We start from the raw sequence: 144,179 nt of genomic DNA, 5'->3' as shown, positions 1-144,179 counted from the left end.
GTCCCCATGTAAAACTGTCAGTCTTTTGTGTGGCTGTATACATGGGTCAAAGTAACATACTCAAATATGATATATATTGCCTCTAAAAGTCCCAAAGACCTACCAAGCAGGATGCCTCATGTTTTCTTTCTTTCTTTCTTTTTTTTTTTTTGGTGGCAGCTGGTGCAACAGCTTGTCTTTTACCAGAGAGAGGATGTCTCAACAAGCATCAGACTATTGAATTCCCAGAAATTTCACTGAGGTGGTGGGCCCCTGTCACCACCTGAATTTTTGTGGAGTTTATTGCTTACCCTCTAGTTTGCATAGGGCTAAAGCATCTGAAGTACTTGTGACTTCCTACATATCAGACCCAATCAGCATATTGTCATCACAGAGTGAGCCAGTGTGATGTTTTGTGGAATGTTGAGACAATCAAGATGACTTTGGACTATACACTGACAAAATGCAGAGGAATTAATGGGACCCTGTGGAAAACACTGTTAAGGCATACTATTGGCCCTACCAGGTAACAGCAAACAGTTTCTGGTGCTCTTGGAAATTGATATAAAGGGAAATGTAACCAAGTGCCAGAGGCCATGTTGATTTGCTCCAGTGAAGACACTTCATCTGAGACAGAAGCTGAAATTGGAGTCACAACCTGAGTAAGTTTATGACAGCCCACAGTCATTCTTCAAGATTCATCGGGCTTCTGCACAGGCTAACCTGGTGAGTTAAATGGGATATAATAGGATCACCATCCCTGCTTCTTTCAAGACTTTGATGCTGACAGTAATTTCCCCCAGGAAATGCAGTACTGCTTCTAGTTTACTATCCTTCTACTATCCTGGTAGGGAAGGGAAGTTCCAGGAGCCACCAGTTAGCCTTTCCTACCATAATGGCCTTCACTCCATGGGTCAAGAAGCCAATATGGAGAATGTGTCACTTGCCTGTGCACCAACCAGGTTCACTGTGAGACTTAGGACTCCATTGATGGCCTTACCACTCTGACTCATTGGCCACAGTGGCATTTTGAGTCCCTAGGAATTAGTGTCAATTCAGAGCCAGATTCCATTCATCCATAAAAGGTCTGCACATTTCTTTTTCTCCAATGCACAGCCACTTTAGTAACAGCCACAGATCCCTTGCGAAGGCTCTGAGGAATATGTGTGTGTGAACCTGCAGTAATAGCACAGGGTCTTTTCTCAAGGGAACTCAGCCTGCCCTTGATTCAATGGATTTAGGGCCTGTAAACTGACTTATATCTGGAAACTGGGTGATGGGCCATGGCTTTTCACTGTGACACCTCGAGCTAGGCTTTGGTCTACCAGACATAGAGTTTTTCTTTTTATACAGATCAGGCATCACTCCAGTAGGTTGCCCATCTATTTTATTCCCAGACATACCATATTTCTTAATGTATTAGTGAAGGGAGTGTCTTCTGGATTCTCTTGTGGAGCATAGTTGGGGGTAGGTACGCACATGATAAACCCAGTCCTGCATTTCTATCTCCCTAAGCCTTTGGATTCCCTCCTTCACGTTGTAACAGAAAGCAGTAGCATCTTAACCTCATTAAGTGTAGACCACTGCTGAGTCGACACTGAGCCAACCAGCTAGATAAGCTGTTAAAGCAACCTCCAGTTAATATGTTAAATCCAGCCTCTCTAGTAAGAACATCCATATCGACAAATTCAGCCTGATCTGGTGTTCTAGTCTATTCTCCTTGGTCTAACAGCTTAGAATCTATCTCCACGTGTTCCCCAGTTTTCCAATATATATTAGTGAAATCTTGGGAATCTTTCGATGTTTGCACTATATCCTCCTGGGCCAGAGTGTGTATCTGTTCCTAGAAATCATGCTGAGATCTGACCTTATTTTTGGGTCTAGTGGCAACAGGGAGAGGTTGTGGTGGGTCTTGAAAAGAATGAGTACTCCTTTTTGAGACATTTGACCAGGTGAAGTTATCACAACGTTTAACCCAGAAGCTCTCTCTGGCCACTAAAAGGCAAGCCACTTCCACTGGTGAGAGAGTCTCAGAATGATTTGGGGGTTCGATATTGTTGTTTTCATCTGGGTCCAACCAGATTTCTCTATTCCAAGTTTCAAGATCTCATTTTTTCCTGATCAATACCCTAACTTTCAAATGAGAAACTTGGCAAGACTGTGAATTCAACAATCGTCATCCATCAACCTGCACAACTAAATTTTGTGCTTGATTTCCATCAGTATCAGTTCTATGTCTACAAGGAGTGAGACTCTTCAGGGGCTGCCATGGACTCTTCTGGTTCTCAGAGATGGCTTGAGCTGAGAGTTAACACATCTGAGCTTCTCATTTTCTCTCTGTAAGAGCTCAAGTACACCTGAAAGGATACATCCCACCCCAGAGTCCTTGCAGGAATGATTACTGCCCTAATGGTCAAGAGCAGCAGCCACCTGGGTCACCATCATCAGCTGTGATGCTGCCATGTCATGGTTACCAGCCTCCTGTTTCCCATTGGCAAGGAACCTGAGGGCACAATTACATCAATCCCCCAATTCCATTTTTACATATCTATTTCCTGAGACCAGTCCCAGAACCAATTCTATATTAGTTTGGATCCAAGCAAAAGACAGAAACCACATAGTTTAAACAGGGAAAGTTTAGTATAAAGAATTATTAAGCTGTGATTAGAGGAGTAAGTATAAAGATGTAGAGAGAACTCTAAAGGGAATCCTACGGCTGGATAAACAAACTGTGGTACATTGCAGGAAAAACACGACACACGTGTTCTTGTATGTAGCAAGGACACGTAAGGAAGAACAAACTTGGAAGGGGCCCTGCTTCCCCAAGCATGAAGTTCAGGCACTGTTGTTGGAGGTGTTGGTTGTAGCTCACTAGATGGCACAGGATTTTGCTGGTTGCCTGGCCAGAGCTGATCCAAAGTCCCTGGACAGCAGGAAATGACCCTCTGAGGTTGCCTGCTCACTAACAGGACAGTACACGGTCTCTGGTGCATGGAGTCCATGTTGGAAGCGCTACAGCAAAGTGGCTACCAGGCCTGTTCTAGGCAGAGAAGTTTCAAGGGGCACACATTCTGGGCATATGACACCTCTGGGCATATGAACACCTCTGGGTGTTCCCCGGGGGTGCGGCAGAAGCAAGCAAAAGCAGGATGCAGCGCATGGATGACAAGAGGAGGGGCCCCTCCCTCCTACACTGGCCCTCTAGTGCCATCTGCTGACAATGTTGGCATTATGCTCCCTGCAAAGGAGAAATGCTGATAGAACCCAGGCCATTATCACAAGAAAAAGTGCTCTTGGGGTGAATCTGGAGTTCAGAGGCAATAAATTGATCTTGCACATGCCCCAATATAGACATGACACCAGTGTTTATCAATAGGTTAACGGATGAACAAACTGTGGTGAATCTATACAATGGAAAACACCACTCAGCAATAAAAATTAATGAACAGCTGACACACACACAACTCAGATGCATCACAAAGACATTTTGCTGAGAAAAAAGCAGCCAGACACGAAAGGGCACCTATTATGTGACTCTGTTTATAGGAAATACCCTAACAGGCAAACCGGCAGTGTCTGGGGCTCCAGCAAGGAAGATTCACTGCAAAGGAGCATGTGGAACTTTCTGGGCTGATGAGAATGTTCTCTATTTTGATTGTCATGGTGACTACATGGACGTGTACATTTTTCAAAATTCATAGAGCTCCACACTAAAATGAGTGCTATTTATTCATGTGAATTATGCAACAATAAGGCTAATTTTTTAAAGTGAATGGAGGGACTTCCTTGGTGGCCCAGTGGTTGAGAATCGTCCTTCCAATGCAGGGGACATAGGTTTGATCCCTGGTAAGATCCCACATTCCACGGGGCAACTAAGCCTGCACTCTGCAACTGGAGAGAAGTTTGCACACCGCAGTGAAAGATCCCACGTGCCTCAATGAAGATCCCGCATGCCACAACTATATATATATAAGTGAATGGAAAACTATGGCCTCTCAATAAAAGCAGGGCCATTAAGAATTCAAAGTTTCAAATACTGAAGGTTTGGATCACCACTGGGGCTAGATCCCAACCAGCTGAAAGGTTGGTTGGCTGAGAGCAAAGAGAACATGGATGGGGTAGTGAAGGAAGAAAACTCAAATACTGACTATGGCTTCAAGACCAGTTGTACAAATGAAAATTGTAAAAGCTACACACATTTTCTTGTTTTTTTCCTGGTGTATGTGTGTGTAAACCAAGTTTTGCCTTCTCTTCTTCCCTATTGTTTACTCAGCAGTTTTGATAGTGATTAATTTCTATTAGTTTTTGGGTCACAGAATTTCCAGGTGGGATTTTAATTAAGTCAGAAAAGAAATGACCATCCAGACATTGTCATGGGAGTAATGGGACTTTGTGTGTCCCCTTTTGGGGGAAGGAATGAGAGCGTGCAAAATGGCTGGGTGGGATAGTTGAATCAAGAAAAGGTATCACTGTGGTATGCCAGTACCTGAGATCCTAGATTAAATGTGGAGTGACTCTAACAGTTTGTTTGTCTGATTGACTAACACCTGGTCCAACAACAAACTGCATTAAATAACAGTAAGATGCTCAAACTCCCCTGGTATAATGCAGAAGATGGAATCTGAGAGTGTTAGGAGGTAGGAATTATGGGGTGCCTTTTGTGTGGTCCAACCACTGATAGCCACTGCATCTGGACAGTGGCTTTCTCTCCTATTTCCTTCAAGGACAGAGTTCTACCCACATTTAATTTGCAGTCAACATATTAAACTCTCTCACATGTTGATATTTCTTCCCAGTGTTCTCTTTGCTGTTTGGGCTAATAAGTTTTTGTAAATGTCTCCACTTCTATTTTGGTTGGGTTTTGGGAAATAAGGAAATTAAACATATATCTTTTCAATCCACCATCTTGACCACATCAGTTTTGTTTTTTTTTTTACTTTTACAAATAGGTCACATACAGTTCCTGTTTAAGTGTGCTAATTCTTTATGATACTATTGGTCTCAGAAATACTTTTCTTAAAAGTTGTATATACTACACATACACACACATCACACTCCGTATTCTCAACTAATGCAAGCTGAGGAAGGAGGCGCCCCATCCATTTTGGTGCCTTGAGCATTGCACGCTGCTCTATAAATCCTTTTGGCTAATGAGTACTTTCCATGCCATTCAAAGTTGACTGTGTTCTGCGAAACACACTGTTTACTCTGCTTTGTCCTTTCTTTCTGCCACTTATGTTCTAGGGAATAATTTTGACCCATAGTTGTGGGTAAAAGGTATTCAAGTGATCATTCTGGACTCGCCTCAAAGAGAAAAAGGAAAACTATTACACTTAATGTCAAAAAACCAATTTCCAGGCAGATCAAGTTGCCATCATGGAAATGGTGGAGGAAGTGGAGGGTAAAGTTCAGTGAGCCATGCCCTTTGCAGGAGGAAGCCCTTTGCAAGAGTAACAACATCATAAGCTGCACTCCAAGGCTGGGAGAGGTGACCAAGGGGGTCGTGTGAAAGGGGTGCCAAGCTAGAAGCCAGAATTAAACTTATAAAGACCCAAAGAGCAATCCTTTCTAACTTCTGTGCACATTCTATGTCATGGCCCTACTGACAGATAAATTGGGGGGCGCGGTGGAACTAGGAGTGGTGAGCAGTGGGTATGAAGGCACAAGCCACCCCTTATAGGAAGACCAGAGTACTCAGCCCTCCCAGTTCACTTGGAAAAAAAACAATGTTTCCTTTTAGCTGGGGTAGGCCAGTTGAATATCACTGAAAACAGTACCAAGATGGAGACATAATAGTCTTTTCCAGATTTTCCCTCAAGAGAAACAGCAGGGCAAGGAAAGGAATATGTGATTAGGGCCTGGAAAGAAGGTTCTGAGGGGCCTGCACCAGGACATTGACTCCTAAGATAACAGGTGCCCTTAATTGTGGGGCTTTTGTTTTGCTGAGAGGGGACGATAAATTTGGGGCCAGAAATGAATTTCCTGGAGGTGGCAGAAAGCCTGGGGTCAACCCCCCTGGGGACATTCCTCCTATGGGCCCTTCCTTTATTTGTTAAGAGCACTGAGCCTTTCCTCTAAGTAAAAGTTGAACAAATGTTTTAAAACCACCCATTTAAACATTGTCAAATTATTACCCTCTCCCCACCTGGCCCTGGGCTGGACTGTTGTGTTTATTGTGTTATGTCAGACCAGTATTTCTGGTACTCTAGATTACTGTATTAGTCATGGCCTAGCTCGGTGCTTTGTGACCACCTAGAGGGGTGGGATAGGGAGGGTGGGAGAGAGGGAGATGCTGATTCACTTTGTTGTAAAGCAGAAACTAACACACCATTGTAAAGCAATTATACTCCAATAAAGACGTTAAAAAAAAAAGAAAGAAAGGAAACAGAAACCAAACTAGGTATTTAAACAGAAAATAATTTATATAGGGAATTGGTTACGAATGAGTTAGAAGGGCTAGAAGAGTGAAAAAGAAAGAGTGATAACCAGGAACGAAGGGGCCACCATCACTCCTGCTCTGAAACCACCACTCACTCCTATGCTGCCTGTGCTGGGACGTGAGAGCACAGTGATGCCCCTCCCACCTGCAGAGCAACTGTGTGCTGTCACAGCAGGAACAGGAAGCTTCTCTCTCCCCCAATTTCAATCTCCTGCTAGTGCCTCCATTGTGAGAACCAGAAGCCAGTTGTCAAGTGAATCTAGGAAATGCAGATTTCTTTCAGCTCCAGTAGTCAAAAGTGAAGGAAAAAAAGCAGGTGGGGACCTCAGCTACAATAGAAATAATCCATGCAGCCTGCCCCATAGCACTCAGCATTATGACCCACTTCACTATCCATATTTACGATTGTGTTCAGCAAAGGTGACAAAAATGTCATGCTTTTCCAACATGATGCAACTGTTCTCCCCATTAATACCTATTTAAGGTAACAGGAACATATCTTCTAAGATCCACTTCAAAAGTAAAAAAAAAAAAGGGGGGGGGCTTTTGGTTCCACACAAGGTGGAGTAGACTCACCTATCCCTGTTCCTCCCACTAAGTACATCTAAAAATCCTGGGCATTACATATAAAATGAACATGAGAATAATCTGAAAGATGTAGAAAGGAAGGGGGATCAACTAGGGATCTTGAGACCTGAGAAATGGCACTGTGGAGTATTCCCTGGGTATTCTTCTTTTCCCTAGGTTCCCTCCTACATTCAAGACTTGGAGCTACAGAAGCTGACAACTTGCAAATGCCAATGAGTACAGACAACAAAAGCCTTCCAAAAAGCCAATTCTCTCTAGCCAAAGGAATTGGAACACAACAGCCTAGCAAGACAGAAAACCTTTAGACCATAACTTTAAGGCCATAAAGAAGAACCAAATAGAAATCTTAGAACTAGAAAATGCAAATTAAAAACTCCAGTCAAACACCACAGAAAACACTGCAGCTCTATTGCCATCCCCATCCTCAAAGAACTAGTGGGGAACACTCACCTACATGGCTGTAACAAGACAGTCCCTCCCAACCATCAGCATGGTGTCAGAGAAGGCTGAATGGGGAGCTGGGACTTTCATCCCCATCTGATGGTAATGAAACCCTCCTCCACCATATCAGTGGAGGCCAAGTGGGGAATCTGAATTTCCACACCAACTTGGCAGTACCAAGGCGGTACCCTCCTTTCTTCACCAGTGCAGTGACAGAGAAGCCTGTTGAAATAAAGGATTTAAATATGAACCAGGGTCTTACAGCATAATACTCAATATGTCCAGAATATAATAGAAAATCACCGGTTAAACCAAGAACCAGGAAAATCTCAACTTGACTGAGAAAAGACAACAGAAGCCAACACCAAGAGGACACATGTTGGAATTATACGGCAAGAATTTTAAAACAGCCGTAATAAAAATGCTTCAATGAGCAACTATAAACATGCTTGAAACAAATGAAAAAAATAGAAAGTCTCAGCAAAGAAACAGGAGATGTAAAGAAACGTCAGATGAAAATTTTAGAACTGAAAAATACAAATGAAAAACTCCATGAATGGGTACCATGGAAAATGGACAGGAAAGGACAGAGTGAAGAATCAATAAAGTTGAAGGTAGAGAAAAGGAAATTACCCAAACGGAACAACAGAAAGAAAACAGATTTTTTAAAAAATGAATGAGCCCTCATTTCCTGTGGAGCTGTAACATATCTTACATGTGTCATTGGAGTCTCAGAAGAAGAGGAGAAAGAAGATAGGACTGAAAAGTTTTCAAAGAAATAACGGCTGAACATTTCCCAAACTTAGCAGATGACATAACCCTACGGATTCAAGAAACTGAACTAACTCCAAATAGGATAAACATAATGAAACCCATGCCAAATAACACAGTCAAACTCCTGAACATGAAAGACCAAGAAATCTTGAAAGCAGCCAGAGAAATGACACTTTATCTGTGGAGAAAACCATTCAAATGACCATATTTCTCATTAGAAACCATGGTGGCCAGAAGGCACAGCACGCTTCAGATACAGAAAGAAACGAACTATGAACCCAGAATTCTACATCCAGTGAAAGTATCCCTCAGGAATAAATGGGAAATCAAAATACTCTTAAAGGAAGGAAAACTAAAATTTGTCACCAGCAGACATACACTAAAAGGTATTGCTGAGACCAAAAAGATAAAAGAAGGTATTTGGGAATTCCAGGAAGGAAGAAGGAAAAACAGTAGGAGTAAAAGTATGGGTAAACCCTCTAAAAAAAAAAAAAAAGTATGGATAAACCCAATAGACTTTCCTCCTCTTCTTGAGTATTCTAATTCATGTTGATGGGTAAGCAAATCAATGTTACCTAGAGTCTACCATGTGCCAAGGTGCATAAGGGAGAGGAATTCCCTGTCCTTGACAAAGTTACAAGCTAAATGGAATAATTTATGCTTGTAAGATCCTTAGAACAGCACCTGATACCTTATTGAACAATATATACTTGTTTGTTAACTAAATACAATAAACGTAAGAAGACAAAGCAAAAGTCAATGGGACACCCACTAGCAAAGAAGAACTTAAATTCTCCTTTCTTCTCCCATAAATGTGACAGCAAAGTACAGGGAGGCAGAAATCCATTAGCCCTTCCATTTGAGTCCTCGGCTGAACTATGTGTCCTAGTGTGCCAGAGTCAAGGTGGTCATAGATACCGTGGGGGGGAGATGCGAATTCTCCCTGGTCTTCATTCCGCCATTAGGCATAGGTTTCCAAATTCCTTTCTCTTGTGTCATAGTTTTGTTTTTGTTGTTGTTGTTGTTTTTGGCTGCACTGGGTCTCCGTTGCTGCGCATGGGCTCTCTCCAGTAGTGGCGAGCGGGGGCTACTCTTTGTTGTGGTGCACAAGCTTCTCATTGTGGTGGTTTCTCTTGTTGCAGAGCATGGGCTCTAGGGGCGCAGGCTTCAGTAGATGTGGCACACAGGCTTAGTTGCTCCGCGGCGTGTGGGATCTTCCCGGACCAGGGATCGAACCCGTGTCCCCTGCATTGACAGGCGGATTCTTAACCACTGTGCCACCAGGGAAGTCCGTCATAGTTTCTTCGTCTGTAAAATAAGAAGGTTGAACTTGATTGGAGTTAGACGCCAAGAATTGGACCCCTGGATTCCCAGGGGGCCTTCAGTGATATGAACAGGAATCAGTAAGCTAATAAAATGGAACTTTTGCCCACGAAAAGGCTACAAAAGGAATAAACATTTACTAAGTACCCATGTCTTAGGCTCATGTTTCCTTGAAGTTACCTAATGAAGTAGGTATTCTTATAGCTATTTTGCCATTTCCATTTTCAGATGATGAAATAGTCCACAGAGTGGAGATAACTTTCCTAAGGCAGAAGTGGGGTTTTACAAGGCTAAATAAAATGAAAAACTAAGTTTCTTTGCTTTTAAATTGAATTATATCAACTTAATAATGTAGCTAGGATTATCCAGTTAACAGAGGGGGAAAAAAAAGAACAAGAAGTGTATCCTTGTTTGATAGATATCATTCAAAACATGACCCATGAGGAGAGGCAGATAATCATGCGTAACCTTCTTGATAAAGTTAGGAACCTATGTAATAGTTGTTTTCTAAAGCAAAGACCTTCCAGCTCAGAAAAACCCTAGGATTCCAAGAAAATTTGTTGACACACAGTATGTGCATTCATAATTAGCTGCCACAAGGTGGCACAATTCTCAGTAAATGCAATGAGGTTGGTCTAAGTCTAAGATCTCACATTTGCCTTCTCCACTTATAGCATCCTTTCTCTTTAAGAAACTGAGTCTTGAGTTTTCTATTTCCTAAGGCCTAGTTTACAAGAATGTGGTTATTCCTTTAATCTGGAATCCCTCCCACCCTCTCTTATCTCCCTTCCCTCACTAACTCACATTCATCTTTACTTATCACTTGAAATATTTCCTTAGAGAATCTCATCTCCCTGAACTAGGTTAGTTCCCTGAGAACACACTCCTGGAGCATCTTGCCCTTGGCCATCATAATACTTTACACTCTTGAAATGTCTTACTTCTAGATTTGAAGCTTCATATAAGGACAAGGAAACACATTGATCTCATTTGCAGCTCCAACCTAGAGGCCAGCCTAGTGTCTGAGTCACAGTAAGCACTCAATAATTAACATTTTTCAATGAATAAATTAATGGTAGACTAAATGATAGAGAAATAGGTAACCTCTAAGGTTTCTTCCAGATTGAAAATTAAAAGATTTCAGGGGAAATTTTTTTCCCACCAAAAAGAAACAAAAGATTGACCAACCAAGTTTCCATCATGTCTGGTCTTTAATTCTGTATAATGGTGGGAGGAGATTAGCAATGCTTTGATTAGAACTACTTTGATAATTCCTCAGTTAATGTCACACTATCATCCATAATTGTCGTGTAATTTAACTATCAACTCATAAAGCTGTCATATAGAGTAGGAATAAGTGAGTCTCCTGTGACTGATGAGAACAACTTGGATCTAGTGCAGAGATGGGATTTCCTCCAAGTTCACCTCTGGCAGCTGAATGACTTTCTCCCAGGAACAACGGCCTGAAATGTGGTATTCTCTCAGAGAAACATGCTCTAACCAATTGGCTCTGTGCTTTGAAGCCGCTGTGGTTTGGTGTGTGCAAAAAGCCTGAGCACTGTCTATCAGGGAGGTTTTGTTATGATCTCTGCTCCTTTTTTATCTGCATGCTAATACAGCTTATCTCAAACTAAATTTAATTCAACACAGAATTTGCTGTGTGCAAGAAACTGTGTTGAGTGCTATGGAGATGTGCAAAGCAAGACTCCTGTCCTCAAGGAGTTTACAGTCCAGCAGTTCTTATGTCAGCACTATTAGTCATAATTCACATTAAGTTCATATTTTGGATAAATGATTCCTAATCTTCAGGAGACCCTAATGGGATCTTGAGCTGGGTGGTAGAAAGGGGTGATGGTCAGGTCATTGGAAAGGGTAGATCCGATATGTGCTTACTGATTTGATAATTCTAACTACAGAAAGTAAAACACAATAAAACTATCCTTCAGAAGGGATGTGCACAAGGTTGAATAAGTATCAGTTATGTGAATTTAAAATTAGAGAGGTGATATCAGACTCGGATATTAGCACAGAGTCACCCTAATCCCCCTCCAGCGTGCCCACTCCAAATTCTCCAGCAATAATCAACTAACAGTTCCCATCAACTGAATACCCACCTGGGCTTTAGGATCAGCAACTGTTATCCACACTTTCCCATGTGCTGCTGCCTCTGTTTGGGCTGCTCCAACACAGTGTGGCTGGGAAACCCCTTCCTTTCAAAACACAGCCCAAGCTCATAGATGCCCCTGACAATGCCTCTTCCTCCTCTGTAGCTTCCGATCACTTTGTTGTCTCGGCTTATTCATGTGGACACCACCCTCTCACACTGCAAGGCAGGAGCTGCACCTCATTCCTACAGCACCTCCGACCCCATAGCTCGGGTGCTTCAAGATGCTGGGGGGTGTCTTTCCCTCTATGTGCTCCTCCGTCTGCCACAGTGGAAAGAAAGCCCTCAGGAGTCAGGAATTCTCTCTTCCATATATGTTCACAGCTGTAGCCCTAAAATACAGATTACTTTTCATGGGAAACTGTCCTAGAAGATCCCAGGAGGGCATCAGATGACTCGTAACGTTATTAGATTGATTACTATTCTCAATTTGTATACTTTCTCAAGATTAAAGTGCTTTCATGTGCACTATTTTCTTTCTATCTTTATAAAAACACAGTTTTAAGAATCTTAGAATCATCTGAGCTGGAAAGACCTTAAAGATTACATAAATTCTCTTTTAAATGAAAATGAAGACCAGAAAATTTAAAAGACTTGCTCCAAGTCCTATGATTTAGCAAGAAAAGCAAGCTGCAAAACAAATTACCACAAATTTAGTGGCTTAAGACAACACCAATTTATTAACTCACAGTTCTGTGGGTCAGAGGCCCTGCCCAGCCCAGCATGACTGGTTTCCTGCTCAGGGTCTCATGAGGTTGAAATTAAGGCATCATTGGGCTGAGTTCCCATCTGGAGGCTCTGGGGAAGGATCCACTCCCAAGCTCATCCTTATTGGCAGGACTCGGTTCCTCTCAGTTGCAGGATTGAAGGCCCAGTTTCCTTGCTGGCCATTGGCTCTCACTTCTGGAGGCCTCTCTCAAGTCCTTTCCACCTCCATCATTAAGCCAAAAACAGTGCCTCAAATCCTTCTCACACTTCAAATCTCTGACTTCTGCTGTGGTTACCAGCCACAGAAAATCCTCTCCTTTCAGTGGTCTCATGCAATTAGGTTAGACCCACCAAGATCCTCTCTCTTTTCCTTAACATCAACTGTGCTGGGTAACATAACTTAATTATGGCAGGAAAACCCATCAGATTCAATCCCAAGGATTATTCAGGATGTATATATGGAAGGTGGGCAAGAACTCTTGGAAAACAAGTGATAATCCTGCCAACACACAAGGGCACGGGAATCACAGACATGGTTTTGACAGCTTCACCACTCACCATCTCTGCAGTTGGACATATCATTACATTTGATTGAGCCCATGTTTCTTCATTGGTAGGATGAAAATAGTAAATACCCCACAAGCCTTTTGTAAGGCTTAATGAGAAGATGAATATGAGAGTGGCTTTAAGGTATAAGGCACAACCTGGCAGGGTCTAGTTGAAGTTAATATGTACAAGCACGTGGCATCCCTAGACTCAAAGTTCCTAAAAGTTAGAGGAAAGTTTGTCTCTTCAGACCTGCCAGAAATAAGGGGCTTCCTCCTCTGTAGTGTGAGCCTTACTCTTAGTCACAATGACATGTTAGTTGAGGGCACCAAAAATGGAGAGAAGCTGCAGGGTTTAAATGGCCATTTCTTCCTATCCAGGACAATGCTAAACTGTATTTGGATGTATCTGGACGGCTCTAGCCCTCGGCTGAAGCTGGGATTTCTTCAAATAACCGAACTGGACCTCCAAGCTGACATGGTTCATCTGGTAAAGTCGGGGCCTAACTCAGAAGGAGGTAGGCACAGCAGAGATGACCAGGCAAATGTTTCAGCAGGGAAGATGGCTTGTCTATACCTCCCCGCTCTCCAATGTTCCTTAGGGCAGAAATTATGAGTTATGATAACATCTAATTATAACTCTCTTATAGAACACCAAGGGGCAAGGTTGTCTATTATCTGAAAGAAACATTGAAAGTAAGTCAGCACACTCATCTGTAGGAGCCCCATTTTCTCTTCCTTCGGTGTGGCTTACTTTCTGAGAAAGGAGCACATAGACCAGGATGTAACTTGCTTAAGGATGATGGTTACATATATGTTTTCCCCTTCAGCAGAAGAAATCATTATGTGATGGTCTCCCTCAACCCTTTCTTGCTAAATTCATAGACTAGAACACAGTCTGGCATATAACAGACATTTCAAAAAGCATTTTCTGAATGAACAAATTTATAATGAAAGTAATAATAATGATAATAAACAGTGAGCTGGACCCAGATCTCCTATTTCCTTCTCACCACTCTTTCTAGTAAACTGTTTCCCACTATATTGGCCTGGTGGCTGCCTTTTGAACAGATTTAATAAGCAGGTGTGAAGGCTCAAGCTAAACTTGAATGCTCCAGCTCCCACAGCCACTAGAAAGTCCAACCAGCCTGTCAAGTTAAATGTCTTTAGAAATAGTTGCGCAGCTGAGGAAGTGAACAGCACGTTGACCATCTGTTTTCTTTCTTCCCTGGGGAGCTGAGTTGAAGGAATTTGGAAGGTTAATGAGCTCTCTCTGGCTAGTGTGGTCTTGCACAATCTTTGGGTGTGGGTCTTGTCCATTTTGGAAGATAAACACCCCCATGAAATGCCTTGGGAGTGTACATGCCTATACAATGATTAGAGTTTTCTCACCATACTGATTTGTGAGCATTTTAGAGGCTATAAGGGAAACTGCGAAAATACTTGGGCTTTGTAATGTAGACAGCTCAGGGTTTTAGACCTTGATTCCTCCACTTAGTTGGATAACTTTGGTTCCTCTCTGATCTTCTGTTTCTTCACATGTAAAATTGGAATTATAATAATATTTAGATCATGAGGCTATCATGAAGATTAAATGAACTAAGTGTGTAAAGCACTTAGTTTAGAAATTGGCACTTCATAAATTGGCTACTATAATTGTTGGTATGTGACTAAACTTCCTCTTGGATACCTACACATTTACTTCTTCAAACCCTGCAATCATTTATTCCATAAACATTCACTAAGTGCTCAATAATATGCCAGTCACTGTGCTAAGTGATAGATGTTGAGACAAGCAAGAGGATGGCTCAGAGGAAATTAACATTGATTGAGAACCCACATTGAGCCAGGCTCTGTGCCAAGTGTTGGGAATTGCAGGCCAAGAAGTCACAGCATTTGAATCTCATATCTGCTTTTGCTTCTTCATTTCACACATTCATTCATTTAAGAGACATCAAAGCTCACAAAAGCTACTTTGGCTTTCTGGTCACCAAAATTCCGTTTGAATCAGTTTTCTTTGAATCTCACTGGGGCAGAAGAATGTACCTAAGAGACTTGCTTTACACTCTAGCCAGGCCTAATCTCAGTCTTGGCGTCCCTCTGCTACCCGACTATCTTTGGTTTCCCACTTGTAGCGATGAATAACTCCACTTTCTCAACAGAAGCCTCAGTGCCCTTGGCCTCAACATTATTACTTTTGAAAGTAATTGTGTTGTGGCAAGATCATTCTGACCTCTTAATTAAGGGCTTTTGTGGTTTGGTCCTTGTCCTAGGTCCTCTTAATTTATTCCCTGTTGTCAATTTCATCACTAAGTACATCCTCTTATACAATGTTATTATAGCACAAGTGACACAGTTCCATCAAACTTCAGGAAAAAGTGGATATTACTGGAAATAAAAGTACTCAGAGAAGCACATGATGAAGAAAACATTCCACAGTGCTGATTTGTTCTCTATTTCCTGCAAATCTATAGTAACAAGTGACTCGTTTTTAAAATAGCTCTAGGGTTGCCCATCTAGAATAACTCAAGAGGGCTTCCCTGGTGGCGCAGTGGTTGAGAGTCCGCCTGCCAGTGCAGGGGACACGGGTTCGTGCCCCGGTCTGGGAGGATCCCACATGCGGCGGAGCGGCTGGGCCCGTGAGCCATGGCCGCTGAGCCTACGCGTCTGGAGCCTGTGCTCCGCAACGGGAGAGGCCACTGCAGTGAGAGGCCTGTGTACCGCAAAAAAAAAAAAAAAGAATCCACCTGCCAATGCAGGGGACACGGGTTCGGGCCTTGGTCGGGGAAGATCCTACATGCTGCGGAAGCAACTAAGCCCGTGTGCCACAACTACTGAACCTGCACTCTAGAGCCTGCATGGCACAACTACTGAGCCTGCATGCTGCAACTACTGAAGCCCGCATGCCTAGAGCCTGTGCTCTGCAACAACAGAAGCCACCACAATGAGAAGCCCATGCACCGCAACAAAGAGTAGCCCCCACTCACTGCAACTAGAGAATGCCCGCGCAGCAACGAAGGCCCAATGCAGCCAAAAATAAATAAAATAAAATTTTTAAAAAACCGAAAAACTTCTGCTCTTCAAAAGACACTGTTAAGAAAATGAGAAGACAAGCCATAGACTAGGAGGGAATTTTGCAAAGCATATAACTGATAAAGGGCTTGAATCCAGACTATATAAAACCTCTCAAAACTCAACAATATGACAAAAGAAAAATCAGCTCAAACTTTTAAAAGTGCAAAAGATTTGAATACACTACCAAAGATATAGAGTTGGCAAATAAGCACAGGAAAAGATGCTAAGCATTATTAGTCAGAGAAATGCCACAATGAGATATCACTTCACACCTTTCAGAATGGTTAAAATGAAAAAGACCCACCATACCAAGTGTTGGTGAGGATGCAAAGTACGGGAACTCTTGTGCACTGCTGGTGGGGATATAAGATGGTACACACTTTCGAAAACACAGGTAGGGCTTCCCTGGTGGCGCAGTGGTTGAGAGTCCGCCTGCCGATGCAGGGGACATGGGTTCGTGCCCCGGTCTGGGAAGATCCCACATTCCGCAGAGCGGCTGGGCCCCGTGAGCCATGGACACTGAGACTGCGCGTCCGGAGCCTGTGCTCCACAACGGGAGAGGCCACAACAGTGAGAGGCCCGCGCACCGCAAAAAATAATAATAATAATAATAAACTTTCATAGAATAACTCAAGAAAAAAAACCCCACACACTTGTCATGGTTGTCACAATTAATCAATCTTACAACACAATAATTCCAGAACAATTAAAAGTTAAATGAGATATAAAACTATAAGAATTTTAGAACCACAAATGTGTGAAAATTTTTACACTTCTCAGATGGGAAAGTTATTTCTAAGTATGACATCAAAGGCAAAAGCATTAAGAAAATGACCAATAGAACTGATTTCTGAAAAAAGTTTGAAACTTTCATATGGCCAACAATTCCCCCAAGCATTAACAAACATGAATTAGGAGAAATATTTGCAGTCCACAAAGAGCACTTAACATATAATGTTTCACAATTGAAAAATGGGCAAAAGTCATGAAAGGACAATTCATAAAACACAATGTCCAGTAAACATATAAACATGTTTCATCTTACCAATCAAATAAATACAAATTAAAACAATGAAATATAACTTTTCACCATTAGATTAACAAAGCTTAAATTTATGGATAAGGCCAGTGTTGGCAAGTATGTGCACGAACCAGCACTCTCATACATTCTTACTGGAGGTATGATGGGATTAGTTTTCTGGATGGCTATTTTGTAATATTTAAATAGTTTTAAAAGCACATACCATTTGACTCAGCAATTCCACTTCTGGGCATTATGCTAAGGAAGTAACCAGAGAAGTCACAAAGATGTATTGTAGTATTGTTTATAATAAAGAAAAATTTGAAACAACCTTATATCTATAGAGGGTAGTTAAATTACGTGACATTTGTACAGTAGAATATTATGCTACCATTAAAATGATAATGATTCTCTCTCTTTTGCTGGCTTTGAAGAAGCTTCCAGGTTGTGAGAGGGTCAACGGAGAGAACCACATGGCAAGGAACTGAGGGTGGATATTTGATATAACTCTAGGAGCTGAGAGCAGCCCACTGCTGACAGTCAGCAAGAAAATAGAGCCACAGTCTAGAGCTGTAAAGAGATGAATCCTGCCAATAACCTGAGGGAGCTTGGAAGCAAATCTTTCCCTGGTCAAGCCTCTGATGAGACTGCAGTCCTAGCCAACACCTGATTGTAGCCTGGCAACAAAAAAATGAGATAATAAATAAGTGTTGTTCTAGGTCACTAAGTTTGTGGTTTTGCTATTCAAACCTGTCTATGTTATGTTAAATAACAAATAGGTTATGAAACATTATGTTATATGATCTTATTTAAAATTAAGCTTATGTTTGAAAAAATATTTGTAGAAAAATGTCTTGGACAATATAAAGCACTTTAATATATTTTAAAATTTATATATTTTATATATATAAAATGTATATATTTTAAAAGTATTCCTCATACTTTTCTGCGTGTCTTGAAATTTAGTTTTTCAATGAACATTTATTTTATAATTAAAGATAGATGTATTCCCATTTTCAAAGAAAAAAATATATTCAAAACCTTGGGAGGAAAGTTTATCTGTGATGGTGTCATATTTGTGTCATAATGATACAACATTTTGGGGGGAACCTTGGAACATACTGAAATTCATTGATTAAAAGATAATGTGGGGCGGAGTCAAGATGGCACACTAGGAGGACATGGAATTCGCATCTCCTCACAACTAGAGCAACTACTAGGCATCAGTGGGGGAACATGGACAACTAAGGGAACAGGAGGAACCCCCAGCAACCTGGTAGGACCCGGGGCATGGGGGGAGTGAAGGGGGTGGAGAAGTGGAGATGCAACGGGACTGGCGCCCCTGAGGGGAAGCTGGGGAGGGGAAGGGATCCTATGCCAAAGCGGGAAATTGGGGAACCACTGGGAGAGCAGAGGATCAAAAGGGAGTGTGGCCAGGTTTTTCCTGTCCACTTGGTCCTCCAGGAACCTGATGAGATCCTGGGCCTGATCCTTTGCCCACCTAGGCCCCCTCCAGCAGCAGGGGTCCTGAGGGAATGGAAGAGGGGGAAGGGGGAGCAAAAGTAAAGGTGGACCTCTGGGACCAGCACCACTGCGGAGTGGCTGGGGGAGAAGAGGAGTTCCTACACCCAGCGGGACCCACCCATGGTTAGGGGTCCAGCAGCCACGGAAGACCCTGGAGAACACAGTGGGGGAGGGGTGTGAAGAAACGGAAGGGAACGCGGACAGTGCTTTCCTTGTCCACTTAGGCACCAGGAAGCCTGTTGGGCTCCCAGGCCTAATCCTCTGCCTTCGGAGCCACCCTCCTGCTGTGCAGAACCTGAGACCCGCCCCTACACCCCCACCCAGGTCCCTACCTCCAAACTCTGGAATTCCACACTCCAGCGGCCGTCCTTTCTATACGCTGCCTCTCCCCTTCTCCTCAGGTCCTAAGCAGAGGCCCTGCCACATACTTAAACGTCGCCCCGCCTAGGCCCTGCCCCATGATCAAACGTCACCCCCCCACCTGCCTAGATCCCACCTGACCCTAAACCCCGCCCCGTCTAAGCTCCACCCCCAGCTAAACTCCGCCCCCGTGGCCAAGGCTTTTTAAAATTTTTCTTCTTCTTTTTTCTCCTTTTAGATTGAGGTTCCATTTTACCTTTTTGGTTCATTGCTGTTAATTCTTTTACATTATTCTTTTTCCTAATAAATCTTTTATTTTTCTAATTTTACTTTATTCTTTATACTTTGTTATTGTTCTCTCCTTTTGGCTTGTTCCTGTCCCCTGCACGCCACCCCTCCACCTTTTCCTTTTCTTTCTTTTTTCTCTTGTGGTTTTATTTTACATTGTTGCACTTGTTTCAATTATAGTTTTATTTTTCTGAATATATTTTTTATCTTTCTAATATTATTTTGGTTTTTATTCTTTAATATTGTACTGCTCCATTTTTTCTTTCTTACTTTCTTTTATTTTTTATTATTATTATTTTTTAACCATGCCCTGAAGCTTGCAGGATCTTGGTTCCCAGACTGGAGGTTGGGCCCAAGCTTCTATGGTGGGAGCTCTGAGTCCAAACTGCTGGACTAACAGAGAACCTCAGACCCAGGGGAATATCAATCAGAGTGAGAAGTCCCAGAGATCCACATCTCAGCACCAAGAACTGGCTCTATCCAACTGCCTGCAAACTCCAGTGCTGGATATCTCAGGCCAAACACCCAATAAGACAGGAATATAGCACCACCCATCAAAAATTAAAAAAACAAATGACAAAAATATATGTTACAGATGAAGTATCAGGGTAAAAACCTACAAGATGAAATAAATGAAGATGAAACAGGCAACCTACCTGAAAAAGAATTCAAAGTAATGATAGTAAAGAGGATCGCAAATCTTCAAAACAGAATGGAGAAAATACAAGAAACATTGAACAAGATTCTAAAAGAACTAAAGAGCAAACAAACAGTGATGAACAACACAGTTGCTGAAATTAAAAATACTCTAGAGAGGACAGACAGCCGAAGCAAGAAGAACTAAAATCCTGCAGCCTGTGGAACAAAAACCACATTCACAGAAAGATAGGCAAGATGAAAAGGCAGAGGGCAATGTACCAGATGAAGGAACAAGATAAAACCCCAGAAAAACAACTAAATGAAGTAGACATAGGCAACCTTCCATAAAAAGAATTCAGAATAATGATAGTGAAGATGATCCAGGACCTCGGAAAAACAATGGAGGCAAAGATCGAGAAGATGCAAGAAATGTTTAACAAAGACATAGAAGAATTAAAGAACAAACAAACAGAGATGAACAATAAAATAACTGAAATGAAAACTACACTACAAGGAATCAATAGCAGAATAACTGATGCAGAAGAACGGATAAGTGACCTGGAAGACAGAATGGTGGAATTCACTGCTGCAGAACAGAATAAAGAAAAAAGAATGAAAAGAAATGAAGACAGCCTAAGAGACCTCTGGGACAACAGTAAATGCAAGAACATTCGCATTATAGGGGTCCCAGAAGGAGAACAGAGAGAAAAAGGACCCGAGAAAATATTTGAAGAGAATATAGGCGAAAACTTCCCTAACATGGGAAAGGAAATAGCCACCCAAGTCCAGGAAGTGCAGAGAGTCCCATACAGGATGAACCCAAGGAGAAACACGCCAAGACACATGGTAATCAAACTGGCAAATATTAAAGACAAAGAAAAATTATTGAAAGCAACATGGGAAAAACGACGAATAACATACAAGGGAACTCCCATAAGGTTAACAGCTGACTTCTCAGCAGAAACTCTGCAAACCAGATAGGAGTGGCATGATATACTTCAACTGATGAAAGGGAGGAACAACTACAAGCAACCCTATGCCAATAAAATGGACAACCTGGAAGAAATGGAAAAATTCTTAGAAAGGTATAACCTTCCAAGACTGAACCAGGAAGAAATCTACAACCAAGATTACTCTACCCAGCAAGGATCTCATTCAGATTCAATGGAGAAATCAAAAGCTTTACAGACAAGCAAAAGCTAAGAGAATTCAGCACCAGCAAACCAGCTCTACAACAAATGCTAAAGGAACTTCTCTAAGTGGGAAACACAAGAGAAGGAAAGAAGCTACAAAAACAAACTGAAAACAATTAAGAAAATGGTCATAGGAACATACATATTGATACTTACCTTAAATGTGAATGGATTAAATGCTCCAACCAAAAGACACAGGCTCGCTGAATTGATACAAAAGCAAGACCTATATATATGCTGTCTACAAGAGACCCACTTCAGACCTGGGGACACATACAGACTGAAAGTGAGGGGATGGAAAAAGATATTCCATGCAAATGGAAATCAAAAGAAAGCTGGAGTAGCAATACTCATATCAGATAAAATGGACTTTAAAATAAAGAATGTTACAAGAGACAAGGAAGGACACTACATAATGATCAAAGGATCATTCCAAGAAGAAGATATAACAATTATAAACATATATGCACCCAACATAGGAGCACCTCAATACATAAGGCAACTGCTAACAGCTCTAAAATAGGAAATCAAGAGCAACACCATAATACTGGAGGACTTTAACACCTCACTTACACCAATGGACAGACCATCCAAAATAAAAATAAATAAGGAAACAGAAACTTTAAATGACACAATAGACCAGATAGATTTAATTGATATTTATAGGACATTCCATCCCAAAACAGGAGATTACACTTTCTTCTCAAGTGCGCACGGAACATTCTCCAGGATAGATCACATGTTGGGTCACAAACAAAGCCTCAGTAATATTAAGAAAATTGAAATCATATCAAGCATCTTTTCTGACCACAATGCCATGCGATTACAAATGAATAACAGGGGAAAAAAGTGAAAAACACAAACACATGGAAGCTAAACCTACGTTACTAAATAACCAAAGGATCACTGAAGACAAAGAGGAAATAAAAAAATACCTAGAGACAAAAGAGAATGAAAACATGACATTCCAAAACCTATGGGAATCAGCAAAAGCAGTTCTAAGAGGGAAGTTTATAGCAATACAAGCCTACCTCCAGAAACACGAAAAATCTCAAATAAATAATCTAACCTTACACCTAAAGGAACTAGAGAAAGAAGAACAAACAAAACCCAAAGTTAGCAGAAGGAAAGAACTTATAAAGATCAGAGTGGAAATGAATGAAATAGAAACAAAGAAAACGATAGCAAAGGTCAATAAAACTAAAAGCTACTTCTTTGAGAAGATAAACAAAATTGCTAAACCATTAGCCAGGCTCATCAAGAAAATGAGGGACAGGACTCAAATCAATAAAATTACAAATGAAAAAGGAGAAGTTACAACAGTCACTGCAGAAATACAAAGCATCCTAAAAGACGACTACAAGCAACCCTATGCCAAAAAAACGGACAACCTGGAAGAAATGGACAAATTGTTAGAAAGATATAATCTTCCAAGGCTGAACCAGGAAGAAATAGAAAATATGAACAGACAAATCACAAGTAATGAAATTGAAACTGTGCTTAAAAATCTTCCAACAAACAAAGGTCCTGGACCAGATGGCTTCACAGGTGAATTCTGTCAAACATTGAGAGAATAGCTAACACCAATCCTTCCAAACTCTTCCAAAAAATTGAGGAGGAAGGAACACTCCCAAACTCATTCTATGAGGCCACCATCACCCTGATACCAAAACCAGACAAAGATACAAAAAAAGAAAATTACAGACCAATATCACTGATAAATATAAATGCAAAAATCCTCAACCAAGTACTAGCAAACAGAATCCAACAACACATTAAAAGGATCATACACCAAGATCAAGTGGGATTTATCCCAGGGATGCAAGGATTCTTCAATATATGCAAATCAATCAACGTGATAACTTATATTAACAAATGGAAGAAGAAAAACCATATGGTCATCTCAATGAATGCAGAAAATTGTTTTGACAAAATTCAACACCCATTTATGATAAAAATTCTCCAGAAAGTGGGCATAGAGGGAACCTACCTCAACATAATACAGGCCATATACAGCAAACCCACAGCCAATATCATTCTTAATTGTGAAAAACTGAAAGAATTTCTTATGAGACCAGCAACAAGACAAGGATGTCCACTCTCACCGCTATTATTCAACATAGTGTTGGAAGTCCTAGTCTCAGCAATCAGAGAAGAAAAAAAAATAAAAGGAATACAAATTGGAAAAGAAGAAGTAAAACTGTCACTGTTTACAGATGACATGATACTATACATAGCGAATCCTAAAGATGCCACCAGAAAACAACCAGAGCTGATCAATGAATTTACTAAAGTTGCTCTATACAAAATTAATGCAAAGAAATCTCTTGCATTCCTATACACTAACATTGAAATATCTGAAAGAGAAACTAAGGAAACATTCCCATTTACCATTGCAACAAAAAGAAGAAAATACCTATGAATAAACCTACCTAGGGAGACAAAAAACCTGTATGCAGAAAACTATAAGACACTGAAGAAATCAATTAAAGATGATACCAACAGATGGAGAGGTATACCATGTTCTTGGATTGGAAGAATCAACATTGTGAAAATGACTATAATACCCAAAGCAAACTACAGATGCAATGTAATTCCTATCAAATTACCAATGGCATTTTTTACAGAAATAGAACAAAAAAATCTTAAAATTTGTATGGATACAAAAAAAAAAACCCCGAATAGCCAAAGCAGTCTTGAGGGGAAAAAAATGGAGCTGGAGGAATCAGACTCCCTGACTTCAGACTATACTACAAAGCTACAGTCATGGAGACAATATGGTACTGGCACAAAAACAGAAACATAGATCAATGGAACAAGATAGAAAGCCAAGAGGTAAACCCAAGCACCTATGGTCAACTAATCTAGGACAAAGGAGGCAAGGATATACAATGGAGAAAAGACAGTCTCTTCAATAAGTGCTTCTGGGAAAACTGGACAGCTACATGTAAAAGAATGAAATTAGAACACTCCATAACACCATACAAAAAATAAACTCAAAATGGATTAGAGACCTAAATGTAAGACTGGACACTATGAAACTCTTAGAGGAAAACATAGGAAGAACACGCTTTGACATAAATCACAGCAAGATCTCTTTTGATCCACCTCCTAGAGTAATGGAAATAAAAACAAAAATAAACAAATGGGACCTAATGAAACTTAAAAGCTTTTGCACAGCAAAGGAATCCATAAAGAATATGAAAAGACAACCCTCAGAATGGGAGAAAATATTTGCAAACGAGTTAACGGACAAAGGATTAATCTCCAAAATGTATAAACAACTCATGTAGCTCGATATTAAAAAAACAAAAAAACCAATCCAAAAATGGGCAGAAGACCTAAATAGACATTTCTCCCAAGAAGACATACAGATGGCCAAGAAGCACATGAAAAGCTGCTCAAGCATCACTAATCATTAGAGAAATGCAAATCAAAACTACAATGAGGTATCACCTCACACCAGTTAGAATGGGCATCATCAGAAAATCTACAAACAAATTCTGGAGAGGCTGTGGAGCAAAGGGAAACCTCTTGCACTGTTGGTGGGAATGTAAACTAATACAGCCACTATGGAAAACAGTATGGAGATTCCTTAGAAAACTAAAAATAGATTTACCATATGATCCAGCAATCCCACTACTGGGCATATACCTAGAGAAAAACCACAATTCAAAAAGACACATGCACCACAATATTCATTCCAGCACTATTTACAATAGCCAAGTCATGGAAGCAACCTAAATGCCCATTGAAAGATGAATGGATAAAGAAGATGTGGTACATAGATACAATGGAATATTACTCAGCCATAAAAAGGAACGAAATTGGGTCATTTGTTGAGATGTAGATGGATCTAGAGACTGTCATACAGAGTGAGGTAAGTCAGAAAGAGAAAAACAAATATCATATATTAACGCATATATGTGGAACCTAGAAAAATGGTACAGATGAACCAGTTTTCAGGGCAGAAATTGAGACACATATATAGAGATCAAACGTATGGACAGCAAGGGGGGAAAGCCGCGGGGTGGTGGGGTGGTGGTGTGATGAACTGGGCGATTGGGATTGACATGTATACATTGATGTGTATAAAATTGATGACTAATAAGAACATGCTGTATATATAAAAAAAATACTCTAGAAGGAATCAATACCTGAATAACTGAGGCAGAAGAACTGATTAGTGTCCTGAAAGATAAAATGGTGGAAATAACTGCCAGGGAGCAGAATAAAGAAAAAAGAATATAAAGAATTGAGGACAGGTTCAGAAACCTCTGGGAAAACGTTAAATGCACCAACATTTGAATTATAGGGGTCCCAGAAGAAGAAGAGAAAAAGAAATGGTTTGAGAAAATATTTTAAGAGATTATAGACAAAAACTTCCCTAACATGGGAAAGGAAATAATCAAGTCCAGGAAGCACAGAGAGTACCATACAGGATAAACCTCAAAGAAAAACACACCAAGACACATATTAATATAAATATCAAAAAATAAATACAAAGAAAAAATGTTAAAAGCTGCAAGGGAAAAGCAAAAAATCAGGTACAGGCACTCACCATAAGGTTAAGAGCTGATTTTTCAGCATAAACTCTGCAAGCCAGAAGAGAGTGGCTGAACGTATTTAAAGTGATGAAAGGGAAAAACTTACAAACAAGATTACTCTACCCAGCAAGGATCTCATTCAGATTCGATGGAGAAATTTAAAACTTTACAGATAACCAAAGGTTAAAATAATTCAGCACCACGAAACCAGCTTTACAACAAATCCTACAGGAACTTCTCCAGGCAGGAAACACAAGAGAAGGAAAAGAATTACAAACTCAAAACAATTAAGAAAATGGTAATAGCAACATACATATTGATAATTACCTTAAATGTAAATGCATTAAATGCTCCAACCAAAAGACATAGACTGGCTGAATGGATACAAAAACAAGACCCGTACATATACTGTCTAGAAGAGACCCACTTCAAACCTAGGGAAACATACAGACTGAAAGTGAGGGGATGGAAAAAGATATTCTATGCAGGTGGAAATCAAAAGAAAACTGGAGTAGCAATTCTCATATCAGAAAAAATAGATTTTAAAATAAAGACTATTACAAGAGACAAACAAGGACACTGCATATGATCAAGGGATCAATCCAAGAAGAAGATATAGCAATTGTAAATATTTATACACCCAACAGAGGAGCATTTCATTACATCAGGCATGCTAACAGCCATAAAAGGGGAAATCGACAGTTAAACAATAACACTAGGGGACTATAACAACCCACCTCAACAATGGACAGATCATCCAAAATGAAAATAAATAAGGAAACACAAGATTTAACAAGAGTAAACAAGATGGACTTAATTTATATTAATAGGACATTCCATCCCAAAAGAGCAGAATACACTTTCTCTCAAGTGCTCATGGAACATTCTCCAGGATAGACCATACCTTGGGTCACAAATCAAGACTTGGTAAATTTAAGAAAATTGAAATCAGATCAAGTATCTTTTCTGACCAGAACGCTATAAGACTAGATATCAATTACAGGAAAAAAACTGTAAAAGATACAAACACATGGAGGCTACACAGTATGATACTAAATAACCAAGAGTTCTCTGAAGAAAACAAAGGGGAAATAAAGAACACTTACTAACAAATCACAATGAAAACATGAAGACCCAAAACCTATGGGATGCAGCAAAAGAGTTCTAAGAGGGAAGTTTATAGCAATATAATCCTACCTGAAGAAACAAGAAAAATCTCAAATAAACAGCCTAACATTACAGCTAAACAAATTAGAGAAAGAAGAACAACAGCATAAGAAACAAAAACCCAAACTTAGCATAAGGAAAGAAATCATAAAGATCAGATCAGAAACAAATGAAAAAGAAGTGAAGGAAACAATAGCAAAGATCAATAAAACTAAAAGCTGGTTCTTTGAAAAGATTAACAAAACGGATAAACCATTAGCCAGACTCATCAAGAAAAATAGGGAGAAGACTCAAATCAACAGAATTAGAAATGAAAAAGTAGAAGAAACAACTGACACTGCAGAAATACAAAGGATCATGAGAGACTCCTACACACAACTAAATGCCAGTAAATGGACAACCTGGAAGAAATGAACAAATTCTCAGAAAAGTACAACCTTCAGAGACTGTACCAAGAAGAAATAGAGAATATAAACAGACCAGTCACAAGCACTGAAACTGAAACTGTGATTAAAAATCTTCCAACAAACAAAAGCCCAGGACCAGATGGCTTCCCAGGTGAATTCTATCAAACATTTAGAGAAGAGCTAACACCCATCCTTCTCCAACTCTTGCAAAATATAGCAGAAGGAGGAACACTCCCAAACTCATTCTATGAGGCCACCGTCATCCTGATACCAAAACCAGACAAAGATGTCAAAAAAAGAGAAAACTGCAGGCCAAGATCTCTGGTGAACATAGAGGCAAAAATCCCCCCAAAAATACTAGCAAACAGAATCCAAAAACACATTAAAAGGATCATACACCATGATCAAGTGGGGTTTATTCCAGGAATGCAAGGATTCTTGAAAATACGCAAATCATTCAATGTGACACACCATATTAACAAATTGAAGGATAAAAACCATATGACAATCTCAATAGATGCAGAAAAAGCTTTTGACAAAATTCAACACCGATTTATGATAAAACACCCCTCAGAAAGTAAGCATAGAGGGAACTTACCTCAGCATAATAAAGGCTGTATATGGCAAAGCCTGCAGCCAATATCATTCTCAATGGTGAAAAACTGAAACTATTTCCTCTAGGATCAGGAAAAAGACAAGGTCGACCACTCTCACCACTATTATTCAATATAGTTTTGGAGGTTTTAGCCACAGCAATCAGAGAAGAAAAAGAATTAAAAGGAATCCAAACCAGAAAAGAAGAAGTAAAATTGTCACTGTTTGCAGATGACATGATAATATACATAGAGAATCCTAAAGATCCTACCAGAAAACTACTAGAACCAATCAATGAATTTGGTAGAGTAGCAGGATACAAAATTAATGTACAGAAATCTCTTGCATTCCTATACACTAATGATGAAAAATCTAAAGAAAAATTAAGGAAAGATTCCCCTTTACCATTGCAACAAAAAGAGTAAAATAGCTAGGAATAAACCTACCTAAGGAGATAAAAGACCTGTGCGCAGAAAACTATAAGACACTGATGAAAGAAATTAAAGATGATACAAATAGATGGAGAGATATATCATGTTCTTGGATTGGAAGAATCAACATTGTGAAAATGACTCTACTACCCAAAGCAAGCTACAGATTCAATGCAATTCCTATCAAACTACTAATGGCATTTCTCACAGAACTAGAACAAAAAATTTCACAATTTGTATGGAAACACAAAAGACTCCAAATAGCCAAAGCAATCCTGAGAAAGAAAAATGCAGCTAGAGGAATCAGGTTCCTGGACTTCAGACTATACTACAAAGCTACAGTAATCAAGACAGTATGGTACTGGCACAAAAACAGACATATAGATGAATGGAACAGGATAGAAAGCCCAGAGATTAATCCACGTGCATCTGGTCACCTTATCTTTGATAAAGGTGGCAAGAGAATGGAGAAAAGACAGCCTCTTCAATAAGTGATGCTGAGAAAACTGGATAGCTACATGTAAAAGAATGAAATTAAATCACTTAACACCATACCCCAAAATAAACTCAAAATGGATTAAAGACCTAAATATAAGGCCAGACAGTATAAAACTCTTAGAGGAAAACATAGGCAGAACACTCTATGACATAAATCACAGCAAGATCCTTTTTGACCTACCTCCTAGAAAAATGGAAATAAAAACAAAAATAAACAAATGGAACCTAATGAAACTTAAAAGGTCTTGCACGTCAAATGAAACCATAAACAAGACAGAAAGTCAACCATCAGAATGGGAGAAAATATTTGCAAACAACGCAACAGACAAAGGGTTAATCTCCAAAATATACAAGCAGCTTATGCAGCTCAATATCAAAGAAAAGAATTACTGAATCCAAAAATGGGCAGAAGACCTAAATAGACATTTCTCCAAAGAAGATATACAGATTGCCAACAAACACGTGAAAAGATGCTTAACATCACTAATCATTAGAGAAATGCAAATCAAAACCACAATGAGGTATCACCCTCACACTGGTCAGAATGGCCATCATCAAAAAATCTACAAACAATGAAAACTGGAAAGGGTGTGGAGAAAGGGAAACCCTCTTGCATTGTTGGTGGGAATGTAACTTGATACAGCCACTGTGGAGGACAGTATGGAGGTTCCTTTAAACACTAAAAGTAGAACTACCATATGAACCAGCATTCCCACTACTGGGCATATACCCTGAGAAAACCATAGTTCAAAAGGACACATGTACCCCAATATTCATTGCAGTACTATTTACAATAGCCAGGACATGGAATCAACCTACTTGTCCATCAACAGATGAATGGATAAAGAAGATATGGCACATATATATAATGGAATATTACTCAGCCATAAAAATAAATGAAATTAAGGAGCTTCCCTGGTGGTGCAGTGGTTAAGGATACGCCTGCCAATACAGGGGACATGGGTTCGAACCCTGATCTTGGAAGATCCTCTGAACAACTAAGCCTGTGCACCACAGCTACTGAGCCTGCACTCTAGAGCCTGTGCTCCACAACAAAAGAAACCATCATCGCAATGAGAGAAGCCTGCACACCACAAAAAAGAGTAACCCCCACTAGCCGTAACTAAAGAAAACCCACACACAGCAATGAAGACCCAACACAGCCAAAAGTAAATGGAAAGATAGATAAGTAAATAGATAGATAAAATCTATTAAAAAATAGAAATGAAATTGAATTATATGTAGTGAGGTGGATGGACCTAGAGTCTGTCCTACAGAATGAAGTAAGTCAGAAAGAGAAAAACAAATACCGTATGCTAACACATATATATGGAATCTAAAAAAAAAAAAATGGTTCTGATGAACCTAGGGGCAGGACAGGAATAAAAACAGAGATGTTGAGAATGGACTTGAGGACACGGGGAGGGGGAAGGGTAAGCTGGGACGAAGTGAGAGAGTAACACTGGCGTATATACACTACCAAATGTAAAACAGATAGCTAGTGGAAAGCAGCTGCATAGCACAGGGAGATCAGCTCGGTGGTTTGCGACCACCTAGAGGGGTGAGATGAGGGTGGGAGGGAGACGCAAGAAGGAGAGGATATGGGGATATATGTGTGCATATAGCTGATTCGCTTTGTTATAAAGCAGAAACTAACACAACATTGTAAAGCAATTATACTCCAATAAAGATGTTTTAAAAAATAAAGATAATGTAATACATTTTTGTTCATTAAGGTAATCTGTGGATATGACTAAACATGGATTCCCATCTTATACTAAGGGATAAAATGAAAAAACACAATCAGAGCTTTTGCATTGCTAAAAACAGCTCACAATAAATTGAGACAATTGCATTATGGCTTACTCCAAGCACAACTGCAAGTGATTATAAGGAAACAAAATCACAACTTGAATAACTGCTATGCCAGAACATTCATTCTACCCAATAATGGAATATTTGAGCTAAACTAACAGGGCAAGTTCTCCTGTAAGAGCAACAACTTACTTTTCAAGAATGATTGTCCATTTATCTCCCTTACAGTAGGTGGACTCAGAGATGGTCAAGGAGTGGCTAAGGTATATTATTGAGGAGAACATAATAGGAGACGGTGCCATGGAATAAACTGTTTTGATATTAACTAGAGAATGCATTTGGTGGAAGTTTGGAAATATGACTTACAGATTTATGTTTATATCAGGATTTTCTTTTTAATGCTCTAATTCATAAAGCAATCTACTTAGTTAGGTCTAATCAATCATTAATTTTCAGAGATTCAAATCTGGGAAGCAAAAAAAAACAGCAAAAAAAAAAGAGTAAGGATTAAAATACACAGAAATGCTTTAAAAACTATCATTTTAATGTACTCTAACTTGTAACTTTTTTTTTTTTTTTTGCGGTACGTGGGCCTCTCACTGTTGTGGCGTCTCCCGTTGTGGAGCACAGGCTCCAATGCGCAGGCTCAGCGGCCATGGCTCATGGGCCCAGCCGCTCCACGGCATGTAGCATCTTCCCGGACCGGGGAACGAACCCATGTCCCCTGCATCAGCAGGCGGACTCTCAACTACTGCGCCACCAGGGAAGCCCATAACCTTTTTATTCCTTAAGAAAAAACATTTTGAAAGTGTCACCAGAAACTTCATCACTTATCAAAAATAAGTTAGAAAGAGTTTGCTTGCAAAGCTGAGAGAGTTCAGCACCTCCAAACCAGCTTTACAACAAATGCTAAAGGAACTTCTCTAGACAAGAAACACAAGAGAAGGAAAAGACCTACAATAACAAATCCAAAACAATTAAGAAAATGGGAATAGGAACATATATATTGATAATTACCTTAAATATAAATGGATTAAATGCTCCCACCAAAAGACACAGACTGGTTGAATGGATACAAAAACAAGACCCATATATATACTGTCTACAAGAGACCCACTTCAGACCTAGGGACACATCCAGACTGAAAGTGAGGGGATGGAAAAAGACGTTCCATGCCAATGGAAACCAAAAGAAATCTGCAGTAGCAATTCTCATATCAGAAAAAATAGACTTTAAAATAAAGACTATTACAAGAGACAAAGAAGGACACTACCTAATGATCAAGGGATCAATCCAAGAAGATATAACAATTGTAAATATTTATGCACCCAACATAGGAGCACCTCAGTATATAAGACAAATACTAACAGCCATAAAAGGGGAAATCGACAGTAACACAATCATAGTAGGGAACTTTAACATCCCACTTGCACCAATGGACAGATCATCCAAGATGAAAATAAATAAGAAAACACAAGCTTTAAATGATACATTAAACAAGATGGACTTAATTTATAGGACATTCTATCCAAAGACAACAGAATATGCATTTTTCTCATGTGCTCATGGAACATTCTCCAGGATAGATCATATCTTGGGTCACAAATCAAGCCTTGGTAAATTTAAGAAAATTGAAATAGTATCAAGTATCCTTTCTGACCACAACGCTATGAGACTAGATATCAATTACAGGAAAAGATCTGTAAAAAATACAAACACATGGAGGCTAAACAATACACTACTTAATAACGAAGTGATCATTGAAAAAATCAAAGAGGAAATCAAAAAATACCTAGAAACAAATGACAATGGAGACACGATGACCCAAAACCTATGGGATGGAGAAAAAGCAGTTCTAAGAGGGAACTATACAGCAATACAATCCTACCTTAAGAAACAGGAAACATCTCGAATAAACAACCTAACCTTGCACCTAAAGCAATTAGAGAAAGACCAAAAAAACCCCCAAAGTTTGCAGAAGGAAAAAAATCATACAGATCAGATCAGAAATAAATGAAAAAGAAATGAAGGAAACGATAGCAAAGATCAATGAAACTAAAAGCTGGTTCTTTGAGAAGATAAACAAAATTGATAAACCATTAGCCAGACTCACCAAGAAAAAAAGGGAGAAGACTCAAATCATTAGAATTAGAAACGAAAAAGGAGAAGTAACAACTGACACTGCAGAAATACAAAAGATCATGAGAGATTACTACAAGCAACTCTATGCCAATAAAATGGACAACCTGGAAGAAATGGACAAATTCTTAGAAATGCACAACCTGCCAAGACTGAAACAGGAAGAAATAGAAAATATGAACAGACCAATCACAAGCACTGAATTTGAAACTGTGATTAAAATCTTCCAACAAACAAAAGCCCAGGCCAGATGTCTTCACAGGCGAACTCTATTAAACATTTAGAGAAGAGCTAACACCTATCCTTCTCAAATGCTTCCAAAATATAGCAGAGGGAGGAACACTCCCAAACTCATTCTACAAGGCCAACATCACCCTGATACCAAAACCAGACAAGGATGTCACAAAGAAAGAAAACTACAGGCCAATATCACTGATGAACATAGATGCAAAAATCCTCAACAGAATACTAGCAAACAGAATCCAACAGCACATTAAAGGATCATACACCATGATCAAGTGGGGCTTATTCCAGGAATGCAAGGATTTTTCAATATGCACAAATCAATCAATGTCATACACCATATTAACAAATTGAAGGAGAAAAACCATATGATCATCTCAATAGATGCAGAGAAAGCTTTTGACAAAATTCAACACCCATTTATGATAAAAATCCTGCAGAAAGTAGGCATAGAGGGAACTTTCCTCAACATAATAAAGGCCATATATGACAAACCCACAGCCAACATCGTCCTCAATGGTGAAAAATTGAAACCATTTCCACTAAGATCAGGAACAAGACAAGTTTGCCCACTCTCACCACTATTATTCAACATAGGTTTGGAAGTCCTAGCCACAGCAATCAGAGAAGAAAAGAAAAGAAAAGGGATCCAAATCGGAAAAGAAGAAGTAAATCTGTCACTGTTTGCTGATGACATGATACTATACATAGAGAATCCTAAAGATGCTACCAGAAAACTACTAGAGCTAATCAATGAATTTGGTAAAGTAGCAGGATACAAAATTAATACACAGAAATCTCTGGCATGCCTATACACTAATGATGAAAAATTTGAAAGTGAAATTAAGAAAACACTCCCATTTACCATTGCAACAAAAAGAATAAAATATCTAGGAATAAACCTACCTAAGGAGACAAAAGACCTGTATGCAGAAAACTATAAGACACTCATGAAAGAAATTAAAAATTATACAAATAGATGGAGAAATATACCATGTTCTTGGATTGGAAGAATCAACATTGTGAAAATGACTCTACTACCCAAAGCAATCTACAGATTCAATGCAATCCCTATCAAACTACCACTGGCATTTTTCACAGAACTAGAACAAAAAAGTTCACTATTTGTATGGAAACACAAAAGACCCCGAATAGCCAAAGCAATCTTGAGAACAAAAAGTGGAGCTGGAGGAATCAGGCTCCCTGACCTCAAACTATACTACAAAGATACAGTAATCAAGACAGTATGGTACTGGCACAAAAACAGAAAGATAGATAAATGGAACAAGATAGAAAGCCCAGAGAAAACCCACGCACATATGGTCACCTTATCTTTGATAAAGGAGTCAGGAATGTACAGTGGAGAAAGGACAGTCTCTTCAATAAGTGGTGCTGGGAAAACTGGACAGGTACATATAAAAATATGAGATTAGGACACTCCCTAATACCATACACAAAAATAAGCTCAAAATGGATTAAAGACCTAAATGTAAGGCCAGAAATTATAAAACTCTTAGAGGAAAACATAGGCAGAGCACTCTATGACATAAATCACAGCAGGATCCTTTTGACCCACCTCCTAGAGAAAGGGAAATAAAAACAAAAATAAACAAAAGGGACCTAATGAAACTTCAAAGCTTTTGCACAGCAAAGGAAACCATAAACAAGACCAAAAGACAACCCTCAGAATGGGAGAAAATATTTGCAAATGAAGCAACTGACAAAGGATTAATCTGCAAAATTTACAAGCAGCTCTTGCAGCTCAATAACAAAAAAACAAACAACCCAATCCAAAAATGGGCAGAAGACCTAAATAGACATTTCTCCAAAGAAGATATACAGACTGCCAACAAACACATGAAAGAATGCTCAACATCTTTAATCATTGGAGAATTGCAAATCAAAAGTACAATGAGATATCATCTCACACCAGTCAGAATGGCCATCATCAAAAAATCTAGAAACAATAAATGCTGGAGAGGGTATGGAGAAAAGGGAACACTGTTGCACTGCTGGTGGGAATGTGAATTGGTAGAGCCACTATGGAGAACAGTATGAAGGTTCCTTATAAAACTACAAATAGAACTACCATATGACCCAGCAATCCCACTACTGGGCTTATACCCTGAGAAAACCATAATTCAAAAAGAGTCATGTACCAAAATGTTCATTGCAGCTCTATTTACAATAGCCAGGAGATGGAATCAAACTAATTGTCCATCATCAGATGAATGGATAAAGAAGATGTGGCACATATATACAATGGAATATTACTCAGCCATAAAAAGAAACAAAATTGAGGTATTTACAGTGAGGTGGATAGACCTAGAGTCTGTCATACAGAGTGAAGTAAGTCAGAAGGAGAAAAACAAATACCATACGCTAACACATATATATGGAGTCCAAGAAAAAAAATGTCATGAAGAACCTAGGGGTAAGACGGGAATAAAGACACAGACATACTAGAGAATGGACTTGAGGATATGGGGAGGGGGAAGAGTAAGCTGTGACAAAGTGAGAGAGTGGCATGGACATATGTACACTACCAAACGTAAAATAGATAGCTAGTGGGAAGCAGCCTCATAGCACAGGGACATCAGCTCGGTGCTTTGTGATCGCCTGGAGGGGTGGGATAGGGAGAGTGGGAGGGAGAGAGATGCAAGAAGGAAGAGATATGGGAACATATGTATAGGTATAACTGATTCACTTTGTTATAAAGCAGAAACTAACACACCATTGTAAAGCAAATATACTCCAATAGAGATGTAAAAAAAAAAAAAAAAGAAAAGAAAAGAAGAGTTTGCTTGCAAGTGGCTCTAACTAGTGGTCCTCCAGGAACTTAAGAACAAAACTCTGGTTTTATTCCACACCTCCCACAAAGTTGTCTTTTCTCAACACTATTGTTCTTTATCATGAGGACAATGAAACTTTTACTCTAAGGTGGCAGTGAAAGGGGAGAAATTATATATTAGCATATGAGTTCTATTTGACTTTCACCATCAGAAAACCTTCTGCTTTAAAATTCACAACTTTATTCACTAAGATAAAATGACTCAGACTCACAGGAATAAATTTAATTCTAATTCTCCAATCATTCTTTCTTCCTTCATCAGTATTTTGATGAAAGCCAGTTCTATTTGGTGAGAGATGTAAAACTGCTTAAAATTAGCATTTATATGTAATTACATTCTTTCATTTTTTTTAAAATCATGCACCTTTGATTTCAAGAGATCAAAAATGAAGTGCACCACTCCAGTCTAGCTTCCTCATACACATCAGAGTATCCCTGGGGAGGATGGAGGACAAAAGTAAGATCTGATTATCCCTCCTTGAACAGGCAATTTTGATTACATCTCTACATGGTGGATAATGTGAATTGGTATTCACTATTTCCATTCCATATGCCTTTTGGCTGGAGATGTGATAACTATACTTCCCACATTCTCTTGAAACTATGTTCTTGTATAAATTAGGATTTTGAGATTTGGAGGTGGAAGTGAGACATAGGTTCTCTGTCTCCACCTTCAGCTCTTTCTACTAGGAAACAAAGTCTTGGATATGTTAAGGTTTTCCTGTCCAGTTCACCAGTATCCCTTCTCCATCCTAGGAGACTAGAGGTTATTACAGCAGCTGCAACAGCAGCACCTACTATTAATTCTGGCTTCCTATCTCTGGATCACAGCTACTGGCTGTGTCTTGAAATCATAATACTGGTAGAGGTCTTGAAAGTAGAAGCTTTCCTAGGCAGTCAGTTCTGTCTCGTTTCGGGCAAGAGGATGCAATGGTTTTAAGCTCTTAGAAATTTTGAAACCTAAAGAATTCATGTATAATGCCAGAGTAATCATTTTTCCACTGGGGAACCTTGTTATTATTGAGTTGAAACTCCAGGAAGGTTGTTAGGTGAACATGGAATGAGAGTAAAATTGGGTAGGGTTTTTGCACACATTAGTGAAAAAAATTTTGTGTGGAACACCCCACACAAGTTGCCATAGTGAAATGATTTCCACATAGTCCAGATTTTCCATAACAGTGCTGATTAAATATGAAGTATTTAATTTTTGGTTAGAAAGTATGATCACTATATATATATATAAATACATATAAGTATATCTTTTCAGTAACTAAAATACAGTATTTTTTTTATTGGAGTATAACTGCTTTACATTGTTGTGTTGGATTCTGCTGTACAAGAAGTGAATCAGCTATATGTACACTTATATTCCCCTCCCTCTTGGACCTCCCTCCCATCAGCCCCCCATCCCACACATCTAGGTTGTCCCAGAGCACCGAGCTGAGCTTCCTGCACTTTATAGCATGTTCCCGCTAGTTATCTATTTTACACGTGGTAGTGTATATATGTCAATCCTAATCTCGCAATTCCTCCCACCCTCCCCTTCCCCCCTGTGTCCACATGTCCATTCTCTATGTCTATGTCTGTATTCCTGCCCTGCAAATAGGTTCATCTGTACCATTTTTCTAGAGTCCATATATATGTGTTAATATACGATATTTGTTTTTCCCTTTCTGGCTTACTTCACTCTGTATGACAGACTCTAGGTCCATCCACATCTCTACAAATAACCCAGTTTTGTTCCTTTTTATGGATGAGAAATATTCCATTGTATATATATATATATATATATATGTACCTCAGCTTCTTTATCCATTCATCTGACGTTGGACGTTTAGGTTGTTTCCATGTCCTGGCTGTTGTAAATAGTGCTGCAATGAACATTGGGGTACATGCATCCTTTTGAATTATGGTTTTCTCAGGGTATATGCCCAGTAGTGGGATTGCTGGGTCATATGGTAGTTCTATTTTTAGTTTTTTAAGGAACCTTCATACTGTTCTCCATAGTGGCTGTATCAATTTACATTCCCACCAACAATGCAAGGGGTTTCCTTTTTCTCCACACCCTCTCCAGCTTTTATTGTTTGTAGATTTTCTGATGATGGCCATTCTGACCGGTGTGTGGTTATACCTCATTGTAGCTTTGATTTGCATTTCTCTAATAATTAGTATGTTGAGCCTCTTTTCATACGCCTCTTGCCCATCTGTATGTCTTCTTTGGTGAAATGTCTACTTAGGTCTTCTGCCCATTTTTTAATTGCGTTATTTGTTTTTTTGATATTGAGCTCCATGAGCTGTTTGTATATTTTGGAGATTAATCTTCTATCTGTTGATTCATTTGCAAATATAAAATACAGTATTTATATCCAGTTGTGAGATGTGAAAATGAAGTAATGGGACTCTAGGTTATTGGGTTTGCTAAAGAAAATATCATACATATAACCTCTATGATCAGTTGTGCTCTCCATCCAAACTTGGAATCTTTTCATGGATCCAAGAGCAACTCCCTCACCCTGTTTCTAGTGAGGATGTGTAAACACTCAACTCCCCATCCCACAACTTTCCCTCTCACTCTTGGTAGATGATCTGATTGGCTTTGCTTGAGTCAACTGCCCATCCATTGGCTGGGGAAGCAGAGGGGTCTAAATTAAGAATGTAACTCCCCCCAAAGCAAGGAGGGAATGGATTCTAGTGGTCATAGTATACAAACTCCTTGGCATGCATACATGATCCATCATAATAAGGCACTGCCTAACTCTTCAGTATGCTCTCCTATCCCTCTCTCTTCATACCCAGTAGTCACATATAACTCACACTCTTTGCCATCTACATACTTTTGTACTACCATTCCCTACACTTAGCTGGTGGTCTCCTGTTCAATTTTCAAGACCCTGTTCAGTCATTAGCTCTTTATTTTGTATTTTTATTTTTTTAGTTATCAGCTCTTTAGAAATTCTTCTCTGACAACTCCCTTTTTCTCCCTCGCCTCCCCTCCAGGTTGGATGCCCTTCTCACGTGTTCCCATACCACCCACAGCATCATGATGTATTCAAACTGTCTGTTCTCTTGTCCTTTTCCCATTTGTCTGATGCACAGTGAGGCCAAATAATACCAAAACGTCACAGTTTGGAACAGAGAAAGGTTTATTGGAAGGCCATGCAAGGAAATGGGTGGCTCACACCTTAAAAGCCCCAAACTCCCTGAAAGTTTTTAGCAAAGCCCTTTTACAGGAAAGGTGGGGGAGGGACATGATTAGTTGTTGCAAACTTCTTGGTGTCAGATCCTTTGTTCTTGAGGTCAGGTCATGGTCAGGTAACTACGTTTCTGTAAATCTCCACCAAACAAATGTTAGTCTCTGTTCTGACAAGAAAAGGGCAAGGTCCCTAGGCAAAACTTTCACCCTCCGAGGTCCAGGTCCTGGCTAAGAGGAGGGGGTGCCTGCAGGGGCCGGTTACCCTGCCCCAGAGCGTTTGTCCAGCACCCAGTCTGGGTCCTCCCGCCAGTGCCCAGGCCTGGCTGAAGAGGCAGCTCCCTCAGGGCCAGGTCCCCAGACCCTACCCAGCTGTCATCACTGAGGGAGCCTGGCCCTTAGGCCGCTCAGATGGCAGGGGCCAGGTCCTGCAGACTGCGACCCAGACAGACTGAAGATGCAGAGGTTGCAGAAGGGGCCAAAGGGGCAGGGATGGGGGAGAGGTTCACCGCTGCCTTAAGGCCTGGGTGCAGCCAGTGGGCGGCCTTGGAGAGGGCTCTAGAGTCCTGCAGGACACAGCCCCCAGCCTGTTTCCTGGGCCCCCCAGCTCACCCGAGGCTGCGCAATAACGGTGCCCAGTAACTGGCCAAGTACTAATGGCTGTACGTTGCCCCGCTCTATTACAAGCTCACAACTCAAACGGTATTTGATTAGAACAAACGGCAATGTCATATCATATCATTCAACCTCATAGACCAAATGCCTTTCCAGACAATCATCATAGAATGTTAAAGATATGTATATTTCAAGGGTCAAGTTTTAATATAGTTAATAATTGTTACTGTTTCATCTATGACTTTCTTAAATGAAACTGGCTTTTTATTTTCTTTTTCTGCAAAGAGTAGTGGTGAAGAATACAATGACTACAGTTTAATACAAAATAAAGTAAAATAAAATAAAAGACGTGATGTCTGGAGCTCCAACAAAAATTTTGGCCCAAATTTGGGGATAGAAGCCAAGCAGTAAGTATAGAGTAGAGTTTGGATCCCTGGGGTACCTACTTAACACTTTCTGAGAGAGAAGACAAAAGCCATATGTGTTTAAGATGTTGGAATTTGGGGATGCAGGCGAACCCATCAGTCCATCTGTTAACAGCTAGTGTGAGACTGACTGCTGGGCTTTGCTCTAATCCCAGTATTCCCATCCCTTGCAGTGTCCTTGGGAACATCCTGGGACTAGCTGGAGGCCAGGTGGCCCGTAAGAGTGGGGCTGGACCAGGATGACAATAGAGGGAGAAAAGGCGGGTAACAGACTCCAGGTCCAGGGCAGAGAGGCTGGCCAAGCCCCATACTCTGTCAGCCCTCGTCCGTACTCCTTTCCCTTCCTTTTCCCACCGAACTCCGGTGTCCTCCGGGGAGAGCAGAGGGAGTCAGAGCCGGACTTCGGCTACCCGCAGCCGTGCAGAACCGAGCCCGAGACCACCCACGTTATCAGGACCCCTCTCGCGGCCCTGTAGCCAGCTAGCGCCACGCCGCCCCCTCAGCCCGCCGCCCGCTTTGAAAGCGCCCGGGGCTTCCAGCGGCGTCATGGGCTGTGTCGAGCTGCCATTCGCCAGCGCGCGTCACGTGCGGCAGCGCGCGGCGGCGATTGGTGCGGTACGAGGAGGCGGGGGCGGACCGGGGACCGCAGAGGCAGAGTTGCCTCAGCCCCGAGCGCCCAGCGGCGGTGAGCGGTCTGCTAGGCGGGCGGCCTGGTAGAGCAAGGCCGTGAGGGGCGGTAGTGTTGCCTATCCTGCTGCGGGGGGCGGCGGGGCCTCTGGGACATCCCGGCGAAGCGCGGCCTGTGGGGTTCGGTTGAGGCTGGGCCGGCGGGAGGGGAGCGAGTGGGGCGGGGCCGGCGGTGGAAGCTGCGAAGCTGACCCGCCCGCCGCTGCTAGGACTCTGGATGAGGAGTCGGGGAAGAGGTGCGCGACTTGCAGCTAACGTAGCTGCGCCTGCGACTCCAACACCGTCCTAAACGTCTGGATCAGCACGTGGTGAGTGCTGGAGGGCACCTCAGTGAGGGGGACTGGCCTGGGTCTCAGGGCTGCAGGGCCGGGGCGCGAGGGGCCGTCCTCAGCCCCACCCAGGACCCGACCTGGATCTCGAGAAGCTGAATGTCGCCATTCTCCTGTAGAAGCTCCTGATTTTTAAATGTTAGTAACTAATTAAAAGTAAATAAGTAAACACGGGGGGAACCAAACAAGTTGTTGACGGGCCGATTCCAGACCATCAGTTTGTGACCTATGTAGACCAGATTCTCTTCCTGATTTGTGGTGTGACCTTGACCAAGTCACGTCTCCCTGGGATGGGCATTCTCAACATGGGTAATAGTGCTCATATACCTGGGGGTCAGAAAGGTCTTAGAAAATACAATGGCTTGTGGCTTTGCAAAGGGCCACAGAATATAAGCAGATGTACATGTGGCGTTAAAATGTTAATAGGGGCTGGGGGAATTAGAAGAGAAAATGCCTAGAAAGGCTTCTGGGGGAGAGAGTGGGGAAATGAGAAAAAGGTGAGAAACACTGCTTTAAGGGAAGAGGTAAACAGACGTTCCTGTGATACTTGTATATATTAAAGGATTAAAACAAACTAGCATTTATAGACAGAGTTGGAAGAACCTGAGAGGTCATCTAACTATTAGAAAAGTTTTGTGACACCATACATGTACACACACATAATTTTACTTGGTCTCCAAAACAAACTGTCATTCCACTTTCTATAATGAGAAAATTGAGAGTCAAAGCGTTTGGGTGATGTGCTGCAGTCAGAGCTATTAAATGGAAGAACTGGAATTTAAACCCAAGTCTCTATGGCTCCAAACCCACCTGCACATCATGTTGCCTCTCAGCCTGTGGTCCAATTATGTCCCAACCAAGAATTCTACTTTGTGACTTTTTAAAAATGAAGATTCCCAGCACCCTCCACTCCAGAAATGTGAATTCAGTATCTGGGACCGGGAATCTGCATTTTAATAACTTTACTAGGTGATTCCATTTTGGTGATCCAGGGATCATTTGGAGAACAACTACTCTAGTCTAATTTCCCACCCAGTCCCCATGTCCTCATGGGATTGTACCCTAGGGATTCAAAATTCCCCTTCCAGATCAGAGATTCCATCTCCTCTTCCAGATAGGTGACCAACCAAGCTTTGGGAGGAAGTCCTTTGTTGGGAGAAGCCAAAGTTTATGAGACAGCATGTTGCACAGCTCTGTTTGAGAAAGTGCTGACAATTTTGCTTTTTTTTTCTTTCTCTCCCTTCCTCCCCCCTCGCTTCCTTCCTTCCTTCCTTCCTTCTTTCCCTTCCTTCCTTTCTTCTTTCTTTCCTCCTCCCTCCCTTCCTTCCTTACCTCCCTCCCTCCCTTCCTTCCTTCTTTCTTTCCCTTCCTTCCTTCCTCCCTCCCTTGCTTCCTTCCTTTTTTTGTAGAGCTTCCTTCACTGCTATTCTGACCCTCCTGAAAAACCAGGCTCAAGGCATTTCTTTTAAAGTTAATATTAAACTTTAAAACACCATGAAAAAAAGTTTAAAAGCCACAATTCAGTCATAATGCTACCAGTCTAACAATGTTCATGTTCCGTTGTATTGTTCTACTGTTAATTAATGATCTCCCTCTTGTTAATCATTGAACAATCATAGATTGTTCAAGTTCACAAAATTTAGAAAATTCTTCCAAGAGATAGGCTTGAACTTCACAATTCCTATTGGAAATCAGAAAATTATGCTGAAGATAAACTTTAAATCACAGTTTTCTTGAAAGCATGTCTCATTCTTCTTCCAAATTCCTCAAAATCTGAAGGTTTTTCTTTAGTTCTAAAATAAATGGTATAGTGGGAATGAAAATGTATACACTGAAATATTTCTTCTCTAGTAACTTTATCTGTTCTTTCCCATATCACTTCAACCTCACCAAAATATATGTTTAATTACTTAGTTTGCTTATATATTTCCTGTTCTAAAAAATATAAGTTGAATAATCAAAACATTTCTTTGCAATTATTATCATTTAATGCACTTTGTTGCTGAAAAGGTTTTAGTTTTCTGGCTCTTGTGGAGGCAGTATGGGATAGAGAAAATAAAGTGGGTTTTGGTTTAAGGAAAACTTCATGTTCCAATCCCAATTCCAACACTTTAACCTTGGGCCATTGACTTCCTCTGTTTTTCTCACTTAGCTCATCTTTAAGATGGGGACAGTGCCACCAGGGGTTTATCTGAGACAGCATTTATAAAGCCACCAGAGTACTAAGCACAACTCTTTTTCTACTATTAGTTCTCTTTCTCCCTCACTCTTTTTAGAGCAAATTTGTGAGTTCCAATCTTGCTGTATAATATTTGAGGTTATTTTCATTTCCAAAAGAGATGCAGAGGGTTTTTTTGGGGATCTTCTATGTGTGGCATAAACAAAATCCATAAAAATAATAGTGAACCACCTTTTAAATTTTTCTTTGAGAAATCTAAGGGCATAGACTATCTAGCTCTTTATCACATTTTGCTATGACCAAAATCATCCATTTGTTAATTCGGTAAACATTTATGAACACTTATTAGTGCCAGGCATCTAAATGTAGGGGATATACCAGTGAAGAAGACAAACAACGTCCCTTATCTTACAAAAATTATATAAGAAAAGGACAATAAATGAATAAAACAAGGTAATTACAGATTGTGATAAATGCCAGGACAATAAGACTGTAAAGTGTCTCAGTGTTAACATGATAAGGAACTGTGTTCCTCACTGAGTTTAATTTGTAACAAATATTGGTTAGAAAATTCTCTAAAAAGTCTCAGTTAAGATTGTGAACGTAGATTGTGTGTCAGAAAATGGAGAACTTAAGGAAAATAAATGATCACAGTTAAAGATTACCGAGATCTGAAATACTGTAATTTTTACAATTGATGCAAGAGATGTGATTTACAGTTCCATAGAACTGTCAATGTTGATAGTTCTTTACCTTGACTTTAAATAAGTTATAATATTTTTCTTGGAAATTATTCCCTTTAATAGAAATTAACATGGGTACCTAGCTTGGTAGAAAATTGTGTCCAAAAAACATCTTCCTCTATGGTTTCTGTAAAATTTATTGATTCTTAAGCCCATGGGAATTTTAACACACAGTGAATATGGACTGACCATTGTAAAACAGGTGTCTAAGAAACTTTAGATATAAGTCCAGTAATTTTAGATATAATTTAGAAGTTACATATCTTTATTTTTCTAGTTTATCAGTGATCAATCTGATCACAGTAAATTGAGCAAATTGGATTTTTAAAAAAACTGAATTTTGCAAGTGGCTAGTTACAATGATGAAAATTTGAAACTCCCTATCTATATACACTTGCCTGAAAAAAATAACTTAAGAATATTAATAGGGATTCAGCTTTAGCATTTTCTCAGTTTGTTATTGATCATGTTTTCTGGGCTATGTAGTTAAGTATTTGGACATGCTTTTTTTGTCTTGGTTTAAAACCTAACATTTGTTCTCTTGGGTAATAAACCTTTATGATTTTAATCCATAACTTTTTGAGTAGTAGGTTCTACCTCAAGATCATCACCCAGCCTCATTCTAGCTGCTATGAAAGAATACTTCCTCTCTTTGCTCTTTCTCTTGGGTGTGAATAAGTTTCAGTCTTTGGATCATACTTTCCTGTCTGGATGCTGCTGTGTTTATAACACAAGGAGTTGACCATTGCAGGTAGAGAATGGTTTGGAGAAAGCCCACAAATAGTACTTGAGGGAAACAAAGGCATGCCTTTTGATCTCTGAGTCATTTCTATTCACTACAGTTCAAGCAGCACCATTTCTTCTGCACACTTGATCTAATAATTTGTGGCACTCTCCCCTTCAAAAGCCAGGTTGTCTGGCTGCATAAATGAACTCAGGACTTTATTTCATCAAAAAAATTTGAATACTTACTACGTGCTAGACATTATAGTAGTTTAAATGGATCTGTTATTATGGATTCAGTGACAAATTTCTTTAAGTTTAAGAAGAGCCAAGTGATCTTAGCTACTCATGGAAACATTTTCTCATTTAGAAACATGCCTTTGCAAAGTCAATCTTGATTATGTTACTTTTATATCTTTATAAAGACTAATTCAGCTCTAGGTGGAAAATGTTCTAGAGAATTTATATTTTCTCCATTTTAAAAAATCTTCTATTCTAGGAATTAAATAGCCCCGTAGTTTAATTTAGTGTTGTGACTGTGGATTTTTTTTTTACATCTTTATTGAGTATAATTGCTTTACAATGTTGTTTTAAGTTTCTGCTGTACAACAGAGTGAATCAGCTATATGTATACATATATCCCCATATCCCCTGCCTCTTGAGCCCCCCTCCCACCCTCCCTATCTCACCCCTCAGGTGGTCACAGAGCATCAAGCTGATCTCCCTGTGCTATGCAGCAGCTTCCCACTAGCTATCTGTTTTACATTTGGTAGTGTATATATGTCAGTGCTACTCTCTGTGTAGCTGTAGCTGTGTAGCTGCTACTCTCTGTGACTGTGTTTTTATTTTATTCTATTCACAATACTGTTTCCCAAGAAGTTTTCATATAATATATATTGACTTTTAAAAATAATGTTTTCTAGGAAGAAAATAAAGGTATAAAGGTAATATATATTCAGTATCAGACTTAGAAAATATTAATAATCAGAAAATAAAATAAAATACACCCTGTTAATATTTTGATATATATTCTTCTGGTCTTTCTCTGTGTACCTATTTTATTTATATATTTCTTTGATAAAAATGAGATCATACTCTGCATTCTATTTCACAGCTTGTATTTTTTAATCTAGTATTACATGGCAAATAAATATGCTTTTTTATTCACATGATTCCCGTTCTTTGTAAGCAGATGTTTTATTGCTAGAATAGGGACTACAAGAATCTATTTATTAAATTATTCTGCAGGATAAATTCAGAAACCCAATCTACCAACAAAATCCACTTCTCTGCTCCTTTCCATCCTTAATTCTGTCCCCGTTACTCCCCACTGCCCATTCTCCCACCCCCAGGAGGGTTCTGTTGGGGGAATCTCTGAAGGAAGGTTTATCTAGTCAGTTACATACTAACGCTTAAGATCTCATCTTTTCAAACGTTTTCAGCCAATCCTTCAGCATTTTTAGTTTTTACTTTATTTGCTAGAGAACCTGTTTTGTGAATGGATGGGCTTATTCCTATTCTAAGGTCGAAATCTTTTATCCACCCTTTTTATAAACCATAACAGATTTCAACTTCCCATCAAGAGTGGAGTTGGGAGGGTTTGTAGTAATGTGGGAAAATAAAAATCATATGCTGGAATTCTTGCTCAGAATTGTAGGGGAAGGGGAGATATCTGAATAAAAATATGTTTAGGGTTGAGTAATAGACATTCAAATTTAAGTTTTTTTGTGTTCCAAAGAAAATGGCCCAGTTTTTAAATTCCATCTTGCCTTTTGTGTATTACTTCAAACTCTCTAGCAATTTTGTTTTATCTGTTGCTAATGTGCAAATATATTTGACTATTAAATATCCCTGTTTTGAAATATGCAGTATTTTTGTTTTCATTCTCAATGTCTTTATACTCTATGAGAAATTATACATAAATGACTCAAGCCACAGATTAAGTTTATATTGGATATTAAAAACAACGGTAGGAATGGGTTTTAAATTGTAGTATGAAAGTAAATACCCAAAAGTGTACATAATTGTAACCAGTGCAACTATAGAATCTTTTGAAGACAAATTTATTTCTATAAAAGGAGAAAATTTTAAAAATTAAATGTTTAAAAATTTAGAAAATACCAATAGGCCAAACAGAAAAAAACACTTAGCATCCCACCACTGTTAATGTTCCATTAGTTGACTAATCTAATTTGCCTTTCTCTTTCCTAATCTATAGTGAATTCTATTCATAATGGTCATATCAAATGATAGCTCTCCCTTGAGTGCTTTAACTCTATTTGAATTGAATATGTATACATTATCTGTTTTGAACCTGTTTTGTGAATGGATGGGCTTATTCCTATTCCAAGGTTGAAATCTTTTATCCACCCTTTTTATAAACCATAACAGATTTCAACTTCCCTTGCGCATCTATAGATATCTGGCCCATCATGTGTCTTTAGGGAAAAGCGTGAGCATACTAACTTTTTAAGTTTGTTTTAATAATCTGAGTGATAACAAAATAAGAACTAATATAAGTAATAATGGAAAATATAGAAATGTGTAAAGGAAAAAAACAATCACACTCCCATTTTTGGTCAATTTCTTTCAAGTCCTTTTTCTCTGCCTATTTATTTTTACAAAGTATGTGTACAGTTTTTGTATTTGACTTCCTTAATAGAAATGTTTTACCACTTTAAATCAATTTTTAATATTTTAATATGTCCCTGATATAATGTACTGCAGCTAATGCTAGCCCCTGTCTTTCCCAGCTCCTCCATCTGAATTCTCCTGCAGGCTAGGTTCTTCCCAGATGTTGATCATCCTGACATGGATGCGTTATAATATTCATCGTCATCATTGCTGTCATTTCTTGAACACTTCTTATGTTTCTGTACTTTATATTGGTGGCTTATCTGAACAAGCTTACTTTATCATGTCCTGGTGAATGCTATTATTGGACTGCTATGTCTTCCTTTCTTCCCCATAGCTGAGTTCATTTTCTCAGCCCTTGTAATCTCCACATTTCCTTCATTCTATAAGTCTGTTTTGCACAGGTCCTACCATGCATCTAATTTAGCCTGCCTAATTTTGTCAGTAAAAGGCTGTAAAGAATCAACTGACTCTAGTTCACTGTTTTCTTTCCTTTGAGCAAAAGCTCATTGAAAACAAAGATGATAAGCAGGACCACAGGGGAGGTTTTCTTCTCTCTGTGACTATTTGTGTGTGGTTCCTGGTGCACATGGGAAAAGTATTCTCATTTAGATAATTTTCTTCTCTTCTGTCTTATGCAAATGATTAGATATTTCAAAACAGGGAAAACACAGTTCTGATTATTTGTGTATTTTTAAAGTGTGAATGCCATTAATGGTCTAAATTGCTATAAAAAGATTGTAGAATAATTATGCTTTTAGCTTGTACCTTTCAAAGTCTTGTTGTCTAATTGATTATTACTTGGATCAGTGGTAGACCTCCTAGATAGACAAATCAAACTTCAAAATTCCTCACATTGGTGAAGATGGAAATAAAATTGAACTATTTTTCTTTATATTAAATTTTGGACTTAAATTTTATACTTTTTTAAAACTAACTTTTCTAGGTGACTATAACAATATAGACTAGAAGTAATATCCTTTTGTCACATAAGCGGTGAAATTTATTGGTTTCAGTAGAGTGAATCTTGTCCTGTGGGCATTTGGGGAAGAGATTTTAACATATAGCAATCATTCACTTTGTGCTAGACATTGAGACCAAGGGAGCCTGGTACAATATCCACCCTTCTTTCCTAAGCCTATCCCTCAGGTCATAGTGAACAACTCTGACTCCTTTTCCACACTTCATTACTCCCTGAGTATATGTTTTCATCCTTTCTACCAGACAATTATGTTTTTAAAGGTCAGGGCCTATTTATTTATCCTTATATTCCCCATTACTCTCATAGTTCTTGGCATCTAGTAGCAGCTCAAATATTTATTATATTGAATTGGACTGTTGTTCATGTGAGTCCCTAACTATCCTGGCCTCTTCCCCTCTAAACATATTCCAGTTTATCTGTCTTTTTTCAGTTATGTTCCTTGTATGTTCTGTCTTCTGACTTTGAAAAAAATATATTTGCACAAAGACACAATTTTACATGATTGAAAGTTGGAAAAATATCAAAGATGACCTAATTTTATTATTATTGAGGATGTCAAAGTTTTCTCTTACCAGACAGTTATAACTGAAAACTGTATTATTTATTTTGTTGCTCAAATTGTTCCAGCATTTGCCATTGGGAGTTCTTCCAGTTGGCTGAAAGAACGTTGGCATAGTCCCAGCAGTTTGTGTTTTGAGCACTTTCCTACTTTCTGGCACTGTAGGATGCTCCAGGATCATCTTGTATATTCCTTGCTCCACCCCTAAAATCAGCCATTTCTTTTTGTTTGTTTTTGTTGTTGCTTATTTTTTTCTTTTCCATTATGATTTATTACAAGATACTGAATATAGTCCCCTGTGCTATATAGTAGGACCTTGCTGTTTATCCATTCTATATATAATAGTTTGCATCTGCTAATCCCAAACTCCCAATCCATCCCTCCCGCACTCCCCTTACCCTTGGCAACCACAAGTCTGTTCACTATGTCTGTGAGTCTGTTTCTGTTTTGTAAATAAGTTCATTTGTGTCATATTTTAGATTGCACATGTAAGTGATATCATGTGGTATTTGTCTTTCTCTTTCTGACTTAACTTCACTTAATATGATAATCTCTAAGTCCATCGATGTTGCTGCAAAGGGCATTATTTCATTCTTTTTTATATAAAATCAGCCATTTCAACAAGGATCCGCAGATCCTTTTATTGTAGAATGGTATTAGAAACCAGGCATTGATCTAATCTGCTCATCATTGAAACTGGGGTGTCACTGCCTTTAGGCCCTGTCAGTGTTAGAAAGTAAATGTATGTATATTAACCTGTGTATGTATACACATCTGTATTATTTCTACTGTTACTCATCAGTTCCTAACTTAAGCTAAACAGGAGTTCCCACTGATGTCTCAGACTCTAGTTCAGAACTACATGGTTCATTTTAGCCTCTTCCCCTTACTTATCTGTAAACTCCCATTCCAACAGTGAGAAATCTAGCTTCTACCATTCCCCATCTTTTTACTTATTTTATCAGTCGCAGTGTACAAGTACAGCAGTATCAGAATTGTTAACCAGTACCTCGAGAAACAACATTACCAACTACAGTATAGTGTTTATATACAGTTCCTTTTGTTTTGTCCTGCCGTCTCCAGTCATTTCCAAAGATACTTAGAGCCGTTTCTCCCCATCCTCTCCAGTGGGGTTATGTCATACATTTGTAATACAATTAAGTTCTTTTGTCATAGTCTGCATTCCGTGCTGGAATTCCCCCCCTCCACCCTCTTAGTTGAGTTTTGTTTTAATTTTCATTTAAAAATATTACATTGATTCCTTGTGCTATGAAGTTCCGTGGGTTTTGACAAGTAGATAACATCATGTATCCATCACTGTAGTGCAAGACAAAATAGTTTAATGGCTCTAAAAAATTGTGCTTTACCTAGCCATTCCTCTGCCCTTTCCAGACCACTTAAAAAAACTGATCTGTTTTCTGTCTTTTCTAGAAAGTCATATAAATGAAATCATACAGGATGTAGGCTTCTCAGACTGGATTCTTTCACTTGGCATAATGCATTTAGGATTTATCCATGTTGTTGCATAGATTAATGGCTCTTTCTGTTTGATCACAGAATGGTGTTCGTAGCAGGATTGTAACATCTTGGTTGTTTCCAGGTATTGGCAGTTGGTAACTACGAATAGATCTTTTGCCCATTTTTTTTTTTATTTCAGTAGGAACTAAAAAATAGAATATCAAGGTTTAATTTTTAATTTCAAAGCAAAGTTCAGACAATACAGAAGTGTATAAAGGAAATAAAATAGGATAAATGCTCCCTTTTTGCTCCAAACCTAAATCTTTTAAAATAACTGGTGTTAACAAATTGACACATATGCTGCAGGTTTTTCCCCTATGCTTCTAGTAACAGAAATGCATTTTTTTCTATAATTTTGAAATGTTTTACATATAAACCTAACTAGACTAAAATTATTACTCTGCAACTTGCTTTTATTTTTTAACTTATCACTGTATTATAGTCAGTGTTCCAGGTCAGTACATTTAAATCTAACTTGTTCCAGCTGGTTTTCATTCCATAAGAAATATGTGCTATAATTTGCTCAACCATTTCTTACTCAAAAGTATTCAAATTAATACCAGTTTCTTGTCTACAAGAAGAATACCACAGTAACCACACTTTTATACACACTGATGGCCTTTTAGTTTTTTTCTTAAATAAAAATACACTATATGGATATCTATAATTTTATAATTTACCAATATATAAACAGAAAAAAAGCAGTAGGCTTCTTGGGAATGGTAATCATATTCTATCCTGAAACCTATCCTTCCTGTCAGTCTTGCTCTCACTCTCACTCCTGCCCTCTCTCCTCACCATTTCCCTCTCTCATTTTGCTCATTAAAAAAAAAATTAGGTTGTTTTCTTATTCAACCTTAAAAGTTTCTTTGTATATGCTGGAAACATGTCCTTTGTCAGTATGTGATTTGCAGATATTTTCTCCCAGTATGTTTTTTCATTCTCTTTCTTTCTTTTCTTTCTTTCTTTTTTCCTTCCTTCCTTCCTTCCTTTCTTTCTCTCTTTCTTTCTTTCATTCTTTCATTCTTTCTTTCTTTCTCTTCCTTTCTTCCTTCCTTCCTTCCTTCCCTTTCTTCCCTTTCTTCTTTCTTTCTCTTTCTCTCTCTTTCTCTCTCTCTCTTTCTTTTCTTTCTTTCTTTCCTTATTTATTTATTATTTTTGGCTATGTTGGGTCTTTGTTGCTGCACGCAGGCTTTCTCTAGTTGTGGTGAGCAGAGGCTACTCTTCGTTGTGGTGCGCAGGCTGCTTATTGTGGTGGCTTCTCTTGTTGCGGAGCACAGGCTCTAGGCATGTGGGCTTCAGTAGTTGTGGCTCGTGGGCTTCAGTAGTTGTGGCTCATGGCCTCAGTAGTTGTGGCTCGCAGGCTCAGTAGTTGTGGCTTGTGGGCTCTAGAGCACAGGCTCAGTAGTTGTGGCACACGGGCTTAGTTGCTACATGGCACGTGGGATCTTCCCGGACAAGGGCTTGAACCCGTTTCCCCTGCATTGGCAGGTGGATTCTTAACCACTGTGCCACCAGGGAAGCCCCCAGTATGTCTTTTCATTCTCCTAACAGTGTCTTTCACAAAGCAAGGGGTTTTGATTTTAATTAAGTCCAACTTAAATTTTTTTCTTTTATGAATTTTGCTTTTGGTATTGTACTTAAAAACTCATCGCCAAACCCAAAGTTATGCAGATGTTCCCCTACATTTTCTTCTAGAAATTTTATAGTTTCTGCATTTTACATTTAGGTCTGTGATCCGTTTCAAGTTAATTTTTGTGTAAGATGTGAGGTTCAATTTGTTGCATATGGACTTCCAACGTGTAGCATCATTTGTTGAAAAGACTGTTCTTTCTCCATTGAATTGCTTTTGTACCTTTGTCAAAAAATTGACAGTATTTTTGTAGGTCTGTTTCCATACTCTATTGTTTCCATACTCTCAATTCTATCCCATTGATTGATGTGTCTATTCTTACCCTGTGTTCATTATTGTAACAGTGAGTCTTGAAATTAGGTAATATAAATCCTTCAACTTTTGTTCTTCTTTCTCAGAATTGAATTAGTTATTCTAGTACCTTTACCTTTTCATAAAATTTTAGAATATGCTTATGTATGTCTATAAAAAACCTGGCTGGAATTTCAGTAGGGATTTCATTAGGCCACAGAGAATTGACATCTTTACTGTGTTGAGTCTTCCAGGGCAAGAACACAAAATATCTCCTCTATTTATTTAGATTTTCTTTCTTTCATCAGTGATTTCTAGTTTTCTATACTCAAATCCTGTACATATTTTGTTAGATTTACACCTAAGGACTTCATTTTGGGGGATGTTATTATAAATTTATTATTTTTAAAAATTCAAATTCTGAGTATTCGTTGCTGGTATATAGAAAAGCAGTTGACTTTTGTGTATTGACTATGTAACTTTTGACCTTGCTAAACTCATTTATTATGTACAGGAGTTATTTGGTGGATACTTTGGGGTTTTCTGCATAGCAGTTATGTTGTCTGTGATTAAAGCAGTTTTGCATATTTCTTCCTTTCTAGTCTGTATACCTTTCATTTCTTTATTTGAATACACTAGCTAGGACTTTTAGTATGAGGTTGAATTAGAAGTGGTGAGAAAGGACATCCTTGCCTTGTTCCTGATCTTAGGGGGAAACTTAACATCTTGCTATTGAGGATGATGTTAGCTGTGACTTTTAAAAAATAATCTTTATTAGGTTAGTGAAGTTCCCTTCTATTCTCAGTTTTTTGAGAGTTTTTATCATGAATGGATGTTGAACTGTTTCTGCTTATGTATTAATATGATTACATGATTTTTCTTGTTCAATGTATTAAAATGATGAATTACATTGACTAATTTACATATGTTAAACCAACCTTGCAATTTTGGTATGAACGCCCATGTGATCATGATGTATTACCCTTTTTATATATTGCTGGATTCAGTTGACTAATATATTTACATCTAAATTCATGAAAGATACTCTTTTATAGTTTTCTTTTTTGTAATACCGTTGACCCTTGAACAACATGGGTTTGAACTGTGTGGATCCACTTATACACAGATTTTTTTCAATAAATACATACTACAGTACTGAACGAACCCTGTTTGGCTGACTCTGCAGATGTGGAACTGTGGATACCAAGGGCTGATTGTAAAGTTATACAAGCGGATTTTCAACTGCATGGAGGGTCAACATCCCTAACCCCAACACTGTTCATGAGTCAACTGTATATTTTAGTTTTGGAATAGGTTAATGCTGGCCTAATAAAATGAGTAGGGAAGTGATCTCCCATGTTTTCTGGAAGAGACTGTAAATGTGATATTATTTCTTCCTTAAATATGTAGTAAAATTCACCAGTGAAACCATCTAAGCCTTGTGTTCCTTTTGTGTGTGTGGGGGGGGGTGAAGGTTTTCTACTAATTTAATTTCTTTTTTAGATATAGGACTATTTATATTATCTATATTTCCTTAAGTTTGTTTCAGTAGTTTGTGCCCTTCAAGGACTGGTTCATTTTATCCAGATTATCAAATGTATGGGCACAGACTTGTTTGTAGTATTCCATTATTATCTTTTCATGTCTTTGGTTTTAGTAGTGATGATACCTGTTTTATTCCTGATATTGTTAATTTGTAGTCTCTTCTTTTTTTTCTTGGTTACTTTGATTAGAGGTTTATCATCTCATTCCTTTAACTTTAGGTTTAATTCATTTTTCTTTATCTAGTTTCCTAAGTTGAAAGCTTAGGTTATTGATTTTAGAACTTTCTTCTTTTCTAAAATATATAATACTAAACATTTCTCTCTAAGCACTACGTTAGCTGCATCCCATAAATTTTGATGTATTTTTAAAAGTTATTTTTAATTGTAGTAAAATATACATAACATAAAATTTACCATCTTAACCATTTTAAGTGGTTAAATGATATTAAGTATATTCATGCTGTGCAAGTTGAATTGTATTTTCATTTTTATTTTGTTCAAAATATTTTCAAATTTATCTTGAGATTTCTTAACTCATATATAATTTAGAACTATGTTGTTTAATTTCCAAATATTTGAGGCTTCCTTGGTGGTGCAGTGGTTAAGAATCTGCCTGCCAGTGCGGGGGACATGGGTTCGAGCCCTGGTCCAGGAAGATCCCACATGCTGTGGAACAGCTAAGCCCATGTGCCCAACTACTGAGCCTGCACTCTAGAGCCCAGTGCTCTGAGCCAGTGCTCTGCAACAAGAGAAGCCACTGCAATGAGAAGCCCAGGCACTGCAATGAAGAGTAGCCCTTGCTCGCCTGTTACTAGAGAAAGCCCGTGTGCAGCAACAAAGACCCAACGCAGCCAAAAGTATATAAAAAATTGATTTCCAAATATTTTGAATTGTCTAGCTATCTTCTGTTACTGATTTCTAGTTTTATTTTGGTATGCTTTGAGAATATACTTTGTAAGGTTTCTGTTCTATTTGTTAAATTGTGTTTTCTGTACCAGAATGTTGATGAATGTTCTGTGTGTGCTCCTGTTGTTAGATGGAATGTTCTATAAATATCAGTTGTATCAAGTTGATTGATAGTGCTGTTCAGGTCATCTGTATTCTTACTGATTTTCTGCCTACCTGTTCTATCAATTACTTGGAAAAGGTTGTTGAAGCCTCCAATTGTAAATACAGTCATCCCACTTATCCACAGTGGATTGGTTCCAGTATCCGCCCCCAACCCCAGATTCCAAAATCCATCGATGCTCAAGTCCCTTATATAAAGTGGTGTTGTCTCTGTGTATAACCTATGCATATCCTCCCGTATACTTTAAAACATCTTTAGGTTACTTATAATACCTAATACAGTGTAAATGCTATGTAAATGGTTGTAAATACAAGCTGAAATCTATGTAACTAGTTACAGGTATGTAGCAAATTCAAGTTTTGCTTTTTGGAGCTTTCTGGAATTTGTTTTCCAAATGTTTTCCATCCATGGTTGGTTGAATCCATGAGTAGGGAACCTGTGGGTATAGAGGGCTAACTGTAGGCAATTTGTCTATTTCTCCTTTCAGTTTTATCAGTTTTTGCTTCATGTTTATAAAGTTTATGCTATCAATTCTCAAATTTGGGCATATTATCAATTTTGAGTCAATTTTTTTTTTTTTGCGGTACGCGGGCCTCTCACTGTTGTGGCCTCTCCTGTTGCGGAGCACAGGTTCCGGACGCGCAGGCTCAGCAGCCATGGCCCACGGGCCCAGCCGCTCCGCGGCATGTGGGATCTTCCCGGACCGGGGCACGAACCCGTGTCCCCTGCATCGGCAGGCGGACTCTCAACCACTGCGCCACCAGGGAAGCCCTTGAGTCAATTTTTGTTTGTGGTATGAGAGGTCATTAGAGGTTCCTGTTTTTTGCATAGGGATATTCAGTTGTTTCAGCACACTTTGTTGAAAAGAGCATACTTTTTTCTACTTCACTGCCTTTATATCTTTGTCAAAAATCAGTTGTCCAGTAGGTGTGGGTATATTTCTGGACATTGTTTTTTCTTGTTTCATTGCTCCATTTATCTGGCTTTATGCTACTACCTCACTGTTTTTATTGCTGTTGGAAGTATTAGACTGAAAACTTTTCTTGTTCAAGTTGTTTTGGCTACTGTATTTCCATATAAGTTGTGTAATTGGCTTGTCAATTTCTGCAAAAAAACCTCATGAAATTTTGGTTGAGATTGTGATGGATCTATAGGTCATTATGGAGAGAATTGATATCTTAGTCTTCTGAACTACTAACACAGTAGATCTTGCCCCTTTTTAAGGTCCTCTTTATTTTTTCTCAGTAGTGTTTTACAGTTTTCAGTATACAACCTTTTCACATCTTTTGTTAGATGTAGCCCTAAATATTTCATTATTTTTGATGCTATTGTAAATGTGCTTTCTAATTTTATTATTTATGATTTATATAAAAATATGATTAATTTTTGTATGTTGATCATGTAACCTTGTTAAGTTGGCTTATTTCTAGTAGGTTTTTTGTGGATTGCATCAGATTACATAGTTGATGTGTCATCTTTGAATAAACATAATTTTGCCTCCATACTGTATTGTGTAAAAGTGGTAAGAGTGGACATGCTTTTTTCAGTGGGGGAAATATGTTAAACTGAATGAAATTTCATCATATCAAAAACTTGTGAGCTGCCTAAAACACTGCTGAAAGAGGATGCAAGGCTGCTTCAGTATTTGAAAATCAGTGTAACTGACCATATTAACAGGTTAAAGAGACAAAAGTCACACACTTATATCACTCGATGCAGAAAAAGCATTTGACACAATTCAACACTGACTCATTAAAAACTCTCAGAAAGTTAGGAATAGAGGGGAACTGCCTCAGCTTGATAAAGAGCATCTTTTTCTTACAGACCTTATAGAAGTAGAATTTATATTTAGTTTAAACTTACAGAAATACAGTTGTTTTTGTATATCAATCTTGTATCCTGACAACTTGCTGAACTTGTTTATTCTAATAGCTTTTTTTTTTAGTGGATTCCTTAAACTCTTCTAATCATTACATCATCTGCAAATTGAAATTCTTTTATTTCTTCCTTTGCAATATGGAAGACTTTTATTTATTTTTCTTGCATTATTGCTCTGACTGGAACCCCCATTACAGTGTTGAACAGAAGTGATAAGAGTGTATGTCTGTCTGGTTCTGGAGCTTAGGGGATAGCTGTTTGTATTCCACCGTTACTTATGATGTTAGTTGTGGGTTTTTCCTAGGTGCCCTTTGTCAGTATGAGGAAATTCCCTTGTAATGCTAGTTTATTGAGTGTTTTTATCTTGAGAGGATGTTGGTTTTTGTCAAATGCTTTTTTTTTTTTACATCTTTATTGGAGTATAATTGCTTTACAATGGTGTCTTAGTTTCTGCAATATAACAAAGTGAATCAGTTATACATATACATATGTTCCCATATCTCTTCCTTCTTGCATCTCCCTCCCTCCCACCCTCCCTATCCCACCCCTCTAGGTGGTCACAAAGCACCGAGCTGATGTCCCTCTGCTATGCGGCTGCTTCCCACTAGCTATCTGTTTTACGTTTGGTAGTGTATATATGTCCATGCCACTCTCTCGCTTTGTCACAGCTTACCCTTCCCCGTCCCCATATCCTCAAGTCCATTCTCTAGTAGGTCTCTGTCTTTATTCCTGTCTTATCCCTAGGTTCTTCATGACATTTTTTTTTCTTAAATTCCATATATATGTGTTAGCATACGGTATTTGTCTTTCTCTTTCTGACTTACTTTACTCTGTATGACAGACTCTAGGTCCATCCACCTCATCACAAATAGCTCAATTTCGTTTCTTTTTATGGCTGAGTAATATTCCATTGTATATATGTGCCACATCTTCTTTATCCATTCATCCGATGATGGACATTTAGGTTGTTTCCATCTCCTGGCTATTGTAAATAGAGCTGCAATGAACATTTTGGTACATGACCCTTTTTGAATTATGGTTTTCTCAGGGTATATGCCCAGTAGTGGGATTGCTAGGTCATATGGTAGTTGTATTTGTAGTTTTATAAAGAACCTCCATACTGTTCTCCATAGTGGCTATACCAATTCACATTCCCACCAGCAGTGCAACAGTGTTCCCTTTTCTCCATACCCTCTCATATACCCTCTCATACCCTCAGCATTTATTGTTTCTAGATTTTTTGATGATGGCCATTCTGACTGGTGTGAGATGATATGTCACTGTAGTTTTGATTTGCATTTCTCTAATGATTAATGATGTTGAGAATTCTTTCATGTGTTTGTTGGCAGTCTATATATCTTCTTTGGAGAAATGTCTATTTAGGTCTTCTGCCCATTTTTGGATTGGGTTGTTTGTTTTTTTGATATTGAGCTGCATGAGCTGCTTATAAATTTTGCAGATTAATCCTTTGTCAGTTGCTCATTTGCAAATATTTTCTCCCATTCTGAGGGTTGTCTTTCGGTCTTGTTTATGGTTTCCTTTGCTGTGCAAAAGCTTTGAAGTTTCAATAGGTCCCATTTGTTTATTTTTGTTTTTATTTACATTTCTCTAGGAGGTGGGTCAGAAAGGATCTTGCTGTGATTTATGTCATAGAGTGTTCTGCCTATGTTGTTCTCTAAGAGTTTATTAGTTTCTGGCCTTACATTTAGGTCTTTAATCCATTTTGAGCTTATTTTTGTGTATGGTGTTAGGGAGGGATCTAATCTCATACTTTTACATGTACCTGTCCAGTTTTCCCAGCACCACTTATTGAAGAGGCTGTCCTTTTCCACTGTACATTCCTGCCTCCTTTATCAAAGATAAGGTGACCGTATGTGCATGGGTTTATCTCTGGGCTTCCTATCCTGTTCCATTGATCTATCTTTCTGTTTTTGTGCCAGTACCATACTGTCTTGATTACTGTAGCTTTGTAGTATAGTCTGAAGTCAGGGAGCCTGATTCTTCCAGCTCCGTTTTTCGTTCTCAAGATTGCTTTGGCTAGTCGGGGTCTTTTGTGTTTCCATACAAATTGTTAAATTTTATGTTCTAGTTCTGTGAAAAATGCCAGTGGTAGTTTGATAGGGATTGCATTGAATCTATAGATTACTTTGGGTAGTAGAGTCATTTTCACAATGTTGATTCTTCCAATCCAAGAACATGGAATATCTCTCCATCTATTTGTATCATCTTTAATTTCTTTCATGAGTGTCTTATAGTTTTCTGCATACAGGTCTTTTGTCTCCTTAGGTAGGTTTATTCCTAGATATTTTATTCTTTTTGTGGCAGTGGTAAATGGGAGTGTTTTCTTGATTTCACTTTCACATTTTTCATCATTAGTGTATAGGAATGCCAGAGATTTCTGTGCATAAATTTTGTATCCTGCTGCTTTACCAAATTCATTGATTAGCTCTAGTAGTTTTCTGGTAGCATCTTTAGGATTCTCTATGGATAGTATCATGTCATCTGCAAACAGTGACAGCTTTACTTCTTTTCCGATTTGGATTCCTTTTATTTCCTTTTCTTCTCTGATTGCTGTGGCTAAAACTTCCAAAACTATGTTGAATAAGAGTGGTGAGAGTGGGCAACCTTGTCTTGTTCCTGATCTTAGTGAAAATGCTTTCAGTTTTTCACTATTGAGGACAATGTTGGCTGTGGGTTTCTCATATATGGCCTGTCAAATGCTTTTTGTGTCTGTTGAGATGATCATGTGGTTTTTGTCATTTATTCCACTGATATGAGGTATTTTATTGATTTTGAGTGTTACACCAACCTCATGTTCCTGAGATAAATTCCATTTTATCATGGTGTGTATACTTTTCTGTATGTTGTTGCATTTGGTTTGTTGCTAATATATTTTGAGGATTTTTTTCTTCCATATTCATAAGAGATACTGGTCTATAATTTTCTTGTGTTGTTTTTCTCATTTTAGTATCAGTGTAATTCTGTACTCGTAGAATGAATTGTGACATGTTCCTCTTCTGTTTTTTGAGGAGCTTGAAAAGGATTGGTGTTAATTCTTTAATGTTTGGTAGGACTCACCAGTAAAACCATCTAGGCTTGGTGCTTTTTTTGTGGCAAGTTTTTGGAATAATTAGTTTCTTTACTTGATATAGGTCTATTCAGATTTTCTATTTTTTTCTTTGTTTTAATTATTTCTTTATTGAGGTAACATTGGTTTATAGCATTATATAAGCTTCATGTGTGCAATAATATACTTCTGCTTCTGTATACATTACAGCTCACCAAAAATTTAGTTTCCACCTGTCACCACATAGTTGACCCCCTTTACCCATTTCACCCCCCTGCCACAACACACCTTCCTCTCTGGTAACCACTACGCTCACTGTATATATGTTTGGTTTAGTTTATTCAACTTTTTAAAATTTGTTTTTTATATTCCACATGAGTGAAATTATATGATATTTGTCTTTATTCATCTGACATATTTCACTTAGGATAATACTCTCAAGGTCCATCCATGTTGAAAGAAATGGCAAGATTTCTTTCTTTTTCTATGGCTGAGTAGTGCGTATTCTAGTATATACACATCTATCTATTTATCTATCTACACCTTCTTTCTCCACTCATCACAAGATGGGCAATTAGGTTATATTCATATCATGGCTATTGTACATAATGCCACAATGATCACAGGGGTCCGTGTATCTTTTGGAGCGAGTGTTTTTGTATTCTTTGGATAAATAGCCAAAAGAGGGATAGCTGGACCTTATTGTAGTTCTATTAATTTTTTGAGGAATCTCCATACTGTTTTCCCTAGTGGCTACACCGATTTACATTCCCACCAATAGTGTATGAGCATTCCCTTTTCTTCACATACTTGCTAAAACTTGTTATTTCTTGCCTTTTTGATCATAGCTTGTTAATTTTAACAAGCATGAGTTAGTATCTCATTGTGGTTTTGATTTGCATTTCTCTAATAAATAGTGTTGTTTTCATGTGCCTGTTGGCATTCTGTATGTCTTCTTTTGGAAGCTCCTTTGCCCACTTTTAAATAAGGTCATATGGTTTTTTTGTTGTTAAGTTGTATGAATTCTTTATGTATTTTGGATATCAATCCCTTATTGGATATATGATTTACAGATATCTTCTCCCATTCAGTAGGGTGTCTTTTCGTTCTGTTGACATTTTCCTTTGCTGTGCAGAAGCTTTTTAGTTTGATGGAGTCCTGTTTATTTTTGCTTTAGTTTCTCTTGCCTGAGGAGACATTATCTAGAAAAATAATAAGATCAGTGTCAAAGAGCATACAGCCTATGTTTTCTTCCAGGAGTTTTATGGTTTTAAATCTTACATTCAAGTCTTTAATCTACTTTGAGTTGATTTTTGTGTATGATGTGAGATAGTGGTCTAGTTTCATTTTTCTTTTTTTGCATGTGATTGTCCAGTTTTCCCATCACCATTTATTGAAAAGACTAGGCTTTCTCCATTGTATTTTCTTTGCTCCTTTGTCATAAATTAGTTATCCATATATGTGTGGGTTTATTTCTTGCTGTCAGTTCTGTTGCATAGATCTATGTAACTTTTTCTGCCAATACCATGCTGTTTTGTTACTATGGCTTTGTAATATTTGAAATCGGGGTGTGTGATACCTCCAGCTTTGTTTGTTTTTTTTCCATCAGGATTATTTTGGCTCTTCAGGGGTCTTTTGTGGTTCCATATAAGTCTTAGAAGTTTTGGTTCTGTGTCTGTGAAAAATGTCCTTGGAATTTTTGATAGGGATTACTTCAAACCTGAGATTGCTTTAGGACATTTGAGCAATGTTAATTCTTCCAGTCTGTGAGCACAGAGTATATTTCCATTTATTTATCTCTTCTTCAGTATTTTTCAACAGTGTGTTATAGTTTTCAATGTACAGATCTTTCACCTCCTTGGTTAACTTTATTCCTAGCTATTTTATTCTTTTTGTTGTGATTGTAAGTGGGGTTATTTTCTTAATTTCTCTTTCTGTTAGCTCAATGTTAGTGTGTTAAAAACACCACAAATTTGTGTATGTTGATTTTGTATTCTGCAACTTTGCTGTGTTTGTTTATTACTTCTAATAATTTTGTGGTGGTGTCTTTAGGGTTTTTAACATATAATCATACCATCCACAAATAGTAACAGTGTTTTATTTCTTTTTCTTATCTAATTGCTCTACCTAGGATTTCCAATGCTATGTTGAACAGGAGTGGCAAGAGTGGGCATCTTTGTCTTATTCCTAATTTTATTTTAATTTTTAAAATTTTTTAAAGTTTTATTTGTTTTTTGGCTGCATTGGGTCTTCATTGCTGCGCACAGGCTTTCTCTATTTGTGGCGAGCAGAGGCTACTCTTCGTTGCAAGTGTGTAGGCTTCTCATTGTGGTGGCTTCTCTTGTTGCAGAGCACAGGCTCTAGGCATGCGGGCTTCAGTAGTTGCAGCACACAGGCTCAGTAGTTGTGGCACACTGTCTCTAGAGTGTGTGGGCTTCAGTAGTTGGCGACGTGCAGGTTCAGTAGTTGTGGCACGTGGGCTCAGTAGTTGCAGTGCGCGGGTTCTAGGGTGCGCAGTCTCAGTAGTTGTGGCACGTGGGCTCAGTAGTTGTGGCTCACAGGCTCTAGAGTGCTGGCTCAGTAGTTGTGGCGCACGGGTGTAGTTGCTCTGTGACATGTGGGATCTTCCCGGATCAGGGATCGAACCCATGTCCCCTGCATCGGCAGGCAGATTCTTAACCACTGCGCCACTGGAGAAGTCCTTATTCCTAATTTTAATGGGATAGTTTTCTGTTTTTCACCAATGAGGGTGATGTTAGCTGTGCTTTTGTCATATATGGCCTTTATTATGTTGAGGTATGTTCTATACTCACTTTATTGAGTTTTTATCACAAATGGGTGTTAGAATCTTACCAAATGCTTTTTCTGCATGTATTCAGATGATCTTATGTTTTTATGCTTCATTTTATTAATGTGATGTATCATTGTGATTGGTTTCAGGATATTGAACCATCCTTGCCTCTCTGGAATAAATCCCACCTGATCATGGTGTGTGATCCTTTGAATATACTGTTGTATTTAGTTTGCCAATATTTTGTTGAGGATTTTTGCGTGTGTGTTTATCAGAGATATTGGCTGTAATTTTCTCTTTTGTGTGTTGTCTTCATTTGGTTTTGGTATCAGAGTGACATTGGCTTCATGAAATGAGTTAGAAAGCATTCCTTCTTCTTTATTTTTCTGAAGACTTTGATAGGATAGATATTAAATCTTCTTTGAATGCTTGATAGAATTCACCTGTGAAGCTCTCTGGTCCTGGTCTTTTGTTTTGGGGGAGGTTTTTATATTACTGTTTCAATCTCTGTCTTTATGATTCAGTTTTGGAAGGTTATATTATTCTAAGAATTTGCTTCTTCTAGGTTGTCCAGTTTGTTGCTACATAGCTGTTCATAAGATTCTCTTATAATTCTTTGTATTTTTGTGGTATCTGGTTTGCTCTATTTCCAGTGCTTTCTAGTACATTCTTTATTTCATGTATTGAGTTTGTTGTACATTCTTTATCTCATGTATTGAGTATTGAGTTCTTCAGCTCCAGAGTTTGTTGGGTTCTTTTTTAGAATTTCAGTCTCTTTGGTAAAGTGTTCTTTCTGTTCATTAATTTTATTCCTGAGCTAATTGAAATTGAGCCTTTCTGAGTTTTCTTGTAACTTGTGGAATTTCTTCATGACAGCTATTTTGAATTCTCTATTAGATCATAATGCTCCACAATTTTCTGTTGGTTTTTGGGGAATTGTCATTTTCTTTTTGTGATACAGTGTTACTGTGGTTCTTTAGGATGCCTGATGAGTTGTTCCTCTGCTGGTGCATTTGAAGAAGCAAATACTTTCCGACTGGATTCTAATAACTCAACAAGTAAGAAATTAGAGGATTTTCTTTTGTTTTCCAGTATCAGAGGTATTGCCCCATACCCTCATTATCGCTTCTTGTGCCTTCAGGGTCAGTGGCATTGCCTCCTGGGGCACAGGGATGATGGGCTCTTCTGCCGCGTCCAGAATTCTCTGAATCACAGGCTTCACAACCAAGGGTGGGGATGGGGAGTTGGGGTCATGCAGGCACCTCTGCTTGTATCTGGTATTGTAAGGTTCACAGGCTCCACCACTGTGGGCACTGTAGCAGTTGGCCAGAGTTGTGGACGCCTCAGTGACTTGGGGGATGGGATCCTGGGCCCTAGTACTGCTGCTGCCCAGTTACCAGTGGCCATGGGCGCCACTCCTGCTGGGAGGTCAGAGTCACGTATACCACCTCCTCTGTTGCTACCTGATTTTCTAGGGCTGTGGGCTTAGCTGTTGTGGCTGGAGTGCTAGGATTGCAGGCACTGCCTCTATTGTTCCCTCAGTTCTGCCTCTATGTGTTACAGTCCACCCACCTTTTGGTGTACAGGTGTGTGGTATTCTTCAGCATCCTATTGTGTTGAGTAGAGGGGCCCTAGTTGAGTTATGGATATTTTACTGGTTGTAGATTGAAAGGGAGTGTCTCATTTCACTGTGCTGCTGACATCACTCTCCCAGATTTTGTTTCTTCTCAAAGGTATTCTTGGTAGTTTGTGTCTTTCTAGGAACTTTTTAAATCTTTCTTACCTATTTGTTGGCATACTTTTCTTCATAGTATTCTCTTATAATCCTTTTTATTTCTGGTTATAATATTCCCTCTTTATTATTATAATTTGAGTCTTCTCTTTTTTGCGGTGGGGGGAAGTCTCGCTAAAAGTCTGTCTATTTTGTTGATTTTTTAAAGAAGCAACTTTTGGGTTAGTTGATTTTTCTGCATGACTTTTCTCTATCTCTTTTTTTCCCATTCTAATCTTTTGCATTTCCTACTTTCTGCTTGCTTTGGGTTCATCTTGCTCTTCTTTTTTCCAGTTACTTAAGGTGGAAGGTTATTGAGTTGAATTCTTTCTCTTTCTAATATAGCATTTGCAGCTATAAATTTCTCTTTAGCACTGCTATGTATCAGCATAGCTGTGTATCATAAGGTTTGATTTTTTTTTTGTTTTTTTCATTCATCCCAAAGTACTTTATGTTTTCCATTGTGTTTTCCTCTTTGACCCATTGGTTATTTAAGCATATGTTGCTTGACTTTTATATATTTGTCATTTTCCACATTTTCTTTTGTTACTGATTTCAAATTTAATTTCATTGTGGTCAAAGAACATACTTTGCATGATTTAATTCTTTTTTAGTTTATTGAGGTTTGTTTTCTCACCTAGCACATGGTCTGTCATGGAGAATGTTTCATGTGCATTTGAGAAGGATGTGTATTCTGTTCTTTTTGGATCTAGAGTATTCTGTAGATATCTGCTATGACAAGGTAGTTTATGGTATTCTTCAATAAATTAGCTCTTTTTTGTTGATCTGCCTTGCTTTCAACCCATTCTTATAAGAGAGGTATTGAAGTCTCCAACTATTTTTGTTGAATTGTCTATTTCTCCCTTCAGGTTTTCAGTTTTACTTCATGTATTTTGGGGCTCTCTTTATAAGTGCAAGTATACTTATAGTCACTATATCTTCCTGATGAATCGATCCTCTTATCATTGTAAAATATCTTTCTTTTGTTTCTAGGAACAATTTTTGCCTTATAGAATTTTGTGTGATATTAGTATAGGCTTCTCAGTTCTATTTTGGTTATTGCTTGCATGGTCTATATTTTTCTTTTATTTTTTAGCCTGTTTGTGTCATTGAATCTAACTTGTCTTTTGTAGATAGCATATAGTTGGATTTATTTTTTTGAATGGAATCCTATTTATGCCTTTTTGTTTTATGTTTTTTGGGTCCATGTTTTTAAGATTAATTTTTTTAGATCAGTTTTAAGTTCATAACAAAATTGTGAAGGTACAGAGAGAGGAAGGTACAGAGATTTCCCATATATCCCCTGCCCCAACAGATGCATCTCTCATTATCAGCATCACACACCAGAATGATACATTTGTTATAATCAATGAACCTACATTGATACATCATAGTCAGCCATAGTTTCCCTTAGGGTTCATTCTTGATGTACATTTTATGGATTTGGACAAATGTATAATGACATAGTTATCATTAGAACATCATACAGAGTATTTTCACTGACCTAAAAATCCTCTTGCTCTGCCTATTCATCCCTTCTTATCTCTTTGCCTCCCCCATCCCCAGCAAAAACTGATCTTTTTGTCTTCATAGTTTCTTTTTTTTCCAGAATGTCATATAGTTGGAATCATATAGTATGTAGCATTTTCAGATTGACTTCTTTCACTTAGTGATAATACATTTAAGATTCCTTCATGTCTTTTCATAGTTTGATAGCTCATTTCTTTTTAGTGCTGAATAATTTTCTATTACCTGGATATACTGCAACTTGTTTATTCATTCACTTATTGAAGGGCATCTTGATGCTTCCAAGTATTATAAATCTGTTATAAACATTTGTGTGCAGGTTTTTGTGTGGACATAGTTTTCAACTCCTTTGGGAAAATACCAAGGAGCGTAACTGCTGGATTATATACTAAGAGTATGTTTAGTTTTGTAAGAAACCACCAAACTCTTTCAAAGTGTCTGTACCATTTCACATTTCCACTAGTAATGTACAGAGTTGCTATTCCTCCACATTCTCACCAGCATTTGGTGTTACCAGTGTTCCAGGTTTTAGCCATTCTAATAGGTGTGTAATGGTATCTCATTGTTGTATTAATTTGCATTTCTCTGATGACATATGATGTGGAGCTCCTTTTCATATGATTATTTGCCATGTATTTTCTTTGGTGAGGTCTCTGTTAAGGTCTCTGGCTCAGTTTTTACTCAGGTGTTTGTTCTCTTATTGTTGAATTTTAAGAGTTGTTTGTATGTTTTGCATAATAGTCCATTACCAGATATCTCTTGTGCAAATGTTTTTTCCCAGTCCATTGTTTGTCTTCTCTTTCTTTTGACTTTGTCTTTCACAGAGCAGAAGTTTTTAATTTTAATTAAGTCCAGCTTATTAGTCATTTCTTTTATGGATTTTGTCTTTGGTGTTGTATCTCAAAAGGCATCACTGTTCCCAAGGTTTTCTCCTATATTATCTTATAGAAGTTTTATAGTTTTGTGTTTTACATTTTGGCCTATCATTGATTTTGAGTTAATTTTTGCGATGAGTCTAAGGTCTATGTCTAGATTAATGTTTTTTTCTTATGGACATCCTGTTGTTCCAGCACCGTTTGTTGAAGAGACTGTATAGCTTTGCTCCTTTGTCAAAGATCAGTTGACTGTATTTATGTGGGTCTATTGCTGGGTTCTCTGTTTGGTCCATTGATCTGTTATTTTGGCCAGTACCACATTGTCTTGATTACTGTAGCTTTATAGTAAGTCTTGGAGTCAGGTAGTGTAAGTATTCCAGCTTTGTTCTTCTCATTCAGTATTGTGTTGGCTATCCTACGTCTTTTGCCTTTCCATATAAACTTTAGAATCAGTTTGTTGATGTCCGTAAAATAACTTGCTGGGATTTTTCTGGCTGAGATTGCATTGAATCTATAGATCAAGTTGGAAAGAACTGACATCTTGACAATATTGAATCTTCCTGTCCATGAACATGGACTATTTTTCCATTTACTTAGTTCTTCTTTGATTTTGTTCATTAGTGTTTTGTAGTTTTCCTCATGTAGGTCTTATATATATATATTTTAGGTGGCTCATTTTCTAAATCCATTCTGCCAATCTCTGACTTTTGATTGGGGTATGTAATCCACTTACACTTAGTGTAATTACTGATAAATTTACACCTGCCCTTTTCTTGTTTTTATATGTCTTGCAGCTTTTGCATTCCTTTATTCCTTGATTCTTGCCTTCTGTTGTGTTAGATATTTTTGATTATGCCTTTCCAATTTCCTTTTTCTTTCTTTTCTGTTTATTTTCAATTATTTTCTTAGCACTCACCTTAGGATTACAATTAGCTCTTAAAAGAGCCTCGTTCAGATTAATACTAGTTTAATTGAAGTATACAGAACCTTTCCTCCAGTATATCTGCATTGCCTTCTCCCTCTTTTGTACTATTACTGTCATCAAATTATACTTTTATATGCTTATCAGCCTATTTTTATAATTATTGCTTTATGCAAGTGTCTTAAAACTGGTCAAGAAAAGTGTTATATTTAAAGAGTTATATTTATTCTCATAATACCCATTTAGTTAACTTTTTCTGGTGCTTTTTATTTCTTTGTGTGGATTCAAGTTACCCTATAATGTCATTCATTTTGGCCTGAAGGATTTCCTTTAGTATTTCTCATAGGGCAGGTCTGCTAGCAACAAATTCTCTCATATCTGTTTTATGGTTTTGGATTGTTTGTTTTTAAATCTGGAGGTGTCTTAATTTCGCCTTCATTTTTCAAGGAGAATTTAGCTGGTTATAGAATTCTTGGTTGACCATGTATTTCTTTCAGCACTTCGAAGGTGGTCATCTCACTGTCTTCCATCTTTTCTGATGAGACATAACCATCTGTTGTTACCCTCTTCATGGTCGTATTTTAGGCCACTCAGTTTTAGTTGCCTCTTTACTTTCATCTGCTTTCTTTCTTCCAAAATCCATTGAAGACTCTTGCTACTTGCTCTGTGAGCTTACTCTTTTTTTTTTTTCAGTACGCGGGCCTCTCACTGTTGTGGCCTCTCCCATTGTGGAGCACAGGCACCAGACGCGCAGGCTCAGCGGCCATGGCTCACGGGCCCAGCCGCTCCGTGGCATGTGGGATCCTCCCAGACCGGGGCACGAACCCGTGTCCCCTGCATCGGCAGGCGGACTCTCAACCACTGCGCCACCAGGGAAGCCCCGAGCTTATTCTTTTTAAAATTTTTTCTCACCAGGGTCTTAGGAGGAAGGGGAAGCTAGTGTATGAGTTCAATCTACTACTTAAACCAGATATTCTCTATCTTGCTATAGAAGGTCTAATCTAAGCCTGTGGTGTCCCAGGAGCTACACACCTGCATATGTTTTAAGTCATCCAAGCTTGTCACCCAGGTATTTGAAATATGTTTCACAGGATGGCTTTTTCTTTGAGAAGTAGTTCAGGAATTTAAGAGGTGTAAAATCTTGTTATCCTTCCCAGTCTGTAAATAAATGGGGATAGTAAAGTGAATAGTAAACTCTGCTTCATCTAGTAGTTTAAGCTTTTCATGTTGAACTAGCTGCAATTTATTTAAAACATTCTAAACAGTGTCACAATATGTGTATTTAAAGGTGAATGTAATTATATGTCTGTAATACTTATATACTTACTAAAAGGAATATTCAGATAATAAACATCTGTTGGTTAGGAATCCTAATTATGGTCTCCAAAATGATGCGGGGTGTGGTGCTTGACTAAAAAGTGGCTGATGTGGAGAGTCTTTCTTCTTGCTGATACCACTTGCATAGCAATGCCCTGATTCCAGGTGATGTGTTTGGTTTAAAATAGAATTTTGGTAGGAACATTAGTACCCAGGTCTCACCCAGGAACATGAGGCTTTTTCTAGGTCTGGTTGATGATGTAGGACTCCTTAACGTATTTCAAGACATTGCGAAGATTGGCTCAGAAAAAAAGCAAGGTTTGCTTGTGTGACAGGTTTTAACAGAACCCAGGAGACACTCTTTGACAATAACCTATAGAATATGTGCTGTTAGGTAAATGCAGATTGCTTACCTAATGCAGTAGTTCTCAAAGCATCAGCATCACTGGAAACTAGTTAAAAATGCAGATTCTCAGCCCCACTCAGACCTACTGAGTGGAAATTCTGGGGGTGGGGCCTAGCAGTCTGGGTTTTTAAGAAAGCCCTCCAAGTGATTCTGATGAGTGTTGAATTAGGAATTGTTGACCTCCTTATGAGTTTAGAAGTATCTGTCGTGGTGATGTTCACGTGAGGTTGGTTCAACTCTGTAGGAATAACCAGCCAGATGTGGTTTTTTGTGGGAAAAGGCTAGGGAGTATGGAAACCTTGCTTGTGAAAACCAGCTTCACCTATTGTTAATATCTTACCTATCTGCTTTATCATAATGTGTTTTCTGAAGAATCTGAAACAAACAGCATATTTCTTTAAATGATGAAATGGTGAGAATCCTACTGTAGTATTGTTTTTCCCTGATCTGTGATGAGTCTCCTGAGAGACAGGGACCCTGCCTAAGGTGTATTTAAGGTGTGAGATCACAGAAGCCAGTGAAGTTCATAGCAAACTGCTAGACATATCGTATATTCAAAGCAGTCCTTAGTTCTTTCCCTGAGGACTTACATAGTTAGAAAGGCTGGAGGGATTTAAAAAAGAAAAGGTGTTTTTTAAATGTTGCCTACCTGCCCTCCGGAAGTGATTTGAGGAGATAGGGGATTTTATATAGTTCTGGGGGTTTGGGGTTTTTTTGTTGTTTTTGGAGTTTTTTGTTTTGTTTTTTTGAGGTTGCAGATTCAGAGGTGAGGACTTACAGTTTAAAAGTAACCTGGTTTGGTTTTGTTTTACTACATAAAAGGTCATAAGGAGTGCTTTAATTCTTTTAAGAACAAAATACTACTGTGGTATTAGGAAGCTATGTTTTATAGCATCCGGGCCACTAGATAAATCTTCAGTCAGCCCTTCATGATAAGGGGATGTGAATAAACAGTGTAATTGGTATTACGAAGGCATCCTAAAGGAGAGAAAATTTGGGCTGAGGGTTGAATTTGTCATCATGTGTATTTGGCTGGCTGAAGAAAAACAGCTACACACCTCAGGGAATTAGAAGAAATACAAATTTGTCAGTTTGAAAATAGGTGAGCAGTTGGAGATATAACTGTGATCAGGAAAGCTAAGATAGTGAGAATGCCATTCCTTGCATTTGCGTAGTGGTACTGTCATGTAATTAATAGGCTTTTAGCGATAATCTTGAGATAAGTAAAGCACTATTACTATGCCTCCTTTACAGATTAAAAAGCTGAGGTTCAAAGAGATTAAATGATGGTGGTGTGGTGGCAGCTACTTTTTATTGAACATATATTCATGTATTTGTTCAACAAATCTTTGAGCACCTACTAGTGACAGGTCCTTTTCTGGGCTTTTGAGGCATAACAGTTGACAAAGCAGACAAAAATCTATGTCTTCATTGGGTAGAGAAAGGCAGATGATAAACAGGATAAATAAGTAAATTATGTAATGTGCTATTCATAAGTCCTGAAGAGAAAAGTGGAACAGGGAAGGGGAGCTGGTTTAAATTGTAAATAGGGTGACTAGAAGGGTTTTGAAGAGAAGGGTGACATGAAGTTAACAAGATCACTCTGGCTGCTGTCTTGAGAACAGACTGAATTATGGATCAGGCATGGAGTTAGATCTGTGTACTGGCTCTCAGGTAATCTTTATAACTACTGCAGAGCAGATAGTGAGTCTCAGAGATGTTAGTAAGTGTGCTTAAGATCACAGAGCCAGTAAGTGCCAACGGCTCTATTGAAAATATGTTTAGATTTTATAACGTTACGTTCAGACCAGCTGCATTTCTTTTTCTGTTGGGAGGGAGGAACCTAAAATGTGTTAAACCTAAAAGGGGCTGTGTTCTTGATATTTGTCTTTGGTACAGCAGTGAATGAAGATTTGGAATGAGAATCAGCAGATTGCCTGCAAAGAGCAAAATAAATTTGAAAATTTTGCTGTGGAAAGGAGATCTGAAGAGTTTCTTGAAAATGAAGAATTTATAAATGGTGCAGAATCCAGCGTAGCCAGGTTACAATGCATAGTGTAGCTGACTAACAGTGACGTTCCTTTTATTTAGTGTGAGGTCTTTATTAATTGTTGAGAAGCTGTATGTGTAGTGGTTAAGAGCACTAACTCTGGAGCTAAACTGTGTAAATTCAAATCCCAGCTCAAATCCCAATTCAAATAATAGACGTGACTTCAGGCAAATTATTTGGTTTCTCTTTGCCTTAGTTTCCTAATCTGTAAAATAGAAATAATGTACAAACTAAACATGTTCTTACCATATGATCCAGCAGTCATGCTCCATGGTGTTTACCCAAAGGAGCTGTAAAACCTATGCTCACACAAAAACCTGCGCACAGATGTTTATAGCCACTGTATTCATAATTACCAAAACTTGGAAGCAACCAAGTTCTTAATTAGGTTAGTGAATAAACTGTTACATCTAGAGAATGGAATATTGTTCAGCACTAAAAAGAAATTAGCTATCAAGCCATGAAAAGACATGGAGAACCTTACTTCCATATTACTAAGTGAAATTACCCAATATGAAAAGGCTACATAATGTATGATTCCAACTGTATTATCAATACATTCTGGAAAAGCCAAAATACGGAGACAATAAAAAGATCAATGGTTGCTGGGGTGGGGTAGGGAGCATAACTAAGTGGAGCATAGAGGATTTTTAAGGTAGTGAAAATATTCTGTATGATACTATAATGGTGGATACATGCCATGCATTTGTCCAGTTCCACAGTGTCTAATACCAAGAGTGAACCCTAAGGTAAACTGTGGACTCTGGGTGATTATGATGTGTCAGTGTAGGTTCATCTATTGCAACAGATGTACCACTTTGGTGGGGATTGTTGATAATGGGAAAAAGGCTGTGCATGTGCGAGGTAGGGTGGGGGTTTATGGGAAATCTCCATACCTTCTACTCAGTTTTGCTATGGACCTAAAACTGCTCTAAAAAATAAAGCTATTTTTTTGTTATAAAGCAGAAACTAACACACCATTGTAAAGCAATTACACTCCAATACAGATGTTAAAAAAATAAATAAATAAAATTATTTTTTTAAAATGGGAATAATGGTAGTATTCACCTAATAGTGTTGTCATGGATATTGTATGAATTAGGATATATAAAGCATTTGGAACAGTGCCTGGCATCGAGTAAGCTTATGTGTTTTAGTTATTATTCATGAACATAAAAATATTTATATAGGTTTCATGGGTTCGCTTATAGACTTGGGCTTCCATCTCTGTTTTTCCCCCTACAAACTTAAGTTTTTCAGCCTCAAATTCTTCTGTCATGGTTGCTGTGTAGAATCTAATCATATTGACTGTACTTCTTTAAGTGTGGGCAGAAGGCCTCTTACCAGAATGAGCTGGCGTGTAATAATAACAATAACAATAATAATAACAATTTGATAATACAAATTGTTACACCAAACTTACCAACTCAGACATTTTGAGGGTGGGCCAAGGAATTTGCATTTTCCACAAGCACCCAAGGTGATTCTGATGCAAGTTGGAGTGGTAGTGCTTTGAGAATCTAGGAAGGATTATACCACACTTCTAACTTCCCAGGCACTTCTTAATGTAATCCCCACAAATTTTCTCCCAAAAATACACATGTAGATTTTGGCAGATCACTGTGTATCTGGAAGATGGAAGGGAAAGTAGTGACCTAAGAACTCCTCAGTCCACCTCAGAACCCAGTCTCTGGTGTGAAATGACTTTTTTATGAAGTAGAACATACTTTGTATCGAACTCTTACTTTGTGATGATTCTTAACAGTATGAGTCATAGTGCATGCTGCTCTAACTTTTAAGTATTAGGTACTAAATAGCGCGTGATTAATCCTAACAATTGAGTCATTTTGAGGGACTTTTGGAATAAAAGCAAATTCTAGGATAGAGTGAGCAAAATATCTGTCATAAGGATCAGAACATGAAGTTAAGTAATATATGATGGTGCAGTGAAATGATAGGATTACTATTCAAACCCTTTTTCTCCTGAATCTACAACCAGGCACATGAAATAAATTCAGTTGTGAATGGAGATAATGTTTTTATAAATCTTCTTGAAAAGCTCAACCATTACTAACTACTGGCAGGACTGTTTTACAGATAATGAAGGGAATCCTTTACAGATTCTTATAAAAAATCACAGGAAAATGAAGTGAGTATAGACAGAAGGGAGAGAAACAAAAAGATTACAGATACTGGCTTGCAAATGAAAATAAGCATTTATTGAATACCTATATACCGGACATTGTGCTAGAAACACACACTTACACAACCTCTCATCTTCACAGCATCCTAAGAAAGTAGATATAATAATCCTCATTTTACAGAAGATAAAATTGAAGCTCAAAATGGTTCATACAGAAGGCAATGAACTGAGTCAAGATTTAAACAGAGAACTTTTGACTATACCATATAGTTTAACTAACCTAGTTGAGCTGTATATAATTGGACAGTAAATTAATGTTTTTATGCAGAGTCAATGCACAATGAGCACTCTTGCAGAGTTCCCCTGAATTTGAGGTATTTGAAGAGGGCCAACGGAGATTTCTGCTTCCAACCAAGATGAAATAACAGAGACCAGAATCACCCTCCTGCCTGAAATAACTATAAAGCCAGGCAAAATATATAAAAAATGGGTTTTGGACATTGGAAAGCAGGCAGCTTGGAATTGTGATATCTGAGAGAAGAGAAATGTGATGAGCCTAAGGTTGCCCCAGCTGCCTCTCTGGAAGCAATCTGTAGGCTGCAGTGCAGGGGTACCTAAACAGAGCCTTCTCAGAGATGTGTAGAGAGCCAGGGTGGCTAGAATTTGCAGCGTAGCGTACTGGAGAGAAGGGAGCAGTGTGAAGAGAGCCTTCAGAAACGTGCAGAGGGCCCTTAAGTCTTCGCTGGCCTAAAGTATTTGGCTGAGTACTGACCTGTGCAAATTACTCAAGACTAGGGAAAGATACAGGAAGGAGTAGACAGAACAGTTTTCAGGGCACTCAGGGGGCTGGAAATAGTTCGTGTTCCCACCAGCCAGAGAAGAAAGGCCTCATAATACCCAGAGAAGCAGGTGGAAGCCTTAGAAAGATATGGCCTTAAGCAATGGGCTAAATTAGCCTAAAATAAAGGCAGCTCTGGAGCTGCCATACTGATTTCAAATAACTAGTCTAATGAGAAAGGGAAAAAAAGTCAGCAATTGAGACCTATTGAATAAGTAATGAGGATTTCCTTGAGGAGGAAGAAGGATTAAGTAAAACAGGATGAAAGTTTGACTGGTTGTTCAGGAAAACAGGAAAGCTGTTTAATTTATAAAGCAGTGGAACTGAGGCTACTAGAGTTTAGATGAAGGCAAGTGATCAGCAACTGCGAGAAGAATGAAAAGGAATCTGCACTGGATGCTTTTGATGGCCTTACAGATACAAATAGAGCTGATTTTCTGTTTTAACTCTTAGATTTTGAATGGTCTTGAAATATTCTGTTTCTCAAACTAATGTTTATTATATATTTCAGATCTTTGAAAATTGGTAATTTAACTGTACGCATGTATAGTAACTCTTGGGTTACTAACACCTTTAAAGAAAATTTTCCATTCTTCCACTGTTTTTCCTAGGTTAGAAGAATTACTTTTTCATATAAAGCATGTCGTGTTGTTTGGTAAAATATAGTATTTAAGCTTTACAATTGTAGATAATTTACAAATAAGAATATTTTATTTTACTACTTTTAAAGATGGCTTTTATAAAGTCATATTAGGATACATATGATATTCTTTAAAGATGGACTATCTTTAATTTTGTAGATTAACTTATGTTTTAGCAATAGTACTGTTAACCTGCAAAAAAGGGACAGCATTTATCACCCCCAAATGGGAGACATTAAATTGGGATTTACAGCTTATATTGGAGAAAGCTTTTTGTATTGTGTCACTGCAGCCAGAAAAGTCAATAGAAAAATCTTACAGTCTGGACTACAGGACAGAGTAAGACTGCTAGGCAAAACACACAACATATTTAAGACATGGTAAGCTATTTTTAAAAAGATGTACAGGGACTTCCCTGGTGGTCCAGTGGTTAAGACTTGACCTTCCAATGCAGGGGGTGCAGGTTCGTTCCCTGGTCAGGGAGCTAAGATACCATATGCCTTGAGGCCAAAAAACCAAAACATAAAGCAGAAGCTATATTGTAACAAGTTCAATAAAGACTTTAAAAATGGTCCACATCAAACATAAATAAATAAAAAGATGTGCAGCATATATGATGAAGAGTTGATATTAATATAGAAAGACATCTTGCAAGTCTGTAAGAAAAGGCCAAATGTCCCAGTAGGAAAAGGGCTAAATTCTGAAGCAGGCAGTTTATTTACAAGAAATTCACGTTTTTAAAAAAGCTTCTGAAAAACTACTTTGCCTCACTTAAGAAATGCAAAGTAAAACAATAATGAGATGATTCTGTTAAAAAGGTTTAAAATGGCTGGCATTGATGAGGACGAGAGAAAAGACTTGTCTTTTAATAAATTGTGTAAATTGGTCAGATCTTTCTGTAGGGCACAGTGGATTGGTATTAGAAGCGTGCAGGCTGTATTCATGTCCCAGCTCTACCAGTGAAAATGTGTAATCTCAAGCAAGGTTTCCCACCTGAGAAAATGGAGCTAATAATAGTATATACTGCATAGAGTGATTATGTAAGAATGATGTGGATTTTGTAAAGTAAAGCACTTAAAATATAGATCATGGTACTTGGTACACAGACAGTTTTAGCTTCTGAAGGAGACTCAATCTACATATTGGAAGGAACTAATAATCAAGGTTAATGAAAAGGGCCTGTTTCTAATATACTGGTTGACATCCAGACTTCTCATCAGCAATGTTGTTTGTTAAAACACAGTAGACATGACATAATATGGCTTTCAACGTAGAATTCTGTAAGTAGCCAAATTATCATCTAAGTATGAGGATAAAATAAATATTTTCAGAATGAGAGGACTTAGAAAGTTCGTCGTCCATTCACCTTTCATGAAAAAATTACTTGAGGATAGAGCAAAGCCAAAGCAGAATCTGAGGAACAGTGGCCTCAACTCAGGGGTGCAATTAAAAGAAATCCTAGGTTGGTAACTGTTTAGTGGGCCTAGGAAGCTTTTCATCCACATTAGAATTAGGAACCCAAAGGGCTTGGAAAAAATATTTTTAAAAAGCAAGTAGATAGTATGATTAAGAATTTGAGGGCTTCCCTGGTGGCGCAGTGGTTGAGAGTCCGCCTGCCGATGCAGGGGACGCTGGTTCGTGCTGGGCCCTTGAGCCATGGCCGCTGAGCCTGCTCATCCAGAGCCTGTGCTCCGCAACGGGAGAGGCCACGGCAGGGAGAGGCGCGCGTACCGCAAAACAAACAAACAAACGGGGAAGTCTGTATAAGAAATACATTGTCTAAATTTACAGCAGAACAAAATCTGCCCTTGTTTTAAGCAGCTAATGAAATAAAGGATAATCCACTTGACACTGATGCTTGGAATGTTTTACTTTGAGCAGCACAGGTTTTGTGATACACGATTGCACTTCTTTTTATATGAGTCCAAGCATAAGACTTGGTAAAAAATATTTTTAAGGTAAATATGTATAGATTATACATATGTGTATACAGATAGATATATATATATAAAATATCTAATACACTCAATAATTATATTGTATTTCATCTTACATATTGGAATGAGCCTATAGACAAAGCATGGGAAACTTAATTACAGATATAGCTAAAGCTTAAAAATTAAAAATCTTTAAAAATAAGAAATGATATAGTTAGCAGAACGTGGAAGTGGAGGGGAAAGGTGAAATGGAATAATACAGATAAACTACTTTTCTTATTTTACAAGGTAAGGAGTCATGATACTGTTTAAAGTTGATAGAAGAAAAGATGGTTAAAGGATGTTATTTAAAATTACAAAGATAATCAGAAGAATTAAAAATATAATGATGTATTAAATGGGGAAAGGTTTGGCATGGTAGGAGGTTGGTAGAGTAAATGAGCCAATTTCCTCATCTTTTATACCAGGAATTCAATAGTCTGGTGAATCATTTTAAAGATGATAAAATAATAACCAGAGGTGTACATATAGTCACTACCCACCGGAAGAACTAAAGCCTATGTTTACATTGTTTACCTCTGGGGAGTAAAACTTGGGCTGGGAGATAGGAATGGAGACTTTACTTCTTCTTCTGTACCATTTATTTCACTTTAAACTTTTATATATGTTTAATTATCTGTACTGAATGTCCATTTTTTAACCTCAAAATGTACTAGAGATCATTTTTTAGCCTTTTTTTTTTAACCATTGTATCCTGATGTGTCTTGAGACTGCTGAAAACTGCTTGAGACTGCTGAAATATGATGGTAAGCCACATTCACTGCAGACAGAGGAGCTGATTGTTTTTGTTCTAATTTTTGATGATCACACGCCACCTGAGGGATACCTCTCAGCTCTGAGTACTAGGATATGAATAACTATAGAGTGTAAATAGAAAACAGCATCCAGGTCTGTGAGGTCTAGAACCATTACATATGAAAAACGGTGAGGGGAGGAACTGCTGGTCCTTAGTCTGGGAAGATGTAATTTGGGATGATTGCCAGCCAGCTTTTGATATGAGGAAGAAAGGGTTTATTTATTGTTCTGTGTAGTCTCAAAGGGCAGAAATATTTCTCACCAATGGGCAGAAATTACAGAGTGGCCACGTTATAAAGAGCTTTCTAACTACCAGAGCTGTGTGATAATGTCAGTGTTACTGTTCAAAGACATTGTGGAGAGAATGCTCTTGTGGGTTAGGATTCTAATAGAGGACTTCTGAGGTTCCTTACAACTTTGAGTTTCTGAGGGGCTAGTTAAAAAGAAAGTTTTTAAAGACAGTCCACAATCATATTTGTACTTTTTGCTACCCAAAAGAGTAAAATTAATTCAACACTCTTTAAAGCCATGGAGTTTTTCTGTTTTTTTGTTTTTGTTTGTTATTTTGGCTGCGCGGCACAGTATGTGGGGTCTTAATTCCCCGACCAGGGATCGAACCCGCGCCCCCTGCATTGGAAGCGGGGAGTCTTAACCACAACATGAAAAGCCACGTTTTCAGTGAGCTCTAGGTCTTGGGGATACACACATAAATAAGACATGAATAGATCCATGAAACTCAGTCTAGTATGCCCATTTCAGCTCAACAGATGTGCAGTGAATGTGTTCCTTACACCAGACTCTCCCCTTCTTTAGAGAGAGAGATGAGCAAATCATGGCTTCTCCTCTCGAGACCCCGTGGTGTGCAGGGGAGCCAGTCCAGTAGTCGCATTTCATTACATTACAGCTGAAGAGCTTAGGGTGGCATCAGGGAAGCCTTCACAGAAAAAGTGACAACTGGTTCTACCTTGTTACCACATGCTGGATCACCTGGGATATGCTTTATAACTCCTCATCTACAAAACAGCCTGGGCTAGAACTCTGACTGCTCTAAAATTCCATGGTTCTAACATGGTGATAAATTGTTTTTTGGTCAAAACATGTTTTAAAAGTCCAAATTTTGGAAAAGTAATATGGTAAAAATGTTTACTGTAAATCTAATCATAATGTATATTCTTTCAAATTAAGTTTTTGCTAATGAGTTTCCTGGAACAACTTGTTCCATTAGTCCATTGACTTCTTGTCTTTATGTAACATTCATTTGAAATGTTATGCCCATTATAAAATTTTGTATTAATTAGTATGATACCAGATTTGTATATAAATATTGCAGGAATTTCTTTTTTCTTTCATGTTAGAGCACCTCTATGATTTTAATTCTTGTATTTCTTTTGAAGGGAGACAGTTTCATTGAATAGGACTTTAGATTAAAAATTTTATACCTATTGAGCATATAAAACTTGATTTTAGAAATAAAATTTTAGTGAATTTGAAATTCTCGGAGGACCCCTGAAATTTGTGAAGTGATTTTTCTCACAAAAATAAATGCTCTAGGGAAAAATATTAAGGCTGTATTAATTGCCATTGTTAATTTATTGGTGCAAAAAATTTCAACAGATTTTTAGAGCATTTAAAAAAAATACATAACCATATAAAAATTATAGTTTGACCCCCCCCAGTCATTGATGCCCAAACAATAAACGTGCTTTTTCAAAGAAAAATATTAAAATCATTATTTAGAAAAAAACGTTAATATTGTGTGTGACTTTCTGTTGTGTCACAGTCAACTCTCCCCTTCTAGAACATTCCAAGCTTCTAATCATGGCTTGGTCTTTCTGGTGACCAGTGCAATCCAGGAGCCATCCAGTAGCCCACCTAGAGTTAAAGTTGCCTCATTAGAATTGGAACAAAAGAGGCTCCTTGGGCTCCTATCACTTAGGAATTTACGATGGTCTAGTTGCTCTGTGTCAGGAACCAGGGAACAAAGATCAATGTGTTTTCCTTATTTCACAATCCAACACATAATAGGGGCTTCAGAAAGGTGGCAGTTTTTGCTTTTTGACACATAAAAAGATTTACTTCACTTTCCTCAGTGGAGAAACCATAGGAACACAGTGAACACTTAGCCATATAGCTTAGCATGAGCTAGATGAAGACTGTTAACTGTAAAGTCATAAACTCAGTAAACTCTTTTTTTTTTTTTTACATCTTTATTGGCGTATAATTGCTTTACAATGATGTGTTAGTTTCTGCTTTATAACAAAGTGAATCAGTTATACATATGTTCCCATATCTCCCTCCCACCCTCCATATCCCACCCCTCCAGGTGGTCACAAAACACCAAGCTGATCTCCCTGTGCTATGCGGCTGCTTCCCACTAGCTATCTACCTTACTTTTAGTAAAGAATGAGGGCTTCTGTTTAATTGCCTAGTGTACTGTCATGTCCACAATAAATGTTACTTCTTGAGCCCAGTTCAAGTACAAATTCCTTCTTCAAGCCTTGCACCTACCCTCAAATTGGACAGCCGTCTTGCTTGTCCAAGACTGCCTTGTGACACTTAGCACATATTAGCATTATTTGTGTCTACATCTTATCTTCCCAACAGACTATAAATGTATAGGAAGAGTATGTCTTATTTTTCTCTGTAATGTCCTTACTGTCTAGCACAGCACTGTCCAGTAGAATATCATGTGAGCCACATATTCAAATTTAGATTCGCCAGTAACAATAAAAAGAATCAGAAAAATAATTTTAAAAATGTATTTAACCCAATATATCAAAAATATTTCAATGCCAAATAAATGTAAAAAATTAGATATTTTACATTCTTTTTTTGTACAAGTCTCCAAAATCTTGTATTCTTTATCTACAACATATCTCAAATCTGTACTAGCCACATTTCAAGTGCTCAATAACCCCTTAGCTAATGACTGCTGTATAAGACAGTAGAAGTCTAGCACATTATACGTGATTAACATATGAATATTCTATAGGCAAACCTTCAAAAAGTAATCTTTTCTCCCCCAACAGACTACCATGGCTGCGGGAGTCTTGCCTCAAAATGAACAACCATATTCTACTTTGGTGAATAACAGTGGGTATGCTGCAAACATGAAAGGTAATAGTTCTTTAATATGCTTTTTGTCTTTGTGTAAACTAGAGTTTAATAGTTATATGAATACACATGAAAGAAAAGGCTGATTCTTCATATTGGAATCTCAAGTTGCAGGTACTACTTACAGCCTTTTGTTTATTTCTGCCTTACTATTTTCACCTGTTAAAATTCCTTTTCAAAATCCTGATTAATGACCTTAGCCTTTTTTATTCCTTAATTTTTTATACAATTTTTGAAGGTTACTTTGCATTTACAGTTCTTACAAAATGTTGACTATATTCCCTGTGTTGTACAATATATCCTTGAGCTTATCTTACACCCAGTAGTTTGTACCTCCCAGTCCCCTACTCCTGTATTGCTCCCCCCACCACTGGTAACCATTAGTTTGTTCTCAATATCTGTGAGTCTTTTATGTTATATTCACTAGTTTGTTGTATTTTTTATATTCCACATATAAGTGATATTGTACAGTACTTGTCTTTCTCTGACTTATTCACTTAGCATAGTGCCCTCCAAGTCCATCCATGTTACTGCAAATGGCAAGATTTTGTTCTTTTTTATGGCTGAATAAATTCCATTGTGTATATATACGCCACATCTTCTTTAAACGTTCATTTGTTGATGGACACTTAGGTTGCATCCATATCTTGGCAATTGTAAATAACGCTGCTGTGAACATTGGGGTGCATGTATCTTTTCGAGTTAATGCTTTTCTTTCTTTTGGATATATACCCAAGAGTGGAAGTTCTATATGGTAGTTCTATTTTTAGTTTTTTGAGAAAACTCTATACTATTTTCCACAGTGGCCACACCAATTTACATTCCCACGAACAGTGTACAAAGTTTCCCTTTTCTCCACATCCTCGCCAACATTTGTCATTTGTGTTCTTTTTAATGATAGCCATACTGACAGGTGTGAGGTGATATCTCATTGTGGTTCTAATTTGCAATTCCCTGTTGATTAGCTATGTTGAGCATCTTTTCATGTGCCTGTTGGCCATCTGTATTTCCTCTTTGGAAAAATGTCTGTTCAGTTCTGTCCATTTTTTCATCAGGTGTATGACCTGTTTATATCAATATATGTTGGATATTAATCGCTTATTGGTCATATCATTTGCAGCTATCTTCTCCCATTCAGTAGGTTGTCTTTTCATTTTGTCGATGGTTTCCTTTGCTGTGCCAAAGCTTTTAGATTTAATTAGGTCTCATTTATTTATTTTTGCTTTTATTTCCTTTGCTTTAGGAGACAAATGCAAAAAACTGTTGCTACAATTTATGTCAAAGAGTGTTCTGCCTGTGTTTTCCTCTAGGAGTTGAACAGTACCAGTCTTAAATTTAGGTCTTTAATTCATTTTGAGTTCATTTTTGTATATTATGTTACAGAATGTTCTAATTTCATTCTTTTACATGTAGCTGTCCAGTTTTCCCAGCACCACTTATTGAAGAGACTGTCTTTTCCCCATTGTATATTCTTGCCTCCTTTGTCATAGATTAAGTGACCATAAGTGCTTGAGTTTATACTAGGCTCTCTATCCCTATTGATCTATGTGTGTTTTTGTGCCACTATCATACTGTTTTGATCACTGTAGCTTTGTAGTATCGTCTGAAGTCAGGGAGCATGATACCTCCAGCTCTGTTCTTCTTTCTCAAGATTGTTTTGGCTATTTGGGGTCTTTTGTTTCCATACAAATTTTTTAAATTATTTATTCTAGTTCTGTGAAAAATGACATTGGTATTTTGATAGGGATTCCATTGAATCTGTAGATAGCCTTGGTCAGTATGGTCATTTTAACAATATTGATTCTTCCAGTCCAAGAACATGGTATATCTTTCCATCTGTTTATGTCATCTTCAGTTTCTTTCATCAGTGTCTTACAGTTTTCTAAGTACAGGTCTTTTGTTTCCTTAGGTAGGTTTATTCCTAGGTATGTTATTCTTTTTGATGCAATGGTAAATGGGCTTGTTTCCTTATTTATCCTTCTGATAGTTCATTGTTAGTGTATGGAAATGAACAGATTTCTGTGTATCAAGTTTGTGTCCTTCAACTTTACCAAATTCATTAATCAGCTCTAGTAGTTTTCTGGTGACATCCTTAGGATTTTCTATGTGTAGTATCATGTCATCTGCAAACATTAACAGTTTTACTTCTTCCTTTCTAATTTAGATTCTTTTTATTTCTTTTTCTTGTCTGATTGCTGTGGCTAGGAATTCCAAAACTATGTTGAATTAAAGTGGCGAGAGTGGATATCCTTGTCTTATTCCTAATCTTAGAGGAAATGCTTTCAGTTTTTCACCATTGAGTATGATGTTAGCTGTGGGTTTGTCATATATGGCCTTTATTAAGATGAGGTATGTTACATCTACTCCCACTTTCTGGAGAGTTTTTATCATAACTGGATGTTTGATTTTATCAAAAGCTTTTTCTGCATCTATTGAGATGATGACATGGTTTTTATTCTTCAGTTTGTTAATGTGGTATATCATATTGATTGATTTGCAGATATTGCAAAATCCTTGCATTCTTGGAATAAATCCCATTTGATCATGGTATATGATCCTTTTAATATATTGTTGGATTTGGTTTGGATTTTGGTATTTTGTTGAGGATTTTTGCATCTATGTTCATCAGTGATATTGGCCTATAATTTTCTTTGATCTTGGTATCAGGGGATGCTGGCCTCATAGAATGAGTTGGAAGTATTCCTTCCTCTGCAAATTTTTGGAATAGTTTGAGGAGGATAGGTGTTAACTCTTCCCTAAATGTTTGATAGAATTCACCTGTGAAGCCATCTGGTCCTGGACTTTTACTTGTTGGGGAGTTTTTTTTTTTCATTACTGATTTAGTTTCATTACTGGTAATTGGGCTGTTCATAGTTTTTATTTCTTCCTGGTTCAGACTTGGGAGTTTGTACCTTTCTAAGAATTAGTCCATTTCTTCCAGGTTGTCCATTTTATCGGCATAGAGTTGCTTGTAGTAGTCTCTTATGATCCTTTATATTTCTGTGGTGTCAGTTATAACTTCTCCTTTTTCATTTCTACTTTTATTGGTTTTGAGTCCTGTCCCTCTTTTCCTTGATGATTCTGGCTAAAGGTTTATCAATTTTGTTTATCTTTTCAAAGAACCAGCTTTTAGTTTCACTGATCTTTGCTATTGTTTTTGTCATCCCTATTTTGTTTATTTCTGCTCTGATCTTTATGATTTCTTTCCTTCTACTAACGTCAGGTTTTGTTTGTTCTTCTTTCTCTAGTTCTTTGAGGTATAAGGTTAGGTTGTTTATTTGAGATTTTCTTGTTTCCGGAGGTAAGCTTGTATTAGTGTAAACTTCCCTCTTAGAACTTTTTGCTGCATCCCATAGGTTTTGGATTGTCGTGTTTTGTTTTCATTTGTCTCTAGGTTTTCTTTTAATTTCCTCTTTGACTTCTTCTGTGATCCATTACTTGTTTAGTAGCATTTTGTTTAACCTCCATGTGTTTGTGTTTTTTGCAGTTTTTTTCTGGTTGATTTCGAGTCTCATAGTATTGTGGTCAAAAAAGATTCTTGAGGGCTTCCCTGGTGGTACAGTGGTTGGGAGTTTGCCTGGCAGTGCACAGGATGCAGGTTCGAGCCCTGGTCTCGGAGGATCTCACGTGGCACGGAGCGTCTGGGCCCATGTGCCACAGCTGCTAAGCCTGTGCTCTGCAGCCCTTGAACCATAGCTGCTGACCCCATGTGCTGCAACTGCTGAGGCCTGTGTGCCTGGAGCCTGTGCTTAATGGTGGGAGAGGCTACCACAGTGAGAAGCCCGTGCACCGCAGCTAGGGGTGGCCTCCTCTCGCTGCAACTAGATGGAGCCCACATGCAGCAATGAGGACCCAGTGCAGCCAGGAATGAATGAATGAATTAATAAATAAATAAATTTATTTTTTTTAAAAAAGATGCTTGATATGATTTCAATTTTCTTAAATTTACTGAGGCTTGTTTTGTGGCCTAGCATGTGATCTATCCTGGAGAAATATTCCATGTGCACTTAAAAAGAATGTGTATTCTGCTGCTTTCAGATGGAATGCTTTATATATATATATATATATATATATCAATACAATCCATCTGGTCTAATGTGTCATTTAAGGGCAGTGTTTCCTTATTAATTTTCTGTATGCATAATCTCTCCATTGATGCAAGTGAGGTTTTAAAGTCCCATACTGCTACTGTGGTACTGTAAATTTCTTCCTTTATGTCTGTTCATATTTGCTTTATGTATTTAGGTGCCTCCTATATTGGGTGCATATATATTTACAATCTGTATATCTTCTTCTTGGATTGATCCCTTGAACATTGTGTAGTGTTCTTCGTTGTCTGTTGTAACAGTCTTTATCTTAAAGTCTATTTTGTCTGGACTTCCCTGGTAGTCCAGTGGTTAAGACTCCATTCTTCCAGTGCAGGGGGTGTGGGTTCGATCCCTTTTGGGGAACTAAGATCCCACATGCCACATGGCTTGGCCAAGAAATATAAATCAATCAATAAATAAGAATGATAAAACAATTTTTTAAAAATAAAATAAAGTCTATTTTGTCTGATATAAGTATTGCTACTCTGGCTTTCTTTTGATTTCAATTTTTCTGGAATACCTTTTTCTATCCCCTGACTTTCAGTCTGTATGTGTCTCTAGATCTGAAGCAAGGCTCTTGTAGGCACCATATACACGGGTCTTGCTTTTGTATCCATTCAGCCACTCTGTGTCTTTTGGTTGGAGCATTTAGTCAGTTTACATTTAAGGTAATTGTCGATGTGTATGTTCTTATTGTTGATTATTTTTGATTTGCTTTTATGGGTCTTTTATTCCCTTTCTTCCTTTGTTTTCTTCTCTTGTGATTTGATGAATGTCTTTAGTGTTATGTTGTATTCCTTTTTCTCTTTTAAGTGTATACTTATTATAGATTTTTGGTTTGTGGTTACCATGAGGTTTTTGTGTAGCAGTCTATGTATATACATGATTGTTTTAAGTTTTTGATCTCTTAATTTCAAATGCATTTAAAAAAACCTGCATTTGTACTCTTCTCATGATTACTGGTTTTTCCTTTTTTATTGAAGTATGGTTGCTTTACAATATTGTACAATTACTGTTTTTGAGGTCATATTTTACATCTAATCGTTTAGTGTATCATTTAACTGCTTATTGTGGATATAGATGATTTTACTACTTTTGTCTTTTAACCCCTCTACTAGCTTTGTGTGTGGATTATTTCCTACCTTTACTGTATGATTGCCTTTACCTATGAGCTTTTTCATTTTGTAATTTTCTTGTTTCTGGTTGTGGATTTTTCTTTTTTGCCTGGAGAAGTTCCTTTAACATTTGTTGTGAAGCTGGTTTGGTGGTGCTGAACTCCTTTTAGCTTTTGCTTGTCTGTAAAGCTTTTGATTTCTCCATCAAATCAGAACCAAGAGCTTTACTGGGTAGAGTATTCTTGGTTGTAAGTTATTGCCCTTCATCCCATTAAATATATCTTGCCACTCCCTTTTGTTTTTTATCTTAGTTTTTTTAACTTTTTATTTTATATTGGAGTATAGTTGTTTAACAATGTTCTGTTAGTTTCAGGTGTACAGCAAAGTGATTCATTTATACATATACGTGTATCTATTCTTTTTCAAATTCTTTTCCCATTTAGGTTATTACAGAATATTGAGCAGCATTCCCGTGCTACACAGTAGGTCCTTGTTGGTTATCCATTTTAAATACAACAGTGTGTGTACATGTCAGTCACAAACTGCCTAACTATCTCTTCACCCCACCATTCCCCCGGTAACCATAAGTTTGTTCTTTAAGTCTGTGAGTCTCTTTCTGTTTTGAAAATAAGTTCATTTGTATCATTTTTTTTTAGATTCTGCATGTAAGTGGTATCATACAATATTTCACTTTCTCTGGTTTACTTCACTCATTATCTCTAGGACCTAGATAATCTCTAGGTCCATCCTTGTTGCTGCATATGGCATTATTTCGTTATTTTTAGTGGCTGAGTAATATTCCATTGTATATATGTACCACGTCTTCTTTATCCATTCCTCTGTCGATGGACATTTAGGTTGCTGCCATGTCTTGGCTATTGTAAACAGTGCTGCAATGAACATTGGGGTGCATGTATCCTTTTGGACCACGTTTTTCTTTGGATATATGCCCAGGAATAGGATTGCAAGATCATATGATAGCTCTATTTTTAGTTTTTAAAGGAACTTTCATACTGTTATCCATAGTGACTGTACCAATTTACATTCCCACCAACAATGTAGGAGGGTTCCCTTCTCTCCACACCCTCTCCAGCATTTATTGTTTGTGGATTTTCTGATAATAGCCATTCTGACTTGTGTGAGGTGATATCTCAGTGTAGTTTTGATTTGCATTTCTCTAATAATTAGCAATGTTGAACATCTTTTCATGTGCCTGTTGGCCATCTGTATGTCTTCTTTGGAAAAATGTGTATTTAGGTCTTCTGGGTTGTTCATTTTGATGATATTAAGCCACAGGAGCTGTTTGTAAATTTTGGAGACTGATCCCTCATCAGTCACATAATTTTCAAATATTTTCTGCCATTCTGTGGGTTGTCTTTTCGTTTTGTTTATGGTTTCCTTTGCTGTGCAAAAGCTTTTGAGTTTCATTAGGTCTCCTTTGTTTATTTTTGTTTTTATTTTCATTACTCTGGAAGACAGATGGAAAAAGATAATGCTGCAATTTATGTCCAAGAGTGTTCTGCCAATGTTTTCCACTAAGAGTTTTATAGTGTCTGGTCTCACATTTAGGTCTTTAATCCATTTTGAGCCTATTTTTGTGTATGTTATGAAAGAATGTTCTAATTGCATTTTTTTTCCATGTAGCTGTCTAGTTTTCCCAGCACCACTTATTGAAGAGACTGTCTTTCTGTCATTGTATAGTCTTGCCTCCTTTTTCATAGATAAATTGACCATAGGTGTGTGGGTTTACTTCTGGGCTTTCTATCCTATTCCATTGATCTATATTTCTATTTTTGTGCCGGTACCATACTGTTTTGATGACTATCGCTTTGTAGTAGTCCGAAGTCAGGAAGCCTGATCCCTCCAGCTCTGTTTTTCTTTTTCAAGATTGCTTTGGCTATTCATTGTCTTTTGTGTCTCCATACAAATTTTAAGGTTTTTTTGTTCTAGTTCAGTGGAAAATGCCATTGGTAATTTTATAGGGATTGCATTGAATCTGTAGATTTCCTTGGGTAATGTAGTCATTTTGACAATACTCATTCTTCCAATCCAAGAACATGGTATATCTTTCCATCTGTTTGTGTTACCTTTGATTTCTTTCATCAGCGTTTCATAGTTTTTGGAGTACAGGTTTTTTTCTCCTTAGGTAAGTTTATTCCTAGGTATTTTGTTCTTTTTGATGAGATGGTAAATGGGATTGTTTCTTTTTTTGGGAGGGGATTGTTTCTTGAATTTCTCTTTCTGATTTTTCATTGCTAGTGTATAGAAATGCAACAGGTTTCTGTGTCTTAATTTTGTATCCTGCAACTTTACCAAATTCATTAATCAGCTATAGTAGTTTTCTGGTAGCATCTTTAGGATTTTCTATGTACAGTAACATGTAATCTGCAAAAGTGACAGTTTAATGTCTTCTTTTCCAGTTTAGATTCCTTTTATTTCTTTTTCTTCTCTGATTGCCACAGCTAGGACTTCCAAATCTATGTTGAATAAAAGTGGCGAGAGAGGACATCCTTGTCTTGTTCCTGATCTTAGATGAAATGCTTTCAGCTTTTCACCTTTGAGTAAGATGTTAACTGTAGGTTTGTCATATATGGCCTTTATTATGTTGAGGTATGCCCACTTTCTATGCCCACTCTCTATGCCCACTTTCTAGAGAGTTTTTATCATAAATGGGTGTTGAATTTTGTCAAAAGCTTTTTCTGCATCTATTGAGATGATCATATAGTTTTTATTCTTCAATTTGTAAGAAAAATGAAATCATATCAAACATATTTTCCATCTATAATGCTATAAGATTAGAAATAACCTACATGAAAAAAAACCTGTAAAAAACACAAGCATGTGGAAGCTAAACAACATGCTACTAAACAACCAATGGATCACTGAAGAAATAAATCAAAGAGGAAATCAAAAAATACGTACCGACGAACACAAAAGTACAACAATCCAAAACCTATGGGATGCAGCAAAAGAAGTTTTAAGAGGGAAGTTTAAAGCAATAGAGTCTTACCTCAGGAAACAAGAAAAATCTCAAGTAAACAACCTAACCTTACACCTAAAGCAACTAGGGAAAGAAGAACAAACAATTCCCAAAGTTAGTAGAAGGAAAGAAATCGTAAAGATGAGAGCAGAAATAAATGAAATAGAGATGAAGAAAACAGTAACAAAGAACAGTGAAACTAAAAGCTTGTTCTTTGAAAAGATAAACAAAATTGATGAACCTTTAGTCAGAATCATCAAGAAATAAAGGGAGAGGACTCAAATCAATAAAAGTAGAAGTGAAAGTGGAGAAGTTACAACTGACACTGCAGAAATACAAAGGATCATAAGAGACTAGTATAAGCAACTATATGCCAATAAAATGGACAATCTGGAAGAAATGGACAAATTCTTAGAGAGGTACAGTCTCCCAAGACTGAACCAGGAAGAAATAGAAAATATGAACAGACCAATCACAGCACTGAAATAAAAAAAAACTCCCAACAAGTAAAAGTCCAGGACCGGATGGCTTCACAGGTGAATTCTATCAAACATTTAGAGAAGAGCTAACACCTGTCCTTCTGAAACTGTTCCAAAAAATTGCAGAGGAAAGAAGACTCCCAAACTCTTTCTGTGAGGCCACCATCACCCTGATACCAAAACTAGGCAAAGATACCACAAAAAAAAGAAAATTATAGGCTAATATCACTAATCAACATAGACACAAAAGTCCTCAACAAAATACTAGCAATCCAAATCCAGCAGTACATTAAAAGGATCATGCACCATGATCAAGTGGGATTTATCCCAGGGATGCAAGGATTTTTCAATATCCACAAATCAATCACTGTGATACACCACATCAACAAGTTGTCACTCCCTTTTGGCCTGCAGAATTTCTGCTAAAAAAAACAGCTGATAGCCTTATGAGAGTTCTCTTGTACGTAATTTGTTGCTTTTTCCTTGCTTCTTTTAATATTCTCTTTAACTTTTGTTATTTTGATTACCATGTGTCTTGGTGTGTTTCTCTTTGGATTAATCCTACATGGGACTCTATGCTTCCTGGACTTGGGTGACTGTTTCCTTTCCCAGGTTAGGGAAGTTTTCAGCTGTTGTGTCTACGGATATCTTCTCAGGCCTTTTTTCTCTCTGTTCTACTTCAGGGACCTCTATAATGCCAAAATGAGTGCACTTGATATTATCCCAGAGGTCTCTTAAACTGTCCTCATTTCTTTTCTTTTTTCTGTTCAGAATCAGTGATTTCCACCACTCTGTCTTCTAGCTCGCTGATCCATTTCTCTTTATCTTTTAGTCTGCTATTGAGTCCTTCTGGTGTACTTTTCATTTCAATTATTGTATTCTTCATCTCTGATTGGTCATTCTTTATATTTTTTAAGACTTTGTTTAAAAACTTCTAACTTCTCGCTGTGCGCATCCATTCTTCTCCCGAGTTCTTTCATCATCTTTAGGATTGTTACTCTGAACTCTTTCTTGGGTAGATTGCCTATCTCCACTTTACTTAGTTTTTTTCTGGGGTTTTATCTTATTCCTGCTTCTGGAATATGTTCCTTTGCCACTTCACTTTGTCTAAGTTGTTATTTATTTTTTTATGTATGTGGTAGGTTAGTTACGTTTCTTGACCTTGGAGAAGTGGCCTTCTGTAGGAGATGTCCTGTGTTACAGCAGTGCACTCCTCTCTCATCATCCAAGCTATATGCTCTAGAGCTTCCCCCTAAAGGGAATATGTGGGTTCTTCTGTTATGGGGGCTATGTGGATGGTCATTTAAGCTTGGTTGACCCCTAGCCCATTTGGTTGCCAGGCCCTGCATTGTGCAGGTGCTGTTGGCTGCTGTTTAGCAGGGCCTGGTCACAAGGCGGCTGGCTACAGAATCCTAGGGAACCCCAGGGCTAGTGCTGGCTCACTGGTGGGCAGGGTCAGGGTCCTGAAGACTCCAGGGCTGTTGCCCGCCCACTGGTTGGTGAAGCCAGGTCCTGGGGTTAGTGCTGGCCTACTGGTAGGCAGAGCCAGTTGTTGGAGTCTCTCTGGGATCCCAGAGCTCCTTTCAGATAGTTGGTGGCAGGGGTGGGGAGTGGTTCCTGTCACAGTTGAGTATGGGGTCTGGGGTGTCCCGAAGGTTGCGTTGGCCTGCTAGCGGACAGGGCCAGGACCCAGCTGGTCCCAGGGTAGGGTTTGGCCTGCTGTGAGCGGCCTGGATCCGCAGGCTGCAGGATTGTCATTTTCTTCCGTCTGGTGTCTGCCCCCTCTGGTGGGTGAGACTGTTCTAGAGGCTAGTGCAGGCTTCCTGGGGAGAAGGCCTGGTGCCTGCCCACTGGTGGGTGGAGCTGGGTCCTGGCCCTCTGGTGGGTAGGGCCATGTCTAGGGGCATGTCTTAGAGGTGGCTGTGGTCTCAGGAAGTCTTTGGGCAGCCTGTGTACTGATGGGTGGGGCTGTGTCCCTGCCTAGTTAGTTGTTTGGCTGGAGGCTGCCCAGCTCTAGTGCATATAGGCTGTTGGGTGAGACCAGGTCTTAGCGCTAGTCAGCCAAGATGGCAGCTGCCAGAAGCAGTATTCATCCAGCAGAATGTTCCCAAATGTGGCTGCCACTAGTGTTTTTGTCCCCAGCTGCCCCCACCTCTCCGGGAGACTCGACATGATAAGCAGGTAGGTCTGGCCCAGACTCCTGTCAAATTACTGCTTTTGCCCTGGGTCCTGGTGTGTGTGATTTTGTGTGTGTCCTTTAGGAGTAAAGTCTCTGTTTCCCCAGTTCTGTGGGGCTCCTGAAATTAAACCCCACTGGAGTTCAAAACCAAATGCTCTGGAGGCTTGTCTTCCAGGGCTAGGGAGCCCGATGTGGGACTCAGAATTCTCACTCACTCTGCAATATAATTATTCTCCAGTTTGTGGAGAGTACGGGATTTGATTATATCGTTGAGTCCACCTGTTCTACCCATCTGTTGTTTCCTTCTTGGTCCTTAGTTGTAGGAGATCTTTTCTGGTAGGTTCCAGTCTTTTTCATCCATGGTTTTTCTGCATATAGTTGTGATTTTGGTGTGTTCATGAGAGGAGGTGGCCTCAGTCTTTCTACTCCACCATCTTGGCCACTCTCTCCTTAGCCTTTTAAGAAGGAATATTGAAAACAATGTTTGTCTCCTTCATTATCCTCTTAGACTTAAATTATCTGGTTGTTCCTCTCATCAAATGCCTACTTGCAATTCGACCTTTCAATTTTTTCTTCTTTTGTTATTCGCAAGTGTCACTTATAAAGCACATTCAGAAGCGTGCTAGCCCTCCTCCTCTTTTTTTTTCTCTCCTCTGTCATGGTCCTACAGTTCTGATTTTTACAAGGTGTCCCAGGAAAGGAAGGGTGCTGTGACTTGGACTCTTACTACCACACTCACCTTCACTGTTTCTTTCTGTTGAAAGTTCTAAGCTGGAAGTACACCCTGATTTCCTGCCACATTGGCACCACTAGTCTTGCTGCTACCACCAGCAGTTAGCCAAGAGACATGTTGAATAATTTTTCTTGGCAGTACCCTTTGCATGATTTTCTTATTGCCTACTCTGGATTTTGCCCAAGTTCACTTTAGTGGTCCTCTATAGGGTTTTTTCCCCTCTAAGTATGGATTAGATAATATAAGGAAAAGTAAAGGAGTAAAGGTCTAAAGGTATTGGAGTTAAATGCTTGCTGGGAATAATTGGTTCACAAAGTTGTTTATGCTTCTTATTGGAAACTAACCACTCCACCAGGGGGTGCTCTCTTTCATCAGGAAAACCAGTGTTTTATACTTGTGACCTTGTCTAAATTCCAGATCCTTGTGGATTCTCCTTCATCTGTCTGTGCTGTGTCTGACTCTAGAGGTACTCTAGAGGGACTAATACTTCTGATAATTACCATCTGTGGACAACTTCTATGTGCCAGATTTACAATACATTTTCATTTACCTGGTTTTAGAAAGCAGTGCTGTCTAAAACAAATGCAATAATGGTGTCTATTTGCTGCTTCTCTTGTAGAATAATGGGGTTTTTTTTCCCCTGAGTACTTTCCAGCCTAACGAATGTGAGAATCAGATGAGCCTTTTTCTCTATCCTTTCTTCTGTTGGAATGTTACCTCTTAGTTGGTGTTTCTCACCTGGGATTCTGTTGGCTTTTGAGGCAGAGCAACTGGTCACTGTACAGGAGAGCCCTGAGCATTGAAGACATTTAGTATCCCTGCCCCGCTCATCTAGTAATGTCCCTAGATTACAATGACAACCAAAAAAACCATATACGTTTCCAAGTGCCCCCAGGAAGGTTGTAACCCCTATTGTAATCCACTAGGTAAGCTGATTTTCACCTTTCCAAAAACATTTTTTTAAATAAAGTTTTCCTCATTTTATAAGTGTAGCTAATTTTTAATTAGGAAAAAAAATCTGGAAAAATAAAAAAACTTACTTTATATTTAACTTTCTTAAAGTGCATCTTCATTTAGTCAGTTATACTTTATTAGGTTAACATTGGGATGGGGTTAGTATATTTTTTAAACGTTGACTAATGGGTCATGGGAAATTTTAATTAGGGGATATATAAATAAAATACTAAGGAAAATAGAAAACTCAGGAAGAATTAGCTTTGGAATTAGACCCCAATTTAAATCTTGGTTCTACTACTTTTGAGGGAAAAAAACTTATTTTGGGAAATTTCAAACATTCACAGAAGTATACAAAATACAGTAAAGATTCCCATGTGGGTACCACCCCCCTGCCATGGAAGTACGATCCCCTATATAGGTACCATCACCCAGCTTTAACAATTTCAGCTCACTCACTTCCTCCACTCATTTTCTCTACTTCCATATTACTTCATTTCATTCGTTAATCATATATCATCATTGCAATAACTTAAAAATATTAACAATAATTGCTTAGGTATCTAAACATTGCTCAGATTTCTAATTGTCTCATAGATGGATGTATCTTTGTTTGAATTGAGATCCGACAATATATATGGTTTCATATATCATACATGGTTGATATGTATCTTACATCTCTTTTAAATTTGGGTTTCCCCCTCTTTTTCCTTACACTTTATTTGTTGAAGAAACCAGAAATTTTACCTTGTAGATTTTGTCACAATCCGTATTTGCTGATTATACCCTTGTAGTGTTCCTATAAATTGGATTCATAGACTGTTGTAGAGTCTAGACAGGTTTTTTTTATTGGCACAATATTTCATTGACTGTGCTATATTCTTCCATCAGGATTCCCATGTTGTCTGACTGTCTCTCTTTTTGTAATATTAGTTCTTTTATTTTTGAAATAATTTCCTAACTTACAGAAAAGCACACAAAAAATTTCTATGTATTTTCAACCGGAGACCCCCATTCAAGTTTTATCAACTGTGTCAATAATATCTTTTAATAACAAAAGGATACTTGTCATGTTTATTCAGTTTCTTTCAATGATCACAGTTAGTACTTTCTTGACCTTTGTGAACATTACAGCCCAGTTATTTTGCAGTATGTTTCTTAATATGAGTTTATCTACTGTTTCATCATAAGACTGAGGTTACGCATTTTTGGCAGAAACATCACAGAAGTGACTCTACACTTCTTATACATCCTGTCAAGTGATGCAAGATATCATTTTGCCATAAAACTGGAAATGTTAAGTTTGATCACGTTAGTAAAGTGGTATCTGCCAAGATTTACCTATTATACATTATTCTTTCTCCCTTCATAATTAATATTTTATGGAGAGATGCTTTGAGACCTTATATATATATCCTGGTCCTCGTCCAGCTTTTACCCAGTAGTTTCAGCTTTTAATTATTACTATGATAGATAACTAAATGGAGGTTTTCTAATTCCATCATTCCGTAGGCATTTCTTAGTTGGCATTCTTCTGTGAGGAAGAACTTTCCCTTTCCATTTATTTGCTCAGTTATTTATTTCGGTGTAGATTCCTCTTTTGTTCAGTGGAATATCATCTTTTACCATCATTTGTTTGATGCTCAAGTATGATACTTTAATCTTTGGCCCTTAGCTGTATCATTTTGACAAGTCCCCACCACTCCAGCATTCCTTGCTTTCTAGCACAGCAAGATCTTCCAGTCTCATGTTGCACTTTCCCTATCCTAGCCCTGAAATCAACCTTTTCTCCAAGGAGCCCTTTTAGTGGGGAATGGTATTTAGAAACCAAGATGTACTCACTACTGGATGTGCTAACTACCACTGAAATGTCACAGTTCCCAAGCTCCCTAGGGGACAAAGCTAGAAAATATATGTTAATATATATACATATATATATATGTCTACTTTTACATATATATTTATTTTTGTTTCTGTCTATACATATTGAAAACCATGACTTCATATTGGTACTTTCTATTCTAATCCAACACTTTACCATCATTCTAGGTTTTCCCATTTTTTGTTTATAATTCTGTTCTCTAAGAATGAGAAACCTGGCTCTTATTATCCCCAATATATTTCCTTATTTATTCAGCCCTCCTTTTCAGCCCTGCCCTCCCAGCCCTGCCCAGCCATCATCCATCTTAGCTCTTTTTTCCACACGGAGCCCACGCCCTGCCAGGTCACATACCATACACTGTTAGTTGTCTTCCCTGTGTTGGCCCTGACCTCTGCTAAATGACCCTCACTTAGGCCTGCCTTGTGACTGTTTTTTCTTTGATTATATATACATTTTTAATTAAAATATTGAAATAATTGTATACTAGTGTGCAATTGTAAGAAATAGTACAAAAAGATCTCATTTACCTTTTACTCAGTTTCCACCAATAGTTACATATTTGAAAACTAAAAAACATGGCTGAAAGAAATTAAAGATCTAAATAAATGGAAAGACATCTTGTGTTCATGGATTGGAAGAATTGTTAAGATGTCAGTACAACCCAACAGGATCTACAGATTCAATGCGATCCCTGTCAAAATCCCAATGATGTTTTTTGCAGAAATAGAAAAACTCACCCTAAAATTCACATGGAAGCTCAAAGGACCCCCAAATAGCCAAAATAATCTTGAAAAAGAAGAACAAAGTTTGAGGACTTGCTTCCTGATTTCAAAACTTACTACAAAGATACAGTAATCAAAACAGTGTGGTACTGGCATAAACAAAGACATATAAATGAATGGAACAGAAAAGAGATCCCAGGAGGAAAAAACCTTGCAAATGTGGTCAATGATTTTTGACAAGGGTGCCAAGACTATTCAGTGGGGAAAAGATAATCTTTTCATCAGTTGTTGTAGGGAAAACTGTATGCACATGGAAAAGAATGGTGTTGAACCCTTACCTTATGCCATATACCAAAATTAACTCAAAATCAAGAATCTGAGAGAGATCAAGATGGCAGAGTAGAAGGACGTGGAGCTTACCTCTTCCCACAAATATATAAAAAATACATCCATATTTGGAATAATTCTCACTGAATACCTACTGAGTGCTGGCAGAAGATCTCATACAACCAAAACTGCAGGAAAGGTCACCATGTAACCTAGGAATAAACCTGACTAAGGAGGTGAAAGACTTATATGCTGAGAACTATAAAACATTGATAAAGGAGATTGAAGATGATTCAACAAAATGGAAAGATATCCTATGCTCTTGGATTGGAAGAATTAATATTGTTAAAATGTCCGTACTACCCAAAGCATCTACTGATTTACTGCAATCCCTATCAGATTACCCATGACATTTTTTCAGAACTAAAACAAATAAACCTAAAATTTATATGGAATCATAAAAGGCTTAGAGTTGCCAAAGCAATCCTGAGGAAAAGGAACAAAGCTGGAGGCATAACCCTCCCAAACTTCAGACAATATTACAAAGCTACAGTAATCAAAACAGCAGAGTATTGGCACAAAATCAGACATATGAATCAATGGAACAGAAGAGACAGCCCAGAAATAAACCCATGCACCTACAGTCAATTAATCTTTGACAAAGGAGGCAAAAATATACAACGGAGAAAAGACAGTCTGTTCAGCAAGTGGTGTTGGGACAGCTGGGCAGCCATATGTAAATCAATGAAATGAGAACACACCATGCACAAAAATAAATTCGAATGGTTTAAGGACTTAAATACAGCTCAGTATGAAATAAACAACCCAATCAAAAAAAAAAAAATGAGCAGAAGATCTAAATAGACATTTCTGCAAAGAAGATATACAGATGGTCAACAGGCACATGAAAAGATGCTCAACATCGCTAATTATTAGAGAGATGCAAATGAAAACTACAATGAGGTGCCACTTCATAAGTCCACAAAAAGTCCACAAATAATAAATTGCTGGAGAGGGTGTGGAGAAAAGGGAACCCTCCTGCACTGTTGGTGGGATTGTAAATTGGTGCAGCCACTGTGGAAAACAGTATGGAGATTCCTTAAAAAACTAAAAATAGAGTTCCCACATGATCCAGCAATCCCACTCCTGGGCATATATCAGGAAAAGACGAAACTCTAATTCAAAAAGATACATGCACCCCAATGTTCATTACAGCACTCTTTACAATAGCCAAAACATGGAAGCAACCTAAGTATCCATTCACAGATGAATAGGTAAAGAAGATGCAGTATATGTGTATACACACACACACACACACACACACACACACAGTGGAATATTACTCAACCATACAAACGAATGAAATATTGCCACTTGCAGCAATGAATGGACCTAGAGATTATCATGTAAGTGAAGTCAGACAAAGACAAATATCACATGATACCACTTATATGTGGAATCTAAAGAAATGATACAAATAAACAATTACAATTTACAAAACAGAAACAGACTCACAGAAACAGACTCACATAGAAAATTAACTTGTTTGTGTACCAAAGGGGAAAGTGGGAAGTTATAAATTAGGAGTTTGGGCTTAACAAATACATACTACTATATATAAAATAGATAACAGCAAGGACCTGCTGTATAGCACAGGGAACTGTAATATCTTGTAATAACCTATTACAAATATCTTGTAATAACCTAATCTGAAAAAGAAAAAAATATATATATGTTAACATATAAATTTGAATAGTTATATATTAACATATATAAGTTTATATAAAATTGAATCAATTTGCTGTACATCTGAAATTAACACAAAATTGTAAATCAGCTGTACTTCAATTTTTAAAAAAGACCTAAACATAAGAGCTCAAGGTATAAACTCTTAGAATAAAATAAGGGGAAAATCTTCATAACATTGGATTTCGTAATGATTTCTTGATTATGACACCAAAGCACAGGTGACAGAAGAAAAACATAGATAAATTGGACTTCATCAAAACTTAAAACTTTTGTTCCTCAAAAGACACTATCAACAGAATGAAGAGTCATCCTACAGAATGGGTGAAACTATTTGCAAATCATGTATCTAACAAGGGACTAATATCCAGAATTATACAGAACTCCTAAAACTCAACCACAAACAAACAACCCTATTCAGAAACAGACAAAGGACTTGAATAGACTGTTCTCATGAAAAGATACACAGATGTCCAATAACCATGAAAAGATGCTCAACATTATTAACTATTAGAAAATGCAAATCAAAACCACAGTGAGATACAACTACATATCCATTAGGATGGTTATTATCAAAAGCACAGAAATGATTGTTGTCAAGGATGTTGAGAAATTGGAACTCTAGTATATTACTGTATTACTGGTAGTGTAAGTGGTACAGCCACTATTGAAAACAGTATGGTAGTTCCTCAAAAAATTAAAAATAGAATTAACATATGATCCAGCAATTTCACTTCTGGGTATACACCAAAAGAATTGAAATCAGGGACTTGAGCAGATATTTGTACACCCATATTTATAGCAGCATTCACACTAACCAAAAGTTGGAAACAACCTGAACGTCCATGAATAGATTAATGGATAAAATATGGCATGTACATACAAAGGGATATTATTCAGCCTTAGAAAGGAAGGAAATTCTGCACATGCTACAATATGGATGAACTTTGAAAACATTAAGCTGTGTGAAATAAGCCAGTCACAAAAAGACAAAAGTAATTATTTGGTTCCACTTACATGAGGTACCTAGAATGTCAAGTTCTTAGAGACAGAAAGCGCAATGGTGGTTGCGAGGAACTAGGGCAAGAGAGAAATGGGGACTTAGTGTTTAGGGGGTATACAGTTTCAGTTTGGGAAAATGAAAAAATTCTGGAGGTGGTTGGTGGTGATGGTTGCACAACAATCTGAATGTATGTAATGCTACTGCACTGTACACTTAAAAATGGTTAAAATAGTAAATTTTATGTTATGTGTATTTTGCCACCATTAACAAGGGAAAAAAAGGAAGGAGCTTTCTCTTCCTCATCTTTTTCCTTCCCTTCCTGAATTGAACAGTCCAAAAGCCACTGGGCGGGACCATAAAAAGTAGGCATCCACACCAGAGGGTGAGTAAGGCTGCAACACTGGAAGCCAAACAGGGTGAGGCAGATCCATATAGGGGGGCAGCCTGGCAGTCATGATTCCTGAGCAGGATGATATCATGTGGGAGGCTGACCTGATTCCTGGGCGTTAGAATAGGTGTCAGAGCTCAAATGAGGTTAGGAGAGCTCCTCATGGCAGAGTGACCCCTCGTAGTGTATCAGAACACAAGCAGAGTGAGGAGACATCCACACATGTGGGTGGCAACAGCAGGCTAGCTCAGGATCTTAGAGTTCAGTTGGAGGAAGGGAGGCATCCACTTAGGTAAGGGGGGCCATCAGCAGTGAGGGGAGATTGGTCACATAGAGAGGGACTAGTCAGAGAAGTAAAGGATAATAGCAGGGTTCTCACCATCAGAGAAGGGAGTTATAATTATGGAAAGGGGGATATTAGGAGGAAACCTGTGCTCTTGGATTGGAACTGGTAATGTCAGGGTGAACTCGAATAAGTTTTCAACATATATGCATGCATATGTAAATATTAATTTAAATGTGTGATGTGTGTGTGTATGCATGTATATAGTGCACATATTCTTTAGTTGTGTCCACTGAGAGGGCCTGCTAGCAACAACACTGTTAACAGTAATGAGCACACCTAGCATCTGGACTTGGTTTCTAAATATTATTCTTTACCAATAAACACCAGGACTTATTGGATCTAATTATGAGGAAGCGGACACACCCAAATTGAGAGATGTTGTACAAAATAACTGGCCTATACTCTTCAAAAGTCAAAGGCATCAATATCAAGGAAAGACTGAGGAACTTGTTCTAAAGTGAAATAAATGAGGGGACAACTAAAATTCAGCGTGTGATTCTGAACATTGTGTAGTATGATTTTACCATAAGGAACATTGAGATAATCAGTGAAGCTTGAGTGAGGTCTGAGGAATAGTGGGCAACTAATAATGTATCAATCAATTTTCTGATTTCGGGGAATTTTAGAGAATGTCTTTGTTTATGGGAAATATATACTAAGTTATTTAGAGTAATGGGGCAGTATGTCTGCAGGTTATTCTCAAATGGTTCAAGAAACAATAGTCTTGGTCTTATAACTTTTCTGTAAGTTTAATATTGCTCCAAAAAAAAAAATCCTCTCCAAAATTTTTTAAAAATTAAAACTAAATCGTTGGCGGAGGGAGCTTCAAGATGGCAGAAGAGTAAGACATGGAGATCACCTTCCCTCCCACAAATACATCAGAAATACATCTACACGTGGAACAACCCCTACAGAACACCTACTGAATGCCGGCAAAATACCTCAGACCTCCCAAAAGGCAAGAAACTCCCCACGTACCTGGGTAGGGCAAAAGAAAAAACAGAGACAAAAGAATAGGGACGGGACCTACACCGGTGGGAGGGAGCTGTGAAGGAGGAAAGATTTCCACATACTAGAAAGCCCCTCCGTGGGCGGAGACTGCGGGTGGTGGAGGAGGGAAGCATCGGAGCTAGGGAGGACAGTGCAGCAACAGGGATGCGGAGGGCAAAGCGGAGAGATTCCCACACACAGGATCTGTGCCAGCCAGTACTCACCAGCCCAAGAGGCTTGTCTGCTCACCCGCCAAGACAGTTGGGGGCTGGGAGCTGAGGCTCATTCTTCGGAGGTTAGATCCCAGAGAGAGGACTGGGGTTGGCTGCGTGAACACAGCCTGCAGGGGTTAGTGCACCACAGCTAGCTGGGAGGGAGTCCGGGAAAAGTCTGGAGCTACCGAAGAGGCAAGAAACTTTTTCTTCCCTCTTTGTTTCCTGGTGTGTGAGGAGAGGGGATTAAGAGCACCACTTCAAGGAGCTCCAGAGGCAGGCAACTATCAGCACAGACCCCAGAGATGGGCATGAGACGCTAAGGCTGCTGCTGCAGCCACCAAGAAGCCTGTGTGCAAGCACAGGTCACTATCCACACCTGCCCTCCTGGGAGCCTGTGCAGCCCACCACTGCCAGGGTCCCGTGATCCAGGGACAACTTCCCCAGGAGAACACACGGCGCGCCTCACGCTGTTGCAACGTCACATTGACCTCTGCTGCTGCAGGCTCGCCCCGAACTCCATACACCTCCCTCCCGCCAGCCTGAGTGAGCCAAAGCTCCCGAATCAGCTGCTCCTTTAACCCTGTCCTGTCTGAGTGAAGAACAGATGCACTCAGGCAACCTACACGCAGAGGCGGGGCCTAGTCCAAAGCTGAACCCCAGGAGCTGTGGGAACAAAGAAGAGAAAGGGAAATCTCTCCCAGCAGCCTCAGGAGCAGCGGATTAAATCTCCGTGATCAACTTGATGTACCCTGTATCTGTGGAATACCTGAATAGGCAACGAATAATCCCAAATTGAGGAGGTGGACTTTGGGAGCAACGAGATATATATATATATATATATATATATATATTCCCCTTTTCCTCTTTTTGTGAGTGTGTATGTGTATGCTTCTGTGTGTGATTTTGTCTGTATAGCTTTGCTTTTACCATTTGTTGTAGGGTTCTGTCTGTCCTTTTTTTTGTTTTTTTGTATAGTTTTTAGGGCTTTTTATCATTGGTGGATTTGTTTTTTGGTTTCGTTGCTCTCTTCTTTGTTTTTTATTTATTACTTTAAAAAATTTTTTTAAATATTTTTTTACTTTAATAACTTTTTTATTTTATTTTATTTTCTTCCTTCTTTCTCTTGTTTTTATCCCTCTTATTCTGAGCCATGTGGATGACAGGCTCTTGGTGCTCCAGACAGGTGTCAGGGCTGTGCCTCAGAGGTGGGAGAGCCATATTCAGGACATTGCTCCACAGGAGACCTCCCAGCTCCACGTAATTTCAAACGGTGAAAATCTCCCAGAGATCTCCATCTTAACACCAAGACCCAGCTCCACTTAATGACCAGGAAGCTCCAGTGATGGACACCCTATGCCAAACAACTAGCAAGACAGGAACACAACCACACCCATTAGCAGAGAGGCTGCCTAAAATCATAAGGCCACAGACACCCCAAAACACACCACCAGGCGTGAACCTGCCCACCAGAAAGAAAATATCCAGCCGCATCCAACAGAACACAGGCCCTAGTCCCCTCCACCAGGAAGCCTACACAACCCACTGAACCAACCTTAGCCAATGGAGACAGACACCAAAAACAACGGGAACTACGAACCTGCAGCCTGCAAAAAGGAGACCCCAAACACAGTAAGATAAGCAAAATGAGAAGACAGAAAAACACACAGCAGATGAAGGAGCAAGATAAAAACCCACCAGACCGAACAAATGAAGAGGAAATAGGCATCCTACCTGAAAAAGAATTCAGAATAATGATAGTAAACATGATCCAAAATCTTGGAAACAGAATGGACAAAATGCAAGAAACAGTTGACAAGGACCTAGAAGAAATAAAGATGAAACAAGCAACGATGAACAACACAATAAATGAAATTAAAAGTACTCTAGATGGGATCAATAGCAGAATAACTGAGGCAGAAGAATGGATAAGTGACCTGGAAGATAAAATAGAAACAACTATAAAGTAGAAACAACTACTGCAGAGCAGAATAAAGAAAGAAAATGAAAAGAATTGAGGACAGTCTCAGAGGCCTCTGGGACAACATTAAATGCAACAACATGTGAATTATAGGGGTCCCAGAAGAAGAAGAGAAAAAGAAAGGGACTGAGAAAATATTTGAAGAGATTATAGTTGGAAACTTCCCTATTATGGGAAGGGAAATAGTTAATCAAGTCCAGGCAGCACAGAGAGTCCCATACAGGATAAATCCAAAGACAAACACTCCAAGGCACATATTAATCAAACTATCCAAAATTAAATACAAAGAAAAAATATTAAAAGCAGCAAGGAAAAAACAACAAATAACATAGAGGGGCATCCCCATGAGGTTAACAGCTGATCTTTCAGCAGAAACTCTGCAAGCCATAAGGGAGTGGCAGGACATATTTAAAGAGATGAAGGGGAAGAGCCTACAACCAAGATTCCTCTACCCAGCAACGATCTCATTCAGATTTGATGGAGAAATTAAAACCTTTACAGACAAGCAAAAGCTGAGAGAGCTCAGCACCACCAAACCAGCTCTACAACTGCTAAAGGAACTTCTGTAGGCAAGAAACACAAGAAAATGAAAAGACCTACAATAACAAACCCAATACAATTAAGAAAATGGGAATAGGAACATACATATCGATAATTACCTTAAATGTAAATGGACTAAATGCTCCCACCAAAGGACACACACTGACTGAGTGGATACAAAAACAAGACCCATATATATGCTGTCTACAAGAGACCCACTTCAGACCTAGGGACACATACAGACTGAAAGTGAGGGGATAGAAAAAGATATTCCATGCAAATGGAAATCAAAAGAAAGCTGGAGTAGCAATTCTCATATCAGACAAAATACACTTTAGAACAAAGACTATTACAAGGCACAAAGAAGGAAACTACATAATGATCAAGGGATCAATTTAACAAGGAAGATATAGCAATTGTAAATATTTATGCACCCAACATAGGAGCACCTCAATACATAAGGCAAATACTACCAGCCATAAAAGGGGAAATCGACAGAAACATCATAGTAGGGGACTTTAACACCCCACTTTCACCAGTGGACAGATCATCCAAAATGAAAATATAAATAAGGAAACACAAGCTTCAAATGATACATTAAACAAGATGGACTTAATTGATATTTATAGACATAATCAAAGACAACAGAATACACTTTCTTCTCAAGTGCTCATGGAACATTCTCCAGAATAGACCATATCTTGGGTCACAAATCAAGCCTTGGTAAATTTAAGAAAATTGAAATAGTATCAAGTATGTTTTCTGACCACAATGCTATGAGACTAGATATCAATTACAGGAAAAGATCTGTAAAAAATACAAACATATGGAGGCTAAACAATACACTACTTAATAACCAAGAGATCACTGAAGAAATCAAAGAGGAAATCAAAAAATACCCAGAAACAAATCACAATGAAAACACGATGACCCAAAACCTATGGGATGCAGCAAAAGCAGTTCTAAGAGGGAAGTTTATAGCAATACAAGCCTACCTTAAGAAACAAGAAACATCTCAAATAAACAACCTAACCTTACACCTAAAGCAATTAGAGAAAGAACAAAAATCTGCAAAGTTAGCAGAAGGAAAGAAATCATAAAGATCAGACCAGAAGTAAATGAAAAGTAAATGAAGGAAACGATACAAAGGTCAATAAAACTAAAAGCTGGTTCTTTGAGAAGATAAACAAAATTGATAAACCATTAGCCAGACTCATCAGGAAAACAAAGGAGAAGACTCAAGTCAATAGAATTAGAAATGAAAAAGGAGAAGTAACAACTGACACTGCAGAAATACAAAGGATCATGAGAGATTACTACAAGCAACTCTATGCCAATAAAATGGACAACCTGGAAGAAATGGACAAATTCTTAGAAATGCACAACCTTCCAGTACTGAACCAGGAAGAAATAGAAAATATGAACAGACCAGTCACAAGCAGTGAAATTGAAACTGTGATTAAAAATCTTCCAACAAACAAAAGCCCAGGACCAGATGGCTCACAGGCGAATTCTGTCAAACATTTAGAGAAGAGCTAACACCTATCCTTCTCAAACGCTTCCAAAATATAGCAGAGGGAGATACACTGCCAAACTCATTCTATGAGGCCACCATCACCTTGATACCAAAACCAGACAAAGATGTCACAAGGAATGAAAACTACAGGCCAATATCACTGGTGAGCATAGATGCAAAAATCCTCAACAACATACTAGCAAACAGAATCCAACAGCACATTAAAAGGATCATCCACCATGATCAAGTGGGGTTTAATCCCAGGAATGCAAGGATTCTTCAATATACGCAAATCAATCAATGTGATACACCATATTAACAAATTGAAGGAGAAAAACCATATGATCATCTCAATACATGCAGAGAAAGCTTTCAACAAAATTCAACACCCATTTATGATAAAAACCCTGCAAAAAGTAGGCATAGAGGGAACTTTCCTCAACATAATAAAGGCCGTATATGACAAACCCACAGCCAACATCATCCTCAATGGTGAAAAACTGAAACCATTTCCACTAAGGTCAAGAACAAGACAAGGTTGCCCACTCTCACCACTCTTATTCAACATAGTTTTGGAAGTTTTAGCCACAGCAATCAGAGAAGAAAAAGAAATAAAAGGAATCCAAATCGGAAAAGAAGAAGTAAAGCTGTCACTGTTTACAGATGACATGATACTATACAAAATGAATCCTAAAGATGCTACCAGAAAGCTACTAGAGCTAATCAATGAATTTGGTAAAGTAGCAGGATACAAAATTAATGCACAGAAATCTCTGGCATTCCTATACACTAAGGATGAAAAATCTGAAAGTGAAATCAAGAAAACACCCCCATTTACCATTGCAACAAAAAGAAAAAAATATCTAGTAATAAACCTACCTAAGGAGACAAAAGACCTGTATGCAGAAAATTATAAAACACTGATGAAAGAAATTAAAGATGATACAAATAGATGGAGAGATATACCATGTTCTTGGATTGAAAGAATCAACATTGTGAAAATGACTCTACTACCCAAAGCAATCTACAGATTCAGTGCAATCCCTATCAAACTACCACTGGCATTTTTCAGGGAACTAGAACAAAAAATTTCACAATGTGTATGGAAACACAAAAGACCCTGAATAGCCAAAACCATCTTGAGAAAGAAAAATGGAGTTGGAGGAATCAGGCTCCCTGACTTCAGACTTTACTACAAAGCTACAGTAATCAAGACAGTATGGTACTGGCACAAAAACAGAAATATAGATGAATGGAGCAGGATAGAAAGCCCAGAGATAAGCCCATGCACATATGGTCACCTTTTCTTTGATAAAGGAGGCAAGACTATACAGTGGAGAAAAGACAGCCTCTTCAATAAGTGGTGCTGGGAAAACTGGACAGCTACATGTAAAAGAATGAAATTAGAACACTCCCTAGTACTATACACAAAAATAAACTCAAAATGGATTAAAGACCTAAATGTAAGGCTAGACACTATTAAACTCTTAGAGGACAACTTAGGCAGAACACTCCATGTCGTAAATCACAGCAAGATCCCTTTTGATCCACCTCCTAGAGAAATGGAAATAAAAACAAAAATAAACAAATGGGACCTAATGAAAGTTAAAAGCTTTTGCACAGCAAATGAAACCATAAAGAAGACAAAAAGACAACCCTTAGAATGGGAGAAAATATTTGCAAGTGAAGCAACTGACAAAGGATTAATCTCCAAAATTTACAAGGAGCTCATGCAGCTCAATATCAAAAAAACAAACAACCCAATCCAAAAATGGGCAGAAGAGCTAAATAGATATTTCTCCAAAGAAGATATACAGATTGCCAACAAACACATGAAAGAAAGCTCAACATCATTAATTAGAGAAATGCAAATCAAAACTACAATGAGATATCATCTCACACCAGTCAGAATGGCCATCATCAAAAAATCTACAATAAATGCTGAAGAGGCTGTGGAGAAAACAATAAATGCTGAAGAGGCTGTGGAGAAAAGGGAACCCTCTTGCACTGTTGGTGGGAGTGTAAATTGATACAGCCACTATGGAGAACAGTATGGAGGTTCCCTAAACAACTATAAATAGAACTACCATACGACCCAGCAATCTCACTACTGGGCATATACCCTGAGAAAACCATAATTCAAAAAATACATGTACCACAATGTTCATTGCAGCTCTATTTACAATAGCCAGGACATGGAAGCAATCTAAGTGTCCATCAACAGATGAATGGATAAAGAAGATGTGGCACATATATACAATGGAATTTTACTCAACCATAAAAAGAAACAAAACTGAGGTATTTACAGTGAGGTGGATAGACCTAGAGTGTGTCATACAGAGTGAAGTAAGTCAGTAAGAGAAAAACAAATACCTTATGCTAACACATATATATGGAATTAAAAAAAAAAATTGTCATGAAGAACCTAGGGGCCAGACTGGAATATGGACACAGACGTACTAGAGAATGGACCTGAGGATATGGGGACGGGGAAGGGTAAGCTGTGGCAAAGTGAGAGAGTGGCATGGACATATATACACTACCAAACGTAAAATAGATAGCTAGTGGGAAGCAGCCGCATAGCACAGGGAGATCAGCTCAGTGCTTTGTGACCACCTAGAGGAGCGGGATAGGCAGGGTGTGAGGGAGGGAGACGCAAGAGGGAAGAGACATGGGGATATATGTATATGTATAACTGATTCACTTTGTTATAAAGCAGGAGCTAACACACCATCGTAAAGCAATTATACTCCAATAAAGTTGTTAATAAAAAAAAAACTAAATTGTTGAACTGTGTTAAATGTGCTAAGCAGTCAAAATAAGACAGAAACTATAAAAAGGCGTCAGAGACCTTAGCAAGATCAATTTTCAGTGGATGCTGAAGACAGAGACCAGAGTTGAATAGATTGAGGACGAGAAGGTGACAAATGGAAATGGCAAATGAAGTCAACTTTTTTAGAAGTTTAGCAGTAAAGGGGAGAGGGAGGGCTCTCTGAAGAAGGGGAATTATAGTGAAGGATCTGGAGACAATGACATATACTAGGAATGTTTGAAAAATGAAGAAGATTTGACCTGAATAGGGGAAGACTTAGAGGAGTTCTGTCTTCAGATATTTGAAAACCTTGCAAGTCAAGGAGATGCTTTATTTTTAATTTTTAGAGGGAAGAACCAGGACCAATGTTTACAGAGAAATGGATTTTGACTCAACATTAGAAAACATCTTGAGCTGTCAAACAGTTTAGAATAGTTAGTTGCCTTGTGAGAAGTGAGCCTCCTGTCACAAAAAGTGGAAAACAAGAAGCTGTAAAGTCAGCATTCTAGTCCATTTCCAGTTCCTGGAAATGACTCCTGTATTGACTTAGGACTGAGCCCAGATGGACCTCCATCTCCCACTGCATTCTTGGGCCTATTGTTGCATTAATTTGTTTAAATAGGAAGTTATTAGTCCTTTCTTGAGTATAAAAGGGAATTACCAGTTCTCAAGGCTCCACATCTCTTTAGACTCTTTAGTGCTCTAACCACCCACATGTAGAAATTAAAGAGAAAAAGACCAAGGGCTCATAAGTAACTTTAGGTAGGTTTCTTTGTTGTTTACTGTTTTCACATTTGCAGTGACCAGTATCTCATTTGGTTCCTTAAATATTATTCTGAATTTGGGAAGGTCTGATTGCCTACCTACAAACAGGCCATTGGCCACAAAGGTATTGTTGTGTTTAGAGTGCAGCACCCATATTCTTTATGCTTTAAGAGGGGTCTTTTATGCATTGATGATGACAGCATCTTAGGGGGGAGTATAGGATTGGTCATGGGGATTATCTTTTGTTTTCCTACTTTTTCTTGGAGACTGATTTTTTTTTAGAGATAGCATATTTGGAAGAAAAAGGGTAAAAATAGTAATGAGGCAGGGTCCCCTATGATTTTATATTCATGGAATATAGAAAACTGATTTTTTTTTCTTATGTATTTAGAAAAACACTTTGTCGGAGAAGGAAAATATAGATCCTGTTAGCAGGTAAGTGGAGAAACAACAGTAGTGTTGTTTCTTGTGGCCTCAAGTTATAACTATGGAGGAAGGAGGGAAGGAGAGCAGAGAGGTGAATGTAGCTTATAATAACGAGGTTCTACAGACTTTCTCTGTGGTTGCCAGAAAAAAAGTTTCTTTACCTTTTTTTTGGTAACATCTTTATTGGAGTATAATTGCTTTACAATGTTGTGTTAGTTTCTGCTAGTTTCTGCTTTATAACAAAGTGAATCAGCTATACGTATCATATATCCCCATATCTCCTCCCTCTTGCATCTCCCTCCCACTCTCCCTATCCCACACCCCTCTAGGTGGTCACAAAGCACCGAGCTGTCCCCATGCTATGCGGCTGCTTCCCACTAGCTATCTATTTTACATTTGGTAGTATTTATAAGTCCATGCACTCTTTCACTTTGTTCTAGCTTACCCTTCCCCCTCCCCGTGTCCTCAAGTCCATTCTCTATGTCTGTGTCTTTACTCATGTCCTGGCCCTAGGTTCATCTAACATTTTTTTTTTTTTAGATTCCATATATATGTGTTAGCATTCGGTACTTGTTTTTCTCATTCTGACTTACTTCACTCTGTATGACAGACTCTAGGTCCATCCACCTCACTACAAATAACTCAGTTCTTTACCTTTTAGTTTCTGTTGAAAGTATGGCCCTTCATAGAATTACTCTTACTCTAAAATACTTCCATCTTATATAATACATGAAATAGAAAATAAAATAGTCTTGTTCCTCCTTCTATCTAAAGATAAGGCTTCTCTTTTTTCCCTATTGGTAATTTAAATAAATATTAAAACGTTATTTCTAAAAGTCTGAACAATTCATCATTAGAAATCTATAATTCACCCCAATTTAAATTTTTAAATTGATTTTTAGGCTATTGTGCCAAACTCCTTGACCTCAGAAATCCACATCTCCACATAACCACATTTTTGTTCACAGAATGTTGCCGAAAAAGAATCATGCCATGACTTTATAGGGATTATCTTCTAATTCATGGAATAAAAGATATTAGAACTTGTACCAAATTGGTCTCTTTTTGTATTCTTTTTGAAAATAGTTATTTTATTCATTTTTTGGGTCAGTTTAGTTACATATACTCACACTTATTGTTTCACACATCTGTAAGACATTGTATTTTAATACATAAACCTTTCGTTCCTTAGCTTGGTCCAGACAAGTCCTATCCTCATCAAATTCATTCTCATTTTCAGAACTGTTGAGAACAGAGTCACTTGGACTCTCCTCTGTGGATGTCCTTAGAGCTGCACAGATCATGCATTTCCTACTCACTGGTTGAGACCTCCTAGTTGCTGCCTCACATGCCTTTCATCTCAGATGGAACTTGCCTGCCGGATTTTCTCTCGCACCTTCTTCTCATGGACTTCCATATTTACCTGCTTCAGTATCTTGCTGCTGCTCACTTAGGCTTGAAGTCTCAGCACCCAGTGCAGTGTCTGCCCCTGTACTGTCTTGTTTCCATGCTTAGCTCCGTTCACACAGTCACAGTCCCAGCAGGCCCCCAGTCCTTGGCTCCCGGCCCTATCTTTGCAGGGAATGTTAACACTAAGAAACTTGAGTCAGACTCCCTGTTCCCCAGGTAGCAGACTCAGACCCCTTAGTTTGAGCATTTAGGGTCTCTTGCCATCAGGTTCCAACTTGCCTTCCATACCGCATCCTCTACTCTTTCCTTTCCTGTAAAACTGTGTGGAAGCTGTGCCTTCTGGGTTAGGTATGTTAAAAGGAATTCTTTTCCATTGCTGTATGCAAAATAACAGGGGCAGGATGCTATACTCGTAGGAATTTGTGCACCAAATTGAGCAACTCTGTCTTATTTGACAAAGCACATCCAGTTGGGGAGATGGGGGCTGTGTTTTAAAAGGAGCATGCTTTAAAGCATTATTAATTGTTAAAATAAAACAGAACAAAACAAAGAAGAACCCTATCTATGACAGTAGACTGTTTCCACCTGCACATGGCTGAAATACCATTTGGAGAGACAGAGGGAGAGAGACACGGGGGTGGGGTTAGGGTGTGCAGCTTGACATTAACAAGAGAGGAGGCAGACAGTTGGTGGTTGTTATAGTTTCTGTGTTCTTTATATCCTTGATCATCAAGTTGCAACCTCCCCCTCATCCAGTTCCTTTAAAAAATGTGATACTTAGTGAATTTTCTTCCTATGCCTCTGCCAAGACATTACTGAAGCTTTTCTTTTCTCCATAGTCAGCAACAAAAGGCACAGAATCGTGTCTTTGAGTTTTTGAGGGCTATAGTTATGACTACTATTACTATCCAATAACCAAGAATTGGGTTTTCACATTCTGAAAATAAGAATATGAATATAAATGTCTTTTGATTAATATATCAGCCCTACAGATGTCTTTATTTGTTCTATCCAAGCATTTCTTTAATAGTTCTATTAAAAAAAATAGGATTTTCTTTTTATTTTGAAAAATTAAATGGTGTTTTAATAGTGTTAGAGGTATCTAGTATATCCCACTTTACTACAATTAACTTTTTTTTTAACATCTTTATTGGAATATAATTGCTTTACAACGTTGTGTTAGTTTCTGCTGTTTAACAAAGTGAATCAGCTATACATATACCCCATATCCCCTCCCTCTTGCGTCTCCCTCCCACCATCCTTATCCCACCCCTCTAGGTGGTCACAAAGCACCGAGCTGATCTCCCTGTGCTGCGTCCCACTAGCTATCTGTTTTACATTTGGTAGTGTATATATGTCCATGCCACTCTCTCACTTTGTTACAATTAACTTTTTATCAGCCCTCTTCCAGAGAGCAGTAGAAAGAGAATATTTTTCAAACTGTTCAAAGAATAGATATGAAAGGAATAACAAAATTTAAATATTTTTATATGTGTGTGTTTACATCAGAAAGACATTTTTCTAAATTCATTACAGTATTTTAGATGTAATTCTTTGAGCAGTCAGATCTTTTAAAATGTGTTTGAGAAACAATAGAAAAGTCACATTTTAAGTATAATCTATTTAAAATACATGTTATTCTTCCTTATATTTGAACAGTCTGTTCAAAACAATCCATTCATATGGGATTTTGCTTGTACAGATCTGAGTGGGAATCAGTAGTTTCTTTGTTTGTCACTATGGAAACAAGTCAGCCTATCCTGAATGGCGGTTAGATCACGCAGAGTGATGCTCATGTTTCAGTGTAACTTCATCATGGAGCAGGCTGGCGCTGACATCTTGCCTCCAGCTCTTCCCTCCTGGAAGCCCAGCGCCATGCAGGATCCACCCCGGAGGCTTTCTGCTGTGCCATTCCTCAGCTCCTTTTTCCAGGGCCGACGACACTCTGCCTCCGACCCCATCGTGCGACTGCAGCAGGGGCGGCGCAGCTCCACTGCCAAGATGCTCTCGTCATCCTCTCTCCAGGTGATGGTGGCCATGTCCTCCGTCAGCTGTGCTGAGAGAAACCCAACTTGCCCCGAGAGAAAAAGTAAAGCTCCTTTTCTTCTTAAAGATTGCCACAGCTTTGAGTTTAAATATAAGAACTGTGAAGAGGTTATACTGTGTTGATACTTTTTAAATTTTTGACAATTAATCCTGCATTATACTTTTTATTGTCTGTTATGCTAAGAGATTCAGTAGACATGTAATAGGAGATAAAAATGATTGAATGTTTTATGTTTTTTCATTAAAAATGTAGTTTTTGCACAAAACTCATTCCCTTGTAGAAGATCTGCTTTTACAGTTTCTTCCTTTTCATTACCAATGTGACATGTGGAGATTATTGTGTGCAAAAGCCTTTTCTGTAGTAAAGGATAGTGTACTTACACGAAAGGGAAACAGTTTTATTCCTGACAAAGTGAAGGGGAGGGACTTAGCACCAGCTTGTCATCTACAATCCTGAGAGAAAATGGAAGCTGTTTCCCATGTTACTATTCTGTTCGGAGAGTAGGATTTTGAATCGTCCCTTTGAATGTTCTAGGAAATTCAGGACGTCCAACACCAAAGTATACAAAAGTTGGAGAGCGTTTACGGCATGTCATTCCTGGACATATGGCCTGTTCCATGGCATGTGGTGGCAAAGCTTGCAAGTATGAAAATGCAGCTCGCTGGAGTGAACAGGAGCAAGCTATTAAGGGGGTCTACTCATCCTGGTAAGTGATTCTGTCTGTCTTTGGTAGCTCCCACCTACTGCTAAGTGGGAAAACAGAATGGACGTGTAGGAGATGACCAGGAGGCAGTGGGCTGTAGAAGAAGGAATGTGGGGTTCTGAAATCGGAGGACCTCACCTCCATCCCTGGCTTTGCCACTTGACAAGCTGTGTGATCTTGGTCTACTCACACAGGCAGTCGGAGCCACAGTTTCCTGATCTGTAAAATGGAAATAATGAAACCAACCCTATAAGGTTTTTTTTTAATTGAATGGAATGCTGTATGTAAAGTATCTTAAAGAAATGGTAACTAGATAGCTCTTAAATTTCAGAAATTGCTAAAAATAATTTAAATGTTCAACTATAAATTTGAGAAATTATGAGGTACATAGGTAGTTTTTCAGTTTCATACAGGTAAGCTTTAGCCTCGTTTTTATTTTGTTCCTGTATTCTGTATAAAAGGATACATTTTCATACAAATACATACACTTCCAGTCTGCCTCAGTAGAAGGTGGTACGAGTTGTCAGTTCAGTAGATGATATAAGATGCTTACTTTGTTTATGGTATGTAAGTGTAATTCATTCATTATTGAATCATACTGCTTTTATTATTAATAGTAAACTGTCGGGTATACCTTTTTTGATGTAGTGATATCTCTAAAAAATTCTGATATTCAAAACCAAATCACATTTGGAATGTACTAAGAGGAATTCACTATTCAAAGAACTCTGCTTGTGAATCATTTTATAGAGCAAGAATTCATTTACAAATTAGATATTTGTCCACCAGCTTACTAACTTGCAACCCTGTACCTTGTCATATTGGATTTTCTGGATACATGTGTAGTACTATAGTCTGGGGTCCACTGTCACTGTTGTTCTCCACAGATCATGTTCTAGTTTATCACTATCTTTCTTGAAGAATGTTGTGAAAAAGCAAACACTATTCCTGAGGTGTGGTCACACAATAATGTCTTCTAATAATGAAGCTTAAGGTCACATTCATATTTTTGGTTTATTGTTGACTAAACTATCTGAACTTTTTTCGCCTCTCCTGCTTTCATGTTACATCTCTCTCAATCCTACACTAAATGCTATTAAATTTGGGGGGTCCCAAACCTTTGGGGGTCCCTGTTAAACAGTTTTAGACATTGCCCCAGGCATGAGGGATAGTATCTTTCTGAATCCTGACCTGTTCATCTAATGTCTCTGTTACTCCTCTCAGGTTCTTGTGACCCACAACTTGCAATAGTCTACCTTATGTATCTTTCACTAGGCCACTGGTGAGAAATGTAATCAGAACAGAAGCCAGAGCCCTAGTGAGAGTGATAGCCATTTACTGGGTCTCTATCCATTTGTACACTCAGTAAACATCCATTTGGTTAAAAGCCAGGCACGGTGCTGAACACTCTCAAATTATTATCTTCATAAAACTCTTTAAGTAGGCATCATTAATGTCATTTTATTGGTGAAGGAATTGAAGTCCAGAGGGACTAAGTAATTTGCTACACAGCTAGAAAGTAGAAAAGCCAGCATTTGAAACCAGGTCCGACTGACTCCAAAGCCATATTTTTTGCAAAATTACAATAACTCAGCATTTATTCATAACCACATGCTAGGATTTGTGCTAAAGTCTTTACATTCACATCATATTGAATTCTCACACCAACCTTGTGAGGCAGGCATTATCCCCACTCAATACATTAGGTAACTGAGGTACGGATAGCTATGTAACTAAAAATGCCTCCCAGCTGGCCCTCCTCATTTAGCCAGTAACCTTTGGATAACTAATCCAGGATGTCCTTTGCTGCCAGCTGAGGTTTCTCCATCATTCCATCATGTCCACTATAATCTCATGAAAGTCCTTGAAAGTACTTTGCTGGAGTCCATAAATACTTAATGTCCTGGAATTTTTTCCAGGGATTTAAGAAGCTAGGGTTTCTTAGAGCCCTAATCATAATACAGAATTGAAGTCGGATTTGTATAAGGAGATTCTTACCTGATAGCATTGTTGAAATCATAGAAAAAGTAAGGGCTTGAAATCTTGCTTTCTCAGTTTTGTGCATATCACCAGTCCCTCCTCCCATCTGTAGGGTCACTGATAATATCCTGGCCATGGCACGCCCATCCACTGAGCTCCTCGAGAAGTACTGCATCATCGAGCAGTTCCGAAGGTAAACGTTGCGTGTTTACACACTTTAACAAGCCAGCTTGTGTTTTCTCTTCTATTGCTTTTGACTTCAAATGGAAAGGTGCTTTCATTTTACCAACAGGAGTGTGAAGAACTTATTTCAAATAAGACAATTAAGGTTTTGAAAGTAGTTAATAATGTTTATTAATGCCAAAAATGGTTAATTTTTTTTAACACTACCTCCCAATATGACTAATTTTTTTTTCTTTTTCCTTTAAGCCATGGCATAAAAAGTATCATCAACCTGCAGCGTCCTGGTGAGCATGCCAGCTGTGGGAACCCTCTGGAACAAGAAAGTGGCTTCACATACCTTCCTGAAGCCTTCATGGAGGCTGGCAGTAAGTCCTTCCATCCTCTTCTCCATGAATTACCAAGGACAGAACTCAGAGACTTTCTGTTTATTCAGCTCTTAGGTTAAAAAGGTGATGGAAATAAACAGTTACTGCATAGTAGTGTAGTAGGGCTTCTAAAAAGTGAAGATGAGCTAACTTTGACTTTAAATAATGCTATCATTCTTCTGTGGTATTGGTGTTGAAAGTATAAGATTTCTTTTTCCCTGTGGGAGGGGACTTGAGAGGAGACCTTGTAGAAATAATGCCTGTATAATTAATATAAACAGTATCCAGACCTGTCATCTCATTTAATTCTTAAAGCAGTCACATAATATAGTTGTTCTGCTTCACACATGAGGTCACACAGGCTGAGGAAGTTCTGACTTGCCCAAGATCACACAGCTTAAACATGGCAGCAGGATTGGAACCCAGGACTCATTCATGCTTTTACCTACTGCATAGCTCTGCCCCTGGGTAGGATGCAGGGATTCTGTATGTGACAATCTACAACTTGTTTTTAAGAAGTGTATGTTAGGTTTTTATCCCACTAGTTAGAAAATCTGTATGTACTACCTTATGCCATTTATCAGTCAGTTAGACATGTTTCCGTGCTAAACAAGGTTGCATGCTTTCCCTCCATGGTTGAGTAATTTTGGCATAGATCATTGACTTTAATTTGCAATCCTGCTTTTCCTTAATTCTTTCTGACTGAGTTTCAGCAGGAAATGTATTAAGTAATATAGAATGTTCTTTTTAAGAAATGTTAACAGTAAATTTACTGGAAATGTAAAAAGCCTATTATTTTAGATCTACTCATCCAGTGAGATCTGCATGCCTTACAGCTTTATACTTTTCATGAATTCACTCACTTTTTTCAAATGTCTTTACAAGTATTTTTCCTGTATGTTGATTTTCTTCTTGTTCTCTTTCTCATTGTCCAGTTTACTTCTACAATTTTGGATGGAAGGATTATGGTGTAGCATCCCTTACCACCATCTTAGATATGGTGAAGGTGATGACATTTGCCTTACAAGAAGGAAAAGTAGCTATCCATTGTCATGCAGGGCTTGGTCGAACAGGTAAATTCTAGGAGGTGGTTTTATTGTCCTTCTACATGTTTAAACATATAAGGAATATTTCCTAATTCTAGAGGATAGTTTTCAGATTCCTATCAAAGTTTTAAGTCAAATGGAACAAGTCAGTAAAAGATACTTGAAATATCTTAGATAGCTTCAGTGACCATATATTCATAAGAGTATTTTTGAATGATTTAGTGCTAAAACCTCATCATATTGAGTAATAAATAGGTGGATTTCCAAAGCTAGCTAAATGATCTTTCTGATTTTCTTTTTTAAAGGAAAAAATCAACATTTTATTTTTAATATGCAGTGTCTTTTTAAAATGTAATTTTCCTGAACCAAAATAATAATGAAAATAGCAAGCATTGTTTCACCTACTATCTTTTTAAGTCTTTAGCAACAATGTAAGTTTTGAAGGAGGTTAATTTGCTACATCAAGTAAGTGGCAGGGCCATGATTTAAAACCCATGGCTGTAAGGATTTTGTTTATAAAGGAGAGTCTTACCTGTACCTAGAATTCTATATAAAAATCAATGATTTTACTTAAAAATGCTGCAGAATATCAGTGCAATACTGATATTGAGGCACAAAAAGGGTTGGAATTGGGCTTCCCTGGTGGTGCAGTGGTTGAGAGTCCGCCTGCCGATGCAGGGGACACGGGTTCGTGCCCCGGTCCGGGAAGATCCCACATGCCGCGGAGCGGCTAGGCCCGTGAGCCATGGCTGCTGAGCCTGCGCGTCCGGAGCCTGTGCTCCGCGACGGGAGAGGCCACAGCAGTGAGAGGCCCGCGTACCACAAAAAAAAAAAAAAAAAAAAAAGAGTTGGAATCTTCATTGTCATGTAATCTAGCCAGACACCTGAGCTCGACTCTGTCCACAGTGTACCCATATACCTACCACTGGGTCTTCCACCTTCTGGGGAGCATCTTTAGGGTAGAGACTCAGTTCTGTCCCAGACTGTCAGCTCTCATGGTTGAGCCAAAATCTCACTGTTCTAAGGATTCCACATGATAGCTCTGCAGATATTTCATACTTACCCTAAAGAACTGCCATGTCCTAGTGAGAAAGATAGGTTGGACCTTGCCGTGTACTAGGAAAACATGCATTTTTCAGAGGCTCTGATTTTCACGTGTAACGAGATTCACAAACTTGGTGATTTACACAGATGTCTTTTGAATTGCCTTTTACTTGATGTTAATTAACTTTTATATTTGAGTTAATTGATTATTGCCTTTTTATTATTCATTTTAATTTAGTATTAATTAACAAGAATACATAATGTTTATACTGTTAAGGCTGTTTTCCTTAATATTAAGGGCTTATAGAAAAATAGTTATGGTCTAGAGGAAAATACATATTAGTTTAGGCATTAGTTTAGTCTTAAATAAGAATCATCAGGAGAAAAAAATAGATTGTGAATGTGAATAATTGCCAAAGATAAAAATACCCAAGTAGGAAAAATGCCAGTCTGGAATGTGCCACCAGTTGATGTCAAAGATGGCAGGGGTGGGAAGTTCCAGGTAGAGTGTACAGACTGATTGGATAGAAATTTTTAAGAACTGTTCAACGTGGAAAGCAGGATTGGCTTTCTTCCATGTTGGAGCTGGGCATTAATGACGGTCAATGGGCCAGGTCATCAGTTTATTCAGTCATCACCCTCCACACTCAGTCATCCGCCCTCACTCCACACCTACTCAGCTTCACTGTGACAGTTCTTGGTGCTTGCCCTGGAGTACAGAGGTGACCAAGCGTTCTCAGTCAAGGGGAGGGTTGCCACATAGACTTAGTAAATAGATGAACACCTGTACAAAAAGTTATCGTTGTCCTTAAAATGTTTCTGTATTTATATGGTTTCCTAACAGATATTCAAATTTTAAATCACCAAAGAGTATAAATAAAAATATAAGCTTTTCTCATATCAATATTCTCTTCTTCACTGTTCAGGTGTTTTAATAGCATGTTACTTAGTTTTTGCAACAAGAATGACTGCTGACCAAGCAATTATATTTGTTCGGGCAAAGCGACCTAATTCCATACAAACCCGAGGACAGCTACTATGTGTAAGGGAATTTACTCAGTTTCTGATTCCTCTTCGCAATATATTCTCTTGCTGTGACCCCAAGGCACATGCTGTCACCTTAGCACAGTATCTCATTCGTCAGCGGCATCTGCTTCATGGCTATGAGGCACGACTTCTGAAACATGTACCCAAAATTATCCATCTCGTGTGCAAATTGTTGCTGGACTTAGCTGAGAACAGGCCAGTAGTGACGGAAGAAGTGGCAGAAGTACCTGGCCTCTCTGCTGAAATTGAAAAGACTGTTTCTGAGATGGTCACAATGCAGCTGGATAAAGAGTTACTGAGACATGACAGTGATGCATCGGACTCTTTCACCCCCAGTGCAGTGGTGGCAGATTTTGAGAATCAGGATGTGATTCTTTCCAGTGAGCAAGAGTTTGACCCTCTTTGGAAGAGGCGGAATGTTGAGTGCCTTCAGCCCCTGACTCGTCTGAAAAGGCAGCTCAGCTACAGTGACTCGGACTTAAAGAGAGCCGAGTCATTTCTGGAGCAAGGGAGGACTCCGTGGACAGCGCCTGCCCAGGCCTTGCTTTGCCATAACCCCAGGCAGCAGAAGCACATAAGCCATTGTTACTCCCCACAGTCTCCACAGCTAGATTTAAATAAGGAAACGCTGGTCCGCAGTACATTTTCTTTCTGGAATCATGCTAAATTGGGAGGCCTGGAAGGACTCAAAGATGACAGGTCATCAATTTTCCATAGGACGAACATTCCAAAGGAAGTACAGCGAAGTAGAACCTTCTCTTCCGGTATTTCAGGTTCATACAACCCTGGGGAACAAGTTACACCAAATTTTGCAAATATCCCTAAGGAACTAAACTGTTCTCACCAGCAAATGTCCCACTGTGAGTGTGAAACTCGTGGTGGTTGTAGCCCAAGCTCTGTTACGGAGGACAGTGAGACTTGCCACCACCCCGTGGACTGTGCGTCCAGTCCCAAAGCACAGTTCTTGGTTGGACCTGAAACCCAGGATAGCAAATACCTGTCTGAAGTTGCTCCATACACGGCTTTACATTCTGACTTGAGTGTTGAAGCAAGGAGAATACTGGCAGCCAAAGCCCTGGCAAATTTAAATGAGATTGCAGAAAAGGAGGAAGTGAAAAAGAAGGTAGAAATGTGGCAGGTACTTGTATTTCATTTAATTATATATGAATGGGAAATATTTGTGTAAGAGCAAAAACAGTACATTTTCCCAAATTCATTTGTTACAGGAATTTGAAGACATGTTTGTATAATACGTAACTTTTGAACTTCAAGTTACTCAGCTATAATACCAGCTTGCTGTCATAGAAACAGCAGACACAGGGCTGTTTTGTAGGTTCATTTCAGTCTCTGTGAAGGAAAGCCCTTAGTGCTTAGCACTCAGCAGGGTGCTTGACTGAGCAAGGCAATGATATTGATTGATGTCGATAGTTTCCTTCTTTCTCACTGGGCTTGCAGGACTGATGGACAGATGAACAGACCACAGCAGACAGCTGTAGGAACTGACCCGAAGTATCTCTAACCTGAGACCTAGCAGGGAACTACTCTCTGAGAACCAGTGACAGATATAAATGAAATAGAGACAATTCTTTTCCAAAGCTCATTAACCCAACTATCAAGTAAAGCCAGAAGGACAAGTGATGGATGCTGTCTGCTCAGCATTCCCTCCTGCAGACTTCCCAGTCCACCCCAATAAGTCAGGTGTTGGATTCTGGAAGGCAAATGGAAGTGGCCTCAGCGTACCTTTGTGCCACTGGTTTTATCTGAGATTGGGTTCTTGGGGTCTATTTCTTAGCCTTTACTTAAATTAGAATGTGAAATTTTAAATTTTAACGCCTTCTTGTGTTGTACTTTCACTAGGAAGACAGTCTTAAATTAGCCTTGCTCTCTGCCCAAAATAAGCAGCTGGTCTAGAGAAAAGGCAGGCCTTATAAACCTAGTTATCAGAAACAAGTAAACTGCCCAAATGCGGGGCTGACCTGGGGAGGCCTGGCTCAGTGAAATTTTGGCTTGTTAGCCCATAACCTACCATGAATTATTTGTGTAGCTACTTTTCCATATCCTACCATTAATCAAACAAGGTGTGTACACTTTTCAGGAGGCCAGACCTTCCAGATGCAGAGGCGGGAAGGGTAGGCGTGAAGCCTCACCCTCACTTGCAACTGTGTGACAGGAGGAGAGCGCTTCCACACACGATTTCTCCATCAGAATTGTAGTGTTTTGTTTAATGAACAGTTAAATGTATTGCTTTCTTCCAACATGAAGTATTTTCTTTATTTCCTACTCCAAACTGAACAAGCCTTCCACTCAGTGGGCAGGTCTCCTCTGTGTCGCTGTGAGCCACAGTAGCTAGTGGCAGGACCTCCGAGTTCAGGCTTGAGAGCTCACCACCCCCTCGTGGGTCAGCCCCACATGGGCCAGACTGTTTGAACACATAATATAAACGAAAGCATTTCCTAGAGGTAGATACTACCCTATCATTTGGATAGGTTTGCCTTTTTTTTCCTTTCTAGATTTTATTGTGGATCTTTCAGTAATAAATCAGTTGAATTCTGGAAAAAGTAAAATGAACATGATTTGAGTAGGATAATGCTGCCTGTGCCCTTATTAGGCCCTTTCACATCTATTATTTCATGTGATTTTCACAGAAATCCTGTGAGACAGATGATGTTTTTTACAGATTCTTTGTTAATCTTTCAGTCCTTATGAATTAAGTAGCACAGGTCAGGAAACTAAGGGTCACAGAGGTCAAGTGATGTGCTTGAGGCGATGTGGTCCAAAGGCAGCAGGGCCAGGATACAGTTCATGTGTTTAATACTTTCCATCATCCCTGATGTTTTTCCTAACCCAGCGGGAAGATTTCAGAAAACAACAATGATGTAATGGTTGTTCTACTAAGAGGGTCTTTGAGTCATGTTGTTTCTGCCCAACATAAAAATTGAGTAAAAGCTACTCTGCTATGTACATGATCTATGGGATATGAAGGACTATCCACAACTAAAAGTTTTGGCTTATTTATGACATAATAAAGAGAAACCCAGTTGCTGGAGGACACTGGTAGCATGAGAAAAACATCACAGACTGGGATAGAGCAGATCTGGGTTGGGAATGCGCTCTCACACTTTGGGCTCCTGGGCAAGTTACTTCATCTTTCCTGAGCCCCCCAGTACATTTATCTGTAAAGGAGACCTCCTTGCTGGGTTGCTGTAAGAATCAGAGATAAGTCTTGTATCATCGTTCTTATCATACTATAAGTATTCTATGAATATTGGATGGGTGAATGAATGGATGGTGGCAGTTATTCTGCTTATTACTATTGCAAACACATATTTTATTTATTAAAAACAAATCTGAACCCTGTCAGAAATTAAAATTCTTATCTCACTTTTCCCCTGATCTCTGTGAGGTAAAGTTTTAAAGTCTTAAATTATCTCCAGACATTTGGAGTATTGGCAAGACTTCCTAGTTATTTTACCCTATCAAATTTCAGAATACAGGGCTTGTTTGTTGAATTCTACATAGGATTCTAAAAAGGAATTTGAAAGAAATACATATACCACATTTACTGACTTTTTGGCACTTTTACACTTTTTCATCTACCATTCTACTTCCTTGCAGTAAATATTTGTTTTGTTCCAAGGAGCCTGAAAAGGAAGGTTCCCTCTTCTTGAACTGTTTCTGTGGTCTCTAAACAAAGTGGAGAACTCAGGTTAGCTAAGCCTTTCTTTGTACCAAGAGCTTTAACAGCCTTCTCAGTTAGTCAGTCTACCTGTGGGGTGGAGATGAACTTTACAAAGGGAAACTGAGGCTTAGAGAAATTGCATGTCTTAGCCCAAGGTACTGGCTGGAAGTGGGGTCACTGGGAGGGGTCCCATTCCACACCCCAGAGCCTAAGAGTTTACTCTCCTGGACAGCCTAAGGATCATCAGATGTCAAACCGTGCCTGCCTCCCTCTCCTCTTCTCTCCCTCACTTTGTCTCTCTCTTTCTCTTCCTCTCCCTCCTTTCCTGTCTGTCCTCTCCTCTCCTTCTCTCCTTTCTTTTTCTCTTTCTTTCTTCCTTCCTTTTTAGAAAGAACTAAATTCCCGAGATGGAGCTTGGGAAAGAATATGTGGCGAAAGGGATCCTTTCATCCTGTGCAGTTTGATGTGGTCTTGGGTGGAGCAGCTGAAGGAGCCTGTGATAACCAAAGAGGACGTGGACATGTTGGTTGACAGATCTGCGGATGCCGCAGAAGCACTGTTTTTATTAGAGAAGGTAAAGTAGCTGTTGAACAGTTGATGAAGTTAACTAAGGCCCTCAATACAAGTTTTACAGACTGAAAAAAAACATTATAAAAAAGAGAAGAGCTTCCCTGGTGGCGCAGTGGTTGAGAGTCCGCCTGCCGATGCAGGGGACACGGGTTCGTGCCCTGGTCCAGGAAGATCCCACATGCCGCGGAGCGGCTGGGCCCATGAGCCATGGCCGCTGAGCCTGCGCGTCCGGAGCCTGTGCTCCGCAATGGGAGAGGCCACAACAGTGAGGGGCCCGCGTACCACAAAAAAAAAAAAAAAGAATTCACACAGAATCCCTTATCGGGGTCTAATTTAAATTTTTCCAAGGTAAGAGAAGAAATGCATCCCCAGTATAAACATTTAGAAGATACAAAAAATAAAAAGGGAAAATACCCATAACCCCAGGAGAACTACTTTAAACTTTTTCAAGTCTTTTCTTTCAATCTTACTGATGCATATGTTAACTTGGTAAAAATTATTTCACATACAACTTTATACTTCATTTTTGCTCAAAATTGTAACATAGGTATTTTTCCATGTTTAAGTTTTTTATTAATGTTAACTTTAATGGGTAGATAATGCTCTAACATGGGGATATGTTATAACTAACCACTTTTTCATTTTCAAGTATTTGTTTCTACTTATTTACTCTGAACATATAATGTGAATAACTGAGGTAGGTTGGAATATGCATTCATTTGTATTTCTTTAAAAAGGGTGTGTGTCACATATATACATTTATGTATATAATTTGTGTATGTATAAAATATAGAGGGAAAAATAAGAAACTGATAATGGTGGTTGCCTTTAAAACAGCAGTCCCCAACCTTATTGGCACTAGGGAGAGGTTTCATGGAAGACAGTTTTTCCATGGAGTGGGTTGGGGGGAGGATGGTTTCAGGATAATGCAAGCACGTTACATTTATTGTGCACTTTATTTCTATTATTTTTATATTGTAATATATAATGAAATAATTATACAACTCACCATAATGCTGACAGGAGGCAGAGCTCAGGCAGTAATGCGAGTGATGGTGAGCAGCTGTAAATACAGATGAAGCTTTGCTCACTCGTCCGCTGCTCACCTCCTGCCGTACGGCCTGGTTCCTAACAGGCCATGGACTGTTACCAGTCCGTGGCCCGGGGGTTGGGGACCCCTGCTTTAGAGAATAGTAGTAGGAGACAGTGGATCTAAGAAGCAAGAGAGACTTTTCATTGTAGATTCTTTTATACAATTTAATATTTTTAACCCTGAAGAGATATTAAATTTTCATTTATAAATCGGCTTTGTTTTGTTTTAGGAAACAATGTTATAATCAGCCTTGAGTAACCTACTACGCTGTGGTGTAAACACCTCATTCCTTCCAAATCTTCTACTACTACTATTACTACTTCATATAGACACACAGAGATACAGACAGGCACTTGCTCACAGTTGTGTGATGCATGTCTTTAAAGATAAGGTTTTTCCTGTATCTGCAGTCCCTTTCTTAGGCTGTTTTCTGAGCATTTAAATTTTAGAGATGAAACAGGAGGGTGGATAAGGAAGGCAGTTAACTTTCATTGGGTGGCAATGGGCCAGGCCCTCGCTAGGTCATAATTTATATTTTCACCTTTGTTCATCTCCATAACTCAGAGAGGTAGAGGCCCCACTTTTCATAAAAGGGAATGTGAAGCAGTCTGCCCACAGTGTGCAGCATGTGTCAGAGCAGGATACGAACTCCGGCACAAAGGTCATGTACTTTCTGTCACATTGTGCTGTTTCCTCATCGTTCACTCCAACCCTCACATGCAGGGCATTTACCTTATTTAGAGTTTTTTACTTTTATAGGCATCACTGTAATGATAATTTGTGCTTACAGGTTTTTCTGCATTTCAGATCATGTCCTTAGAGTAGATTTCCAGAAGTGAAATTAGTGGCTCTCAGGGGGCAACGTGTATTGAATGCGAATTGCTCCAGTGATGGAGTTTCTCCTTTGTTTCTCCAAAGTAAGCAACCCGCAGGAGTCAAGTTGGGGACACATTCTTCAGGGACCTTCCCCCTTATGGCATGCTCCTGGACGGCTGTGGCTGTCTTTCTTCTTCTGCCCCTCCCCACTCAGTATTGTCTGCCACTGGCAAGACATGATGAAGGTACTGAGCACTGAGTACCCAGCCATCTAGTCCACGTATTGCTGTGACGTGTCAGCATCTACTAGCCATACTGAAACAATTATGTCTAGAAACAACAAGAATGGATCGTCCTCAGTTCACTGAATGGAAGGCATTTGATTTTAAATTGCACTTATCTTCAGATTCAATTCTACTTTGTGTAATAACTAACTAGCTTTGATATTATCTACTGAAAGCTTTTCAAGTTAACACATAACCCTAAACACTGGTAGAGCCCTTGGTAGATAGTTTAGTATTTGAGGTAATGATTACTTGGTCACAAACCAGTTCTTGGCTTAGCAGTTGTTTTAAGTTTATTTCTTGACGCATTTTTTTTCTAACATCTTTATTGGAGTATAATTGCTTTACAATGTTGTGTTAGTTTCTGCTATATAACAAAGTGAATCAGCTATATGTATACATATATCCCCTCCCTCTTGCGTCTCCCTCCCACCCTCCCCATCCTAACCCTAACTTGTTTGATTTTGATTTCTGCAAAAACAGGGGCAGCAACAGACTATTCTTTGCGTGTTGCATTGCATAGTGAGCCTGCAGATGATTCCTGCCCACGTGGAGGAAGCCGTTCTTGCACGTGCCATTAAAGCCTTCACTAAGGTGGGTGGCACTTCTCTTTCCCCCTACAGACCACACTCAGTATCATCTTTGTAAATCAGAATCCGAGGGTCACCAGCCTTCTCTAAAATAAACCTTTTGGCCATGTTTCCCTTTAATGGAAATGTGTTTGACATTTCTCGAAAATAGTTGCAAACTTTTGGCTAAAAAATATCAGTTTCCTAACAATGATATAAAAGGCTGAACTGTGGGTTTTTTGAAGGAAAACTTTGGAACAAAGAAGTTTTGTGTAGAGAGAAACAATTGAGTGTTGAGAAAATATTTTTAAATCATGTTCCTAGTAGAACTCAGAGAATCTTTTCTTGTTGAGCCAGTTCTACCTTGGGTCTGAACAAGAAACTGTCTGCTGAGAATTTAACATCCAACGTTAGCAGTTCGGTACCGTGTCTGGTTGGCAAATCCTAAGTAAAAAGTAAAATAATGTTTCCTTTCCATGCACATCCTTTTGGCCTGCAGCAGTCTTTCCTGGCTGAAAAAACACGCCAGATTTCATACCAAGAGAAAAGGTTCCCTTGGGACTTCCCTGGTGGTCCAGTGGTTAAGAATCTACCTTCCAATGCAGGGGACGCAGGTTCAATCCCTGGTCGGGGAACTAAGATCCCACATGCCACGGGGGCAACTAAGCCCACGCGCCACAACTACTGACCCCTCACACTCTGGAGCCTGTTCACCACAACTAGAGAGAAGCCCGCTTGCCACAACAAAAGACCCCGCATGCCACAACTAAGACCTGGTGCAGCCAAATGAATATTGAAAGAAAGAAAATGTTCCCCATACCTCTTAAACCAATTTGTTTGGTATCTCTCATATGTGATACAAAAATGTCATTAAACAAAGAACCCAGTTTTTCGATGACAGCATCTGTGGCAAACATTAATGATAATAGCACTTATTATTTGTACTCATTCACCAATCTCTTTCCCCATCCACTCTTTCAAAAGTGATGTCCTTCTGGCAGGTTTCTTTGTTCCTCATCTGATGCTTTACAGCAGTAACCACTTTGCATCCTCTCAGTCTCTTCATGACTGTTTCCAGAGTCAGCGCCTCAAAACCAAAGTCATGTGATCCTTTACGTCTCTGTTTATGTTTTCATAGACCCAGAGGCCACTGCTGTGTGGGGATGGTTGTGATTTGGTGTTTAACAAAGTATACAGTTCAAACTGTTGTTACTAAGTTTTTGCAGATAGGACAGACAAAATAATGATTAAGATAAAGTTAAATTTCTGAATTTAACTGGAAAAAAATCCTGAATACTGATCTCTCTGAAAGTGGTAGGAATTCTTTACAACTTCTGTTGACCTTTTAGGGGGATACTAATGAAAAGTTAAATATACCAGTTGTTCCAAATCTGTCTGTAAAAATATTAGAATACCGTTCTTGGGTCTCTCCCCTTGTGCACAATCTTAGGAGCAAAGGCCCTGATAGCTTCTATTCCAGGCTAGCTCTTCAAGGAAATCTGTGTAGCATCTGCTTCCTATGTAACAAAGATCATGTTTCCTTCAGGCCAAAGCTTAGTAGTCTTGCCACAGCTCCCTCATCAAACATGGGGGATTGCCTAAGCATGGAGTTCCTCAGCTGTGATGCAGACTCCACCTGTGCCCCTCTGCATCATCCCCAGGGGGGTTGGAGGGCAAGGGAACCCATGTGATTATGGAGCATGTGCTGCCTTCAGTCATAAAGTTGTTTGTCTCTGACCCAGCAATCTCATGTCTTCTGCTAGCATCTATAAGGTGTGTTATCAGGGTGAAATCTCAGACTCTTCCCAGCCCTTCATAAGGAACAGCCTTCACTCTCTCTCTCCAGGAGGGAAGGGATCACTGGCCAAGTGATCCTCATCCTTTCCTAAGGAGTCACACATTGCTTTGGCGATGGGAGTGGGGTGGAGGTGTGGTGACTGCTCTGGTTCTCTGTCCTAACATTACTCCTAACCCTGCAATACGGTGAACTTGGGTAAACAATCCAAATATGTATATGTGGTGCCTTCCCACCAATGGGAAAGGAAATTAACTTTATGGAGGTATTTCCATGTGCCAAGCTTGTGTTAGAGCCTCATATTTAGTACTCAGAGAAATCCTAAGGAGATGGATCTTGTGGTCTTCATTTTACAGAAAGATTAGGTATGACCTGAGGCTATAATTGCTGACAGGTGGAAAGCTAGGCTTCCCACTCAGGTCACCTCAGTCCAACAGTTAAGCTGGTGTGCATTGTTTTAATAAGGAGACCTTTCCCTTATACCATCCATGATTAGTCTCTGCATTCAAAACCCCCATCACACTCACTGTTGACTTGCTTCATGAGTACTGTACATATCCAGGCACTAGATTTAATTTTTTTAGTTTTCATTCATAAATTTGGTATTGACATGATTGGCAGTTCTAATATAGTATTTTAATTAAAACTAGTGTGTGAAATGCATTGTGTGTGCATTTTAATTGTATATAATTTGGTTTATAAGTCTTTGTTTTTTTCTCCACCCCCTTTTCTCCCAAAATAAAGACTGGTTAAAATCCTTGTTATAGTATCCTGAATATAAATTTTCTTTGTTACCAGGTTAATTTTGATTCTGAAAATGGACCAATAGTTTACAACACCCTGAAGAAAATATTTAAGCACACACTGGAAGAAAAAAGAAAAATGGCAAAAGACGGCCCTAAGCCTGCTATTTAGTGAAGCTGACTTTCCCCTCGTGAATATTTCAGACCTGAAGATCTAGATGGCATTTCTGCTCATAGCTGAACAAGCTGAAATGTGGAACTGCTTCGTCTCATAGCACTTTATTTCAGATGCTCTTGGTTTGTGCTAAGAATGCTTGTTCCTGTTTGGAGCAATTATTTATTTTAAAATATCTTTGAGTTACATTTTTGTGTTGAAAAATTGCCATAAAGTTGGTGCCACTTCTTTTATTTATTTAACTGGATTAATATTGTTGTATTAATATTTTAAGAATGTGGTGTTTACATCCTTATTCTTTTTGACATTTTGGAAAAAGTTTTAACTCTTCTTTCCAAAACAATTATGTTATTGATGGAACTCTTCCTAGAGTTTTTACCAAATAGATAATTTTAGTAGTAAAACTTCACTGTGTGTCTATTCCCCAATACACGACCTAAGGAAGTCACCAAGTGTCTTAAACGGTTTTATATTTGTTAATAAGAAGGCAATTGACTCAGCATTTTTAAAGGATTTTTTAATATTTGTTTGAATCTGTTTTTTCTTTTTATAAGTGTGGCAAAGGATCTCAAATGTATTATTTTTCAGAGTGATTTAGTTTTACGTTAAAGGATTGACAGTGCAGTGTTTGGGACTTATTACTGTAGGAAATAGACTTGCTCTTGGTCAGGCTTCCAGACAACCTCACTGACCTCTGCTGTCACAGGCGGAAGGAGCAGTTCTCAACACATCAAACCTTATTCCCACTTCCCTGGGCTGTTGCTAAGCTGAGCAGCATCTTTACAGAGAAAGTGAGATCAGTGACAGGCAGTATGGGAAGCTGCAGGACTCCAGCAGAAAGAACTGTCTTACAGGGGCGGGCACCCCAGCCATAGCCTCTCCCCAGAGGCAGTTCTGTTCATGCCGATGTTGTGATAGCTCGAGCACCAGCCCACACCTCCTGAGTCTATCGTTCCATAAACCCAGATGCCTCAGGGCCCTATCTTTGGCTGCTTTACTTCTATGAGAATTAAGACTTTTAAACTGAATTTGACTCAACGTAGGTTGCATTCATTTGGATAAGAGGAAGTAATTGCTCAAAATATTTTAGTTCCTTATAAACAAAACTATCAGCAATTGAAGCCATTAAATATTATTTAAATGAATATGTGGGGCACGAGAGGCCAAGCCACAGAACAGATAGTAGTTCTTCCCAATAAAAGTGATATTAAACCAGTTTCTAACTAAAGCTACTACTTAATCTTAAAGACAGAATTTCAGGGGAAATAAGGCTAATTTACAACAAATGAAATTTCTCCAACTTGTGCATTTCTGAATCAAGCTCTAGCACATCAAAAATATTTTAGTCATTATCGGTCTTACTAACTCTAGTGGCAAATGCCAAATGCCACGCTGTTTGAATTTTTTAGGAAATCAAATCCAGTGAATTTTAATGAACTGGATTGCCCATTCCTGAAATTTCTTATTTTCAAGTGCCTAATCTGGGAAAGAAGGGGAGAAAACAGTTACGTTTATCCAAAGGTACATTATAAAAATATGTTTTTTACCTAAAAAGGTGTTTATCCTCATCTCAGTCAGTCTCACGTGGGCAGGCACCACCCATGGCTTATTTGACAAGTGGCTTTTGGCTTGTGTGTCTGAAATGGTCGTTTCAAATTAGAGGATAGATCCTGCACAGCCATGATGTGACCACAGCAGTGCATGTCTAAAATCTAAGTGCACCAGCCTGAAAAAGAGAGATGGTGGGAGAAATTAATTAGACTGTATACAGTTTTTGTATTAATTTGAATAAAAGTGGGGAAAAAAAAAACCCATAACCTTCGTCTTGTAGTTCTTTAGCTTGGTGCTTCTGAGGTCCCGATGATAAAGATGTGGCTTTGTGATTAGAGTATCCTGATGGGCAGCCTGAGCTGCAGGCTGAATAGTCAGCTAGCCAGGCTCTAGTCAGTCCCCACCCTGTCGGTTCAGAATGACAAAGGGGTGGAGGGCGGCAGATACGAGGGTTCTAAGAGGAATGTGTGAGGAAAATCTCAAGGTCAGCAAGATTCCTGCCTTCCTGTCTTTGAAATGGTGGGGAGTTCTTTGTAGCCCGGAGGATAGAAATCTACCTACTGGAAGAAGTTACAGGGCTGCAAAATTTAGGTCAGCAGAGTGGAAAGGGCCAAAAGCGCACACATTCAGAACTTAACTACCATGGCTGAGCACATGCTTGTCTTGCTTACTTCTCTTACAAGACCAAGAGAGAAGTATTTTTCACACTTGGCTGATGAAAGAATTCCCCTCTGACTGACTTTGAACCATGCTCACCTCCCTCTTGAGGCCCTTTCAACACTTGACTCCACGATGGCATTATAGAACATCGCATTATCCATAACTGCAGCAAAAATATCCCACATTTTTTGTCCTCTGAAAAAGAGTGAGCTCACTCTGTTACTGTTTTATATATATATGCACACACACACGTGTATATATATATATATATATATATATAAAATCTCTAGCATATCACACTTTTTAGTTTTTTCCTATTTCAGAGATTTGCTGATGCTCTTTGAGATGAAGTGCTGCTGTTTTAGAGATTGCTTCATCTATTTGCATAACTCAGAAATGCTACGCTGATCTACTTTCTCATAGCTTCAGCCAGCTTCCCATTTCCAACTGAGAAAGAGTATGTGCTTTCATCACTCTGGATTCCATGAAAATAGCCATATATCATACTTCAATAGAGAGAAAGTATCTCTATTTTCTCTTAAGTGGAGGACACTTACTCATATGCTTGAGTGCTATTTCTGGCTGTTCTCTAGAAGTCTAAAAAAATTTCCAGAGATGCTATGTTGTAAACAGTGCATGCCCCAAGTTCTTGATATCTGAAGGCCCCCAAATAATTTGGGTGATTGTTTAAAAGTGATAGCTTACTCATAGGATCTTTGTTGTTCAAAATTAATAAGCATTGATATATTTTCAGTGCAAGTGAACCAAGAACCCCATTCCCTTTGGTGCTTTTTATTTTTATGAATGTGGCCCAAGATTAGCACCTTACCAAAGGAGCCCTTTTCATTGTTAGGTGTTGAAAATTATTTACAGATAAAATGGCAGGAGAAAAATTCAACAAATCCTGTTACACAGTGGTGCATTATTTTTTAGTTATGCTTTTAAGCATGAGCTGATCTCTGATTAGCCCAACGCTGACAATAAAACTGATTTATAAGTAATCACAATGGAGCCATTCAATAGTGGAGCTGTGGCAAATCTTCGTTCTAAGCCATCAATTAAAATATCCAGTCACTAAAAATAATGTCCCAATAAGACTTTAATATCATAAAACCTTTTGCACTCAAAATAAGTTTCATACATCCACTGCAATTTATATCACAATAGAAGGCTGTTACGCTCTTGCCTCCTGGCTTTTTTGATGAAAAGATGTTTTAAGAATGAAAAGTTTTAAGATTGCCTCTGGGAGGCAAATGAAAACATGTTTTAAAATTGCCTCTTTGGGAGAGAAGTTATGTTTTTAGAATACTTTCCTACTTACATGACCATTTGATTACAGTCTTCAAATATTCCTTGGTTTTGATTTAGTGAATTGCTTTATCATTTTTTTTCTCCTCTTAAAAATAAAACAAGACTACTCAGACGTTGAATCAGGTTGAACCATATTGAATGGCCATTTCTGCAAGTCAAGAATTATCAAATATGGGCCATTTCATATGGTTCAACCAAATACTAAATTTAGTGTACCTGGGACTGGTAGGTGACATTTTCTGAATTATTTTAGCAAAGTTTAGATGATCAATTATTTTCTAAGAATATCTTGTATGCTCACATTAGAGTTCCAATACAATTGGAAGAGACTAATACGAAACTCCTATTCTTTCAGCAGTTGATTTGTGCTACTCTGTGCTTGCACTCTGCTGATGCTGGGGACACCCAGGAATCATTCCATCATTCATCCCGCCATCAGGAGCCAAGTCTATATCTGCCACGTCACTTGTCCATGCTATCTTCTCCTTCCATCAGCACCCTGAGTTCTGCATTGTATGCCACCTCGCTACCCCCTTCAGTCCACACTTGCACTCTTTCTATACAATGCTGGAAGACTAATTCTCAACACTTGTTATTCAGTTAATTCTGGATGTCCTTCAAAACTCAGCTCTGATCCCTTCAAACAGAATATGTTCTAATTAACTCTTTGTTAAGTGTAAAATTCAACTACCTGACGACCAAGGAGGTGGGGAGGTGTTATAGGCTGAATTATGTCCTAAAATTCATATGTTGAAGTCCTAATCCCCAGTACCTCAGAATGTGACTGTGTTTGGAGATAGGGCCTTTTAAGGGGTGATTAAGTTAAAAGGATGCCCATATGTGTGGGCCCTAATCCAATCTGACTGCTGTCCTTAGAAGAAAAGATCAGGAAACAGACATGCACAAAGAGAAGATATGAGGACACAGAGTATATGGCCATCTTCAAGCCAAGGAGAGGTCACTGGGGAACCCACGCTGCTGATACTTTCATCTTGGACTCCCAGCCTCCAGAATTGTGGGAAAATAAATGTCTGTTGTTTAATCCACCCATCTGTAGTATTTTGTTACAGCAGCCTGAGCTGACTGACACAGGAGAAAGCAAAATCTCTGCTCCTCCTCAGTGCTTACAGTGTACCTTGTGTGTGTTTATAGTTTTACTTCAAATAGCACATTGCTTGGTTAAAAACTTCATGTAAACTGAAGAATGCAGTATGCATTTTCCTGTGACTTGCTTTTTTTTGCTCAACATGCTCATATTTCTGCGTGTTGATGTGTGATCTGTGTGTTATCTGCTGAGTGGTATTTCATTGTGTGGATATACCACCATTTATCCCTTTGACTTGTGATAGACACTTGGTGGTTTATATTTGTACATTAATATAAACACATGAGTGCACACACGCAAGTTTCTCTAGCCTGTGTAGCTCAGAGTGGAATTTATGGGCTTTAAGGTATGCACATGTCCAGTTTCCTATGCAATAACAAAGCATTTCTAAAAATGTTTGTACCTGTTTACACTCCCAGCGGCCATGAATGAGAGCTCCCATTGCTCTGCATCCTTGTCAACACTTAGTACTGTGTGATGAATGCTTGATTTTTGCCAGATCTAGTTGATGGAGATAGTGTTCCAATGTGTTATTACATGTTTGGGGACATTTGTGTTTCCTCTTCTCTCACGTGTGTGTTCACATGCATCTCTGTCTCTCACAGGACTTAAACATAGGATGCTGGATTTGTTGATATTCTTTTCATCCATAGAACTACTCCTAGTGTAACACTGGGCACATAAAAGGGATTCAATAAATGAGGGTAAAAGAAAGGGAAGGGGGTAGAGGAAAGGAGGGGAGAGCCCTGATGTCTGTGTATATAGAAAAAATAGCTAGGGCAATTATATTTAAAAACAAGAGAGTGGAGTGTATAGGGGCATAATGGAAGTAATATTTCTCCACTTCATTCAAAGTAGTAAAATATCTGTGCCAGTAGACTGTGCCAAGTTACATATGTCATACCTACAGTAAGCACTAGGAAAACTATGCAAAGTGATACTCTCACAAACTATAATCAGGATGGACTTTTTTTTAATGTTCAAATAACTACAACAGGAAAGAAAAGAAACAAGAGTGAGGAATGCAAAGCAAGCAAACAAATAATAAAATGACTGACTTAAGTTCTAACAATTACCTAAATTCAGATAGTCTAAATGCACCAATTAAAAGACAGATTGGCCAAGTGGATAAAAAATGATTAATAAATCCTGTCTGCCAGAAACATTAAAATACAATGTTATAGATAGGTTATAGCATACACTATTTTTTAAAAACAGAATTGTTATATTAGTATCTGATAAAGTAGACTTTGGAGCAAAGAAAATTACAGAAACATTACACAGTGGTAAAAGGATCAACCCACCAGGGACACACAATCCTGAATACGTACACACCAACCATCAGAGCGTCCAGTTACATGAAGCAAAACCTGATAGAGCTGAAAGGAGAAATAGACAAAGCCACAATTAGGGTTGGGACTTCAGCATTCCATTCTCAGCAACTGAGACACTATGTGACAAAGCAAAGCTGTAGAGTCACTGATACACACATACATGCATGTGACAGTGGATTCTGCATACACAAATGCACACAACAAACACTGGCTCCTCTGCAGCAATTCTGACTGGTTTATCTCAGGACCCCTTTGCTCTCCTAAGAATCATTAAGTTCCTCAAAGAGGTTTTGCTTAGTTATATTGTATTTATTGATATTTATATATATCAGTAATTGAAAAATTTCTAAAATAGTTCATTTAGAAGAACAAAAACCTGTTCTGTACTTCTTAACATAAATATCTTTGTGACTCCTACTAAGGAGATGCTGCTGGAAGTAGAATTCAATTTGACAAGGAGGGAGAAATTGAGGACAAAGGAAAGAGAAGATCTTTTTAAAAGTTTGGAGAGGAACAGAAAGTATGAGTTGTTGTTTTGGTTTTTTTTTTCATCACTTTTCAAAAACCACAGAGAAAGAAGCCCTGAAACCATGAAGGTAGGGAAGCAGTTCTGCCCCATCTCACATAGAATGAGCAACAATCCCATATAAAATTATTAAAAGAATAAAAAAGATTAATGGATTAGGTGCAGAATAACATCTCTATGAATAAAGAAAGGATGCCAGAAGAATACGCTTGCAAATACTTAATATTTAAATGAGCTTTAAAAATTAGGATTATAGAAGCTATGATAGAATAACAAAAAATCAGAATATGAAAAACTCAGAAATGACATGATTGGATAAAAAGAAGTTCTGAAAGGAAAGCAGATGAACTCAAGAAAATTAGAAATAAGAAAAGCTTTGAGAAACTGAAAATTAAACTAGATGGAGCACAAGAGCAAATAAATCCAAGAGAGACAAAGGTGGGAAGGAGGAAAACAAATTTACAAAGATTAAAAAGATTTGAGAAAAGTGATAGATACAGAAGATAGTCAAAGAAAATTCAACACAAGTATAATAGGAATATCCAAAAAAGAAAGCCAAAATAATGGAAAAAACAAATTATAAACTGTAATACCAAAAAAATGGTTCAGTAAAAGAAGACTTAAAAGTATATACTAAAAGTTCACTCCATTTATCAATACATGGGAAAATCGACCCAGACTGGCCAACAATGACACATATTCTAGTAAAATGATTGGACTTTAAAGGAAAAAGAAAAACCTCTTTGGAGAATCAGACAAAGAGACCAAGTCATTTAAAAGGGAAGTAAAATCAGACTGACATCAGACTTTTCAAAAGCAACACCATGCCAGAAGATAAATGATACATGAGTAGCTTGTTAAAATGTCAAGCTATTTTCTAAGCTATTTAAAGATTCAATGCAATTCCAACAGCCCCCCCTTTGTGTTTTTGAAGAAATGGAAAAAAGGATTTTGTTTCCAAGCAATGCAACCGTTATATATAAAGGCCACACATTTGTATGAACATAAAATAACTCAGAGAATATTATTCACATGAGTCCTTCCTGAGGAGTCTCCTAGACTTGGGTTCAGGCCAAATCCAGCCCACCATTTGTTTTTCTACAATGCATGAGCCATACAAAAAGTATAAAATATCTGTGAGGCCATAATTATATAAATAAGTGAGCAATAGATAAGTGGAGGAGATGAGACAAATCTCCTATGAAGAATTCCAGATTAATTTAGGTAGATACTCTTCTCTTCCCCACTAAAATGTGAGATGCACTTAGTAAGTTGCTTACAGAAAGTATAATATGGAAGGGGGCAGGAAGGTGTATCAGGTTACAGTGGAGAAAACTGGCAAACAGGTCCTGGTCAGGGAATCAAGGTCAATATCATCACTGGTAAGTCAAGTTTTTTCTGTTTTTTTGGTTTTCTTTTTTACAACTTTATTGGAGTATAATTGCTTTACAATGGTGTGTTAGTTTCTGCTTTATAACAAAGTGAATCAGTTATACATATACATATGTTCCCATATCTCTTCCCTCTTGCATCTCCCTCCCTCCCACCCTCCCTATCCCACTCCTCTAGGTGGTCACAAAGCACCGAGCTGATCTCCCTCTGCTATGCGGCTGCTTCCCACTAGCTATCTATTTTACATTTGGAAGTGTATATGTGTCCATGCCACTCTCTCACTTTGTCACAGCTTACCCTTCCCCCTCCCCATATCCTCAAGTCCATTCTCTAGTAGGTCTGTGTCTTTATTCCTGTCTTACCCCTAGGTTCTTCATGACATTTTTTTCCCTTAAATTCCATATATATGTGTTAGCATATGGTATTTGTCTTTCTCTTTCTGACTTACTTCACTCTGTATGACAGACTCTTGGTCCATCCACCTCATTACAAATAGCTCAATTTCGTTTCTTTTTATGGCTGAGTAATATTCCATTGTATATATGTGCCACATCTTCTTTATCCATTCATCCGATGATGGACACTTAGGTTGATTCCATCTCCTGGCTATTGTAAATAGAGCTGCCATGAACATTATGGTACATGACTCTTTTTCAATTATGGTTTTCTCAGGGTATATACCCAGTAGTGGGATTGCTGGGTCATATGGTAGTTCTATTTGTAATTTTGTTGTTGTTGTTGTTTTTGTGGTACGCAGGCCTCTCAATGTTGTGGCCTCTCCCATCGCAGAGCACAGACTCCGGACATGCAGGCTCAGCAGCCATAGCTCACGGGCACAGCAGCTCCGCAGCATGTTGGATCTTCCCGGACCGGGGCACGAATCCGTGTCCCCTGCATCAGCAGGCAGACTCTCAACCACTGTGCCACCAGGGAAGGCCCTATTTGTAGTTTTCTAAGGAACCTCCATACTGTTCTCCATAGTGGCTGTACCAATTAACATTCCCACCAGCAGTGCAACAGTGTTCCCTTTGCTCCACACCCTCTCCAGCATTTATTGTTTCTAGATTTTTTGATGATGGCCTTTCTGATTGGTGTGAGATGAAATCTCATTGTAGTTTTGATTTGCATTTCTCTAATGATTAATGATGTTGAGCATTCTTTCATGTGTTTGTTGGCAGTCTGTATATCTACTTTGGAGAAATGTCTATTTAGGTCATCTGCCCATTTTTGGATTGGGTTGTTTGTTTTTTTGTTATTGAGCTGCATAAGCTGCTTGTAAATTTTGGAGATAAATCCTTTGTCAGTTGCTTCATTTGCAAATATTTTCTCCCATTCTGAGGGTTGTCCTTTGCTCTTGTTTATGATTTCCTTTGCTGTGCAAAAGCTTTGAAGTTTCATTAGGTCCCATTTGTTTATTTTTGTCTTTATTTCCATTTCTCTAGGAGCTGGGTGAAAAAGGATCTTGCTGTGATTTATGTCATAGAGTGTTCTGCCTATGTTTTCCTCTAAGAGATTGATAGTGTCTGGTCTTACATTTAGGTCTTTAATCCATTTTGAGCTTATTTTTGTGAATAGTGTTAGGGAGTGATCTACTCTCATACTTTTACATTTACCTGTCCAGTTTTCCAGCACCACTTACTGAAGAGGCTGTCCTTTCTACACTGTACATTCCTGCCTCCTTTATCAAAGATAAGGTGACCATATGTGCATGGGTTTATCTCTGAGCTTTCTATCCTGTTCCATTGATCTATCTTTCTGTTTTTGTGCCAGTACCATACTGTCTTGTTTACTGTAGCTTTGTAGTATAGCCTGAAGTCAAGGAGCCTGATTCCGCCATCTCCGTTTTTCGTTCTCAAGATTGCTTTGGCTATTCGGGGTCTTTTGTGTTTCCATGCAAATTGTGAAATTTTTTGTTCTAGTTCTGTGAAAAATGCCATTGGTAGTTTGATAGGGATTGCATTGAATCTGTAGATTGCTTTGGGTAGTAGAGTCATTTTCACAATGTTGATTCTTCCAATCCAACATGGTATATCTCTCCATCTATTTGTATCATCTTTAATTTCTTTCATCAGTGTCTTATAATTTTCTGCATACAGTTCTTTTGTCTCCTTCAGAAGGTTTATTCCTAGATATTTTATTCTTTTTGTTGCAATGGTAAATGGGAGTCTTTTCTTGATTTCAGTTATAGATTTTTCATCATTAGTGTATAGGAATGCGAGAGATTTCTGTGCATTAATTTTGTATCCTGCTACTTTACCAAATTCATTGATTAGCTCTCGTAGGTTTCTGGTAGCATCTTTAGGATTCTCTATGTATAGTATCATGTCATCTGCAAACAGTGAGAGCTTTACTTCTTCTTTTCCGATTTGTATTCCTTTTATTTCCTTTTCTTCTCTGATTGCTGTGGCTAAACTTCCAAAACTATGTTGAATAAGAGTGGTGAGAGTGGGCAACCTTGTCTTTTTCCTGATCTTAGTGGAAATGCTTTCAGTTTTTCACCATTGAGGATGATGTTGGCTGTGGGTTTGACATATATGGCCTTTATTATGTTGAGGAAAGTTCCCTCTATACCTACTTTCTGCCGAGTTTTTCACATAAATGGGTGTTGAATTTTGTCAAAAGCTTTCTCTGCAACTATTGAGATGATCATATGGTTTTTCTCCTTCAATTTGTTAATATTGTGTATCACATTGATTGATTTGAGCATATTGAAGAATCCTTGCATTCCTGGAATAAACCCCACTTGATCATGGTGTATGATCCTTTTAATGTGCTATTGGATTCTGTTTGCTAGTAGTTTGTTGAGGATTTTTGCATCTATGTTCATCAGTGATATTGGCCTGTAGTTTTCTTTCTTTGTGACATCCTTGTCTGGTTTTTGGTATCAGAGTGATGGTGGCCTCATAGAATGAGTTTGGGAGTTTTCCTCCCTCTGCTATAATTTGGAAGACTTTGAGAAGGATAGGTGTTAGCTCTTCTCTAAATGTTTGATAGAATTTGCTTGCAGAGCCATCTGGACTTTTGTTTGTTGGAAGATTTTTAATCACAGTTTCAATTTCAGTGCCTGTGATTGGTCTGTTCACATTTTCTATTTCTTCCTGATTCAGTCTTGGGAGGTTGTGCATTTCTAAGAATTTGTCCATTTCTTCCAGGCAGTCCACTTTATTGGCATAGAGTTGCTTGTAGTAATCTCTCATGATCTTTTGTATTTCTGCAGTGTCAGTTGTTACTTCTTCTTTTTCATTTCTAATTCTATTGATTTGAGTCTTCTCCCTTTGTTTCTTGATGAGTCTGGCTAATGGTTTATCAATTTTGTTTATCTTCTCAAAGAACCAGCTTTTAGTTTTATTGATCTTTGTCATCATTTCCTTCATTTCTTTTTCATTTATTTCTGATCTGATCTTTATGATTTCTTTCCTTCTGCTAACTTAGGGTTTTTTTGTTCTTCTTTCTGTAATTGCTTTAGGTGCAAGGTTACGTTATTTGAGATGTTTCCTGTTTCTTAAGGTAGGCTTGTGTTGCTATAAACTTCCCTCTTAGTACTGCTTTTGCTGCATCCCATAGGTTTTGGGTCGTCGTGTCTCCATTGTCATTTGTTTCTAGGTAGTTTTTGATTTCCTCTTTGATTTTTTCAGTGATCACTTCGCTATGAAGTAGTGTATTGTTTAGCCTTCATGTGTTTTTATTTTTTACCGATCTTTTCCTGTAATTGATATCAAGTCTAATAGCATTGTGGTCGGGAAAGATACTTGATACAATTTCAATTTTCTTAAATTTACCAAGGCTTGATTTGTGACCCAAGATATGATGTATCCTGGAGAATGTTCCATGAGCCCTTGAGAAAAATGTGTATTCTGTTGTTTTGGGATGGAATGTCCTATAATATCAATTAACTCCATCTTGTTTATGTATCATTTAAAGCTTGTGTTTCCTTATTTATTTTCATTTTTCATGATCTGTCTATTGGTGAAAGTGGGGTGTTAAAGTCCCCTACTATGAATGTGTTACTGTCGATTTCCCCTTTTATGGCTGTTAGTATTTGCATTATGTATTCAGTGCTCCTATGTTGGGTGCATAAATATTTATAATTGTTATATCTTCTTGGATCGATCCCTTGATCATTATGTAGTGTCCTTCTTTGTCTCTTCTAATAGTCTGTATTTTAAAGTCTATTTTGACTGATATGAGAATTGCTACTCCAGCTTTCTTTTGGTGTCTATTTGCATGGAATATCTTTTTCATCCCCTCACTTTCAGTCTGTATGTGTCTCTAGGTCTGAAATGGGTCTCTCGTAGACAGCATATATATGGGTCTTGTTTTTGTATCAATTCAGCCAATCTGTGTCTTTTGGTGGGAGCATTTATTCCATTTACATTTAAGGTTATTATCTATATGTATGTTCCTATTCCCATTTTCTTAATTGTTTTGGTTTCGTTATTATAGGTCTTTTCCTTCTCTTGTGTTTCTTGCCTATAGTAGATCCTTTAGCATTTGTTGTAAAGCTGGTTTGGTGGTGCTGAAGTCTCTCAGCTTTTGCTTGTCTGTTAAGGTTTTAATTTCTCCATCAAATCTGAATGATATCCTTGCTGGATAGAGGAATCTTGATGTAGGTTTTTCTCCTTCATCACTTTAAATATGTCCTGCCATTCCCTTTTGGCTTGAAGACTTTCTGCTGAAATATCAGCTGTTAACCTTATGGGGATTCCCTTGTGTGTTATTTGTTGTTTTTCCCTTGCTGCTTTTAATATGTTTTCTTTGTATTTAATTTTTGACAGTTTGATTAATATGTATCTTGGCATGTCTCTCCTTGTATTTATCCTGTATGGGACTCTCTGTGCTGCCTGGACTTGATTAACTATTTCCTTTCCCATATTAGGGAAGTTTCAAGTATAATCTCTTCAAATATTTTCTTAGTCTCTTTCTTTTTCTCTTCTTCTTTTGGAACCCCTATAATTCGAGTGTTAGTGCATTTAATGTTGTCCCAGAGGCCTCTGAGACTGTCCTCAGGTCTTTTCATTCTTTTTTCTTTATTATGCTCTGCAATAGTTATTTCCAGTATTTTATCTTCCAGGTCACTTATCCGTTCTTCTGCCTCAGTGATTCTGCTATTGATCCCTTCTAGATTATTGTTAATTGCATTAATTGTGTTGTTCATCGTTGCTTGTTTCATCTTTAGTTCTTCTAGGTCCTTGTTAAATGTTTCTTGCATTTTGTCTATTCTATTTCCAAGATTTTGGATCATCTTTACTATCATTATTCTGAATTCTTTTTCAGGTAGACTGCCTATTTCCTCTTCATTTGTTAGGTCTGGTGGGGTTTTATCTTGCTCCTTCACCTTCTGTGTGTTTTTCTGTCTTCTCATTTTGGTTATCTTACTGTGTTTGGGGTCTCCTTATTGCAGGCTGCAGGTTCGTAGTTCCCGTTGTTTTTGGTGTCTGTCCCCAGTGGCTAAAGTTGTTTCAGTGGGTTGTGTAGGCTTCCTGGTGGAGGGGACTAGTGCCTGTGTTCTGGTGGGTAAGGCTGGATCTTATCTTTCTGGTGGGCAAGTCCATGTCTGGTGGTGTGTTTTGGGGTGTCTGTGGACTTTTTATGATTTTAGGCAGCCTCTCTGCTAATGGGTGTGGTTGTGTTCCTGTCTTGATAGTTGTTTGGCATAGAGTGTCCAGCACTGTAGCTTGCTGGTCGGTGAGTGAAGCTGGGTGTTGGTGTTGAGTTGGAGATCTCTGGGAGATTTTCTCCATTCGATATTACATGGAGCTGGGATGTCTCTTGTGGACCAGTGTCCTGAAGTTGGCTCTCCCACCTCAGAGGCACAGCAATGACTCCTGGCTGCAGCACCAAGAGCCTTTCATCCACATGGCTCAGAATCAAAGGGAGAAAAAGTAGAAAGAAAGAGGTTAAAGGAAAATAAAATAAGGTAGGGTAAAATAAAATAAAGTTATTAAAATAAAAAAAATTATTAAGAAAAATCAAATTTTTTTTTAAGTAAAAGCAACAACAACAGCAAAAAACGGACGGGTAGAACCCTAGGACAAATGGTGAAAGCAAAGCTATGCAGACAAAATCTCACACAAAAGCATACACATACATACTCACAAAAAGAGGAAAAGGGAAAAAATAATAAATCTTGCTCTCAAAGTCCCCCTCTCAATTTGGGATGATTCGTTGTCTTTTCAGGTATTCCACAGATGCAGGGTACATCAAGTTGAATGTGGAGATTTAATCCGCTGCTCCTGAGGCTTCTGGGAGAGATTTCCCTTTCTCTTCTTTGTTGGCACAGCTCCTGGGGTTCAGCTTTGGATTTGGCCCTGCCTCTGAGTGTAGGTCGCCGGAGCGCGTTTGTTCTTCGCTCAGACAGGACGGGGTTAAAGGAGCCACTGATTCGGGGGCTCTGGATCACTCAGGCCAGGGGGAGGGAGGGTCATGGAGTGCGGGGCGAGCCTGCGGCAGCAGAGGCCAGCGTGAAGTTGCACCAGCCTGAGGCGCGCCGTGCGTTCTCCCGGGGAAGTTGTCCCTGGATCCCGGGACCCTGGCAGTGGCGGGCTGCACAGGCTCCCCGGAAGGGGGGTGTGAATAGTGACCTGTGCTCTCACACAGGCTTCTTGGTGGCTGCAGCAGCAGCCTTAGCATCTCATGCCCGTCTCTGGGGTCCGCGCTTATAGCCGCAGCTCGCGCCCATCTCTGGAGCTCTTTAAGCAGCGCTCTTAATCCCCTCTCCTTGCACACCAGGAAACAAAGAGGGAAGAAAAAGTCTCTTGCCTCTTCGGCAGGTCCAGACTTTTTCCCGGACTCCCTCCCGGCTAGCCATGGTGCACTAACCCCTTCAGGCTGTGTTCACACCTCCAGTCCTCTCCCTGTGCTCCAACCCGAAGCCGGAGCCTCAGCTCCCAGCCCCGCCCGCCTCGGCGGGTGAGCAGATAAGCCTCTCGGCTGGTGAGGTGAGTGCTGGTCGGCACCACCAATCCTCTGTGCGGAAATCTCTCCGCTTTGCCCTCTGCACCCCTGTAGCTGCGGTCTCCTCCACGGCTCCGAGTCTCCCCCCTCCATCACCCGCAGTTTCTGCCTGCGAAGGGGCTTCTAGTGTGTGGAAACCTTTCCTCCTTCACGGCTCCCTCCCACTGGTGCAGGCCCCATCCGTATTCTTTTGTCTGTGTTTATTCTTTTTTCTTTGGCCCTACCCAGGTACATGAGGAGTTTCTTGCCTTTTGGGAGGTCTGAGGTCTTCTGCCAGCGTTCAGTAGGTGTTCTGTAGGATTGTTCCACGTGTAGATGTATTTCTGATGTATCTGTGGGGAGGAAGGTGATCTCCGCGTCTTACTCTTCCGCCATCTTCCCCCTCTCCTCCGTAAGTCATGTTGATAGCATTTTTCCATGGCATGACATGGGGAGAAAGGCACTTTACCTCTGTGGTCATCCTCCCCAAAACCCATAAGTCCAGTCTAACCACAAGGAAAACATCAGGCAAACCCAAACTGTGGGACATTCATCAAAAAACTTGGGAAGTCCTCCTCAAAACTATCAAGTTAATCAAGGACCAGGAAAATCTGAGAAACTCTTACAG

The 144,179-nt window shown here is 38.6% G+C and overlaps 1 protein-coding gene across 5 annotated transcripts; it reads left to right on the top strand.

The window, feature by feature from the left end:
* The first annotated feature begins 40,836 nt into the window (after positions 1-40,836).
* On the top strand, positions 40,837-130,686 carry PTPDC1 (protein tyrosine phosphatase domain containing 1). 5 transcript variants are annotated; one of them, XM_030847249.2, is made up of 10 exons: positions 40,837-40,978; positions 80,922-81,009; positions 113,182-113,353; positions 115,443-115,523; positions 115,760-115,878; positions 116,814-116,951; positions 118,895-120,153; positions 123,083-123,268; positions 125,941-126,051; positions 128,620-130,686. In XM_030847249.2, exons 2-10 carry the CDS (start codon positions 80,928-80,930, stop codon positions 128,734-128,736), a joined length of 2,265 nt encoding a protein of 754 aa, XP_030703109.1. In that variant the 5' UTR covers positions 40,837-40,978; positions 80,922-80,927; the 3' UTR covers positions 128,737-130,686. The 5 variants fall into 5 exon arrangements, with proteins under 5 accessions (XP_030703109.1, XP_060157136.1, XP_060157139.1 ...); XM_060301153.1 differs by lacking the exon at positions 80,922-81,009 and having other exon boundaries at positions 128,620-130,685; XM_060301156.1 differs by lacking the exons at positions 40,837-40,978; positions 80,922-81,009 and adding an exon at positions 41,051-41,137 and having other exon boundaries at positions 128,620-130,685.
* Positions 130,687-144,179: the final 13,493 nt, after the last annotated feature.

This window comes from Globicephala melas, chromosome 6 (genome assembly GCF_963455315.2).
Source record: "Globicephala melas chromosome 6, mGloMel1.2, whole genome shotgun sequence".
Classification (NCBI taxonomy): Eukaryota; Metazoa; Chordata; class Mammalia; order Artiodactyla; family Delphinidae; genus Globicephala; species Globicephala melas.
Note: the sequence above shows the minus strand (reverse complement) of the source record. Positions and strands in the feature narration are given on the sequence as shown.

What these genes read in the sequence shown, in the direction of transcription:
- PTPDC1 (XM_030847251.2), top strand. Translation starts at nt 112,365, where the DNA reads ATGGCGGTTAGATCACGCAGAGTGATGCTCATGTTTCAGTGTAACTTC. An exon ending in AAGGGGGTCTACTCATCCTG is followed by an intron (nt 113,354 to 115,442) that starts GTAAGTGATTCT and finishes TCCCATCTGTAG; the next exon opens with GGTCACTGATAATATCCTGG. An exon ending in AGCCTTCATGGAGGCTGGCA is followed by an intron (nt 115,879 to 116,813) that starts GTAAGTCCTTCC and finishes CTCATTGTCCAG; the next exon opens with TTTACTTCTACAATTTTGGA.